Genomic DNA, 127,057 nt, shown 5'->3' on the forward strand with positions numbered 1-127,057 from the left:
ACGTACTTTTTAAACGGTTTGGTTTGTTATAAACGTCAGAGATGTAGATATGACACTGCATACTTGTGAATAATTATGTAATTTTTCTAAAAAATTTAATTATTTATGCAGTGTCATAACTACATCTCTGACGTTTATAACAAACCAAACCGTTTAAAAATCGGTTGAAAATTGAGCAAGTTATGGTTATTTAAAAAGTACATGTACCACTACAACACAATGTTATGGGTGAGCGAGCTGACTCTAGCAAGATGGCCGCCATGTGCGGACGTCCGGCTCCGTTGAACGCGACATCTAGTCTTTATATATATCTATGGTAAAGACCCTCCTGAGGCGAACACTCACGGACGGGGTTTTGAGCAAAGGGATGAAAGCAGCTCTGACAGACTGAGCAGCCCCCCCACACTGCTCACCCTGCAACCCCCCCCCCCCCCCCTAAAGCATGACCTTTCCATGTGAAATGAAGAGTACTGGCTCTCACTCCAAAGTGCTGCTGTGGTTCTATATGTACCAGTTCTGTGGCTGTTCTAAACCTGTCTGTTAGGAATGTGCTGGTGGCCTTGGCCTGTGTTAACCCGGAGCTACTTCAGAGTTACTCCTTGTCATAAGTGAGTCCTCATCACACAGTTACCTATACACTGTCACTTTTGATTGTTTGTGTGCTGGACGTTCTGTGCAGAGGTTTTTATAAACAGTCTGTGGTGCAGAGAGAAGCTAGAGAAGTTTGTGTTCATCCTTCCTGGTTTATCAACAGGGAAGATTGTTTTGTCTGTGTTTTTTATAATATGAAAGAATAATGGCTGTATTACTCTTCACATAAATTCGAATTATTGATTGAACTGACACAAGCTTCAGACCCAAGTTCACAACTTTTCAAAATAAAAGCTGTGTAATTCATAGGGTTGCAAAATTCCGGGAATATTCAAAGTTGGAAACTTTCCATGGGAATTAACGGGAATTAACAGGAATATACGGGAATATACAGTAATTAACGGGAATAAACTGGAAATGTAGTGGGTAATTTATACAAACTGTATTTACCTTGTCATATACAGACATAAATATAAACATTTTGTTTTGTCATAGGCTGATTTGAGCCCTGAGGAAACTTTGGGCACTTGACTATATGCCTCTGCATCTTTGTGTCATTCTTAACATAGGTCTTTGCACAGTATTTGCAAATGTACACAGCCTTTACTTCTACATTGGATGGGGTGAAATGTCCCCACACATGAGATAGTGCAAGTGGCATTGTTCTGTAGAATAAGATGAGAAAAAAGTTTGTAAAAAAACACTAATGCAATGCCAGAGATATAAATAGTTAGCCAAGCAATTGGAATTGTCTGTTAACATATTTTACAATTGATGGATAAATGAATGGAAATAGGCTAGATGAACAGATGATCAATCCTCAATCAGCATGCTAATATATTTTCCCAGTAATATCATGGAAACTTACCTGACTAGTCCTGCACTCTACAGCAGGCCTCAATAGCCCTGCTGTAGAGTGAAGGATGCTGGGAGTTATCTGTGCATGTGATGGAAGAATGCACAGTGGAGGGTTGAAATTCAACATGCAGCGTGTGCTGCATTCCATACATCTTTAAAATAGAGTTTTGAATGATGTTTTTATTGCTCAGCGTTTAATTTGCGTGTTTATTTTTTTTCAAAATTCCCCAAATAACTTCCCATGGAAAGTTTCCTGAAATTTACCGGAAAGTTTCCGCCCTTTGCAACTCTAGTAATTCATCTCTATACTAAAGGTTCAGTGTGTTAGATTTAGGTGAAAGGGATCTATTGGCAGAAAATGAATATCAAATAATCCTGGTGATGTTTTCACTAGTGTATAATCAATCTAAATGTTATGAATTGTTTTCTTTACCCTAGAATGGGCTCTTTATATTTCGATACTCTATATTAACATCAGGAGAGGGTGCTCTCTATGAAGGCCGCCTTATTCATTTTTTTACAGGAGCCCTGACTTGACAAACTAAAGCATTGCAGCACCAACATTTTCAATGTTGAGCAATTGAGGAATTTATCCAAATGGTGTGTCAGTGATTTAAACCTGTGACTTCACCATTGCAGACGCTGTTATAGTTTATCTGAGGTCGTAGTCGGAGACAACTCGGTCCACTGACTTCTACAGAGCGCTGGTAGCATTTCCAAATCACACCAAATGTCACTCTGCATTCCCTCGGGCCATTATCACTACACATGACTAGTGTGAGGCGCATTTGATGAATGGTTCAAAAGATATCCAGTCCACATACACACAGGCCTTCATGGGATTAGTAGGTAGATACTTATGTTCTCCGTCTGCTCTCAGTTCCTTCATCTCAGAGCTGGAGTTGTGTCTTATTTCAATCACAGTAGAAACACTGTGCATCTGTGTGTGAAAGGTGCAGACAGTTTCCTCCACCTGCATCTGCTGTGAGGTGTAGCAGAGAAGTGGAAGATGATCTCACAGTTGTGCACGTTTCCCTTTTCTCTGCCGAGCTCTCCATCAAACGCACACGTTCTCAGCGAGTTGCTGTGAAGCTCCTGATGAGATGAATGAGCTGAAGTGCTGCGATTCATCTTCTCCCCTCAACCAGATCATGACAGTTCATATGCACTCGACTCCAGCAGCTGTTCCTCCCTCCAGCTTTAATACATGCACACGAGCATTGTAGCCCTTCTGGCTGCTGACGTCCACAACACACTCCAAAATAGCCTCCATTCATAACTCCTGCTTCCAGTGGACGGTAATGTTCTAGGTATAACTTGAGGGAAGCTGAGCAGAGGGATGGAGCGTGGTGTGGGTCAGAGGAACCAGCTCAGCCCATCTGCTGGTCTCTCAGGCCGCTCTTCCACCTCAGCTCCCTTGTCTCACCCGTTTACTGGTGAATGTGGACCAGCCGATGAACCCCAGTGGAGGAGAGACGCAGAGTGCAGCCATCAAGGAGCAGATGGGAACATTTCAATGAGCTGGAAAATCCAGAGAAGTGGGCCTTCTTCTCAGAGGTGCAGGGTGATACTGGTACAACAGTGCCCCCCTGTGGACCAAGAAAAATAGGCATTCCCTTCTGTTGGCTTGCAAGCAACCATTTTTTTGTAAGTCTTCCTGATTCAGAAATGTATTAAGTGTAATGACTAAGAGATGAATGTCCATATAAAGTGTTGAGTTGATCCTCTATCCTCGTGTCCGACTTACTCAGCTGGTATTTCTGCGAGTCAGCATCGAGCCAGGCCAAGTAGACAGTGCTGAGGGAGGCAGAGCGCTCCTCACTGTCCGAAGCCAAGATGCTTAAAATGCAGAAATCAACTCCCCGTCAAACAAAAACTTTCCCTGCAGCAGCTTTAACACAGATTCCTGTTTTGTCTGGTGTGTTTGTCAAACAGAAATCTCCTGCTCCTGCTTCCTCCAGGACTCGCTTTTTTAAAATGTCTGATGCTGCAAATGCAAGGGCTGCAAAAACATACATCTCTGTGCACCATTATAAAACCAGGGAGTGTGTTGTAAGAATTCACAAGATGTCAAAGTACTTACAACGGATTTAATGCAAAAAGAAAAAGGGGAAAAAAGGATGAATTTGTGTATAAAAACAAAACACTTTATTACAATTAGCTGAAAAAACCCAATGAAAACACAACTACTTTACAAGTACAAATGTTTTTGTTGATATTTACATTTTTTCCTTTGACATCAATAAAAAAAGACAATTTATGAGAAAACACAAAATACTAAAGTACATGTTTACAGTGTATTTGCTGCAATAAAAAACAAATGACTAAAGGAACGTGCATTATTCTCCATTCATCTATCTATAGACAACAAGGGAATTAGACATAAAAGGGACTATTTATGAATACACTTATTCTAACGGACAGCTCATTCCCCCAACTCTGAAATACCCACAAACATCAGCCTCACATCTGCTGAGTAACATTTGAATCATCACTTTGAAGGCATCACTTTGTGTCTGTCGTTGGATGAGCTGGGTCGCAGCCGTGGGGGGGGATTTTTTTTTTAAGTTATACAAATTTCAAGAAACATTCCACAATTCATGGATCAAATAAAGACAACATCAACATTGTTGATTCAGTAATGAAAAATTATAAATCTCACCAGGAGAGCAGAGACTGATCTGCCCGAACTGTTTAGGTGAAATGAGTTATGTTGTGTCGAGCCGCGCTCAGGTTCAGATTTAAGGTCTGGTTTGGTTTCGGATGTGGAGAAACGTCTGATTCTGCCCTCAGCTGCTGTGAGATGCAGAAGAATGCTTCAGCACAACTGTACTGTAATGTGTATACTGCAAAAAAAACCACTGACAAATCCAGTTTCCTCAGTGTGACTCTCCTAGCTGCTGGGCTTGGCAGGAGTTTTGGCTCTGATGCCCCCCTGTCGAGCCTGACCCTTGGTGGGCTGTTGGGGCGGAGCTGGTTGCTGTGCAGGAGACTCTGCAGCAGAGGCCGCGGGCTGCTGTGCAGGGCTGTGGGAAGGAGGCGTCTGGATCTGCGGCGAGGCGGCTGCGGTCACCACCTGCTGCTGGAGGATCTTCTGCTGGACCACCTGCGCTGTCGTCGTCCCAGCGGGAATCATCTGCACCTGAGCAGGAGCTGATGTGGCGGCCTGGGTCAGAGTGACGGTCTGAGCCTGGATCTGAACAGCAACAATAAAATCCTGTTAGTGAGGTTCAATGTGAAACACTAGAAGCTTTATCGTGCTGAGACCAAGAAGAAGCTAAGTTCTTGAAGAAAGATGAATAACTTTCATAATTGTTCATCCCACTTTCTGAAATCAGGTTTCTAACGACATCAGGCCCACAGGGACGTTTAATCTTAAATCTGGAGTATAAGACTGCCTGAGGCTGGGCGGCTCATGTGGAGGTGAAGAATCCATGAAACAGCTTAAGAACCAAGTTAACCACATGTTCAGGTTACCTACAGGATCAATGCTCAGCCTAAGACCCTACCTGCTGAGGAGAAGACACGATTTGTTGAATATTAGCAACGGTCGGCTGCTGCTGCACTATTTGTGGGAGCTTAGCCACCTGATAAGAGAAGAAAACAAGAATACCTCGCATTAATACACAAATCCATCCATTGGTTATCTGCAAATATGTATTTTGTGCTAGTGACTGGCACTGAGGTTGTACCTGGATCTGTTGGGCCCCCGTGGGCTTCTGAGCCTGGGCGATAGATGTGAAGAACTGGGTCTTGATCCCTGGTTGGAGTTGGGTGGTGGCAGCGTAGGTCACCTTCTGCTGCGCCTGCTGGGCTGGCTGAGCCGCCTGCACCGTCACCTGCTGGGTGCCCATCTTCGGTCAATAACACGACTCATCAAGTCATATAATAACTTTATTTATATGATTAGAAGTAATATAGTAAAGCAGAAAATAATGTGGACATGTTTAAATATCAGTATATGGTGTATTAGTTTCTTATGTTCTGTAAAGAAAACAACTTCCAAACAAACGGTCAGTTGTTAACACATGAAAGTCGAGTGTCTGTTGGTGTGTAACTTCACCTTCTGCTGCACCGTGGCCTGTCCCTGCTGAGGCTGCCCTGCTTTCTGCTGAGCGGCGGCTGCAGCCTGAACCGCCGCCTGCTGCTGCTGCTTCTTCATCTGAAGCAGCTGCTGGACCTGCATCTGGGGGAAGGACGGCGTCAGCACAGGCCCGCCTGACAGAGAGGAGGACAAGGACATGTTAGAACTGATGAACATACCAGAAGTTTGTTGTAAAGATGCATTGTCACAGTAACAGGACGTCAAAAGAGTGATAAATCACCAACAACCCCAACTATGGCTTAATCTGATTTGTATCAGTGGTTACAGCAAATGACCCATAATATAATCTCAAACTGCTAACTGTCTGGACAAAGCCCACATGGAAATGAGGAGCAACAATCGAGGGGAAGTTATTAAAAACATTCCTTGTCAAAGACTCTGAACACACCTGTTTTCTGGGCCTGGCCAATAGCCACACTGATGCCTGCCACGGTGACTGGCAGCGTGGTGACACCAGCTGATGAAACCACAGCTGGCACAGAGACCACCGGAGGCTTGGTGAGGGTCACTTGGGCCGTCTGTCCTGCCTGGGCCTGGAGCTGACCCTGGGTGGGCACTCGAGTCTGTCCAGGGACATGAGGAAAGAAGAGAATTAACATTTCTTCAATTCTTCTGATATTGACATACAGTACATGAACCAAAACATTAGATTTATTGCTGTTGGTGAACAATTTGTTTTGTGTTTTGATTCATAAGGTGAGGGTCTCTTATGCACATTTTCTCGATAACTTCCTTAACTTAGTGCCATAAGTTCTGTATGTGTGTTGTGTAATGACTCTTGACCCAGTCTTACCAGTCTGGCCACCTGCAGGTTTGCCACAGTGGTGCCAGTCAGTACTGCTCCAGGTCTGACCGCTGCCACAGCTGCTAGCTGAGGATTGGCTTGGGCGGCCTGTCCAGGCTGAACCTGGGCGGCCTGCTGGGCCCCTGCTTGTTGCCCCTGAGCTGCTGCTGCAACTGCTGCGGCCACCTGCTGCTGCAACTTATGCTTGTGCATCTTCATCAGCTCCTAGAAACACACAGATACCAGTTAAAGATACATGAAGTGTAAATGTATTGTTAATATAACCCCTAAACGGGTCATACTCATGCTATTCAAACTCACTTTACCAGTAAATCTGCTGAGATAGAAAGCTACAGATCATGATTTCAGTGCTCACAGTGTACAGTGTGATCTTCTAGCCATGACCTGACATACTCCTTTGTTTGCCCATTTTTCACTTTCACTGCATTTTGCGTTTATATTATATTACCTATTGTATAGTCAAATACTTATACCTCTACTATATATATCATATATTATATCATACTCTCTGTATATTCTTTGTACATATAAGTCTATATACACATATTTATACACGTGTACATGTTATAATTATAATTATTATTATATTATTACTACTATTATTATTATACTGTTGCTGCCATTATTACTATATACTGCTATTATATTGGTATAATTACTATCATATATAAATATTTATTCTGTTATATTATATACTTTATATACTGTACTATTTTGATATACTGTCTAACAATAACATTACCATCATATCATCAGTACTATTACCATCATCTTGCCACTGCACCTTATCTACCTATTTATCTTGTGTTTCTGTTTTTATTCTTTCTACCTCAATATTTTTTATTTTATTGTATTGTATTTTATTGTATTCAAATATACCGGCTGCTATGACGACTTCATTTCCCTTCGGGGATGAATAAAGTACTCTATCTATCTATCTTTGGTGAATAAACTTGTGTATTCAACTGTGCAAGAGCATGAAGACGGCCAACCTAAAATGACTGACATGTCACAAATTCATCCAACTGACGAGCATTAGGGAGCATTGCACCGCTCCTCCCATCCCACCACACACTGCATGACAAATGTCGAAGCTGAGATTCAGTCCAACTCTAAAACGAGTCTAAAGTCGGATTGCCTTTCAGAAATCGAGTCAAAAACGGGATCAAGTGGCAGTGTATGCCCAACATTACGGTTTCAGCATATTGTTTACATGTATGTAAACAGGTACAGTGACATATTGTGTGGCCGGTATAGGATGGTGATGATTTACCTGAGGTTTTCCCGCAGCTTTGATCTGTGGGGAAGCAGCCTGCTGCTGCTGCAGCTGTTGCTGCTGACGGAGCATCTGCAGGTGGGCTGGGGTGAGAGACTTTCCTTGCGGCAGTTGCATACCTGGGGCTGGATGGAGAGCAGGAGATAAGTGAGGTGTGTGAAACAGCGATGGGTATCTGAGGGACTACTTATCAGAGAAAAACCTGCTGGCAGTTCATTTACCTGGTGTCACCTGAGCGACCAGCGGGCGAGTCTGTGTCTGCACTGGGCTCAGAGTGGTAGAAACTACCGCAGATGCTGTCACTGGGGTAACGGCTCGAACACCCTGGCCTGTTGCTATGGCGACTACTTCTGCAGGAGCAGCCGTGACAGCTCTTTGCTGAGCGTGGACCAACTGGGCTCCAGGTGCACTGGCAGGCTGGGACATCAACAATAAGACACAATGAGTAAACGCTTCAGAACTTGTAATGATCATTATGCATTCAGGGTGCAGTGGGAGAGCATTCTGCTTCGTGCCGTTTCAAAGGCTATTTGCATCATGAAATCCCCTCAGTCAGGAGGTTGGCTGAGTTGAGCCAAAGCAGCAGTGATTAATGAACATGACTCACAGACAGGGTGCCTGGTATGACTGGAGATGCCAGGCGTTTGTTGGCCTGGAAGGGACTTGGAGGAACTCCAGCTACTGTGTTCACAATCACATTCCCCCCTACAGTGGCTGGAGGAAACAAAGAGAAGTGAGTTAACCACTGGACCTCCAGCAGCTCTGTAATGAGAACCATATGCGTGTCGACGTACCGGCCTGAAGGGTTGTGCCTACGGTGGCGTTTTTTATGGCTCCAGCCTGAAACAACATTGAAATGTGTGTTTGAAAAATGTCACCGGGTAAAGTGATTCACTTTATGGAGAAGAGTATTGTTGGAGAACGTTTTGATCCTCACCAGAACTGCTGCATTTGGCACAGTTGTGGCTCCGGTCACTGCAGCAGCCTGGGGGACCAGAGCCTGAGTCCCGCCAGCAGCAGCAGCCCCGGCCAGACCGGGTGCAGCCTGGGCCTGAGGAGCTCCAGTCGTCTGCTGTGCCAGTTGCTGAGCCTTCTGCTGCTCTGCAAGGGCCTGGAAACACAAACCCACACACAATGCATTACATCTAACACAAACACAAGTCAGGAAAAAAACACTTTTGTATGCGACAGCGATGAAACAGCTGTCGATTTATGACCCTGAAAAACAACAATGAGAAGTTGTATCGATTTCTTTCTGTGCATGGAAGTTTTTGGGGGAGATGCTTTTCATTCATTGTGGACAGAACATGTCAGCACACATATTGGGACATACCCGCATAACTGTGCTTGAATGGAACAGTTGCAGTGAAAGAGAGATAGACAACTGCTACCCTAGTGTAACAAAGGTATGCAGGTTGTCTGCCCATGTGAAGGCTCTGACAGCAGATTTATATGATTAGCTGTATCAACAACCAAACCAAATGCTGTCTTTGTTGAAGTCAGACCTGCATGGCACAGCACATGGCTAAACACACAACTCTGTAGGCAGTTGTTGGCTGACAATCACCTTTTTCTCCTTGGCAATCCTCTCAGCACGTTGAGAAGCGACCTGAATGGGGGGGAGAGGCTTGTCGTAGCTGATCCCACTAAGGAAAAGAAGAACGGATTATAAACTTTTTTCTTTGTCTCTAAATTTAAATAATGTTTAAATGACAAGCATAAAAATGAAAGTTTAAAACATACCTTTCTGCCAAGACAGATGCATGTTTGGGATTCTTCTGGAATGGATTCATTCCGAGTCTGTAGATAATGGCAATTAATTGAATGTATGTAAATCACTTTATTGTTAAGACAGAAAACAACTTCCTGAAATGTATCATCAGGCTTTGGCACATATTACTGCCTCTGCAACAACGTAATGTTTCATGCACATTTTTGCAATCATATTGTACACCATCACTTAACTATTGTAAACGTGAAATCTTTTGGGATAATCATAACATGTCATGAGAAGTTTTGTGAGTCTCCTGTTTGACAGTTGGCTCCTCCTTAAGATTAACACAATTATTGAAAACAGACAATGAGCAGTGCTTACAGTGGTTTTATTGGCGGACTCCGTTTACTGGCGATGATCTTCATGAGTTCAAAACGGCTGTTGTAGAGCTGAATGTGAGTTGCATTGTCGTCCTGTGTATAGATCTGACAGGTCCTTAGAGGACGACTGTTCTTGGACTGAGTGAAAAACACATAATGAGAAACATAACTCAGTGAGAACAGGAATTTAAAGCAAAGAAACTGACATAAAATTCAATGTGCAGGATAAGGTACCTTGTATATGCTCTTGGTTTTCTTCTTGGGGTTTGCCTCATACACCAACTGAAAGGAATTTTGGAATTGGTTTAAGAAAAACCAAATAAGTACAAAATAAGCAAACTAGTTTACAGCAAAAGTAGGTGCTCATTACCTTGCCCTCCTCTCTGGGAATGATGACATTCTCGTAGCGGTTGCGACACTGTTTGGGCGAGCGGTAGATGCGGCTGCAGGAGTTCACTACATCGCTCACCAGATCCCAGTTCGGAGTGTGGGCAGGAGACACAATCGTCAGGTTCAGCGGCAACTCCAGTAGCTGCTTTACGGCCTGTCAGAAACACGAGTGTGATATTTTGATGTTGAGTAAACTGTGCTGTCACAAAGTGATATGGAGTGCAATAGATTTAATGATTTCTATCAGTACATGATGGAACAGCACGTTAAAGTACCTGAAGCAGAGCCCAGTCCTCACTGATGAGCCACTCGGGGTTGTCCTGGCTGGCCTCCATAACAGGTTTAACAAGCGACGGTAACGGCTTGGCAAACGGTGCCTGCTGCTTGAGGGAGAAGTTCTTTTTCTGGTCCTTGCCTTCACGGCGAACTTTAAGCATACTGGCCTTTTCGAAAAGGGAGCGTGGGGGAATGACCGTCTCCCCGTGGCCTTTCTTCTTCTTTCTAGCAGCTGCTGGACAAACACACTCCAGTAAGGACAGAGATGCCAAACAAACAAACTTTTTTCCCTTAAAATAAACAGCGACTAGACAACATATATCTATAATTTCTTGTCTGAATGCATGATAAGTCACGATACAGAAGATGTACTCTACATAACATTTCTAGGTGGAGCCATAATGCTAAATATGAGAGTTCTGAGAGTTCAGAACGGAAGCTGAAAAAATTGCCTCTCACCTGAAGGATCCATCTTGAGTCTCTTGTGCTCCTTGCGGATGTAGACAGGAGGCAGCTTGGACTCTGGCATGGGTGTGGTGTCATACATCAGCATCATTACAGAGTCGATGTAAATGTCGTTGTCATCCTGTGGAGGTGTAGGTGGAGTCCAAAGCTGTATTGGAATAAATAACAAGTAAGAATGTAGCATGAAAACAGAGCAGGACATTATGATTTGCCTCAATAAAAATTAATTAGGAATAGAGAAAAATACTGGATATTTTTTCCCAGTAACATCATTTTGTCTTACCGGCATTATTTCTGTATGTCCATCTTCTGCATCAAAAACATACTCCTGTGGAATTAGGAAAAAAAGTTTCATGTCAACAACAGTGCAACACTTCAATTGTTTGTTTAGCATGGATCACAATGGCCACCCACCATGTTGTAGGCATCCTCTCTGGTGTAGGTGAAGAGCTCTTCATCTCCCTCCATCAGTTGCCGCTCCTCCTCCTCCACCGCCTCCTCTTTCAGCTTCTGCACCTGCTGCAGCTCCCAGCCTCTCTTAGAGCTCTCCAAACGCTCCTGAGGAAAATTAATAAAACATGAATTAATCAATCCAGATTTATAAGAATTTGATTACAGTTGATTTCAGGCACAGTTTAAGTTACCTTGAGAGCAGTTTCATCATCACTGATGTGGAGGTACTCAAGGTAATGAAGGGCATACCGTTCAATTGGTGTGAGCTGTTAGAGAATAAGTAAAGGTTAACCCAGCAAGTTATCAAACAGCATTTTATTTTATGTGAATATATTCATTGTATTTGTTCTTTTCTGCTTCCACAAATTCCCAAACAGCAAACAGAAAAAGTGTAGCTACCTGTTCCATGACTGCATTTAGCTCCTCAATCTGAGCAGGCTCTTCTTTAGCTTGGCTCTCGGACTCTTGGTTGTCTTCTGCTGAGTCTTTGCCTGCTAACTTCTCCTCTTCCTCTTGCTGCTGCTGCTTCTCCTCCTCTGGCAGAGCATCTAGATTAATGCTGTGGAGAGCTTGGATGTAGGGTCTTGCCACTCTGGGAGATATGGCTTCAGAGGCCGAGGGTTCTTGGTGAAGAACCACAAACTCCTCCACCTTCTCCCCTGACCCTGCCTCCACCTCAAACAGATCCTGGATTGTCCGCTACAAACACACAAGATGAGACCGGTTACTTTTGCTCTGTCCCAATTCACCAATTCATTTCGTGGCTGTGAAGGGTGTTGTGGACATTTAGCGTCTCAAACACCCTTTCGACCGCAGTGTATTCAGGAACCCTATAAAATTGTATGGTTCGACAGAAACTCCTGAATGCTTTACTAACGGCTGAAGTGAATCAAGATGGCGACCGTTTCACCATTTTGGCGACCTTTATGTTCAAGATTAAGTTCAACACTGGCAGTGTCGAGAAAATACAGAATTAAAGTATTTAGCATTAAGCATTTAGAAAGTATGTACAGTTTTCTCAAAGTCCAGAACAAGAATAAACATGACTGAATCTTACTTGTGTGAGGAATGCCAAGGTGTAGTCAGTTCCCTGAGCAGCCACCTCTCTGATCAGGTCCTTGGTGCCGTTTTTTAACAACTTCTCTTCGATCGAATTTCCACTCTCCAACCTGGGCAACACACAAAAAGAGACAAAAGTAGCATCAAACTCCGTAACATCTCACATTTAACTGGTTCCCAGGTAGTTAGGTACTATAAAATGTGTTCACCTGTATATGTGTATATCCTTGGACCGTCCTATTTTGTCACACCACTCTTGGGTGCGGGCGTCCATGCTGGGATTGAGGTCCGTGTCATAGAAGATGATGGTATCTGCATCAAACACTGTCCCGACTGCAGAGCAGCAGCGGTTGGTCAGGATGCTACAGAAAACCTGCCTGTTCCTGTTGAACTTCTTCATATTCTCCTGCAGGGACACAACAACAAGCACATCAGACTGAGATGAAGGCCAACACATTTATTTCATGTACTTAATTTTCTTATCTCTGCAGTTTGTAGCAAACTATATATTTTAAAATGTTGTTTACCCAGTACACTAACAGTACATTATCGTTATCCTTATTTATATGTAACAGTTAAATTCCCCCAAAGGCTCATTAAAGCTTAATCTTCTCTTTTGACGCAACTGCTGTGGCCACTTGCTTGTATGCGTCTCTATTTTCTTACTGGATCAGATCTAATTAACTGATTCAGACTCAAGAGGGATTGTATAATACATTACAACAGATGACAAAAGAGAAAAAGAACATTAAAGTTTTCAATTTGAGAGTTCAGGGAGAGTATACACACGACAGCAATAAATAGGAAAGTCTTAATAACATAGACCTAAAATGACAAATGTCTCTGAGAGAAAAATCGTCCAGCAGGATGGAAAGAGAGCGAGATACTTGTTGAGCCAGAACACTGGGAGGTCCTGGTGTTAGACAAGGAGGCACACAGAGGTGGAGACATCTTATGTGTAAAATCTACACAAACCTGTTCATGCTGGAGAACTGAGGCAATTTATGTTTGCAGTTAAAAAGTTAAATACTGACGGATTACTGAAGGTATGTGTCAACTCTGCTTTCATTTAACTACTGATTCAAACAATTAACCAGTTAATATGCAAGACAAATAATAAACACGTTTCTTTAATCAGGAGAAAGAGAGAGAAAACCTAAACATAATCTTGCCTACCGTAGAAATAGCTTGCCCACTGTTGGTCAACTCTTGGAACTACCTTTAACCCTCTTTTACTAGAATTATTGCTCTTATTATACTATATGTATCATTTCCAGTGTTTGCTGACTTAATCTAACAAAAAATGTTGCCTGCCACAACCAATCTAAAAAGGGATTTTACCTGTCGTTCGTCAGGAGTGAAGCTTTCATCAAGCCGCACATAGGTGAGCTGCCTGTGATCGAGGAACGCCTCCAGGATGTCTAACATCTTCACCATCTGAGTGAAGATGAGGACACGGCGGCTCTCTGACCTAAGCTTCTGCAGCAGAATGGCAAGAGCTTCAAGTTTACCTTTGGAAAAGACAAATATCAAGTTTTATTCTTGGCATTGTCAGACGTTTCAGTTTGTGGTTGTTGTTTTCTTTACCCTAGAATGGGCCCTTTATATTTAAATACTTTATATTTACACCAGGAGCAGGCCCTCTCTACAGAAGCCACCATGTTATTTACAGTAGCCCAGACTGAACAGACTAAACACATTTTGAGTTTTTATGACAACTGAAGGCTACTATTAGGTTTTCCTTCATGCTTGGAAGGGGAGGGTGATGAGGGGTATTTAGATGCAACATGCAATTTCAACATGTTGTAGTTTTTCATAATTTGTTTAGATGTTTTTATTTTGAGAAAAAGGTGCTCTGCTTACCTGAGTCCATCTGCATTAGCTGCATATCAGGAGACGGGAAGAGACTCCTGGACGTTAAGTGGTGGACATCTGCACTGTGGGGGGCAGAGGCCTCTTTTAGCCGACAGCAAAGAGACTTATGCTCGAGGCTGTAGGGAACCGGGGGATTGACTGCATACAGGTGAGGAGGTGGAGCAGCAGCTGGAGGCACCACACATACCAACCTAAGAGAATGACATTAGTATTAAACACTGATGGAGAAATATATGAACATTAGAAAGTAATAAATTGGATTAAGAAAAAAAATAGAATAGAATTGTATTGTGATGAAACTAGTGTTAATTTTTAATGCTGCACAAAAGGTGTTTGTTTTACTCGACAAGTTACTCACATCAATGCAGCTAATACCTGATATTAGGGATGCATGATATACATCTTTCCCGATATGTTATCGGCTTAATAGTGAGAATTTTATAATAATATTTAAAATCGGAATCGGAAATTATGGCCAATAAAACGTCCGATAAACAAAGCGTGCCTGGTCGCACTCAAACATCGGTAACGATCCTTATACATCAACAATGCATTGATATATTAGTTGTTTTATGCCGTTTTAAACAACCTGGAGTATGGTCATAGATGGGGCTTTAACACTGAGCAGCAATACCTCTTGATAAGGCCGTTGGCAGCCTCCAGTCGATCCTCCACAGAGAGCAGAGTGGACCGCAGTGTCGAGGTGGTAGCTATGCAGGTTCTCTGAGCCCTGAGGCAGCTCTCTCTGCCCACCCACCTCCAGCCTCCCGCTGTAAGGGCAGAGTGACCTGGCTCTGAGGTCAGAGTACACGCCTGCAGCAGGTCTGTCCCATACAATACTCTGCGGCTGCAGCGTCGCTCATTTGCTTCAAACAGGCGACTCAAACGCTCCTTCAGTTGCTGAGTCTTTTCTTCTGAGGACTCCTGAACAAAAGAAAAATGGTACACAACCACATTAAATAAAAACTTCAGTCTGCGTGCTGTAAAATGCATGATTTTGCTTGAAAGTAATGTGCTTACTTGAGAGCCAGCATGAGCTGCAGGAGTGAGCTTGTTGGGGGCTGATGTGGCATTTGTAGTCACACCCGTTGCTATTAAAGAAGAGAGAAGTGTCATTGTGAATACCCGAGTTAAACCTACTATACACAAAGATGTTAAATGGTGGGTGCAAGGTAGCATTATATGTCTTACAAAAATGTATTAACTCACAACATTATAATAATAAATTGAATAGGACAATGAGACTAAATTACTGATTTAGAGTTAATCAGATATAACAATACAATATCTGCAGTGTGAATGGGTCACCTTGTTGGGCTGTTGTCAGGCCAGGGTGAGGTGTCCCAGGGGAAGATGAGGCATTGGAGGCGGGAACAGCTTGTGGTATGGTTTGCATCACCATGGATCCCTGGGGCCTGATGATCTGCTGACCTGGTGCCGACACAATCTGCAGGATGTTTCCTAAATGAATGACACACAATAAGCAACCATTATCAGAGATGCCCCCAGACACAGTTGGACAACTATAATGCAGGATCAAATATTGTATTAAGTATTATAAAAAGGCAAAAAAACAGCACATCGAGGAAAATGCATCAGCAATACAACTACATACACTAAAGTTAAGATAAAAACTTGTCATTTATAAGTTATTGAAAGGAGGTACCAGAAACACAGAAGAAACAAGAGTAGAGTAAAACAAATGTCCATAATTTAATGTAAAAGTTGATAAAAATGTCTAAAAAAGATGTCATTAACAGAAAAAAAAGTGACTTTTATGGAAATGTCAAAAGGAGATGAATAGAAGTATTTTGAGATAAAGAGTGAGGATGGGATGTACATTACCGAGTGTACCTTGGAGCTGCAAAGGCTGTCCGGTGGTGAGCTGGCGGAGCTGGCTCGGGGACAACGTGAACTTGTTGCCCTGAAACTGCAGAGTGACAGGAGTCTCTGGCTGGGAGATACGATTCTGACTGCCTGCTATGTTCGCCAGCTGAGCAATCTTCACCACATCTCCACCTTTAATTGAAAGGAAGAACAGACACTAATTAAGAAGTCAACTGACATGGCTCACATTTTATCAGTTACAAAAATATAAACTTTGCATCAGTTAGTTAAAGGGTGAAAAAAAGTCAGGACATGCAAAACCAGGGTGGATTAATCTGTGGAACGAGCAGAGCCGCCCTCCACAACAGAACCATAGCAGCTCCTACTTTTACAAACCCTGAAGGGAAAAGAAAACGGATGTAAGGGTGGTCCTCAGGTGAGACAGAGAGCCTGAAACATACACATACACAGAGCACTGCACTTTGCTGCCGTTTCAAACCAACACACGCTATATGTAGAAACTGGTCTAAGAATATTTTTTTTAATTTAAAATACGTATTTTTTTGTTTAGCAATTTCTGATGAAGCAATGCACTCATTCTGTTTAGCATTACATTAGAAACTGTATGTACATTAACAGATAAAATAAAATGTATTTATAGTCAAATTTTTTTGTAAGGTTAAAATGAGGAAATGGCAATTAAGTTTCTCTGGAGCTTTTAATGTTTTTAACCAAAGCAAATCTCTGGTTTAACAGGAAAGTCAATGTATTAAAAAATAAATTAACATCAAGTTAATAAAATGTACACAGCTCAGCACCGATCAGATAAAATGTTTTTACAATATGTGTGCACAAAATCTACACATTGTTCTGTGTAGATGCACGACATGGCAATACACAGGTTTCAAAGTCCAAAAGGTTCACATTTTCTTAAAATACACTTGGACTTTGGTTGTTAAACCATAGAGTTATTTTGTTTAATCTCTTTCTATATCGTTTCTAATAATTCTTAAACAGTTGCTTAATTAATTAAGATATTTACAAGGTACAAATTGGTCATTAGTGTGCAGTAATAATTATATTTGCATAAATTATGAGAAATTATATCTGAAATTCTATTTAAAAGATGTTTTCTTCAAAATTCAAATGGTTCTGTTACTCTTACTTCCAAAGCTTTAAGTTTAAATTGCCTTCATCCTTTCTTGATTTTTTATATATAAATAATCAATCTGTGTGTTGTTACTGAAAAGGTTTCTCTGTTCACATTAAGGCAGAAAGGGTTGGAGTTGTGTTCAACATGCTTTACAGTGATGCTCAACATCAGTGAAACCATATCAGCAAAGACAAAATCATGAAACAACCAAAGCTTCGGGATTTCGTCCTGCAGCTGGGCTGATGCAAGGAACACAAGAATATTAGTAATCTGGGAGAAAATTATTAAAAAAGGGGGTGGGGGGGTGGGGCATAATAATTAAGTTAAATAGCGTAGTGACTTCTAGTGTAACATAAGTGGGTCGTTCAGTGTACATGCAGGTTTTGAGAAAGAAACCGGGGAGTGCTGAGGCTGTGGAGATGCTGCTGATATGGCTACAGATACAATTTGTTGGTTTTCTTTACCATGAGTTGTATAGCTACTGATATAAAGCAGCTCTGCCATGATACAAATAACGCCCCTACAGTGATTCAACATTTGCTCATTTGAGTCTATGTACAAAACCATTTCCTGGGAGAGTTAAAAATTTAACACATATCAGCAGTGCCCCAAGTAAATGCCTCAGTGTAGAGCAGTCTGTATTGTTGTGCCAGAGGTGGAGGGGGAATGGGGAGAGGGAGGGGAGGGGAGGCCACTTACTAGGCAACCGTGCCTGGGCCTGGGATGTAAGAACCAGCCTCTGGGACAGTAAGCTGGGCTGGATGGCATGGCTGGGGGCTAGAGCTGGCCTGGGGACCTGTGCTAATCCAGGCTGGCTGATGGGAGCTATAGATCCCACAACTGCGCCAGTTAAGGTCTGGCCCAAAGCCACAGGGGCAGCCCCCAACACATGTTGCCCAATGCCACTGTTCCCAGAGGAGACTACAGTGGAGGTGGCAGAGTTGCTGCTGCTGCTGATGGGAGGGGTAGTCTGGGCTCTCTGAGAAGCCGTTCCGACCGCTGTGAAGTACAAGGCAATGGGGTATGGGACCACATGTTAGGGGTAACCTAATATATAGTCAAATCATTAGTAAGATCAAACAGTTTCCTCTGTATATTCATTCAGCAATGGTGTGCCAACACAGCAAACAGTGTCTGTGGTGTTATTGATTGAGTGAATCATAAGTTCCATCTGTGCAGGTGTTTTTTTAGTGTTGGTCAAACTTTACCCTAACAGCTTTGAATGTCTTTTGCCTGCATTTATTCACATGACAAGTTTACTAGTGCTACTACTGCTATTATATCATTCTTTGCCATATTACATCATGCTTTTCATGAAGTTAGAGAGGACAAGGGCCGGTTGTGCCATAATGAGGTATTATTTACTGAGGTGAGGCATAGGGCTTTAATTCTTTCCAAAAATCAAGTTTGAAGGAGATTGACATGGCACGCAATTGGCTCAAATGTATTTGGAATTTTGAATAAAAAGAGACATCCCTAGTGCGGCAAACTGTTGCTGACTTGGAATACACTTAGATTTACCCAAAAGGCTGCCCTGTCATGTGGGAAAAATGTCTCATGTCCACCAATGCTGCATGAAGTATGTCAACCTATAAATCTTCCATGACCCGTCAAACAACCCGGTAAAGGTGAATCAACAACTAAAGTTGCTGGAGTAAGACCTAACCTTTAAATATGCAGTACTGCTTCTGAAATGTGCTGCCAATGCAGAATACAATTGAATGGCCCAGTGTGAATTTGTAAACATCAGGTACAACACAGTGTCACAAATCGTGCAGCACAACATATTATAATGCACACAACACACGAGTAGAAGGACGTGAGGTGAAGGCACCAACAAAATGCGTATACAAGTTGTCTCTTTAAGTTTGATGTGAGATGACACCATCTGTATTCCTTCAGCCACTGTGAAACAAAATCTCCTTTTCTTTACTGAGAACTGCCCCTGAATAGTCTTACCATGAGAAGTGGGGGTAGTAGTTGCAGTTGTGATGGGGGGCTTGCCCCTGCTCTGTGCCGATTGGCTGGTGGTGGAAGCAGAGGTAGTAGCAGGGGAACTCAGAGGACGCTGGCCTGCTGCACTTGTGATGGCAGCAAGGCGACCTTCTGGCTTTGTCCCATACTGCACTGGCTGGAATAATCTGCATCAGAATAGCAATATTACAATATCAATTTACACTTTCAAAATATTTCAAAACATCAGCGGATCTCGACATCACCACGTCAGGTTACATAGATGTGTGGAGAAAGATTTTATTGCTGACCTCATGGGTTTTATCGGACATTGTTTGGGTCGTGGTGGAGGATCTGGAGCCGTGTGGATCTCCTCTATGAGCTGCTGAGTGACTTTCAGTTTCGGTACCACCTCCTCAGTCTGGTACCGACTCAGTGTGCTCTCATTATTGATCAGATCAAATATGGACAGGTTCACAGTCTAGGAGAATGAGATTTTTAAAAACAGCAAGGTTAAAAAGATTAAATGATAGACAGTCAGCTTCTCAAGAAAAAGGTGACATGCAAACAAAAACAAAAACATAAATAGCTAAAGAGTAGGATGAAGCATTGACCTTCAGGGAAACCAATATAAATATAAAGGTCAATTAGTGGATATATTAATTAGCCTTCACAAAGTATAAATAATGCAATAAAAATGAATATCGCAAGTTGCCAGAGTCCATTCAAGGATTCGAAGCAGCAAGCAAATACTTCATACTTCACTTTCAGATATAACTCACATTTATTATTCATTTTCCAAGTGACCATGAATTAATCTCATCTTAATAAACAGGTTGAAAGCATTTGCCAATTAAGTTGTACACACATTTTTTGAGTAAAGACAGTTACCCAGAGTTAGATAAAAACCTTGGTGCACATCAGAAATGCAAAGCACAATTATTTATACCTTATTTGAGTCATTTTGTAGAGCTCCCAGCACCAATGATGGGACACTGAACTGCAGAGAGGACCTGAAGTAGGAGCTTCTGGTTTCTCTGGGAACTACCAGCTCAGGGTGGTTACACACTCGCTGTAACTGCATCAAAACCTGAAGCACGCTGACAAAATGACCTGTCTTCAGTGCTTCCTGAGCTCTAGGGGAGGACAGACAAAAGATATGGTTATGAAAAACAGTTCATAGCAACACAAAAGCACAATGGATATTACCAAACGTGTACATCTACATATGCTAACCCTCGATAATACAGGTCAGTGTTTTCCCTTGGATGGAGTTGAAGCAGCGGAGGTAAAGCCCCTCCCACCAACCCAACCAAAAGAACAAACATTTGGAACAATGTCTATAGAATTACAGAAATATACAATTATTTACTATCAAAACTATGTATATGTCACAACAATCATAAATACCAAAGATAACATATAACTAGCAAAGAACACACAAATAAAACTTAATTGCACAAATCCTCCTTGTCGATCACACAAATAGAACTCTATTGCACACTTAAATGCTGACTTGTCTTCCTTGATCCAAAGTCATCAATCAACTGCATGGTTAATAGAATCCCAGTAAGGTCACTAAGGCGTTCCTGTGACATGGTGGACCTCAGGTAGGACTTGATGAGCTTCAGCTTGGAGAATCTCCTCTCTGCTTCAGCTACAGGCCGGTTATATATTATTCTCATCGATTTACCGAAAAATTCAACAACGTCTGTGAAACTATACATTTATAGTAATATTATGAATTATAGTTTATTTGGTAGCATATTTGGTGATTGCATTAGTACTGTTTACTCATCAGTACAACTTTAGAAGTGCGCTATTTGATAGATTCCCCCACTCCCCCCCTCTCAGCCCCCTCCTGTGTATGAGACCTCAGATTTTCTGCTTGCTGTTCACAAACTGGAAACGGGATGCACAATCTGAAAAGGTTAACGGACACACACGGTGACATTATATCATTAACGTGATTCTGAATCTGCAAACGAGTGATAGAAAACGGATTGTGCAATTGTTTGAAGTTGTTTTTTGTGAGTGTCCCGTGCCGCCCCCGGCATGGATCCGCATTAATGGGTTCTTCTCACTCATGCAGCTTAAAACCAAATAGTTTTCACTTCACCTCCGGCTGCTTCACTGTGTGTTTTGCTCTGTGTTAGTGAGTGTGGGCAGGTCGGCCCAGGGCATGTGTGATCTTGGTAATAAAAAAAGAAAGTCAGCTCAGCACCGCCGCTGCTAAATACTGGGAAACACTGCCGTTTTCCCCTGGTAAAGAGTAAGTAAGTGTTAGGGCTTAAGTTAAATAATTTTTGGTGCTAGTGGTTCAGTGTTGGTACTGAACCATTCAAAATATTTGAGGAAAAACTGCATTTGATAAAAAAACATGTGATGAACATCAACTCATTCAAATGAAGATTGAGTGGCTCTGTCCATTGATACATTTTTCTTCAACCTGAAGTCCCTGTGTAAGTGGTTATCATGTATTTCTCATAGCCAGTAAGCGGAAGTGGAACCCTACTTTGATTACTATGCATGCAGAGCTCTTTTCTCACCCTGGTTGAGTGAGGATATCCTCATAAAGACTCTTCTGTCTGTTGGAGAGGCGGCACTTTAGGATGTGCTCGTACTTCTTGGGCAGTTGTTTTTCAACATCCCTTTTGGATCGTCTCAGGATGAACGGCTGGATCATCTACAGATAAGAGTGAAAGGACTTCATATCAAATGTGTGTTAAAGGACAGAGGGTGAGATGAGTTAATCATGTTTATGACTATAGATGTGTTCATTAGGCAGATGAATAAGCTGGGGTTATACCCACCCTATGCAGGCGAATGACCAGTTTGTGGCAGTAGTCCTGGTTCTGGTCTGTTCCTGCCTTAACAGGGAAGTCAGAGTAGGACCTGGTGATTCCTGGTAGAAGGAAGTGGATCATGGTCCACAGCTCCTTCAGAGTATTCTGCAGAGGAGTGTTGATGAGAAGAATCCTCTGCTCACTGGAAGATGCAAAGAATAAATAAAAAATATTTCAGTTCATCAGTCGGCTGAGCCTTGTTATAAGCATCTGGTCAGAATATTAGAAAGACGAAAATTCCTGACAGTGGAAATAATCTCATGAGTGAAGTTGTTTGCCTAAAACCACCCCCTATATATACGTGACTATCCGTCAGTCTTATTGTTATCCATGATCAACTTTACAGACTACAAATAAATCAAATAATGTGAAAACTCATGATACTGATGTTTGTGAAACCGGAATTGTTATAATCATTTTCAACCAGCTCACCTCCTGAGAGCAAAGACTGTTTCCCAGTGTTTTTCAGTCATGTTTTTAATGAGCTGCACCTCATCCAGGACCAGGTGCCTCCACTTTCTCCTGAGAAAATGACTCTGGTCTTTTATAAGCAGCTTGTAGGATGTCACACATACATGGAAGCTGTTGGCTTCCCCCCACCACTGTAGATCAGACAATGGATGATTATTTTTAAAAGGCCTCATATATTGATATTATCATTAATATGTTTTGTTGAAATACAGCAAAAACTACCATTCTCTTGGATCTGCGCTCCCTTCTGTTGCCGAGGTACAGGAGAATCTTCAGGCCGGGGCACCAACGCTTGAACTCAACCTCCCAATTTAGCAACTTGCATGTTCTCACCACAACAAGGTGGGGTCCCCAGATGCCTGTGGACAAACATATTCACCATTAAATATATAAGTATCTATTCACTTTTGAAAAATCACACATCTTTGAATGTAGTCATACCCTCTTGGCCAGCTAAGTGGGCCATGTAAGCCACTGTCTGTACAGTCTTGCCAAGACCCGTCTCATCAGCAAGAATTCCATTGAGGTGCTTCTTGTGAAGGTTTACCATCCAGTCCACACCGATTTGCTGATACTCTCGTAACGACCCATGAAGAAGAAAAGGAGCTTGGCTCCGGGACTATTAAAAAAAAAAAGAAACGTTAGTTAAAAAAATTACAAAATGCATATTTTGTTTTCAGTAATATGTGTGAATCTTACTGAGGAGGTGGTCCTGAAGCTGCCTTTAGGTAGGATGAGCTCTGTGGCTGCAGCCACTTCCGCAATGTCTCTGGCAGCTTTCCCACTCGTGCCACAGGAAGTGGCTTTGTCAGCTCCACGGTACTGATCCACGCTCAGCAGCGAGTCAATCAACACAGCTTCAGGTGGACTCCCCACAGGACTCTCCGTTTCTGGAAATGAAGTAATATTAACTATTCCACTGCCTAAAACGACTGTGATGCTGAACATTTGAACAATAACATTTTTCGATGATTAACGCACCTTCAGTCTCTTCCATGTCTTCCTCATCACTAGGACTTGGACTTGGCCGAGGCCACTCAAAGCTGTCAGCATAGGCACCGGCATACTGCTTCATCAAAGTGTCCAGAGGAATCTCAGCTAAAAGCCAAACAGAAAAGCATTTGAGTCAGCAGAAAAACACAAAGACAAATCATTCTGGTACTTGAATGGTATATTTAACTGAGCAGAATAAGGTTCCATCATTTAAATTAGGTTGAATCTTGCTGAGAAAATGTAATTCTATTGTGCCCAGGGATAATTTCACTGCATAAATACCAAATGTGTGTTAAGATCATTAGTTGATGATTCTCCATTCTGAGCATCAGGAGCATATATCAAGTGTGTTAACCATGCATAAGATGGTGCGTTTACATACTGAATTATTGAAGGTAAAAGTTCAGTGTTACACACACAACTCTCGAACTTTCAGAGCATCAATGGTGAACTGCATTATGTCAGGACGTGAAAAGAAACTGTATCCTCCTCGATTCTGTTTTCCACATATGCACAGAAAGTCAACATAAGGGAATAGGTACCATTTTTTGCAAGGTCAACCAACTCCGACTTGTGGTCTGCTTCTCCTTCCATTGCCTCCTGTTCCTCTATGGTGCTCACTTCATCAGGCACTGAAAAAAAATGACCAGTCACAATTAATTTAGCAAAGTTAAGACAATAAACCACAGTGCAAAATCTTTTTACATCCGTGTTAATACGTTTGTGTATCACCAAATGACACATACCTTCTTCATCAAACAAGGACACATTTAATTTTCTTTTCTTTGTTGATGTGGCCGCCTCCTATAAAAATAAAACATATGAAGGAATAAATCTGAGGTGCAGTAGAGGTTTGTATTATCATTCACATTTGTGCAGCACTTACCTCTTTATCAATGTTCTCTCCAGTCGACTGACCTGGTGCTGCAACACAAACAATTGATGTTAATACAAAATAACAAAATGAATGAATAATAAAGTGAAAAGTCATGATACAGAGCAAAGAAGTTCTGTTTTGCTAAGTGGGTCGTACCTTTAGCCGGGGCTTTTTTCAAGCTGAGTGTTTTGAGCCTCTTCTCGTAAATTTCAAACTGGAGTTTAATTTCCACAACCTGACAGAGACAAATACCTCATTCAGACTGATAAAAAACAAATGTAATTTAAAAATCATGGTAATGTTTGATAACCCTGAACAAACCAAAAAGGTATTTTACCTGCTCAATGTTGGACCAGAAGAATTCCACCTCTCTGGCAATTGTGCTAGCAATGTGACGAAGATGGAGTTCCCTTTCTTCCTTGGACCTCTCTTCACTTTTCTTCTGCTCTTGATGGTAACGGGCACATGTGCGAACAAGCTGTAGCAAAGACACATGAGACAGGTTGACTTTCAACAAGATATAATTTGTAACTTGTCCCTTTGTTGTCCTTATGTGTAACTTCACATTTCATCTCAGCTGTACCTTTTTAGCAGCAGCCTCTTTCCATCTTCTCTCCTGGGCAAAGTCAGCTGCCATCCACTGCATCTCCTCCAGGAGGTAGTCCCAGTGGGACTTTGGACGCGTGGCTTCCACAAGCTTGGGAAGTCGACTGGCTGACCACTGGCCCTCCTTCCTTAGCTCAGAGATGCGTTGATGCACTTGACCCTCCTGAGAAATAGAAAGTGCATGTGGCATCAATAAAAGAAATCCAGAAGAATTATCCTTATTTCAGTTTCTCCAACTAAAGATTAAATTATCCCTTAAATATAAGGCAAAGCACGAAAGACAGAGATCACCGGTCATTGTCCATAACATAATGTCAGTTATTCTTCTGTCAAATATCAAAACAAGCAGCTACGAGGAAAACAATCACATAAATCTAAATCTTGACTTTCACAAAACACAACTTCAATTCTGTATTTTGTTTAAAGGCACTGAAATCTATTAAAGCCAAAAGTTTATTCAATAATCCGTTTGCAACCAAAGCATACTTTGGTAACTCACCAGTTTAGCTTGTTCAACTTGCTTATCCTGAGAACCCTCCTGTGACTGCATAGTCGCTGTTTGACCAAAGCCACCTATTTTTACAGTAGATATACCATTGGTTCCAGTCAGTTTGGACTGCGTGCTTGGGTTAATGTTAGGGCCAAGAGGACGGAGAGGACTTGCGAGGTGGGGGGTTGTAACAGAGTTGGGAGTAGAGAGGGGAGCAGGAGAAATGGTTGTCATGGATATAGAGTTGGTTAATATCCTCTGAACTGGCTGGTTTGAATCTGCACCTGGTCGAGCCAGTGCCACCGTCTATAGAGAAGGGAGAAAAATGTTTGTTTTAATGGAAAAGAATGCAATATCAGCATTTAGTCACATATATATATATTGTATATATATATATATAGTATTCAGATTAATTAATGTAAACTGACCGCTTGTCCTGACTGTAGTATGGCCTGGGGTTGTTGCTGCTGAGGTTGCAACTGAAGATGAAGACCAGGCTGCATCTGCTGCTGCAGCTGGGCCTGCAGCTGGGTGTGGGGGTTAACTGTACCAAGGACAGGCCCACCTGCCTGCATCTTCACCTGTGCCTGAAGGTGACCACCAGGCTGAGCTGTATTCTCCACTAACTGAGTCTGCTGAGAGAGCGTCATGGACAGGCCTGGCATTGGGAGGCCACCTTGGGGTAACCTGCTCGGCAGCTGGGGAGGCGGGGTGTGCAGGCTGGCTGCGTTCTGCACTGGAGGTCCTTTGGAATGGTCATACTGTGGCTGGCTCTGCTTCTGTCCTGCAATCTGGACCACTTGAGGAGTAGGAGGCATCCCGCCTGTACACATAGTAACCAAATTAAAGGACACACAAAGGGGTGGTAAAAAAAGCAACAGCAAAAGAGAAAGATACTAAAAATCAAGTTGTTGATCTTGTCATCTTCAGTGTTTTGTAAATGTATTTTGTGTTATTGATAGAATTAAAACATTTGAAATATATCTTAGTGCTTGGTAGCTTTCCCTTAATAAATATTTGAGAGACCCCACTTTTGAAGCTAATAAGTAGATAATAAAATAGTGCTTTAAATTTTTTAATGACAGTTTGAGCTTCCGATGTTAGAGCTTCTCAGAACCTTAATGTAATGAACTACATGTACTGTATGAATCAACAGTAGTATACTACTTTCTGATGATCAGGGCAGAAACTAATGAAACTCATACAGCAAAATGATTACAGAAGAAATGAAATCAATGTGAGAATCTACATGTCTCTCAAATAAAATACTACTTTGATTGATGCAAAACCAGAACATTGCATCTCAAATGTTGAGAGAATGTGGGTAAAAACATTAAAAATTATACATGCATAAGAGAGGTTTTTAAAGAGGAAAATATAGATGTTACAAAGTGAAATGAAATATAAGAACTTCAGAAAGTAAAGAGACAGGGAGAAGAGAGGGGAAATTAAAAAATACAGGAGCGGACACGCACAAAAACACTATATGTTTGGCATGCATGCATGAAGCGATGTCATTGTAGCGGTAACCAAGGCATTTGGATGCCTCATACAGCAAGAGAGCACATAAATGAGCAAAAGGACACACGTGGGGTCTTGCGGACAGCAGGCATGAGCGGAGCTGTGCACACTAAAGCAGCGCCTGCCTTACCTCCCTGCACGCCACACCACCTTGCCTAGAGGCCATCAACACCTGGCCCTGACACACCCACACCATCGCAATCGCAAAAACCTGTGCCGTGAACACAACTCCTCCACATGATTTCCCTCCTACTTAGACTGAGGGAAAGAAGCCAAGTCAGAACAGAATGCCATGAAATAACATGGAAGAAGTTCAACCAAATGTGACCATGAGAGAAATAAAGACAATCTTGAAGATGTTTCGTATGAATAGAAGATTGATGACTTTGAATCCTTGTTGATGATGTGAGGAAGGACAAGGAAGGACTTGTGAAGGAATGACAATGGGAAACCAAAGGGAACCATGACACGTGGATTCATAAAATGGGAAAACAAGCAAAACCCATTGGGAAGTGAATGTATTCACACAGGGTTCCCACTTTCTGCGATCCACCTCAAAATATGATGAAAATCCATCAGCACGGGAAGGTCCGTCCAAACAAAGACCAATGACACAAACTTCGGAAAAGAAGAGATGGATAACGACGGGTAATCAATAGAAAAAACAAAAAAGGAAAATTATAAGACATGGCATCTTCCCACAGCGTGGCTACTCTTCTTCAGACTTGGATTGTCTTCTTCCCCATTTATCTTGATAGAGAGCAGGTGCTGGTAGAGCTAAAACTGAGCTTCCTGTGGACTACTGAGAAATCCAGCAGATGGATGAAGATCTCTTGGTTGATGCTGATTGAAGTTTTTTGAAGATGATTGTTGTGATATATAGTTTTTTTATCTCCCTAGTTTGAGGAGGGGGATACGTCCAGCAGCATCGAACAGAGCACAGAACGGCCTGGTAGTAGCACTCCTACCTTGGGCAGTTGGCATAAGCTGTTGGAGCGGAACGCCAGCTGATCCTAAAGGAGCTACACCAGGATGCTGGAAAATCAGCCCATGGCGACCAACTTCAATCCGGGACCTCTTAGCCTGATCTGGGATTCAAAACACACAATACCCTCATAACGCAAAAAAAGCACCCGGCAATGAGCAATGACCTTCTGAAGACCTGACAGGTCACCTCTCCTTCCTTGGGTCAAGACTTCAACACAGAGCGCTAAAGGATGCCAAATATCTAAAAGCAGAAGCAATTAGAGGGAGAAAAGAAAACAAACAGAAAACAAAGCCAACAGGGAGGAAACAAAGAAACATAAGAGACAGGAGTCGACAATCCTTGCCCTACCTGCTTGCACCATAGCCTGTTGCCTCTTAAAGGCATCCATGTCTCCTGGGTTTGCCATGGTGCCAGCGACAGTTTGATGTCCCTGCAAGAACAAACTCTTAAAGCATTACTAAGAGATTACAAAAGATTTTAAACACAATTTAAGAAAGTAGCTATGGATAATTTCCAATTAATTGTGGCAAGTGCTAAAAACAAGTGGTGCCTCTATCACCTGAAACTGCTGTGGGGTGGAGAAAGCTGCAGAGACGTTAGCAGGCAGTTGGGTTGCTATGGCAACTGGTGTAACTGCTTGGCCATCCTTTCCTGTACCAACCTTTACCTGAAAAGATACAGAGTTGACAGATGTGCAGTGTTCATGAAGTTAAATGATTGTACAACTCTCTAATTGTAATGTTCCTATTGGATCTCTCAATAAGCGCCAGCCAGTGATACCTCATCATTAATGACCTCCGACTGCTCTTCTTCCTCCTCTTCATCTTCAAGGTCCAAGTCGTTCTGTCTCAAGTAAGTATACAAAGGAACACAGGGCTTCTTCTTAAAAGCTACGTAGTCCATCATGTTCCCTTGGAGGTGTTGCAGAAAGAAAAGCTCGATCAGATATTCTTTGAACACTTCCTTTAGGTTATCCATCTTCTTGTTGTGGTGCTCCAAGAACTGTTTTCTCAGCTGGGCAATCTCTGGTGTAGAAGGAGCAATTTCCTCTAACTTCTTGGGAAGTAGCTTCTTCACGGTGCCCACAGAGATGCTGGTGGTTGCAAGTGGATTATTGGCCATCCCCTGGGCTTGACTGGTGAGGGATGGGCTAGAAGGTGGAATGGAGGAGGGTATACTGAAAGTTGCTGTGGCAGTGGTACCGACTCCAGCTACCATACCCTGTGTTGTCTTCTCAAATATCATAGGGCGTGCCAGCTGTCCTTGAATGATACTGCTGATCTGTGGAGGTAGGTTGGAAGTGGTAATGTGACCAGGGCTCCCCAGTGTGGGGAGAACAGCTCCAGTGGCCACTGGACTTTGAGGTCCATGGTGGTGGATGGTGCCTCCAGTCTGTGAGTGAGGCTGAGAGAGACGGCGTTCCCTCACAGAGCCTGGTGCTCCTGCAGAGGCCAGCTGTACCTGGCCTGGTGTGGCAGGGGCAATCTGAGCCAATCCCGTGCCATCCTGGTAAACAAAGTGGCCACTTCCTGTTGGACTGCTTAAACTGATTTGTCGCACTAACATACCAGCGTCAACAAATCGTGTTGGACTCTGTCCACACACACCCAATGCTGCTGTGGGTGCTCCTGGTCTTACTCCTTGCAGAGCGACTGGGCTGTGCTGGGTGGGGCTTTGGGGCTGCAAGGGTTGGGGCACAGGTGAGGTAACCTGAATATAGGAGGATGGTGCATGCTCAAACCTCCACTGAGGTGTATTATGCTGGAAGCCAGGGGATGATGGGTTCTGTATTGGGAGTGGAGTAAGGGTGATCTGCTGGTTACCAGTAACCATCTGTCCCACATTTTGTAAAGTGATGTTCATGTTCTGGCCTGTGACCGGGCTACGACTCATGATTATTTGATAATTGGGCGATTGAGGGGCTGACGGGCTGGCAGCGGAGGAAAACGTGGTCACGGGTGATTGAGGGTGGTTAACTGTAGCTTGCTGCTGCGTCGTTGCCATGTTCGGCTGCTGCTGTTGCGGCTCCTCTGCTTCAGACCCGCTGACAGACTTGGATCTTTGGAGCTGTCGTTGCATATTCTGCGATCCACTTCCATGGTGCATTGCGTGACACTGTTACTATGTCTAAACACAATAATCTGTGAAAAGAACAAAACACACTAGTAAGTGATTTTAGTCACAAACACTAGCAACATGTTGCAAGAGTACAATAGATCCCTCCTGGAACCAGATTTCACATATCTTAATGATTTATGTTTTTTAATTGATTTCTCAATTAGACAGTAGGACAACATAGCTACCGCCATCTATCTCTTTATCACTTAAATGCTTGCAGTGACACTGTCAATATTTGATTAAATCTATAAAATTGACTGGATTCACTTAGAACAAACATTCATATCTGGTTGATATACCTGAGAAACTAACCATGTAATGATGTAAATAAATATATCTTGAAGCAAAATCAGACATGTGACAGAGGATTTTATGCATATTACTAATAACTTGTTTGAAATTGGTAGACATGAGATTTGCCAAATACATCAATCTTAATGCATGTACAATGAGCAAATAAGAAATGTAGAGATCAGCTATGTGACAGGTAAACTTCACACTCTACACTTGGTACATCAACATATTAAAACGTGATCGTTTAGGCGAACTAATGGTGAGTTAATGCCAAAACAAGGCAATGACAGACACCTTTAAGCCCAGAACTTATACTATGACTAAATTACTCACAGGCTACAAGTCAATATATTCAACGTAACATTACAACAACTCTTTAATGTATCTATGCATAATTTGAAGTAGGCATGGACATTTAAAGATATCACCGACATGGTAACCAGATTGTAAAGTGATGTAAATAACACTGTTGATCGAATGTACCGCTGAGAATCAGATGCATTAGAAACAAAGGTGATGTATCGTTACTCTAACAGTGGTGATGTTCACTTGCTATTGGCCTGTTACAGTGAACCAGAGCGTAGAGAGACAGCATGTAAACAGACCAACAGCTCTCACAGCTAAACACTGACATCATTATCTATAACCAACATGACCAACACGTAAATAACCATGACTGAATCCTCGCTTGAACTGTCATGTTTGTTACGTCGTTGACGTTAGCGTCCACTTAAAGTATAGCTCCGGGACGGTCTGCAAGACACCGCTAGCTAGCTAACAGCAATATAATAATACATTCACATGCACATTTGAGAATAATTTAGCCTATTAATCAAAGGTTCATAAATACGACTAACATCTACTACAATTGCCAAAGTGTTAACATGTGCATTAAGGCTGTCTATGCCATTTAATTAAATACAATGAACCTCTCTGCGGGACGCGTGCTAACCGATGCTAACGTTGTTAGCTTGTTGCTGCTAGCAGGCCAGCTACCGGTCAATAAATAGATTATATCACCTCAGAGATGTTACTTACAGGGAGTGGGGCTTCTGTAGTCGCGTCATAAATCCTAGGTCATGTTTACAGTGAGTCACATGCTGTAACAAATGTTATTACGCGGAAAAATAAAATATCGATATTGCTAGCGGCTAGTCAATGTTTTGGAGCTAATTTCATTCAGCAACATGGCGACCGCGGCAACCTTTGATGTGACCCGGATGTCATTCTGTCTCCAGGAAGCAGGGACACTACGTAATGATGACGTGAATAAAATCTGCACTCTGATTCATTTTTATTATATAATTTCCGATTAGTATTTAGCTTCGACTTAAAGGGTTGTGTTTCGTGTGTTTTTTCCTACTGCAAATAACAGTAATAATAATAAATGCATACTGTACATTGATAAATGGATGTAAAAACGATAATATTGTTATGAAGTAAATAAAGAAAGTGGGATTAAATTGATCAACTTTAATAAAGCACAAGTCTGTAAGAATGCATTAGCTGTTGTTTTTAACCTGCTGTTAATGTAACAAAACGTTGTAACAATAATTAAAAAAAATATTGTGTGCATTAATGTATTTATTAAACTAATTATTTGGAGCATGGTATTCATTATGAGGTGTAATGACAAGGTCATATAATAGTCAAATAATATAGTAAACAGAGGAAACACTGATTAATAAAGCATATGAAACAGACTTGCCCATAGTTTTAACAATAAATATTTATTTTCAACACAGTATGTAACAACTCATTTTGGCAAGTTTAACTGGCTGTCATCAAACAAAAGTAGAAAAGGCAATTTGATAAATTCTAACAAACTTCCGTTTTAACACCAATATTTTCACAAAATATTGAGTGTGTGATTGTAATAAACAATAAAATGTATCAAGCAGAAATCAAGTACAAATGAATCCACAATTAACTGTTTACATTCATCATAACTCATACCTCTAAAATCAGAAGTAGCACAACTGAAAGAAAGTAAAAAAGTTCACACATTCACTCAAACAGCAGAATAACCAAAAATATGTGGCTTGTAGTAAATGTAATGACCATGTACATAATCATCTGAGAATCATTGAACCTGTTATTATAAAGCAAAAATATTACTTATTGTCACTGTCTATATGAGTGTGAGACAAGTATGATTTACAGCTACTAATGTGCTGTGATGAAAAATGTACAAAAAGCAAGCACAGAATTATGTTGCTACACATTGGCAATATTTGGTCATCTCATCCAGAATATTGACTCCTGTTTGCCGATGAACTACTACTGTACAAATAATGCAAATGCCTCAAGTACAAAAAAGACTTATCAATCTGTGTTTCAAGTACGTCCATCCTTTATCTACACTGCTTATCCTTAGAGCGTTGCATGGTGACTGGAGCCAATGCCAGCCGACATTGGGCGAAAGGCGGGTTCAACCTTCAAAGGTCACAAGTCTAACACAGTGCCGATATATAGAGAAAAACATCCATTTATGCTCCGATTCACATCTGTGGGCATTTTAAAGTCTTCTTTTAATCCAATTTGCATGTTTTTGGATCGTGGGAGGAAGCTGAAGAACCCGGCCTCACTTGTAGTGAGGCGACAGTGCTAATCACAGGACCACCCTGTCACCATGTTTCAAGTACAACTCATTTAAAATCAGTTATTATTTCATCCGATACTTCCATGTGCAAAACACAAAACAACACACAAATATATAAATGAACAGCAAGTAACACATTAACTACTGACACAAATTACCTTATCAAAGTATTCAAACAATCAATTTACACTCAAATGTGTACAAAACAGGACTTCCAGTCTTTTCTGTGCATTTATGAGAAGTTCACAGACTGGGTGTTGGGATTAGAGCAGATGCTCCAGTGGTCGTTTCCCCTAAGAAAGATCAAAGTGCTTGTGTGTACTGTCAGTCCAGGAGGATTCATCTACATCGCAGGTAAGGGATGAGGGAAGATAATCCAGTAGCTGTGAGTACGGGTGTAGAGCTTGTGCATTCGGTTAAGTCTGAAGAGCAGAAAGGCGTCGTTCAATACACTGTTTACCTGCAAACAACACAGGGATAAAGAACAACTCGGATTAGAATGACATTTGGCCAAGACGTGGGTGAGTTGACAAGGTAAACCTTTTCATAAGTGTTCTGATTCAAGCATGTTAGGCTGCCACATACATTTATCTATGCTGTCGAGGTCCTTTTGCTCTGTGACGCTTCGGGACAGACCCTCCATCAGCAGAAGGGCTCGTTGGTAACGCTGGGTTGAAGCTGTGCCATAGTGGAACATCTCATCTAAAGCAGCAGACTGCACCTGAATGCGATAAAACAAACCCATTATACCTAAGATAAAGATACATGCTAAATATACAGTATACTTGATCTAATCTGATTTGGAGTGGACACCAACATGTACTTCAGTAAGGTGAGCTCACCATGTGCACAGTGTGGCTGTAGATGAGCTTCTCTGCTGTGAGGCCGTTGAAACGGTCCATGAGCTTCTGTTTGTCGAGCAAGAAAGTCTGCAGGCGATCACTGAGGCAGCGACAGTAGGTCACACAGTTCTTATAGGAATCATTCAGCTTCCGGATCACTGTACAAAGGAAATCGAGAATGCAGAGACACTTTAATATTTCAATCAATATCAACTCATCCTGGTCATGAAGCAAAACAATTCTCAATGACTACCACACCAGAAATACCTGGATAGATCAAGACACTCTTTGCATTTATAAATGCGCTGAATTTTTTTGTTTATCTAAAAAAAAAATTCTCTCTCGAGTGAGTAAAAACTATGAGTGTTAAACACAACCGATACAAAATGGGTGATTGATGATCACTGGTCTCACCTTGTTTGACTGTAGCAGAGGGAAGGAGTCGGTTCTGTTTGATGTTCTCTTTGGCCGTGTGCAGTGCTGATGACAAAAACTCTTCAGCTTTCATGTACAATACTAACTGCTCGGCATAGCTGGAATATGCACACAAAAAATGAAAGTCATTTCCCTGAAGACTTGTAGAGGAAGCAAGCTGCCGTACATGTTGATGAAATGCTTAAAGCTTCATGGCTCTCACCTCCATTCTTTGCTCAAAAGGCTGATCTGATCTGTGACCAGGCTCTGCTCCAGAAAGGAAACATCAGGACTGCTGATGACATCCAGCCCTGGGTCTTTACTAGAAGCCAGTTCCATGACACAGTGGGCAAAAGCCAAAGTGAAGCGCAGGTCACTGAGGGTATCTGTGTGGGCCTGCTGTGAAAAGAACCAAACTGTGTCAGGATGTGTGATCTAAATTGTATTATTTTATGTTCATCTGCAAATTAACGTAATGCCAGCTTCATCAGTGGGTTTATTTTGTACCTCCATTAGCGTATCTACCGCGAGCTCTGGAGGGTGAAAGAGCAGACCGCTGTGTGGAGAAGCGTCCATCGCTTCACTCTCACTGTTTCTATGACCTTCTCTCTGGAGAAGGCGACTGTTAAGCAGCAAGGCTGAGTTGATGTAGGAGGGAGAACCTGCGTTTAGGGACAAATACAGGTTAACAGCTGAAATCATTATAGGAGTAGCAAATTGCACCTTTGAGGACTATAATAATGACCTAAAATTGTTTTTGGACAGTTTTCTTACGAACAACAGACTGTAACTTATATCTACAAAAACTGCTTTTCTTTAACGTGACCAATCTTCAAATCCGGGTGAACAAAGTCACTCAGTTCTTGTGTTGTGCTTTAGATGTCATTATGTCATTATTACACCTTCTAACAAGTGGTCTAAATTATCTCAAACTAGAGAGAAACACACTCAAATAAAACCACAGCCTTATTGTATCACTCATAACTGTAAAATAAGTAATTAAGTGACTTCTCAAAAACATCCTACAACACAATAAGTCCCCTCAATATTTGGTCAATGTTCAGGTAGTTAGGGCACCAACCTGAGTGTATCCTTGACATCCTGGTATCAGGAGGAGTGTTTCCTTTGGAGGGAGAACCGATAGTGAAGACTGCAATAGGTGGGCTGTCGGAGCATTGAAATCCTCTACTATAACCAGTAGGTGGAGCTGTAGGAACAGAAAAAACAAACAGTTAAAAGTCAAATGGTCAAGACCTCCTTAAAGATGTAGTCCAGTTAAACTGCAGCCAAGTAAATACCATGGTCATAGCAGGAAGTACCTTAAAGGGAGGGTGAACTATCCTTTTAAAATTGGTGCTTTGTAACTACTGCATATTAACACCGTACTGATACAACTATGATAGTTAATTCACACTATGTTTTGATTTCATTGTCAATGGGATTTTACTGGCGAACAAAGACAAACACTATCAGAGGAAACAGGGCTGGTCTCTTTGTGTTTTACTTTGCTCTGGTACCTGTTGTTTCCATGCTTTTCTCACTGTTGAGGCTCTCGTCACTTTCCTCCTCAACTTCGAACGCAGCCTTCAGCAGCAGATCTGACAGCTTGCCTGTGCTCAGGGCTCTGGACATTCAATACAACCAGAGACACCATCATGAGCATTTAATAATTGATCAGACACCATGTGACACCATGTGACATCTCTAGGTGCCAGGTGTCATGATGGTCTCAATTATATGTGGATTATTTACATAAACAATTTCCCATTACTTTCCATCCCAAATGTTTTTGCAGGATGTTATTATACGTCTTACATCAATAATTGTATATATATATATATATATATATATATATGATATTATATATATTATATTATCATGTTCTCACCTTTTAAATGGGTAGTTTTTATTGGTAGATTTCCTGCTGTGTCTGGTCTGAGGAGCAGCAGATAGGTCGAATGACTGAAGGTCTGTGACCGTCCTGATCCTGTCTAGCAGTCTCGACTGAACCTGCTGATCAAAAGCAAAAGTTCAGACACATAATTTAATCAGAAGCATGTATGGTTAGGTGATGTTTGATTTAAGAACAAGCTTTTTATATGTATTTATTTGCTTATATGTAATGTCATCTTCTTTTTTTTCGTCGTTACTGTTCAATATATTTGTAGTTACTGCTTTACGTGATGCTGACCTCTTATTGCTTTTATCTATTAAATGTTTTTTGTCAGTGTGAATGCATTTTTGCCAGTGCCCCTGAGTATCATGTGTCTGCTTTGTCTGCCAAGGCACTTTGTGAACCTTGTTTAAATTTAAGGGTACAATATAATTAAAGTTATTAATATTCTTAGCCCTTATACAAAGTATAAAGAATAAATCAACATTCAGTTTTTCAATTATCAAGAAATGTGAAAAGAAACTAGTGTGCCTGACATGATGGTGTGTAGGTTATAAAACGTTTGTTCTGTAATAATAACAACAACAACAACAAATAAATAATATTAATAATTATAAAATAATGATTTAGAAGTTGACCTTGGGAGCAAAGGCGCCAGGTGAGCCAGTGAACTGTCCAGTCCTTGTGCTGAGTGGGAGAGCCGGCTCTGCGCTCTTTGGGGTGGTTCCCACTAGAATACAGAGGGTTAGAGATATTAAATTGTTAGCATAACTAATGAATTATGCCAAAAGAGTGTTAACTGCTCTGAAAAACAATAACACTAACCCTGAATGAATCAAGCTTAGACATGTTCACTGGTTATTGTCAAAAGGCCTCAATAAAAGAAGATGAGTCAGGCAGAGGGAATGTGGATACACAGAAAATCCAATACAAACACTTAACCACAAAACTTCTCTGGGAATGTAATGAACAAGACATAAATCAGGTGGTGGAGTTTTTTGTTAACGCCCAAGAAGCAGCAATTGACACCACATTGACAAATTCTTATGGAGTGTGTCGGGCTGCAGACGTGTGACCAACATGGTTGCGGTAAAAGAAACATTCTGTAGATCAGAGTTAACACCACTTCAGAATCGAATATGTGATGTAATTTAGATTGATTAATTGCTAATGACATCAACAGCTGCTTGACGTCACAGATTAGTTAAGATAAACTAGTTCACTTGTATGGAAAAGCCCAGCCCCAGACAGGTTAAACAATAGCTGATGGAGATGCCTACCTAGAGGGGAGCCCTGTTGAGGGTGAGCTACTCCTGTTCCCAGTCTTGGGGAGTTAACGCCAAATCCTGTACCAGCCGCTCTACGGCCTCCAAACTGTGCACAGCTTTCACCGCTGCTGCCTGCACTGGACGGTGTGACCCTGGATGATATGAGATGTATAGTTAGACGAAGGCAGAAGAGAGTTGTAAGACACTGAGGTGGAGTAGGTGCAGAGGTAAATCAGCTAAAAGGCTGTACTGTACATGCCTGCTGGAGCCATGGAAGGCAACAGGCTGCAGGTTCTGCTCCATGCGCTGATAGTTTAGCATCTGTGTTGGGACGGGAATGGGCACAGAGTCGCTGCACTTACGCCCGACCAATTCAACAGGCTTGCTATGTGGATGAAAGAGAGAGCCCAGGGATCAGACACAGAGGAACGAGCAGTTAGGAATGATTTTGGTGGTTTTGTAACTCAGAGGAAGACAGTAGTGGAAATAAGTAAGAGCAAAATTTACATGCTATTAAAGCACCATCGATCATAAAGAACATTGAATACATAAACTGAGTGATTCTCTTACCCAACAGGCCTAGAGGGGGGGTGGAGAGGAGTCTTTCCTGCAGGCCTGGGCCCTCGCTCAGCTCCGACTGGGCTCCTGGAGAGAATGTTAAATAATGTGTTTGCTCTAGTAAATCTGTGTGATATATCAGGAATAATTATTTATATATATTTATATCAGTTTATATTAATACATCTAGCAGTCCAATAGTTCTACTATGTAGTATATTTGCAACTCACCCACTGTATATGAGGCAACTTTCTGGTAAGCCAACATCCAGTTCACATGTGTACTCACCTACAAGCAGTGAAACAGAAAGTCAAAATTTATGTAAAAAAAACATTGGTGTAATAAGAGTAACAGGTGTCTACACAGTGAGGGTAAGAGGACGTACTGGGAAACTGGTCAGGCACCAGGACGTAGTCCTCTGTGTATGACGAGGTGGTCTCACTGTCCTGATTGGCTGTTTCATTCGGCAGGAGGAAGTCAGCTGTGTTTTGTGTTGGGGAGTACCTCGCTTTAGGCTTGAGTTGTTGGATCTCTCCATCGGAATGCTAAGAGCATGTGAGAAAAAGTAATGTTTGATCAGGTTTAACTCAAAATTCACATCTTTACCCAAGTTGTTTCTTTTCTATCAGTCTATAAGAGAAAGCAGTATGTACTTGAGGTGAGGCCCTTTGTGACGTGAAGGAGCTGCTTGAAGAGCTGCCCAGGCCTGAGATGGGGTGGGAGAACATGGGAGCAGGCGAACCTGTCAAAATAAGTTGTTGTGTTAGGAGACTGGCTAATGCACCTATGTTTATACATAGATAGATACTTAAATAAACCAGAAAATAGTACATACATTTCTTTGAGGAGGAGCTCGTCTCCAGGAAAGGATGGTGGAAAAACTCATCTGCACATGTAAAGCACATGTATATGTAAAATAAGCTTTATAAATCAAATGATCAGGGTTCTGAATTTGAGTCGGCAGGGACTTACCAAAGCTGATCCGCTCTTTGTGGTTTCTCTTCAAGAGTCCCAACAGGAGGTGTCTTAGGTGACGAGAAGTCTCCTTTGGGATGCTGGGAAAATACAAAGGTTTCCCATTTCGATTAATAACACTGTTATTAAAATAAATACTGCAAAAATCAAAACACTGAAGAACAAACATGTCCAAGATGTATGAGAGTCTTTTCACAGTGTGACGCACAGTATGTGTTTCCTAGATACAGATATTTTCAAATTGCTGCTTCAGTGTGTTTTTGTGATTTTGTCGCGGATACATCTGGTTTTAAAAGAAATTATATTTAGGTCAGTGGTTTTTCAGAAGCTCAGAGTGAGCTGTACAAATGTGAACTGTTAATTTAATTCATGGTTTCAGTGCAAACCTCAGGGCATCATCACACTCCGAGTCGGCAGAGACAGTGAGTGGGTGTGTGTCCCCGGGTTGAGCTATGTGGGTCATGTGGAAAATGATAGCCGTGCAAGCCACAAACTGGCAGCTCGGAGCAGGTTATATATAGAATCACAGGAAAACAACAAACCATGTCTGCCCTCACAGGCAGGGTCCGACTTATCACCCAGCTTTATCACTGCAGAAGATAAGCATGGCTCCGAGCCATACACAGTCTGATAAAGTGCACCATGAAAACAGTGACAAACAATCCATGATTCTCTTTGAACACTTTCCATGTTCAGCTCATAAACATCAGAGCTCCAGTGTTGATAATGACTGTAAATAGTCAAGTTAACTGATTGTCAAGAAACTTGTATTTATTAACATCACAACAGAGCAGTTCAGTTTACAAATTAACTCCTCATATACTGTACACATATATACCATAGGTAGGGTTAGGGTTAGGGTTAGGATACCACATTCAGATCGGTCATGGTTGGTGTCTCTATCACTGCCTTCCACACTGGGACTATCTTTAGTAATGGTATGGATTTATTTACAGTAGCTAGCTACAGTAAGTGTGCATGGGTGTGAGTGTGTGTAAGCCTATGCTTTGTAGGCTATCCCTGTGCATGTGAACATCATTAACATTAATAAACTGAGCAGGTGTCCCTGTAAAGCCTGTTTACACTCCTCTTCCTGAGTGTATTGAGCATTAGAGCCTGACTGATATATCTGTTGGCCGATAAAAAGTCACCGATAAAAACCTTTCACAAACAGTTTCTGTGTTTACGTTTGCCGATTTGAAAACTTTGAAGAAAACATGTGCATTGATATTTAAAATGGAGGTTCTGTTCTCGTCTGCCTTGGTTTGTCTGTCTGTAAGCTGCAGGATTACGCAAAAACTACGTGACTGATTGACATGAAACTTGGTAGAATGATGCGGTGTGGGCCAGTTAAGAACGCATACTATTTTAAATTAAATTGATTAAACAAAAAAATGCAAGTATGTTTAGGGAACTGATATTTAAGAGTGTGTGAAATGTGGTGCAGATCCAAATAAAATCATGAATTGAAATGTAGTTTCACAAGGGGCCTGTTGGGCCTTGGTGGAGGTATTTGCCATCCTAGTTTATTAGGAAGTTTAAGGTTACTTCATTTTCTTTTGATGACAACATCTTTAGAATCTTTCTCAATGATGTGCATGTATCGGCAGCAGAGGTGTTTTACTCTAACTCCACTTGGGCTCTATTGTGTACGTACATTGATAATGCTGTGGGTTGGTGGGTGCACTCACCTGGGTAACAAGTTCCTGTTGGTTTCGTAAAAAAGACGGAGCTCCTGTGGTGTGCTTGCCTATACACGTACAGAAACACACAAAAGATGAGTTTAACTTGTAAACATATGCAAGTTAAAGCACCCTCACAAACAGTCATTTGAATCAATGAATAAATGAAAGTGAAATGTTTGTCTATCTCCTTGCCTGCATCATTACAAATATAAAATAAACTATTCGTGCCAAAGTGCATAGGATCTGAACAGAAATAACATGTGGGTGTTTGATGATCAAACAAAGTGGAATGTTGGAATATGCCAGTGAAAGCCAGCTCAGTAAACATCATGATCAACATCATCACCAGCTAGCCTCACTCTGACCTTTGGACTTATCTCAACTCACTAATCTGCCTGGCAGAAATAGAAGTCAATCTTCCCTATGATTCTCAGGGAAACACATTCAAGGAAATACAACATAAATAACCCCAACAGGGACGAAAGGTAAACAACAACCCTTTTTTCAGTCTTTAACTGCTAATACATGGGAATAGAAGGAATTTCACTGTTTAAAAAAAAGGAAAAGGAAAAAATAAATAAATCAGGGCTCAGGCAAACTGCAAACAACAGCTCCATCTAAGCAGCCACATGAATGGCAGAAACTAATACCAAGTATTGTGAAATACTATTTACTCTGGGTTCAGTGAAATGGCTCACAGCCATTTCCTCATGCCCCAGTCTATAAACAAGGCTCTTTCCTAACAAGTAGTCAAGCTGTTCCAAGACTTTCCAATGAACACTGGATATGTGTGAGAGTGTCATCCAGCAGACAGGTGGTTTTGAGGATCATGTTGTTGTGAAAGGGATGTATCATGTCAAGTGTTGTCTTCACAACAATGAGTCGGCCCTCTCTAAACACTAAAGCAAAACAACTAAATGAGCATTGGTAATTATGTGAGGAACCTCAGCAAACACCTATTTACATAAACACCTAAAATGACTGATGCTGCATGTATTGGTTTTAAGTGCCACTTACATGAAATGGTGCCTTTCCAGTCAGACACTGGTACACGATGGTACCAATGCTCCACAAATCCGCTTTGGCATCGTAGTTCTGGGACATGATGACCTCAGGAGCCTGGGTCCAGAAAAACAAAAAGCTCACAGGTAAGAGACAAGGTGAACTAACACTGTATTGGCACAGGACATCAGAGTGCAAGAGCTTTAATACGCACCATGTACATGGGGGAGCCACACAGAGTGGCTGCCATAGTGTTCGTCTGGAGGTGACGTGCAAACCCAAAGTCAGCTGAAGGGTGAGAGACATGAAGTGAGGGATGGAGAGGAGTGTCTCTGTGCATTTGGGTGCATTGGTGCGTGCTGTGATGTCATTACCTATCTTAATGTTGATGGAGCTGGACCTGCGGCCCTCTGGGTGGCAGAGTAAGATGTTCTGGGGCTTGAGGTCTCTGTGGAGGATGTCTTTGCTCTGCAGGGTATTCATGGCCTGAGCGATCTGCTGCAGGAACACACGTATAGTGTCCTCACTCAACGTGCCCTTGGCTGTGGATCAGAGGGAGGAAATGCATAAGAACAGTCAGCATGGCAGTATATGGAAGGATTATTATATTGCAACCTACTATCACATTAATAAAACAATGTATAAGTGCTATTATTTAACTAAATACATTATTATATAGTCATCAATAGAATACAAAAATAATGACACATGCTCATCGAAAGTTACCGCAGCTAAATGTAAACAAAGTGTTTAGTAGTGTTCAATTATTTATTTTGTCTGACCAACAATAAAAATCCAACTAGTTAAACTGGTTATTCCATCAGCAGGCAAGTTAGTAGTTTATTACTCGTGATAACAGGGAACCAATTAGTTATGATGTATTGAGATTTTTGCCCATTTTTGCATCTCAGCTGTGTTTTTTTACTTTTTCAGACTATTAAGTAATTAAACTACATTTTTTAAATTTTAAAATATAAAACAACCTTTTTGAGTATGTCTATTTGAGCTTTGGCACAAATAATAATGAATATCAATATCATAATATTCAAGAACCCAAAAATGAATTCAGAGAGGGATTATGATTATTATTTAGATTCATAATAACAAATGTTTTGTTAGTTGCAGCCTTTGATTTAAAAAACAAGATTTCATTTATTTCTTTTGCACACTCTCACTTTACTTGTGTTAACCTGATTCCCTGAGTAGCGTGAGTGAATGTCTTACATAGGTATTACTGAAGACGTTCTCAATGTGAGACACGTAATTCCAATTCTATGAAAGAGCATGTGATCTGAGGAGGAGATATACACCTCTAACTACTGCGTCGGTCTTCTTGGAAGAGAAGTCTGTTTATGATGAGGCTTCATTTGGAAAACATGTCCTCTCTGTGTGACATGCTGGCGACCCTCTCCTCCCTCATACGCCCAGTGTTTGTACCAGCAGTGTTTTTCCACCGGAGCACACGGGATAAGTGGGTGACAGATGGGTGAGGTCATTTGGGTGCTCCGTGAGCCTTGCCAAGTGTGACTGAGTGTTGTGCTGCAAATAACTGGATGTGTCGTCTTAGCAGAGGCACAGAATGGGCCAATCAACAGAAGAAGAGATGCTGGCATGATGGCAGCAGACCCTCACACTACATCAGCCATTCACCAGAAACACCTACACCAATGAGACATATTTAGCCTGGAAGAAATAAATCCCACACCTCACCTCACATCATCATTTTTTAAAACAGGGTTTGAAACTTGAGGTGGTGCAAATTCTCAGCGGTGCAGTCCAGTGAGAAAAGAATCATCTGAGAATTCAAACACTACACCCACATTCTTCATGACAAACTTGATTCCAGGTCAAGACGAGGGTTTTAACTTCATCTGGGTCAAGTACCTCTGAGTATTAGTGATCGGACTTGTTCCAAACTGAAACCTGAATTCTGTCATTGTACTGGCAAAATCCTATTATTCATTCAAAACACAGGAAAAGCTACGGCAAGCCTCTTAAAAGCCACACTGACCAGCCAGTACAGTAAGCTGCTCCAAATGTGTTTACTACTAACAGCTCTGTTGCAACACTGAGGAGTGGTGTCAGTGTCCCTCTTTATGCCTGGACCGCAGGTGGAATGGAAAGTTTTCACTGTGGTGAGATGTGGACTATAATAAGGTCTATGCAGTGGTGGGAAGTAACGAAGTAGAAATACTTTGTTACTGTACTTAAGTAGATTTTTCACATATCTGTACTTTACTTGAGTATTTATTTTCCTGACGACTTTTTACTTTTACTTGTTACATTTGAACAAAAATATGTGTACTTTCTACTTCTTACATTCTCAAACTGGCTCGTTACTTGAGCGGCAAAGGTTGACGCAGCTCTCTCTCTCTCTCTTCTCTCTCTCTCTCTCTCTCTCTCTCTCTCTCATCTAGGGTTCAAAATTTGTAAAATTATACATTACATACATTATATTCATATTGTTGTTATAATTTTTCAGTCAGTTGAGATAAATCTTGAGGAGAAACATTTTGGGTTGTTTTGTGTCTGTATAGGCCTACTATAAAAAGCACTTTGCATTTTTAATTTTGGTACTTGTACTTTTGATACTTAAGTATATTTCAACACCAGATACTTTTGATACTTAAGTACTTTTAATATGAGCTACTTTAAGACTTTTACTCAAGTCATTTTCTGACGGGTGACTTTCACTTTTACCGAAGTCAATTTCAGGTAAGATATCTGTACTTTTACTCAAGTATGGCTTTCAAGTACTTTATACACCACTGGGTCTATGTGACTATCATACTTACAGTGAAGGTACTCAGCCAGGTCGCCTCCATTGCAGTACTGAAAAGACAGACAGGAAATGTCTTTATAGAAGCTTTGTCCGTTTAATAGTGAATGTGATTGACACCATCCATTACTAATGCAACTCACCTCCATGACAAGATACACAGATCCTCCCATTTCCTGTTAATGACATAAAATAGACACGATCAGCGTAGTAGTAAATTACATACATTCAATGATAAATGGCTTTAACAATAATAAATACATTACTTATAACCAATGATAAATCAATGTCAGTGCCCGCACGTTACACAAGAAGTGACATTGGTTCGTTGCTTGAACTTAATGAACCCTGAGTTGGCCGGTCACCAGCAGAGCTTCTAGAAAGTCTGGGGCCCCCCCTCCCTCCCTGACAGCAGCTAACGCAGGCGTCGGAAACTTTATCCCAACAAGATCCTCACGTGTTAGCATTGGAAATATCGACAGAGCAGCGAGGTGAGACGGGGGGGGTTCGGGGTGTGAGAAGTTTAGGGTGTCAGCCCGTCCGGACTTGAAAGGAAAGAGGGGGAGCAAGTCGAATCCCATTGGGACCAGTAGATAGTCAGGGCTGATATGAGCCTTTCACAGACATATCAGTATCGGTTGAGGATGTGACTTTGTGTTTACATTTGATACAAAAGTTATTACTGTCTAAATAATTACTTCGATAATAAGTTCTATATATTTCCTTGCTTTTGTGTTTTCTTTTAATTACAGTTGTGTATAATAAAGTTTATGTTTTAATATAAACTCTTTAATATCTGTAAAAACGCTGTAATTACATTTCTTTGTCATAAGGATTTGATAACGAATTTTTAGGAATCATTGTCAATTATGTAAATATAGGTTGGGGACATTTTTTTCCTCCCTAAGATCAGTATCGGCATCGGCCTCCAAGACTCTGTATCAGTTGGACTACTTTTGCGTCACCAAGTTAGTTAGAAGCTAGTAAGCGCTGAGTGTCGGAGTGAAACTTACTGACTGTTTATCACTATCATGATACGGTATAAAAACACCTTATGGTGATTACCATGGTACCAGAGAACAGAGAAGCAAAGTTTGTGTAGATACCAGGTGAATAAGCACCTCATCTCTAATTGTAGTCATGATCCTTGATGTGTTGTTGGTGTCTGCTGGGAGACCGGCCTCTGCTCTGAAAGCCATTGTTTAACCGGCTGCACCCTGCCATCTGTCAGAGAAGGTAATCCCACGTCTGACTGTCTGGCAGGTGACAGTAAGGTGAGAGGAAAACAAACTCACCACACAAATGGTTAACGACCTGACTGACGTGTGACTTGTTTTTAAAGTTAATGATCTAAGGGGATACGAGTAAAACACATTACAGATGTTTACATTTAAATTTAGGCTAAACCAATGCAATCTTTAAAGATAGAGAAAACTTCCATTCAACACTACCGTTGCAGTTGAGGCCTGTCAGCTCTGCGAAAAACTACAACATCCAGCAGCCGTATCTGCACAGCATGATCACATGTCAACATCTGCAGCATGAGGCTGCACAGTGTGTGTATTACTGTGTAGTTACAGCAGACGTGTCTGATCTGAGAGGAGAGATTCTTACCTGATAGTCAAGAAGACTGACAATATTTTCATGTTTGAGCTCCTGGAAGAGGTGAGAAAATCACATGTCAGTAAACAGTGAGCACAGAGAGTCAGACACATTATGAATGGAAGCATTAAAAAGTGTTATTACCTTTAATATCTTGATTTCTTTATCAAGAAGAGACTTTGATTTGGCCAGATTCTTCTTGTTAATGCACTTCACAGCAACCTCCCAGTCCCGTTTCTGAAATAAGGATAAGAAGTTGTTTTTATTTATAATAATCAGGTACATCAATAACACACAGACCAAACTCTGTATGGGACACAAACGTTACCTCTTTGTGTCTTCCCTTGAACACAACAGCGAAGGCACCGTGGCCAATCAGGTCTTTCCTGCTGAACTCAAAGTTCCCAACCGACTCCATCACGAAACAATGATCACACAACACACACAAGAAAATAAACAGACGCGTTCAGGTGCAGCTTCAGGAGCTTGAGTTTCCAACGACAACAGCCGCACAGTCCCACCACGCGTCGCTGGTGCCGGTAAATCCCATTTCTTTGATTAAAAGACGTGAGCAGGTTCACACTCGGTGTCAATCGATGACATCATTACGAAGTTTCCGTCAAGACAAAAAGTTAAAACAACCTGCGCACAAATAAAAAATATGAATGAAAAGAAAATAGAATCGAGCCGCTGTTTGTTTAAGGATAAAGAAAAGTCTCTGACGCTTCTGTGGAGCTGACACAGGTTTTAACAGCAGCTGCTAAATGCTGTTAGTGTTCATAGGCTGAGCTAAGATATTATTGTGTTCCTCATGTGTCTTCCTCATGTGTCTTCCTCAGTCTTCCTCACTTTTCTACCATCTGCTCCACGGCTCCACACGCGCATGCGCAAACAGCCAGGCAGCTGTTGGGACCATGGTGCATTCAGGGACACCTCGTACCGTCACTATTCAATGTTAGAATTTGGCTTTCAGAGTTTGTTTTCTTTTGTGTCTTTTTCCTCTCACTGTGATTGTAAATGTCAATGTAGTAACCCTACACTTAAAACTATTTGAAGAAAGAACTATTTCAAATTTAATATGGCGGATGTTTCTATTTGGGAGTGCATGACTAATAATTTATTTTGTGTGTCTGACGCGTAGAGTATTTTAAAAGTTCAAAAATAAGATAAATAGGTTAGATATAACTTTTCTGACCCCACACTGGGGAAATTCACTTGTATGCACAAAAACTCTATTTAAACCAGGTTCACAAATCTTAATAATAATAAAAATCTTAATAATAATAATAATTATATTATTATACAAATAATAATAACAATTGTATAATGTCTCCATATCTGTCACTTCAAATTAACTTTATATTAACTTTTGTAGAATGCATATTCCTTTGTACTAAAAATAAACCGTAAGTAAGGATATAATTCACACAATTTAATTGTAACATCATAGACTAAATATAAAGATGGACGACATTACAGCTTCCCAAAGTAAAGCCAAAGCCTCTTTATCACCACCTGGTGACTGGCTGCAATATAGGTCGATTGCAGCCTCCATGTTAATAGATGAGAGATGGACCAACCTAAAAAATCTAAGTACACGTCAAATATATTTTTCTCAAATATGTTTTCTGTCTTTTTAAGTAGTTATCATCACAATGATGTATGTTCAAATGTTAATTCTTCCAATATTTTTGGTTTTACTTGTTGATATCATGACGTGCGATGTCATCATTGACAGCTAAGACTGTCTCATGATTGATCAAAGGCGTATATCAATAGGATCCTGCTACCAAGGCTCCATCCTCCAATCGCTACTGCGCAAACTCTGGCTCCAAATGTGCAAGATTGTGCCATTCATATTGGAGGTACACTCAACAAAAATGTTAATGCAACACTTACATTTTTCACCAGTTAAACTCAAAGATCAGAGATTTCTTTTGTGCACACAAAAAGTGTATTTCTCTCAAATTTGAGAGCAAAGGTGAGCACCTCATATTTGCAATGGTCACAATACAAGGCCACTCTAAAATGTGCAGTTCTTTAATGCAGAGAATACCGAGATGAGAACCCCAGGCCCATTGTGTTGCCATCCATCCGCCTCCATAGCCTCATGTTGCAGGATGCAAGGATCTGTACACAATTCCTGTAAGCTGAAAACATCCCAGATTTTTTTGGACCGCTCATCACCAGGGATCAAACCACGACCTTCTGGTGAGTGGACAACCCTGTGTGACCATGATCCTAATACTCTTTTGATGAAAACAACACAGATTTCTTGTCATAATCAGTTTTTTTTTAATAAAGATAACTGGAAGCATAAATCATAGTACCATAAAATAACAATCACTGATGGCCATATACAAGCTTAGAAATACTACAAATATTTAACTTTAAATCTGACATGAAAAGAGAGCACAGAGGGACTTACAGTAAATCCTGTCTCAGGAAACTAAATGTTGGTACAGTGTAATATCAACAGGACATTTAAAAACATGCCATCTCCCTCTATTCTCACAGTATGTTAAGAAAAAAAAGCAATAACCTCATCAAGTCCCTCTGTTGTAGACAAAAATTCATATTAAATTTTATAAAAAAATTATATGAAATTGTATAAGAAATGGGTAAAAGAAATAGCATAAGTTCACAGAATTGTCCAAAACACAACCACTACACCTCCAAAGCACATACCGCAGCTTGCTAGGATGTGAGGTACTGCAAAAACAAATATAGGATTCAGGAGAGAAAACACTCAGAATACAAAGAATTTAACAAGAGTACATAATGATTGTTGAGCTGGGACACTTTACAGGAAACATGATGGAGAACGCAGAATCACAAATAAATAAATACATTATTTATATCAGAATTACAAAGGGTCTCATCACTGATCAGTTGTTATTATGCTGTTGTTGTGTTGTGCTAGGTAAAATTAGCAGTTTTCCATTTGTAGTCGTTCATTAATGAATGTTATTACTGTCATTGTTTTTAATGAATAAATCTAAGACACTGTTTAGGGAAAATATATGTCTTTACTTTTTTCTGTCTATGGTTTTTCATTTGTACCAACCATACCCTGAAAATACTCTACCTATCACCCCACAAAAATGTTATGTGTGAGACAAATTGAATGTTCAACATATAGCTGTGATTTTATGGAAAAGTTTGAGATGTTAGAAAATGTTCTCTCCTGCTGAGAGTTTGCTAAAATAAAAATATTCTTGTGAACCAAACATTCTTTGTTGTGCTTACTTATTTTCTAAGGAAATGAGTTTCCTAAAGTTGTTGTTGAGTGAACGCAACGTTTAACGAAGTCAGAGTAACTTGCTTTAATTAAACTGCTAAATTAAGTGAAATTAACAATGAAATATGAAGTTAACATAACTTGAGACTAATAGTTAAATGTACATGTTACTGTTACTGTTTTTCAAGGCATCAGTATTTTCTTTATTAAGATCAACTTGTGAGATTTTACAGTGTAGTCCCCACAATGTGTTGTATTTTTACACATCGTTTCTGGTGCAGATTAAGAAAAGGTGGTTTGACACATTAACTGTTGAGCTCTAGAGATGCTAAAAGGCAGATTTTGTTAGCTGGGCCGTGCCAGACAAGCTGTGTTCACCGGGTGAACTATAGCTTCTGGCAGTAACGTCATATTTACCATGCAGACATGACATGTGGTATCGACCGTAACACTTGGCAAGAGAGCAAATACGTTTCTCAACTATTCCCTTAAATAAACCCTGGCCAACCATTAAATCAATGCAATATAGCCAAACAGATGGACCGGACAACAGACAAACCGACAATCTCCACTTCATAGGACGCCATGGCCTGACCCCGAACTGCACTCATGGATCTTTAGACTTTCTGTCACTTTACTGACCTGCTCCTCAAAAATCCCTACGTTGATTGGAGGAAAGTGTTTTTATGGGACAATAATAAGGCACAGTCCTCCTCGTCTGTTTGTCTTTGAAAAGAGTACAGAACCCCTCAATCATTAATGTCGTCCTCTCTGAGGTGAACGAGTTTACGATTCATTGCATAACATAGCAGGAGAGCACTCTGGCCAGTGTTTGTCATTCTGTCACCAGTGAGTTTCAGGTTGCTCTCCTGCCACTGACATGATGGCCGTCTGCTTTTCTACACGGCGGAGAGGTCCATACGATTGGCTGAGTTGGTGCTTTTGTCCCATGTGTTCATCTTGGTAGGCATCACACCCTCCTTGTTTCCATTCATCTAGATGAGAAGACGGGAAGGAGAGAGTTAGACACAGGCTGACAACAAGAGAACAGCTTTCCTTTTTTAAGTTAGCATCCAACAGCAGGACTCACAATGTCCGAGTTGAAGGGCTTCACATTGATGTTTCGGATGGAGCTGCTGGTGAGGGACCACACCTTGGTTTTATGTTTGAAAGCAGCTCTGACCTAAAAACAGATGTTTATGGTGACAAATGCAATCCACTTTTGAGCCACAAATCAAGTACAAATACACTTATTTCACAGTTTCACTTTACTCCAGACAATTAGATCACAACAGAGAATAATGTCCCTTTAACATAAATGTAAGTAAAGAATCATTTGAATAAGGTCTATAATGCTAGTTGTCTTTCATTATAAACTTGTCAAGGTGAATAAGTATATTTAACAAAAAAAATATTTTAGTGTTGAAGTGTTTTCTAGAATAGGACATGACATAAAAAATATAAACAATCATATAACATATCCAACGTGTTTACCTCAGAGTTGAGAAGACAGTGAAATAAGAAAACAAAGAATCCCTGAAAGAAAAAGGGTAGGAAAGTGTCAATTTTGGGAGGAAATTTAAAAATAACTGCACACAATTTAGAAAAGAAGAGATCCCATAGTGAAACAACGTACTTGTAATGAGTTAAACACAGCGAAGATGTACAGGAACGGCAAAGAGTGCGTGTTAAGGGCAAGAACACCAAAGACCCAAGAGATGCCGAGTATAGGAAGCAGCACAGCTACAGCCTTTATTGTCAGCCTGGACACAAAACAAGAGACAACATGGTTATATTATCAGCTTTTAATACAAGTACAATAATCAATGATTTAAAAATTGATTGGTCTGATCATGAAAATCCATAAACTAACCTGACTGCATTGGCATCTCCATGAACCTTGTAATTCTCTCCGCTGATTCGAGATATGATCCTGGTCACAGAAATCAGGATGCCAATGTTCACCTGGAGATCAGAAGAGAGCTTATACTGTGAATATAGATGAAATGCACTGGCATAGGAGAATAAAAGTTTACAGTGAATTCAGATTAAAATGTCCATCATATAAGGGGAGCAATGGGGAGATGACAAATGCTTATTTTTGCAAATTCCTCACCATGATGACAAACAGAGCCGGTGCCACAAAAGCCCAGATGGCTCCATTCTTCAGTGAAAGCCAACAGCTGAGAAAGCAAAGACAGGTGCAGGAGTTAAAGAAAAATCACATTGAACGATATACATTATAGCTGTTAACCTGAAGGCATTGGTTTTAATGTGTTTTCTTTCATAGGTTATGTCATTCTTACACAACACCACCAAGCTTTAATGGACCCAAATGAATTCCACATAATCCTGTATATATATTTATCTTTTTAAGTGCAGGTCATACTTACTTGTCAACCTCGCCATAACTGTCCAGAGCTGATGTCATGGACACTACACATATGACCAATGGAGAGCCTGATAAAACACAAAGAAAATCAACACACATGTTACAAATTCACTAATGTCACATAATAACCCTAACTGGATTTGTGTGATGAGGGGCCCTGGTCCCTGGGGCAATAACGTGATGTGGAGCAGCTTACTTACATCTGCTATACATTTTTAGTTTATTGTTATATATATATATTGTGAGTGCAGTGTGACTGGTTTGATTCTGGCCAGGGACCTTTGTTACTTGTCATATGCGCTCTCCCTCTCCCTTCTTTTCTTCTCACCTATCCATTGTATACTTTCAAATAAATCCTACAAACAAATACACATTAATAAACGAGACGTCAGTGCTCAAAAAAACATGTTGAAATCAAAAATAATCCAGCACTAGATCAACACAAACACAAATAAGGGCATTTAGATAGAATCATAATTCAAGACACAAGCATTGTCCCCTAGTGGTGGAGGTGTTCTTAATAAATGTATAAAAATTGAAATAATATTTTGTTTACATTCCTGGTTTCCCAGCAACAGGCACTGGGTTGATCCTTGAGGCCCCACAAACATCCTGCATGTGTTACTATAAAAGTCTTACAAAACTATGGAGCAGACTATAAAGTCCCTTCAGGTAATAGATTAGATCTTGTTGGCACATGAAACATATCTTGTGAGAACAAATAAATGTATGAACAGCAAACAATATTCCTGATGATGACAATCTGGTGTCTTTGTACAATAGCAGCAAGAATTTAATTATATGTCATTCCACAGTTAGCTGAGTCTTTGTGCATCGTGGGAGATGCTTACATGGTTTTTAAATTATCTTGTGCGCAAAAATATCACCTGTCAGGACTTTAGGGTCTGTGTAGATATAGGAATAATAATAATATTTTATTTTAAATTGTGCATTGTTTACATTCATGTTTGCCTTCTAGGCTTCTTCTTTGCTTCCTTGTCTTTGTTGGCACACAGTTATTTTATTTAATGCGGAAAAAACCTCAACCAACAAGTTTAAAGTGCATTGCTCCCACGCTCCTGCTTGTGGACAGCACAAATACTGAAAGTATCTTCAAAACTGCTCCATGAAATCTAGTCAAGTCACGCACTAAATCTGAGGCTCCACCCGACTCTGGACCTGATTCTGGGGCTGTTGCCCAGATGCAGGCATGGTAATCGACATGATTCACCAACATTCAAATGTTCTTATATAAACAGGAAACAAAAACGTGATCAGGAAAAGTCTGGCGGACTGAAAAGGTTTCGACTAAGGCCACAGGAGTCTAAGTTAGCACATGTTATAGCCAAATAGTGATTTCAAAAATGTTCATATGGTATTAAGACTTCTAAAGCATCATCTTAACACTTGCCTCACCTAATTTGACAAATATTGACGACTGTGAAACTGTGGTCCAACCAAGCAGCATCTGTCTTTGTACATACTTACTTTTCCACATACTTAAACACAGTAGTGGATTTATTTTTCTGCCGTGCTGCTAATTGCTAATTTCTACTAGGTTTTAATCTTTTGGCTTCTAGCATGTTACAGCACAAGGAAACTTTTACTTTGTGGGAGGAAACATGAGATAAAGTAGTCCGCAGCCTTTATCACAGCTAATAGCAGCAGCAATTCATTAAAAAATTAGTATTTTTATGTATAATAGTTATACTTCAGACTGTCTGACAACTCTCCAGCACATAATTTGCAGTTGGCCACACCAGATGAAATTTTACTCTGGCCAGAAGAAAGGAAGTAATAAAAAGGGATCATTTTCCCTCTAATGGCTTCAGCATGTGAAAGAGAGACCATGCATTCCCCGGCAGCCAAAGACAGTACACGTATGTCCCAGGTTCTTTTCATCTGTCCATCAACTCTGGTTTGCTGTGATCAGGAGAGGCAATTGTTATGCTGGAATGCAACTCAAAGCACATTCAGACCTTCAAAAGCAGGGTCAGAATTATTTATTTGCCACAAATAATAATGGACCAGTTATGTGGAATAAAGAAATAGTGAAATCATATTCACACTAATGGCCTGGCATGAGGCAGAGGTGGAACACTGGGTCAAATAAGGGACAATAAAATAAAAACCGGATACTGTTTTCTTCAAACAAGAATAACATGAGATGAAATGGAAATCACACACAGAAACATCACGCAAAGGAACAAGTGGCGGGCAGAAGTGAGACATGGGTTTGTTATGTTTTTTTGTCTGAGTGTGTTGGAGCAGCAGACCTACCCCAGCCGATGCCGTAATAGTAGAAGTGTTTGCTGCCCTCTGAGCCAAACACCTTCACCACCATACTGTAGAGGTGGAGGCCTTCCACCAGCATCCAGGCGAAGGCGCTCAGGAAGAAGAAGTGTAGCAGGACGGCCATCACCTTACAGGGCAGCTGGGACACGGCACAGAAACAGATCAGGCTTTTATCATCAAAACATTCTCTTCTCATTATGATCTATGACTGCTTTATTATTCACAGGCATTTTGCTTATCCCCACTTGTCTTTTTCTTTTAATCTCTGTTCCGTCTTTCTTCTTCACCTTTTTCTTTTAGATTTGTTATTTGTCATTCATAATTTTAATCATTTAGTTTTTGTTTCTTTTTACCACAATTAACATGTTTTATTCGCTTCATACATCGTTAAATTTTTTTCTGGGATAATAAAATGATTTGATCAACAACATAATCTGTGTACTTACCGTGCCCGGGTCAAAGCGAGCACTGATGAGCAGTAGGATCTCAGCCACCAGGAGGGCGAAGGACAGGTTGGCATGGATGTGGTAGCGTTGGTTACGGATGGTACTCACTGACCTGCAGAGCAACAGAAGGACAACGTCATTTACAATACAGTACAATACAACTCTATTAATCCTGAAGGCAATTTGGTTTATGGCCACTAAAGGAAAAAACACGAGACAGACATTCACTGATAGATATCCACTGAACAATAACATAATCAAATACCATAAAAGAGATGTTCAGTTGTGTAAAGCAAAATTTCTTTAAAAACAAAAATTCTATCTGTACATGTAATATAAGAGCTTTGAAAACATTTCATGTATGAAATTAACTATACAGGTTAATCAAATAAAGTGCATGCAGTATACGTGTAACTCTGTCTGACTGGTGATACTCACGACAGGACTGCAAAGGTGACGAGAGTGATGGTGAGACACAAGATAGAAATGGAGCAGCCAACATAACCAATGGTTGATAGTGCCACCAGGTGGCCAGTAGTGAGCTGTGCACAGAGACAAATCACCATCAACAATGGAAAAGACAACATGTAAAATCATTATTCTTTATCTTTATGGTGGATTTGTTCATTGTGCCTCCAGCATACGGGTGAAGCTATTTCAGCTTGTTTCATTCTGCCTTCATCTTTTAATTCAAAGGGCCCCTGTGGAAATTGTGATGATGAAAAAAGCACAGACTCTCATGAATATTTCTCAGACATTCTACTCTCAACACAATGACACTGTCAAAAAGCTTTCGTGTCGGTAAAACGCTAGAGTTGAGGTCCCAATTTACTTCTGCAACAGTAATAATTAATATATGCCTGTTTATAAAAAGAAAGTAAACATAATAGTCACAGTTACATATTCAGGATATCTCCCACGAGAGGTTTCTGCAGAAAGGCACGCAGCATCATTGAGGACCACGGCCATCAAGCACGCAGACTGTTCTCTCCCAGAGGTTAAAGAGTGGCCGTGATAATTATGTTCCTCCATTGCATAAGGTCTAATGCATCAATGCTGTGTTGGTGTTCATGCTATTTTAAATGTGTGGGTTAGATTCTCTATTAATCGTCCTAACATGTGCCTTGTCATTACAAGAGCAGAGGAGTCCCAGCCTTCCAGGAAAGGGATATGTGGGATGTTCCCTCGCAGCTGAGGGATAAGGCGGCCCACTAATTAAAGAGTGGCCGAGGGCAAGTATAGCATCAAACAGAATCTATACTTAAAAAACAGCAGTGGCCCACTTAGCTGCAATAAGACGTCCTCTATTTAAAGTAGCCATTGTGGATGTCGACCGCACTCCCATGGTGCATATTCTCGTATAACAAAGATTAAGACTGTGGTGTGTACAGGTTGGGTTCTCAACATCGACCCATATGCAGATAATGTAAATGTCTTCGGTGAAGAGAATGAAGATTACCCCAGAGGCTTTAAAAAGGGACAGTTTTTGAAGGATGCTTCAAAGGATCAACTTTTGAACTGTTGAGAAGGTGCTGTGATTGGTCCGCTGACCTGCGCAGTGACCCAAAATAACTACACTTAGTCACAGACTGTCTGTATAAACCACCACAGAAACCGATACTGTGACCGTGTTGGTCTGCTTACAACGGACACATGGGGGAAAGATAAACCTGCCAAAGGCTGCAATGAGGGCTTCTGTTTGGCAGGTTACTGTGTGGTGAACCGCTGCTTCCTGCCAAATTATCCTCTTACAAATCCTCTTATTTTGTAACAAAGACACACGTGTGTATATGACTAGCACAGATGGATAAACCTTTCTACAAGTAAGTTGGACGGTTACTGTTTCTGGCAATTTCTCAACAACAGATTAAAGTTACTACGGAGAAGACCTTTAATTATCATATTTCAAAGCAGATTTTTGACATGTCACAGCAGGAAAAGCAAAAAAATGTAACTAATTGCATTATAGCTCCTTTAATTGAAGAATCCCAGTGAGCGACACAAAATACCAGGACCAGGGCTTATTAAAAAAAACTCCATAATGGACTAAAAGATGGTGGCCATTATTTTGAATGTACATTTCTCCTACTGGCCTTGTGTAAAAGCTCCCACTCAGCACATAGACTATGACATTGAGCATATAAACCTTTTCAAGGCTCAGTAAAGGTGCTACAAATATAAAAACTCCATGGGTAAAAAAAGACATGCAGTGAATCAAGTGATAACTGAACTTGTTTGCGGTCCAAAGCACCATTTCAGCAGATCTCCAGATGTCTCTTTTTCCAAAGTTTGTCTATGGGGGAAATTAGTTTTTGGTCTGCAGTACTGTGAGAGGCCACTGGGACTCAGCTAATCAGAGTTTCATGTGCAGATACCTCAATACAGCGAGGGCCAAGAACATGAACCTGAAGCAGCTTAGTGGAACTCAGCCATCTGAGACTTTTCCCAGTATGATATTAACAAATGTCTTCTGGGAAAGAGTTCAACAATAATAAATTCTACGAATACAACCCTATTTAGTGGCCCAAGAAGCTGTAAGCGCAATAGATATACGGTTGATATGGCTTATAGTGTAAGATAAGAGATGCCCATTAAACCCTCAGAGATATGGTAAATCGTCTGTATTTTATATTGTGCTTTTATATTCTTCACTCAAAGAAGACTCCTTACTTTACAGTGCAGGTTTGCCAGCCACCCATTAACACAGTACATCTATAAGCCACTACCAGCACAACCGTGACAGGTAATTTGAGGTTCAGTATCTTGCCCATGGACACTTGGGCACACATAATGAGGGAGATGGGAATTGAATGCCAACCCTCTGATTAGTAGACAACCTGCTCTACCTCCTGAGCCACGGGAGTCGGACCTCCTGACCCTAACCCTTTTATTGAATGTTCACCAACCTCTGACATTATCTGGCTGCCATGTGAGTCTATCATTGAAAACATGCTGGAGATGAGACCATGAAAACAGTGAGAGTGACTCAAGCATCAAAATTCTGGACTCCAAAGTCAAAATGATACACGTTAAGAGGCTAAGGCTCAGCAGGTTGAGGTGTAATAATACTTTGTGTGTTCATGATGATGAGCAAATATTTCACATTTCATTTGTCATTTGATCATTAAATATTAGAGCAGCTCTAAAGTGCAGCCACAGTGTTATACCTTTATGGGAACCACTTGCATTAGGATGGCAAAGTTGGTGAGGTGGTTGCACAGGCACACAGAGTACGTCATGTTCCCATCTGAACGGACGCAGCCTTTGTTGGACCACACTCCCTCATTTGAGCTGGAAAACACAGCAATTATGAATTATTCACAGAAAGAATTTATTCAGAAGTATATTAAAATACCGATGCTATGAAGAGTAAATTTAGCGCATATAAAAAAAGCTAGACAAGGTTTTTATAGCAGCACTGCTGGCAGGGATCACTCAATATGATCCACAGTGGGAGGCACAGAGAGAAATTTCTCAGCTGAAGTTAGAAGGGCATTCTGACAGGACCATCGCCTGTTTCACATTTTTTCTTGAGTTTCGAGGCAGAGAGGAATAAGGAGAGGAAGCTTTTGAATCCAACTAAAACACACTCCCTTTTAAAATGATTTATTCTGTCGAAAAGGTGCTTTGGCTCCATTTATCAGATCACCATATTTTTCACACAGCACTACAGCTCAAGATGTGCCAAACTGAAACAACAGCACATGCAACTCTGGATGGTTTTGATTTGAAAAGGGGAAATGCACCTTTTCCAAGTCACTGGTCATTTTTTATGATTAAAAAACTTAAAGGCTAAAGCGAAGAACATGCAGAGAGTCAACAAACAAGATCAAAATCTCTTTGGCTCCACATCTGAATGAATGATTGAGACAAGCTGTATTTACATCACCACCCACCTGTAGTCCAAGAAGGCACAGTAGAGGAAGACTTTATTGCTCTGATTTAGAACTTGGTCTTGCTGTTCTTTGGTCTGAAAAAGAAAAGTTGAATGAAGTTGAGGACCTTAATTGTGAGAGAAAAGTATCTGATACAGGAAATCATTTGCTCTATGGGGAACACTGATGAATTAAAGTACATGCTTTGTTGTCCTAAAACTAATAGCAACCTGTTAGGAAAATTGATACAAATGACAGCATGGAATATTTTGGTCAGTAATGCTTAATGCTCATTGGCTTTTTCTTTCCATTTGCACACTCGACAACAGCATCAGATCTCAATTGTTCAGTAAAGATAAAAGCAAAACAAAATAATCTCTTCCGGTATCTGTGACAAATCTTAAACAGATTTTTCATTTTTCCTGTTTACAAAATAAAAAAGGATTCACTGGTGCTTATAGTCCAGAAAACGGGGACTTAAACGTAGAAGATCTGAGATCGCGATAAGCGGCAGAACGACACTGAGCAAAGGGGATTATTACACTGGGGCGAAATCCATACTCTCTTTAGGAATTTGATTATATTTGATTATAAAATCACTTTTTCCATGTCATTCCTTAATATGGTATTTGGACTCCCAGGAGACAGTGAGCTAATGGCCACAGTGCAAGAATGCAGTAATCGGGGCTTGGCCCTGGTTCCAGGTCGAACCGCTACCCTCCTCGGTCTGTCATCTGAAAAAAAAACAACACTTCCATTGGCTGGTTGGGTGGATACCGAGAGACTCCACACCTCTACTCATTCCCCGGGCCCCGACTCGACTCGCAGACTAAGTGTATGATTAGATGGACTGTGTCTGCACCATTTCCTTCTGGAAAAAGTGAGAGTGAGAGTGAAACTGACAGTCAGGCTGTCTGTTTCCTGGCACACGGGCCCAGTGATTCATATTACAAAGCATAGCACAATACGTTGACTTCATTGTGTAACCAAATCGCTGCTCTCATTCTGTCTGTTTTGCACATGCAGCTCTTTAGTCATAATGTATTGGGACCCTGAAGATGAATGCAATACATAGATATTCGTTTGGCACATCGGCGCCGGAGGGACGATGCGTCCAACAGCCATGAGAGACAGTGTGTGTGCAGTATATACACACTGTCATCTTGAGCCAGCTTTGAGGAGCTGCATGCAGGCCCTTGGGTAAATTTACTGCTCCTCTGTGGACAATTCACTTTTTTATGGGGTTTTAAATTAAAGCAAATGGCAGAGAGAAACAACTGTAATCTGCACACAATTGTAAGTCTTGCTTCAACGCGGTATATTTGTTCTCTACACTTGCTGAGCCTTTATTGTTCCTGTGCAATGAAGGAAGACTAATTACCCACATTAAGCACAAACTGTAATCCCTGGCTCAGGGGAAACAATCCATCATCATCAAACTCTCATATACCCACGAGACAAGCTAAAATATACATTGACTAAAAGACTAACAGACATACAAGAGGTGCTGTTTGGCCTTTCTTCCTCTATAGCAACTGTCTGTTTGTGGAATATCCATTTTGGGATTTTGAGTTGCTATCTGAGGCGAGGAGCAGGATCCCAAAAGTCACTGGCGAGTGTTAAAATGCACTCGGAGATCTGGCCCAGCTTTGTGAACAGGCTGTTGCCGCCCCTCCTCGTCCCCCCCCCCCATCCTTCACGTCCCACCCTCCGTTGCCCCACGGCCTCAGCATCTATACCAGCCAAGACTGCAGCTGGCGCTCCAACTCTTTATTAGCAACAGAAGGCCAGCAAACGCCGCCTTGGAAATCAATTTGAGCCTTGTAAGGAGAATAGACGCAGAGGGTAAGAGAGGGAGAAGCGGGAGCGAGGGCCAGTGACGGGAGAGTGATGTAGAGTGATGGACTGATGAAAGAGAAGACTCTCTGAGAGAGAGACGGAGAGAGAGGCTGATAAATCGTAGATAGTCATGGTGTTTCTGGCGCTTCTGTGTCGCCATGTCTGCCTCGGTGCAGTCGTCAACCACAGCTTCCACAGTTCGTACTTTAACCACATGTCCCTGACTCCTCCTCCGCAGTTCACAAATATCAAAAAGTTATCAATCTCAATATTCAACAGAAGAAAGAACTATTTCAATAATTGTTTATGTACTTTTTTGACTACTTCATAAAGTGTTAGGCATTTAATCCAGTAGTAACCAACCAAGGGGTGAAGACTCCTCCAAATGTTCTCGAGCTGAACCTGAATGGGCATGAGTTGATTATCACAAATACTTGTATGTTTCCGACAAAATACATCTGCTGCTTGAGCTCAGCTGCGTAGAAAGATTATTTTGAGGACACAGGGTGGAATTTAAAACATCTGGATTTCCTAATGCACCCAAAATGTCTGAAGGAGAGGTATCGCAGGCCGTTCCTTCCTGCAGCAGAAAAACTATACAACCAGCTCTGCTCCCAGTAGAACTACACCCACCCAGTAGGGACTGCACTTTTACTCTGGTTTTACTCTGCAATATTCATTCAGTCTGTGCAATTCCATGGCTTGTGAGCAGTACCTTCCACTGTATGTATTCTCTCAATGTATATATTATTTTTTTACGGTGTAAATACTTGTCTTTATTCTATTTTTATTATATATATATATATATTTATAAAAAAAAACGAAGTATTGCAAGTTTATATACTTTTACTTGCTGATGTTTCTTTTTGACTGCCCTCTTGCTGCTGTAACTTGCAAAGTTCCCTGTTGTGGGACGAATAAAGGTCATCATTACACACTAATAACACACTAACACACTAGGTAATAAGATAATGTTTTAGATAATAGATATATAATGGTGTATCCTGCTGACTCCCCGATACAAATATACCCGTATCAGCCATTCAGCCCAACACGCCAATTATTTTTAACTGGGAACAAAAGGCCCATAACGTCAAAATGAGAACCACTGCTCCTCATCGGATCCGTTCTCTACGTCCCTCTGTTAAATAGCACACCTCGTATTTTTTCTTATTAATAAGTGGTGAGCCTGCTGAGTAAATCGATGAAGGACAAAAATAAACACTCTCATGCATCACAAAAGCCTTTAAGTCAGAGACGACGTTCAGAACCCAGCAATTTGTAAAAAGGCAAGACTCTCTGTCCTCTGTGGTGTCTCTCAGACCTCCCGTGACTGGCAGAGCTGGAAGCCGGAGCCTCGCTGTGGTCGAGCGTATATGCCTCAGAAAAATCCCAAGACATGGGCAACTCCTGGCCAATTTACGTCTCGGCTTTTGACAGCTGGATCTCAAACAAGGCGCAAATAAAGAAAAGATGGAGAAAACTACACAACAACCATCATCCAAGTCTCAAGACTCAACACAGACGGATTGGCCTGGTACTCAGAGAGACGCCCATACTTCTGTCTGAAATAACAATTACAGTTTACTGAAGTGAAACTATTTACATGCAGCTTTGTATTCACAGTTACATCTTAAAATATACATTATTATAATGTAATTATATGCAGCAGTGAACTAAGAGTCAACACTGTACTGTTAACAAACTCAAATGGAGATTTAGAAAATATATCTTTTCTAGTTATAGTGGACAATATATTTCATCAAATATGCTCTAAGTTCCACTTACTTTGAACTTGAGAGCATGCAAATTGGTTAAACGCTACGAAAAGGGCTTGTGATTGAACCTTGAGTTATGGTTTTTCTTTTCTTTTTTTCCCACAAATGTAAAATATCATTAATGAAACAGTCATGCATACACCCACTCATTCCATCCTGCACTGGTACAACAATATGCAGCCACAAGAGCAGTGAGGCATATTTCAGGAGCAAAGGAGTCTAAATAAAAGCCTTGGTTTGTGCTAAATTTAAAAGAGCAGTTAAACATTACACAACTCTGTGTGTGTGTATGAGAGTGAATATAACTGGCCGATCTTCTGCTTTTTCCTCAAACGTTTCACATATTTGGGAGCACAGAGCGCCAGGGTGTAATTTGGGCTGCACTTTCTACATTTGGTATAGATATCAATTTTCAACTGTAGCTGCCATCAGGGCCCATAACAGCACATAAAGTCATGAAGCTACCATTATTATTATAATTTCTTTGCTGAAGTGTACAGTAGGTGAAAGTGTTTGTTGAAAGAGAGGCTTAAGATGTAGCCAGGATTTGATAATGGCTAAATTGTTCTGTATAACAACAGAGAGGTCATACACACATTTCCCAAATGCTGCATTGACTGCTGTTAAATTTAGAAAAGAGAGGAAACTCTTTGTTGTAGTATGTCTGGGAAAGGTACGGCCTAACATTATTCAAACAACCAGCTTTGGACTTTGAGAAAAACTTTCCCCTTGAACCACCTTGAGGTCAATATATTAAAGTATCGCGCTGATGGAGCACAGATGTCATCGTTGTTGTAACAGGGCTTTTCAATCACAGGCCAGACTTAAGCCGATCCGCATACAGCATGTGGAGTAACGATCTGAATCCATGCAGCAAAACACAACTGGCCTTGAGTGAGATCATGCTGTCAGGGGAAATGTAATAAGACATGCAGCTGTGGTCTCAGCTCAGTCTCTGAGGTAGCCTAGACATCGAAAAACAACGGGCCGTGCTGATAGGCGTGCAGGGTGTGAGGGAAATTCGGGGACACTGAAACAAGCCCAAACATTACAGAACTATTTTCAATAAGGTGCGCTGATGATGTTCAGAAACTCTGTACAGAGGAGATCAGTTCGGTAAGAAACAACAAATGTGACACGTTTTTTCCTTCTCACAATGGGAGAGGTTTTCCATGCCTTTCCATGTGTTCAATTCCCACGGGCTTTCATAAGGAACCATTACACTGTTGCTCTGGTCTCTGGCCTGTTTCTGCCGGCGTGACAAGTTGAGGGCTGCATTTTGAGCCTTTGCAGGGAAGTTTAAAATGTGGGAAATATACTTGGTCAAACTAGGGTCAACAATAACATTTTGGCTGCGATGTTCAACGACAATTGTAGTTGTATATCACCGTTTGTAAACCTGGGGAAAACCCGGAATGAGTAATACAAGACTTCAGTCGTTAATCAGTTGTCAAAATGGTATTATTGTTTCTGTAGGAACACACTCAAACTGACAGAATCTGCACCAGGTCCATTAGTTCTGTCCTCTGTTCAGCTCGTAAGAAGAGGTGGTGGTCTCATGGTTGGAGTGGGTGATAGAGAGGGGGCCCTTTAAGGGAGGGGATGCAGAAGAATCTTTTAGCAAGAGAGGCAGAGCAATAGCTGGCCCGCCATCTGTGATTGATCAGCATATTGGCTCACACAGCCTGCGCCTGTGTGTGGATGGGTGTGGGTGGTTAGGAGAAAGAGATTGAGGGAGTTGAGTCTTTGCCCACAAGGTTTAAGCTGGGCGTGTGCTGGGAGTTATAAAAAGACTGGCAAAATAAAGAGCAGTTATGACTGTGGCAGAAAGAACTGATACCAGTGTTGGCATATATGATTAAATGATTAGGGAGTGCAAGTATCGGAAAGTGAACGTGCCTATTTTCGAAGTTGGTGAACAATCAATCCATTATTCCCAACGTGTATGGGAAGCTCCAACAAGTCTAGACATCTTTGTCAACACGAGGCACAGTTTCCTCGCCGACCCTGACTCTTTACTCACTTCCCACCAAAACTCAATTTACATTACGGGAAGGAACAGATGGGTAAACATAATGGAAAACTTAGACACTCACAGTTTTTTGTCACTATAGATGAACATTTTAACTGATGGATAGTGTTTGTAAAAAAGACAAAATACCCAACCGTTTAATAACATTTTAAGAAAAATAATATTCAGCTCCAAAACAAGATCAGCCAGGAGGTAATCCAGCACTCAACCTCTGGTAAAACCGTCTATTAAGTGGTAGCAGTATATTAACTAATTTGTATCTCTGTATTACAAATGTAATGAAATACAATTCAGTTGAGGGGCAGATCGAGGCCACCAGCAGTCTCCCTCTGCTGCCACCCTGCTCCATACTTCCCCTCAGCTGCCACACTAACACACTGCTTTATAAGCCTGTAAAGTCAGGCCCCCCTGGTCAAAATCTGTTTTTAAAATCCTCTCAGTTTTGACCCCTATAAATTAACTTTGCTCATGAAATCAATCTTTCCATTCATTCACCTCATACCAAGAGTGTGATGCTTTGACAGAAGAAGAGGACGGAGAGGCAGTGCTGGCCTTTTTTTATGTATGTATTAATGTTTAACTACAGACCCCAAGGCCTCCCACCCTCCTGTTTCTTCTCTTCTTCTTTCCTTCAACCCTCTCAAACTGAAGTGGACTCACAGTAATAAATCACTGACGGAGCCAGGGTCCATTCAACACCGCAGCTGAATGGCGTGAGAAAGCACGTGGGCCTCCAGCAACCTTGATAGCACCTTGCCTGTGTATCAAACCCACTCTGGGCCACATAAGGCGAAATTTCGGCTCTGACTGAGTCAGCTGGGAACGGCATGACCTCAGCGGGCTGTTCAGTGAGCTCAGAGGGCATCAATCAGGACTGCGAGGTCACTCAGACACCTACCGCATGGCTTTGACCTTCACTTAGTGCTACCTGCCACGACACAAGGTTCTTTTTACATGTCGGTGACTCCATCAATCCACGGTACGACACCTTTTATCATGGTAGGTGTCAGATAGAGAAGATGGATGGCTTTTGGGTTTGAGCCATGACAGTAGGCATACAGGATTTGTTGTAACCATGACAGCATGAAAAGACAGATGAGGAAGCAAACATATTTCTGCTTTAGACACAGTCAGCCCCCCCGCTCGGTTTTAATGAAGTCATATGGGTGCTTGTCTATTCTCAGGGGATAAACACAGCGGTCAGTTGCAAATCACGTACTCTCGCCCACCGAACTGGTGCCATGAGAGGACATCTTTAAGATTGAACTTGTGCAGGCAGTAAACAACGACATAAACAATGGCAGCAAAGGTCTGCTCCATAGTGCGTGTTAGCCACCCTCCCTCGCTCTAAGCTGGGGAGGTGATAAATATATTCCAGTTGCCAAAGACATTAAAACTCTAAAAATAGTCACTTTTTTGACTAAATCCAGCTTCAGGTCTGCACTGCAATCCAGCTGTAGCAAAACACTCCCATTCCTGGACATGTTCACAGCCAAAAGCACTCAGAGCAAAATTACGATGCAGCCCCTAAATGTAAATCATCGTCCAAACTATGCAGCCTAAGCACCGCTGAGAAGTGCTGGCATGGAGCGATCCAATCAGTATGCTTTGGTAATAAGTATAATAGCTTATTTGTAATGGCTTAGGGAGGAAAGAATGTAAGAGAGCTGATTTATCCTTACATCAGAGGTGAAAGGCAGTCCAACTAAAATAGAAACACCTTGACTCAACAGGCAGCAGAGTTGGTGAGCATCTCCAGCACTCCCAAAACAAAGGAGATCTTACAGCCTCTCCCATGGTGTCCGCTAAAACAAACAAAGTAATCCTTGTCACAGGAACCAGGCCAGATAATTTCAGCATAAACATTTATTCCCCAGATGAAAATGACGCTAAACAAAGCAATATTGCCATGGTTTCATCAAGCTGCATGGTTTTCATTTGCACCACGAAGAGAGAAAACAAATATATTGGTAATTCAATTCAATTAAAAGCATATAATTCTTGTAAGTGTCTTGTAAATCAGAAGTACATTATTAGGGGTTTGTTACATTTATTATTAATGCCACGTGCATTGTTCATCTAGTTAAAAATAATAATAACTTTAAAAAAATCCTGTAATTTGAAAAGAAATTACAAAAGTAAACTTGCTCTGCCACATTTCTGACTTTACAGGGAAGCAGACTAACACGATACACATTTTTGACTTTATATTCATTATGAGTTTCAACGGCATTTCCCATGGAAAACTGGCACGGCGGCCCCTGTCATAAAGCAGCAATGAAAAGTATGTTGTTCATAAAATAAAGTTATTGTCCCTTTCAAAGCACCCTAAGCCTACAGTTGAAATATCCATAATCAGTTTGCTCCCTGGAAGCCACATGCTCCATGAGGGAAAAATTATTTGTAACGAAAACCAAAAAAGGCTTCGCTCTTTGTGCTGGTGAGTACCCAGCTGCACTCGCTTCCGTCAGGGACACACACTCGTCTGCTTACATAACAGAATGCCAAAAATAGAGAAGATAGTTTTCACATGAGAAGAATCCGGCTACTCTAGGTAGACCATGGCCATCTATCCTCTGAATAATGTGGAACCTAATAGCTGTGCCGGCCAAATGGAACAGCGTAACATTTTCCTCCCGTATGACTGACTCACCCAGAAAGTAAATGGTAGATAAAGACATGAGTCAAATGAGAAGAAACTAGGACACTGAAACTTACCAGAACGTGTGTGAGGACAATCTTGATGAGAGGTGTTCCAGAGAGGTTGACTGACAGGGCTGGTGAAGGCTCCACCTTAAGGGAGATGAGACAGCTCGCTATCTGGATCTTGTGATCCTTGAAATCAGAGGCTTCGTTAATCCTAATGAGCAAAAAAAGAGATCAACTAAATCAAACAGAGGCAGAAGTAAGAGGCACAGATATGGAAGGACACAAACAGATAGAGTGAGATAAATCAGAAAAGAAAACTCTGTAACCTGGCACCTACGTCAACACATGAGTGTTACATATGGGCCCAGGACAGTCACATTTAAGTGGGACTTTGATCATTCAGACAACAGCAGTATTGGCACCAATAGGCTTTCAAGATCATCTGATATGTGACATCAGCGTCGTACAAGCATCACTTCTCTATCAAAGCAGATACAGAGGTACCATCCTACCCATGGAGGAGCCCGGCCGCGGGAGAGCCACGGGAAAAACAATCTCTCCGAATGTCACATATTTTACATCCTGTACTCTAACTTCTATGATGGGCAAAGTTGCGAAAAAACATGTTGTTTAATTGCTGTCGTGTCAGGTTTAGTGAAAATAAACACTTCAGAATGAGTGGAACAAGCTGGTCCAGGGATATGACAGTAACTGGGGGGAGGGGTAGAGGGATATGAAGCGCTAATAGCAGGGTGTATCAGTAAGAGGAGGGTGAGTGGTGAGATGAGAGATAGGCGAGAGGACAGATAAGGCCCTGGCTCCAGGCATCAGCGGCTCCGTGGCTCAGGAAGCTGGGGCGTCTCAGGACCAGTGGGCCTCATTCCCCGCACAGGAAGTGGGTACTGCCAAAACTAAACTGGTACACTAAAGCTTTTAAATTGAAATGTGATAAGATTGGACTGGGCTGGGCTTTACCTCAATTAACTTTTGACCGTGGGTGTTGTCCCTTCCGCTTACCTGGTCTTGACCGGGTTGATTTCCTTGTAGTAGCTGTGCATGTTGTGGTAGAAGAGGCCAACAATGGTGGTTTGAGCTGGGGGGGGGGAAGAAAACTCATAGATGAATGTGAAAGGCATCATGGGCAGAAGGCCGGGAATGTAAAGCGGTGCTGCTAAAATGCTCACAAAGAAGGGAAGTTAATTAACACTGCCTCGATGCAGCACGCTGGCACTAGCAGGCTAATAGGACGACTGTATACTCGCACAAAAGTGAAAGGGAGAGGGGTTGCAGAACACATGGATGTCGGGAAGTCTTATTAAACCTCTACATGACTTCACCCAAAGTGCAGGGGGTTTGATCCCCCACCCGTAATCCGACCTATCATCCAGCTCGGTGCAAGATAAACAATTTATTGGAGGAAATCCTAAATGGTCCTGTTCCTCCCTTCAAAGACCTTTTACCCGCGCCCCACCGACTAGGACAACAAAAGCCTGCTGATGTCAAACAAATGTGCGCTGTGTATGCTACAGGGGAGATTTTACCCTTCCAAAAAATGGTTTCAACAGAATGACCCCCAGGAACAAGTTCCACAAGAGATCTTGAGGTGGCCAGGAGAGAAGAAAATGAGAAAAAAATCAAAGTATACTACAGTGTCCAAACACACCAATGTGTCAAATTCTCTGTATTTAATTAGGATATAAAACCTCCCCTTAGAGCATTTCATACAGCCAGGTATTCAGAGCTATATGAGTTAATTTGGTCCTGGCACTAATGTGTCCAGCAATGACTTATATTCCATTTCTGACAATAATCATTTCAATGAATTATTAAAAGGGTTTCTTCTAGTGTCCGTACGGCAACACAGTTGCAACACAGCCAAGAGAATCTGACCTGAACACAAAGTTAAACAAACACAGTTTTAATGCCCACTGTAATTACAGCTCTCCTCTACTCCGCTATGTGAGTCCATTCTTTTTAATGACAGAGGAAAGTGGAGAAAACGTGCTCTCTCTCTCACTCTTTCTGTTTTGAATAAAAGGGTAACTGCCAACATTAAAGCCATAGCTGGACTTCTACAGTGCACCATAAAGCTGCACAAAGGCTCTCATGGCACTCCTGTCCTACACTGTACGCTATGTTAGCACTCTTAAATCTTAGCATAATAAATTACAGGCCAATAACGAGAGTCTCCCTGCTGGACAATTTTCTCTTGGCTGCAGCAGAGCCCAAATACTGTGCAGCATTCACATTTAACCTAGATACTGGTTTCTGACAGTGATGAACATGGTTGGGATACTTTAGCCAATTCAATACAACCTGAAAAATACACTCAATCCATCTAGAAACCGACCAATGTCAGTTAGAATATTCCAACATGTATTGTCTTTTAAATGTGGCATTACATTTATTTCTGAAGAATCGCCATCTTTTGTGACTTCACCAGTCAAAAACCATGGCAACCACGTTTTTCACTTTTTAGTGTCCCCTGGAAAAAATTCGAATGTGTTGTGATCTTAAAGTGATTTTGTGAGTATTTGGTTGTGTTATAAATTGATACAAATCTTTTCTCTGTTTGCACATATTTTTTTTGCGTTGCGTTGAGCTGTCAGGGCTACGAAAAGATTTCTGTAGAGAGAAGCCTCAAGATAACAACAATTATGTTGTGTACATCACACAAGGCACGTCACTGAATATATATTTTGCAATATCACACTTACTCTGCAAAGTGAGAGCCTCCCCAGGCACAGATATGTAGCTCTTGCCATGTGTAGGGAAGCGATAATGCTGCAGGTTGTAGTTCTGCGGGACCTTCATGAGAGAATAATCTGTGGGGATCACATATTCGAAAAAAGTGAGAACAGAGAAAATAAATCAAAAGTGTAACATCCAGTCAGCTTTATCAGGGGAGGGTCAAAGATGTCAAGTGACCCTTCGGGAGAAAGACACAAGCAGGCTTAGAAGCAAACAAAGTGTTATACAAACAAAAAAGACCCACACCCACGAGAGGCGGCGTGGAGGGGCTGGATTCCTGCTTATCTTACCCAAGTTCTCCTCTGAATAAGAAAACAAATGATGTCAGCTTGATGCTCCGTGTCCTCCAACCATAACCCTGACCACACACACTACAAACAGTGAGTCACCTTATGGGGAGCTGATGGCGCACTGACCTGCAACAAAAGACGTTCCACCCAGGGTGATGAGAGAGTTCGGGCTGGGCTCCAGGTTCGTCACCATGTGTTCCATCACTCGGTCCACGGTCTCGATCAGACCGCTGACCACAGGGCTGGACTGCTGCTCAACGAACACACAACAAATGTCCACAATCAAATGATTGTGCATTGACACTGTGTGAGACACTCATTTCACTTTCCCACGGCCCATAGGAAACTTTGATGATGCACACCTAAAAATCCTAGCAGAGAGTCTGTGCAACAAGTGGGGGAGTATTTACAGGTATTCACCAGACAGGAAGGAACAAGGAAATCCAGGGTTTTTAGAGTTTGACACACAGAGAGTAAAAGTCAGGCTATCTTGGCCTCTGTTGCTAAAAGGTTGTTCATTATTTATACATTTTCTCCTCCAACTTAATGGAAGTGCTAAATACAGCTGGAGTCTCCCTTTATGGAATGAGAACAAAATCAGAATGGGACAATTACTTCAGCAGTTGGACATTGGCCACTTCAGCTACAAATTACAATTATCTTTTAATGTTTAATGCTACAGTTTAGCATATAGCTATAATGCTAAGCTATGCCAGAGAAATACAAGTAGACAAGAGCCATTAAGTCAGTGGATTGTTTGAATTGAAACATTAGCTGAAACTCTGAAGTGAACTGAAATAAGCAGTTGTGTATTGTGTTATATGAGATGTTAGAGCATTGATGGATTATTTCACCCAAAAGATACATAGGGTCATTGAAGATTATTCAAATATGCACCAGGAATTATATGACACAAACATTTGAGTTCAGACTTTGCACATGCATTTCAACTGGCTCAAGTACAAAGTGCAAACTAGCAAGTTATGCAGCTTTAAAATAAAAGCAATACGGACCCTGGATAGAGAGGGAAATATTCACCAATCTGATCAGAAGAGGTAATCACAAGATCAAAAGATGGTTTACTGAACACAGTATCTCCCGCCCAACTTTTACATTCTCATGCAAGAACATCTGGTTCAGCTTGCTCGTGCAAAAACAAGCCTGCTTGTTCTGAGCTGTAAATGTTCTCAAACCACATACTTGCTCAGAATGTCTTTCTTCTGGCCATAATGTGTTTGTATATGAGAACGAGACGATTTTGGCCAGGATAAGTGTACAGTACAGGAAGCTGCACATTTACATTCAGAGCATTGTGTTGTAGTCAGCAGTACTCTCTTATTAAATGTGTACAGACAGGCACACTGCCAGATACTGTTATTGCACTTGGCACCAGATAAGCCAAAAATATGTTAAAATATCCAGCTCATAGAGCTCTTAAGTGCCTTGGATTAAAGTCTTCACCAAATTGCATATGTTACATTATGTCATGTGTGAGCGTTGCACAATAACAGCGTGAACTCATTTACCTCTGGCAGCCCAGGAGAGGACAACACTTCTTCCACACTTTTGAGAAAAGCCTGCGGGAAGAAAGTGGACATCAAGGAATTGTTGCATCATATTCGGATAGTTGGGCATCGCGACTTTGTGTGAACTGGTTTTGTAGTGTAAAATGTGTGTGTGTGACTGTGCTCCAGGACCTGCGTGAGGTTGTTGGCAGTGTTGTGAGGAATGGTCCTGTTGGGCATCACCTTCAGGAAGCCCAACACTGGCATTGGGTCCGGATCCGGGGGGCTTTGGGTCTGCTCCCCCTGACTGCTGATGACAGGAGGACTCACTGCAGTGGCTCTCTGGGAAGACAGCACATCAGGCACCTAATGAAATCTGCAGGCACTTTTTCCAACATACACAGGATGTTTGGTGATGGATGAGTTCGGGGGATTCTCTTTGGACAAGTAATTCAGTGCTGCTCTTGTTTCGCCTAGTGCCCTACAGGGAGATATTTTCTGTGTGGTATTGAGCAGCTGTCTCAGCTGTCTTCTATTTTCTTTCTTATTCATTTTCTACCTCTGAAGCCCTTTAATAAACAGTGGTCTATTCACATTTGTTCTGTCCATTTCCCTTTTCCCCCCTCTTCTATCTTCAGAATTAAACATTCGCTCATGAGACGCTTGTGTTTCTACTGATTCAACAAAAGCATTTATCTCTCTTCCATGATGACTTTTCTGCCTAAAACACATCTCCAATTATATCATACAATGTGTATGAGGATGCTGCATTTGTGAGCAAAACGTACATTGAAAAATGTGTTTACTAATGTGGTATAACATCATGTTTTGGTATCTGTGCTTTGCTAAGTCTAAGCGGACACACTTACAGTTGTTGTTGTTGTTGAAATGACTTCCTTGAAGGATCTGGGTGTTGTGGCAGAGACAATGGCTTGACCTAGAAAAGACAATAAATAAGACTTAATTAAAATGGGACAGGAACCGCACCAGTGACCTGCAGGTGTTATTCACTCTTTATCTCTGGACGGTTTCCAAGTTTAGACAGACGCTGCCTTTTTGTCATTTTATTATTAGAGCTTGTGTTGAACTTGACCAGACTCAAACTTTCACCGTGCAGATTAAAGTTTACGAGGAAGGACCATGCTATGTCATACATAATATTCTGCCGTCAGCTTCTGCACAAGGCTGAGATATATTTGACGTCTTTGCTGTCATTTAATTTAAAAAACGGCACCAAGTAGCTACCAGAAAATGGCCATATATGGACAGACGGTATCAGTGTGAACCATTGTTGCCCATCTTTGGTGCAATGCAACATTTTATATGAGGGCTCTAGAGAAGTAAAAATATTTTTCTGTAACCATAACACTCATGCTCTTTGTGTCTGGTAATGGTCTGTGGAATATATCGCTTTTGGTAACGACTTTGAAGAAGAAATCAAGGCAGTGCGCACTTTACGCTTCACACACTGTGATCGGTTGAAGCTCCAGCAGCATCCAGTAATAGTTTTCACATAACACCACGCACAATGGGAGAGACAGCATGCACCCTCACTAATCAGCATGTTTCATAAAACATGTATTTCCTCCGGCTTTCAACATTTCCTTGAACCTACTGGGAAATTTGATATTATTATCCCTGAGCAAACTGAACTCTGAGCTCTCATAAATATCAACATGTTTTTGTCCATTTATGGCACTGTACATCTGACCAAGGGAGACAAACAGTTAGAGAGCAAAGACAGACAGGAGTGTGGGGGTTTTGTCCTAGCGTGTTAAAAGCTGTCACTTTGAAACAAAATGATCTGCCCCCTGCAGCCCAACCTGCCTCTGCGCTCTTATACAGTAAATACTTATAAGGCAGAACTATGCGAGCCATGGCACTTATATCGTCCAAGGTCAGAAAACAGTTTTGGGCAAGAAGAGACATTTGAAAGGGAGGTTGGTATATTTATACAGTTTAATATCTTGTTGTTATGCATGAACACTGTGGACGGAATGTTAAATTGCAAAGGACGGAAATTGCTTTTTAAACCCGATTTCCTCAGTGCAGAGTCAAGATGGAGGAAGAACTTTAATAGATATGCTTTGTCCTAGAATGACAGGAAATACTTTCCAATAGAGCGTGGTTTCTTACCTATGGCTGCGCTGTAGTAGAGCATAATCTCGTTTTGCGGAAGGGCCCTTTCCCAGATGACAAACTCATCAAAAGCGCCTGTTAAAAAGTGACCGTACGCCTTATCGTTGACAGTCCCGATGACCAGGTCAGGGTAGGGGTCGCCGTAGTTCGCCGAGACGTTGCCAGCTGCGTCGCCGGCAGTGAAGGTGCCGTTGATGTAGACCTTCAGACCATCTGTCTTTCTCCATGTGAAGAGAATGTGGGTCCAGTAAGGCCCTGAAAACACACAGAATAATGGAGAATAATGGTTTGTGTAGAGGCAGCCGTTTTACAAAATAGGCCCAGTGAATGATATGTCCGTGCAAAAGTGGGTAAATGAGCTAAATAAATCTAATGGGACAAACTGGTCAAAACAGACACAGAACTTCAGCTTATCTTTTTCGTAGCTACTTAACTGACACAGTGGAAGAAAACTTTTGGGTGAAAGAACTGAAGGGAATCACTTCCTAACATTCTTACTCACTGTTCCACTGCATGGAAGTAGTGTATAATCAGTGATGTGTTTACTGAATGTAACACATAGGGAACATGAGCCTTGAACGATAGTCAGTGACTCTCTGCCGGAATCAGACCCAGCAAATATCAGCTAAATTCCAAACAGTCTATGAGTTAAAAAGGCTTGAAAGATATTGAAAATAGCATTTATCTCTGATATTCAGTGTGGGGACTTATGAGTAACCAGATATACACCATTCAGCTGCACTTCAGTTCAGTGGGTGGGACCATGCAGTCGCAGCTCCAGTCAAGTACTGAACAATTCGGTGAATCAATCTCGTAAACAAATGTTTTTAAAGAACTGATTCTTGAGATTGAGTAAATTGAGCTCAGTTTTTGTAACACTGTTACACTTTGACAGCCACATTCTGTATGTTAAAAAACATAGTTGCTATCTGACTGACAGTAATGAAAAATTGTCCATTGCAGTTTCCTCTAGAACAAGAATCCACTCAGCTTAATTAGTTCAAAACAGTCTGAAATCTGTACATATATTCAACTTATTGTCATATGACAGCATCAACTCTAAAAATCTATAAAGTTGGAACCAGGAAATATCTGCATTTTTAAGACTTAAAAGCTAGAACTGTTAGCACAAAACACAATCACAAAAAAACTTTCAGAAATACATTTGTCAATTCACATCGTGCAGGTATTTGTTCAAGAACCAAAGTGTTGGTCTAAATAAAAAGTATCCCCTGATGTTGGCACTAGATTAAAAGTTCATGTATCTCACCAAAGTCATTACAATTAATATGATGTTAGCTTGTTTGAAATAGCTCCAATCAATAATCATTCATCAAAATAATTGCTGATTCATTTCAACCAACTAATAGATTAAGGAACTACTCCTTTCTTCCTAAATGTTATATTTGTCCTTGCTGTTCTTCTGGTCCTCAAAGCTCTTTACAGTTTAAGTTTACCCACAGAGAGAAGAAAACTTTCTTCATCTCGTTTCTCTGAGGTAAACCAACAATATGGAGATTCTCAAAAGACAATACATTCACTGTCTGAAACCATGTCTGCCAGGAAGGCAAAACAACCAGAAAACTACTCATTTGTGGTCAGAATATAAAACACATGGGCAACAGACCACCCCCCTCTTTAAACAGCTCAACCCTCTTTTTCATTTATTTATGGCGAGAGTTTTATCTCTGGTGTAACATTCTGAAGACATTGGTCAGAGGGCACATCGAGGTTTTCCTCCCTTTTGTAAAACACCAAAGAGATGATTGACAGATTTGGACAGTATGTCCTCAAAGTTGGACATGTCCCACTCTATGAGAACAAGATGACACTTAATCCTCTATAACTCAACACATCAACATTGAATTATTGACGCCCCATGAACACAAGCTTAAGTAACTGCTGGAAAAACAAAGGTGACAGAAGTCCTTTGAGAGAAAAGTACGGACTTGTTTAAGTCACATCATGTCAAGCCTCATTTGGTTTATTCACTTTTGTCAAAACACTTTTCAAAAAAACATTTAATCTCAGATGACTGCAAACTTTATTTTCAGCCAGCTAAAGGTATTGGTCAAAGTTTGAACCCGTGTTATGTTTCACATTTCTAACTCAACCTTATTAAAGAGGGAAATAATCACGTCATTACACATCCATGATATTTTTTTATGCTTTTTGATACGGCAAAAATATTTTTTTCTTGTTAAAACAACTGTCTGGACAGACTTTCTGTCTGATCAAATTCAATAAAGAAACTTGTAAAAAATTGCCCAAAATTCAAGGGCTATCAAAAGTAATACAAAGGCAGACTGAGTCACAGTACCTGGGACTTTGATGTTGGCCTTCCATCTGTGGTTGTTGCCTCGAGTGTAAAACTCCACATAACCTCCATGGGGATTGGTGAAGACAGAGAAGCCGTTGGATATAACTTTCCCTCCAGAGGCCACAGCATAGCGGGACTGGACTTCATGGTTTTTCCAAAAAAAGGAGAAGGTAATCCCTAGTGGATGATGGAAAATCATTTGTCACCATCGAGACAAGAGACTGAAAATGGTTTTGAAATATTATTGGATGCATTAGCTCCAGTGCACTCACCCTCAGGACCACACAAAGTAGGGTCACTGATGCAAGAGTTCTGGTAGTTTCCAAAGTGAAGGAAGGTGCCGCCATTATCTCCATTCAGAAAGATGCCCTTGTTAACCATTCCTTCAACTATGTCTGTGACAAAGCACAAATCAGGGACATAAATGTGCTTGAAAATGTGGAGCCAGAAGTTTGACGACATGTCATACAAATATGTGTTTATTTATCTGCTCATTTAACCAATACAATTATAAAAAGACACTTAACAGTAAACTAATAATAAATTGTTCTTTAACTGATCTGCTTTATTGGTGTCTCATAAAAAAATATCATAGACATTAACAGTTGCTTAAACGTATTGGTGTTTTGCAATTCTCGTTTGACTTAATGCTGGTTTAATTAAAAGACAAGAATTCTTAATCTCGTGCTGAACAGGCAAGACACTGAACAGGGAGAAAAGTGTGAAATGCTCAAATCAACCGTGTGTGCATACGGACGACAAACAGAGAGCAGTGGATGGTGCAGAAACTGAGCGGAAAGTGATTTGATCCTCACCTACTGTTGCAGAAATGTTAGTGTAGGCAGAGTCATTGGTATACACATAGGAAGAGTTATGGGAGGAAGGGAGCACAGTGTGGTTGTGGATTCTGAGAGCTGGACAAAGACAACGGAGAGACAACAGTGATTCACACCTATACAGACACAGAACGGGAGACACAGGAGAACAGTGAAAGCAGGACAACAGGAGGAACGTGGTGTGCAGGTATGAGACAGAGTGATGCTGAGCACACGGTGGCAGCGCTCGAAGGAAACTCGGGGACTCCACACATCATGCTCAAGTCTATACCTGATCCCTCAACAACATTTCTTTGACAACATTATCTAACCGGTTTACTGACAACATGGCTGCAAATACAGTAATTCAGAATTTAAAAATCACATTACTTCACACATTGGATATTTAATTTAATCCTATAATTTCAGTGATGAATCTTGTATTAGTTCTGAGAACATTTAAAAAGCATGATGGCTGTGGCTGAAAGGTGGATGGTGCAAAACAGCTTGAGACCATGCAGAGTGCATCCAGACAAAGCCATTTAAAGGTGGTGTATAGAGCTAAAACTGTTTATGTATGCACATACTTATGTTACTTCCGTTAATATAACCTGGTCTCTTTCCAATCTGGTCCCACAGCTCATGGATTCCGTCCACAGCATCGAGAGGCCAATAATGTGAGGCCGTGCCCAGCACCTGCAGGCCTGGACGGAGAGTTCACGGGTAAACAAGGATCCAGAAAGAGCTTTTCCCCCCAATCAGCCTTGGTTTCATTACTCCAAATCGATTTTCCTGGCACACCGCTTTGGATTTTGGGTGGATTAAAAGATTGATCGTAATGAACATAACAGATGTATAAATTGTTTATTTAACTCTTCTGATTAATGAGACAAGCAGTAAACAAATCAATAAAACCCTCTGCTTGGCAGTTAGAAGAAAGAAAAATAATCAGTTTTTAAAGTTCACTGCATATTTTAATCCAAAACAGCTGTATAATGTAACTATATATAAATGTGGCAATTTAAAACACTGTGGAGAAATAAAAGCGATGACACCACTCATACATAAATTCATCACTACCTGGATGCTTCACAGCTTGTACCACTTGAGCATAAACCTGTAAAGAAATTAAATGTATTTATAAAAGCTGCTATATATACATATGTAACAGATGATCCGTTTATATTAGAAAATAGGGATTGAATGTGTTTTCATAAGCTTACCTTGATACTTGAGACAAAAACTGTTAAAAGGTGAAATCGCAAGGAAAATTCCATAGCTTCAGGAAAATTGACGATTTACAGTTTTTTCCTAAAACAACTGTTAAATCTCCATGTAGAAGTGAATCCTGGAGGAGTCACTCATTATTCCAAGATGTGAAAACTTCTGGTCAGTCCATTTGTCCAAACTTAAAGATAAAAAAAACAACTAAAAACCCGGTAAGGTAAAGGGAATCAATTTAAAGTTCTGGCATTTGGCAGAAAAACGTAAGAGTGTGTCCTTTCATGATAAAAAACAAACAACTTCCACCTCCACGCAGAAAAACTGTTATCCGGGATCTTTACTCTCACTCTGCACCAGTCCTTGTTTCTTTGAGTTTCTGTGTCTGCATCTGGAAAGTGCAGGGAGTGTGGAGAGGCTCCGTGGAGGCGTACAGAGCTGCTGGACTGAACGTGGGAAATACAAAGCGTGATGTCATTTTTGGGGATCTTGTGAGGTGGGGCGTTAGAGCTGTGCGTAAAAGGAATTGTTTGTGCGTAATTGGAGTTTGCGCAGGGAATGAATGAGCTCAAGATCTGCGCAGCGCAATCCAGATATTGTTTGGATGAAGGATGCGTATTAGATTAGATTAGATTAGATTAGATTCAACTTTATTGTCATTGCACAGTACAAGTACATATACAACGAAATGCAGTTTAGCGTCTAACCAGAAGTGCAAGCGCTCGGTTTCATGACTAGTCTGGGTTTAATTACACGACAACACTCCGAAAACACAACAAAAGGATGCTGCTGCTGTTGGATTCAAAAGTCTGTTGAATATAGAGCCAACTTCAATCGATCTTTTTAAATCTACCATCAAAACCCACCTATTTAAGCAGGCATATAACTTTTAATGATACTGTGTGCTGACGTTGATGTTCTGCTGCTGCTCTGCTTTGTGCATTTTAAAACTTTTTATCTAACTGTATTGCTGACTGTTGTACGGCGACCTTGAGTGCCCTGAAAGGCGCCTAATAAATAAAATGTATTATTATTATTATTATTATTATTATTATTATTATTATTATTATTATTATTATTATTATTATTATTATTATTATTATTATTATTATTATTATTATTATTATTATAGGAAGATCTAGAAATCGCTGCGACGCACCGATGTAATATCTAAAAAAGGTTAATTACTACTTTTGAGGGGGTTTCAACAAATACAAAGAAGCAAGAATAATGTAAATAAATTAGAAATATTAAATAGAGGTAGTTGTCAACTGATATGTAGGTCAGAGCTCTTAAGACTTAACTTCAGGTGTTTGTGAAATTCAGTGATGACTCCCACAGGTGAGCAAACATCAGCTCTTCACAGGCTCCCGATGCGACCTTGCATGGATAAGATGGTGAACAGCGCCACCTTATGGGCAAACGATGAGTGCCCAACCAGTACCGCTATCTATTATTCAATACACCTTCTCATGTGACTGCTTACTGGTGCGTTTGATCAAAGTGAACTTTACCATCTGATGAGCAAACTGTGTCATTGTTTCTTGTATGATAAAAAAACGAGAGACTCATGTACTTTATCACGATGTATAATCAAGATTCATCCTAATTTTCTCCAGTTTACATTTTCAATGATTGCATTAATTCAGTTTGTTTATCATCAAAAGTAAAGAATGTAATTTAATAGAGATTGCGATGGACTACTAGTTTTTATCCTCCCGAGGCAGAGAGAGAGAGAGAGAGAGAGAGAGAGAGAGAGAGAGAGAGAGAGAGAGAGAGAGTGATGTGATAGAAAGAGAGAAAGAGAGAGAGGGGGGGGTGGTGGTGGTGAAAGAAGGCGTTACCCAGGGAAAGAGGTGTTGTGGATCTGTTACGGATCCTTTTGCGCTCCTGCGGTGACGTGACTCGACCACGAGCATTGACCCTGGATATTTTGTTCTTCGTAGAGCTTTTATTTTGTAGAGCTATATTTTACCATCAGGTCTGATAGGATTCAGAGACTTTTCGACCTGGTGCCCCCTCTTCTCCCGGTTGTATCGTCTCGGTGACGCTGCTCAGCTCAGCTCACCTGAGGAGGCTCAGTGTCCCACATGGAGAGCGACCGGATGTTTCTCTAAATCAGGCTGTGGACGAGCTGATGATGAAGGACCGACTGGCCGAGCTGACTGCTGTAAGTGTCCTCTCTTTGCTTTACTTATAGACACTGATTGATAACATAACCCTGCCGTCGTTTCCGTCCACACAGAGCCGGACACCACCAGACGAGGATGTTGCAGTCACGGTGGACAGAGATGTCTTCATGGAGAGCTTCTTCAGGAGGGTGGGTACCACTGGGGCTTCCAGGGTGTGTGGGATTAGCCAAGGTATACTGGGAGTCTGGTTGTCACTCTGCTTGTCACTTGACTTAGGTTGAAGAAGTTCGAGGACTCATTGATAAGATCGCCTACCAAGTGGAGGAGGTGAGGAAGATGCACAGCATGATCCTGTCTGCACCCCACCCTGATGACAGTAAGTGGGTATTTGAGAGGAAGAGGAAAAAACACACACACAACGGGATGGTGATAGAGAGCAGCCTGGTTTCAGGGCTGTATTTCAGGATAGTCCAGGCAAAGTAACTAATTTTGGAGCCAAAAATCTAATTAATTGGAAAAGATTTTTTTTTCCCCGGCATAGATCATTTCTATGAGGTGTTCAGAACAACATACTAAAAGTCCTAAGAAATCCTAGTTGAGGAAATATGTTTAATTCTCATCAATATGTGCTAATAAGGTCAGGCAACAATACTGTATTGTTACACAATGAAAGTAATCATGAAAAGTAAAAAATGTTGTATTACAAGTTTCTTTGAAAATGAATTTAATATGCAAATGAGCTATACACTAATCGAATATGCCCAAAATACACCCAAATAGGCTTAATTTTTTCTTTTACTCCTACCTCAATAACACTTTACATGGTAAAAATATACATGAAAAGTAACTTTTTTTGTATTACAAGTTTCTTTTGAAATGAATTTGAATAAGCACATGATCTCTCTCACTTATTGAATATGTCCTAATTTGCATAGGCAGAAACACCATTCATATGTATGACAAATACATCGGCCCAATCTTCATCCAATCATCCTACTGCCAGTGGGTGATGGCAGTGCTGCTTTTAGACTGGCCTCTAACCTGAAAACTGCCTAGGAGTTAATTTGTGCTCTCTGTCGTCTCGAAAAGTGCTTGGCAAGACTTTGGCTTTTGAGACCCAGAGAGAAAATGTAACAAATGTCTCACTTCCTTTGTTACATTTTCTTCCTCATTGTAAATGAATGGCTGGCTGCCAGGAAACCTGTGAAAGGAAACAGCAACGTTTTCCCCCCCAAAAAACTGAGCTTTGACTTGTTCTTTGAGGCAGTTTTGAACATATAGCGAATTAAACATGCTGTCTTTTACAGATCTTTGTAGGCACCTTTAAAATAACTACAATATAATAATAGTAATTTAAAGCTTTATACCTGGAATATATGTGGCCATTTTCAGTGTGTGAGCCGAGGACCCTAAAAAACAAACACTCGACTGTTTGCAGTGCCATGCCGTAATGAGTGATGTTTAATATAGCTTATTAGAGTGCTTTGAGATCCATGACGTGGTACTGGTCAACAGGTAAAGAAACAAAAAGGTTGTGCTGTGTGATCTATGGAATATTCCCACTGGGCCGTTGCCAAGTTACGAGATGAAATCACAGTAAGTTCAATATTTACAGGAGGGAGGGTCACTAGTGGTTACCTGGATGACTTTCTTTTTTTTCTCACAGTCAATGTGTATCCTGTGTATGTGTTTGTGTGTGTGTGTGTGTTCGGTGTGTGTGTGTGTGTGTGTGTGTGTGTGTGTGTGTGTGTGAAGGAACAAAGGATCAACTGGATGCACTGACCATTGATATCAGAGGGAACGCCAACGTGGTGCGAACAAAATTAAAAAGTGAGCGGAACCTAACATTATTTATCACTTTTCACATCTGCTTCTTGGCTTTGTTGTTTTTATTTGTCCTCTGTATGAAGCGCTTTGTAAAAGCAGTTTTGAAAAGTTCTATAAAGTTACTATTGTGATTATATTCATTAACAACGCTGAACAAAAGGTGATGTGGTCTGGTCTGTCCTGTAGTATTATATCATAACTGTCTCCCTCTGAAGCCATGGAGCAGAGTTTACCCAAAGATGATGCAGCCAACAGATCCTCTGTTGACTTCAGGATCCAGAAAACACAGGTATGGACAAACATTGATGACTGACTCGTCACATATAAGTTACATATACTTCCCAAATAGGATATTTTTCACCCATTTTTTTGTACATGAGTATTTATAAAGAAATTGAGATTATGTTATATATATAAAGGTATATATATATATATACCTTTCAAAGGAAAATTATATAATTTTCACATTCAGATCTGAGAATGTAGCTGCCACGTTCATTATTAAAAAATTGTACAAATAACTTTTGATTCCAAACTTTAGAAATGAGTTTGACTTGGGCTGGGGGGTCATTGGTTATACAAATCTACAGCCTCACACTCTGTCCTTGTGTTTTCACTTGTCCTCAGCACACAGTGCTGTCAAGGAAGTTTGTGGAGGTCATGACCCAGTACAATGAGACGCAAGTTTTCTTTCGGGAAAGAAGCAAAGGCAGGATCCAGAGACAACTGGAGATAAGTGAGTGACAAATAACGAACCCGCTGGCCCCTCATGAGGCCACAAAATATCGGCCATATTTAACTTTCTATGATGCTTGAGCAGTAATATTAACGATATCAGTTGGTCATGCTGACATGAAATAGTCGTTACACGTGGCTCTGGCCTTAATGTAGTCGCACGTACAAGATTTGTGAGTGCCAGACTTGTAAATCCAGAGATAAAAAGAGTGACAAATAAAAGGCTGAGGCGCTGTTGGGACAGGATCCAGGAAACAGACCACACCGGTTTCCTCTTCTGCTTCTCTGGACACAAACCTGACTGTTGATAAACAGACGCCAGCAGCAGGATGGGAAGTTGTTTCTTTCAAATTTCCTCAAGATGTCAAGGTTTTTTCATTTAAACATATTTAAGTCATGATTGATCACATCCAAACATCAGACTTTCAATGTCTTGTGAGTTTTGATGGAGGTTAAGTGAGGAGTAGTAGGACTGATCACAGAATAGAAATACAATAAAGACCGAGCAAATTATATGAAGATATAAAGTACATCCTCACAAGCCAGAATAAATAAAAACTGTAAATAAGCAGTATTTGTGACTGTAGCAGCATAATTATAAATATATAGGATTGGATTATTAGTTTTAACTTGTGTTAAGTGAGTTTGACAACTTTATTTTCCACAACTTCTTTAGGAGTTTGTTTGGTCGTCTTGTTTCTAAACGATGGTGACAAACAAATGCAACAACAGTGTGTATCAGGTGCATTGTATTACGGGTAACATGAGACAATAGTGAAAGGCAAAAAATAGGACCGTCTCCCATAGTCCCTGCGGCCAGCATTAATGAGAGGCTCCAGTTCTCCACTGCAGGTGGAAGAGACCGATACCTCACTGTGTTTGCGTTGCCCAGGCAACGGGCAAAGGGCTCAGCGGCCTGTGTAACAGTACTTCACCTGTCTTTCACATAGCCACACCAACCACTGCCCGTGTAGTTGCAGACTTACACCATTCATTCACAGCGTTCAGAGGCGTTACCTTTCGTCCTAGATGTCTGCCGGCGAGCTGAACCAGGGCTGTGTTATACTGTGTCCCAGATTTGTCTCTCTGGGGAGTCGCTATAGAGAAAGGTGTGTGACATAGAGCGAGCACCTGCACACAGCTCAGTCTCTCCAGGGAGGGTGTTGTACAACAGGAGGCATGGCTTCAGGAAAAGAAACCTTTCTGTTTATAGCATTTCAGCAGCTGTTTCTCTACGAGGGGTGTGGGGTTGCTTTGTTCCTCATAATCTTATAGTTACAACTGCATCCCCCCTTACCATAAATAAACTTAAGACCACAGCAGGAGCCAACTACAATAAAACATCACATTATTTAAATAAACAGTTGTCTGATGAATGTTGCAATGAGATTTAGATAATAATTTAAAGTCTTGCGGTGACTCACTTCAACATAATTGTCATTGTACCTTACTTTAACAGTGCAGAATATATGGCGTGGCCATATCGTACAAATCTTTTCAAGATAAAAAAAACAATCATATGAATCAATATCAATAATGGTCAGGATAAATGTAACCTTAATATTTATTTTAAGTTTATGGCCAGATTTTTCTCCTGAGTAAAGGTTGTGCTTGGTTTACTCTCTCTTGATAAAGAGCAAAACATTTCACAAATCTAAGGTAGTTTGATATTTCCCCTGACTTGGCTGCACAATATATAAGCAATATATCGATATTGGACTTTTGTTATATTGCTATAAATGAAAACTTTATCATTTATAATTTTGCATTTGGAATAAAACCCCAATGTGTTGAAGTCATCCCTGTGTTTGCAGCCATGTCCCCCCGAGTGGCTCATATATGACATTTTCTTCTCTGTTTGCTCAGTCAGTGGAGCTACAATGAAGCCTCTTCTTCTCCTCACACAGCAAACTTAATACACAGCAGCTTCACAGCACTGCCAGACAAATGAATTACCCTGGGATTAAACACGCATCAGGATGTGCCGTACCACATATTTGTTGTTTACATTGGTTCTCACACTCATCACTCGGAGGGGATTTGTCTTTTAAATGCCAGAGTCATGTTTTTTTATTGTTTTTAAATGCGTGCTACATGAATGATGAGCTCACAAGATCACAAGTCTCTAATTTAAACAGAGTGTGTTAGATAAATAATCTTTTAATCATACACAGAGCTCAGTCCACTTTCCCTGCAGTTTACAATGGCTGCAGCCTATTCTCTTCAAGCTATTTACTTGAGCCCTGTGAATTATTTTCAGTTGGTCTACATCATGTCTCTGAGCCAGGGGTGACAACAGCCTTTTAATTTTTAAATGTGGCCTGTCTGCAGCATCTTTTGATGTAGGATTATTATTTATTTTTTTACTCTGCAACATCATTATGAACCAGATTATTACACAGCCCTGATACACTCCCTGATTGAGGGTCTAAGTGTTCTTCCTCCCAGAATATAAAATAATTTATGTTTCAGAGAAAGACCAACAGTTGCATAATGAGACACAATACTACAAAGTGTAGGGACATAATGTGTGTGGAGACCACATCCCATTGTAAAATATTGATATTTCTGCATGTACATACTGCTTCATGTTGCATTGTTGAACTGTCAGTAAATAGAGATTATTGTGGAAACAGTCCAGGTTTTTTTTTTGACAAACAATAGACATAAAATGAATGATGGATTGAATTCCTTTTAGCTGCTTCAGTTTATAGGTTACAGGTTTCAGTCCTGGCTCACTGACAAATTGTTATTGATATTGTTTATAGGACCGCTAATCAGACAAGACAGGTATACAAAAGCACGCACATCCAAACTTGATAAAGTACTAGGTCCTGGACAGGACTGACGAAAACCAGGCGAGAGGAAATGTCCAACAAACTTATATATTTTACCTCCCAGGTAAGTACCTACCTGTATCCAAAACATTTCCAGCCTGGGAGGTAAAGTAAAAAAGTTTGAGCATCAACTGGTGTTCAGACATTTCTCATCTTCTGATTGTTATAACTAACGCTTGTACTTTTATTATGGTAAATCACAATATATGCCTTCAAAACAGTCCATTGATTTAAAATAACGTGATTTTTTTTTTTATATTAACATTTAATTTTAGTATAATATTTGAAGTACTCAGAGTTGGCTGTGGGCAAACAATAACAACATTCTCTTTTTCAAGGGGAGGAGGAATTAATCAAATCATGTTTTGTTTTTATTATTGTTTAGCTGGAAGATCGACCACTATTGAGGAGCTGGAGTACATGTTAGAAAGTGGGAATCCATCCATCTTTACATCTGATGTAAGTTCTCTCATGCTTTCTTGTGAAATGTATTGGTATTGCGGAAATAATAGCTGCTACTGCCATCTAGTGGTGGTGTAGAATCAAATGATCTGGGGTGGGGTAGTGCTGCAACGCCTTTTTTATTCCTTCACACATCAAGGACAATTTACTGGTGTTTTAATTTTGTTTCTCTCTCCCTCAGATAATTTCTGATTCCCAGATCACACGGCAGGCCGTAAACGAGATAGAGTCACGACACCAAGACATCATTCGTCTGGAGACGAGCATCAGAGAGCTCCATACCATGTTCATGGACATGGCAATGCTGGTAGAAACTCAGGTAACAGAGGAGTTTATTCAGAAAGATTTGTAAGTAAAATATGCTCTTATCAATTGGACGTTTAAACAGTTTTCAAGCATGAACTCTGGAAAATATTCGGAAAATTAGGTCTGGAATTTTTTTTTCAAGTTTGTCTCATCCAAGCAGCAGGAGATTGAATGGGTTGGAAACCTTTATAACAACATGAATTGTCTAGGAAAACGTCTTGGTACCACCAGTACCAAGACACAATATACCAACAACTTCTGATCCTATCATTTAGGGGGAAATGGTTGACAACATTGAGAAGAACGTCTCCAACGCAGCCGAATACATTCTCCGTGCAAAGGAAGAGACCAAAAAGGCAGTGAGATACCAGAAAAAATCCCGGAGGGTATGGGCTCCTTCTTAATCTCTTGAGTAAAATATGTGTAATTGTCTACAATACAATATGTTCAAGTCATATGTGACCACTTTGCAGCCTTTTTATAGTTGCAGGTCAAATAACCACCTCTTCTTCAATTGACAGAAATGCATCATCATTGCCTTTGCTCTGTTGATCCTGCTTGCTGTCATTGCACTAATTGTTGGCCTGTCTGTTGGACTAACCAAACCTCCTGTGTGAGTCCTCTGTGAGTACTGCCACTTCCACAACTACAATTCCTCAAACCCAGTATTCATCTGTCCATCCATACCCATGAATCAATTTGTGTATCTCAGCCGTTGAATGATAAAAAGGCTTTTTAATTACCCCTTTTGACTCCTCTTCTCTTCTCCTTTTGACAGAAACGTCTCTGCCTTGCCACATGTGGGGCTGCAGTTCTCATCTTTTTACTCATCATAATAGTCGGAGTCTTTGAGTGATGGATGTCATGGTTTGCAGACTGTTAGCACTGTGGGCTGCTCCTGTAGTGAAGAGGCAGGTATCCAACAGCATAACAGAGATGATCTGGCAACATCAGACCTCATGATACACTGTTCTGGAGCAGTTCTATACAGGTAGAACAAAGGTTCTGCAGATATCCCTTTGCCTTAGCTTTGATACAATGAACACTGACAGCACATCACAATCATACAATGGTGTACATTCTCTGTTGCTGCCAATATTCATATTGTGTATCACCTTCAGACATTTCTGTATCTCAAGGAATTGTTTTACATGTTGGAGGAATACTTTTATTCGCCTCCTAGCAGAGAGAGGTAGATGATACTAGTGGTTTCATGTCTATATGAAGCTACACCACCAGAAGCCTTAACATTAGCTTCTCAGACTGGAACAGAAAGCAGCTAGCCTTACTCTGTCCAAAATGGAGCCCGGCCACATATATAGGTAAGCTAACAAAAATCAGTCGATATGAGCCTTTCACTGACAAATTGATGTAAACGTTTATATTTGCTGATATGAAGAGTCGATTTTTTTACAGTATAAACAGCAATGCTGAAAAGATGTGCACTTATATATAGATTTTCTGTAAAAGAAAAAAATTGCTATTAATAATAATAATCAGTTGGATGTCTATTTCAATTTGGGGTTATTTATAATAACGTTTTTGGTTTAACCATAAAATAGCATGGCTCATTTACATTTATTTGCCATAAGGGTTTGATCCATCCAAAAAATCAATTTTGGCCAGGTTTAGTCCAAAGGTTACAGAAGACCTGACATATAAAGGTTTTATGGGGGATTATTATGTGCCACACTATTCCTTGTCTATTTCAGATGCAGTGACTTCCTGGACTCTTTTCCACATTGTGAGGTTTGCTGGTTGGCAAGGAAACACGTAGCAGCTCCAGGAAGTCACTGGTGCCGGTACCAAGATATATCACGTCAGAGGTGCCTTTTGGGTCAGTGTGTTTCCTGTGGGCAGAGCCAGGCTGTTTCATTAATGCTAAGCTATTGGCTGCAGCTTCATATTTAGCAGTGTTTAGACATTGGAGTGGTATCAGTCTGCTCATCTTATTTTTGAAAAGAAGCATATGTGTGCCTTACAAAATGCTTTAACTATAGCTCAGAGTATCTATTGTATAATCCTTATGTTCTGTTCTGTGTATATTTACTGTAATCCATGGGAACTAAATGAAAAGCTACTTCAACAAGGAATCTCGCTAGGATTAATCAAATGGAAGTCATCAATTGATTTAATAGCTCTTACAAAGTGCCTCCTTGACATTTAATATGGAACTTTAACTTATTGAATTGTATTTATCATGATCAATGTGTGTGATGACTGAAATACTAGTTGTGAAAAAGTCATGCTGTAAAACAGGACTCTTGAATGATATTTCAAGAGCACGCATTTTCATTTTGATACATTTGATTATTTTTGTTTGTGTTTTTAGCTTTTATCTTGTGTTTTATACATAATAATTCAGTCAGGGGAATAAAGATAATAGTAAAAAGGTCCCTGCAGATTGTGTGCTTGTTTATTTCGTTTCATACTGCCATACCAAGGCTGATAAAGGTGAACAATTCAGATAAATTAAATTGGAAACACCTCTGAAATAAGGTCATGCTCTCTGTTCTTTAGCAATCCAAACATTTGGAGACTCCCTATTTAGAAGGAAGCAGAAAGAAACTGAGGGTGCTGTTTACTTCAGGACTAATTAGCACTTTGCACAAAGCGTTTGACTTCCGTGTAATCAACCAAACAAGATTAGTGAAGAAAGTGGAGGCAGGTCCCTGGAGGGCAGGTTCTTTCATCTCTATGAATCAGATCAAAAGAAAACTTCAGAGGTGCCCTTAGACAGAAATGCCAGTGAATGTCCTCAAAATCTGCACGACGATGTTTCCAGATCACTGATCCAGACATCTTCGATGTCATGTCAAGTAACTTTATGAACTGAGATTAAGCTTGGACACAGCGGTGTATTTGAATGAGTCATTTGTATGGCCATGTTGAAGTTAAACAAGAACAAATGTGTGAAAAGGTTATGCGTTCTTATTTATAATATTTTTGTTTTGAATAATATAGAATTCATTCTGTTCAACATGTTCCGTGTTGTCTGTGATGCTAAGAGTGACAGTAAGCAGACTATTTAAATTTGAGAATGAAGAATTTTCTTCATTAGGCAGATAATAGAAAAAAACAGATATTGAAACTCTCCATTTCTCAAACATTTATTTTTTAAATTAGATCTACTGCAGTACAAGCAAACCACCACAATAATAAAGCATTGGTCACTTCACTTCCACTACTGTGCTGTAATAATGATTCACCCAGACACCACTGAAACTATCTACTTAAAGTTGTCCTGTCAATTAAACCAACCTCATGGTTACATTCAATATACAATCATTACCTAGATGCACTGTGTACATCCCATAAACTGAATATCAAGTATACACACTCTATGTTACATCCTCTGTCAAACGTGTTGAAATCCACTCACTATAATCCTGTTTTATTTTAATGCAAACAAATACACACACAAAACATATACAAATATAGATAATCTGAATCCTCACTTGTTTTCACCTTGCTAACTTTAATTGCTAACAGTCCTCTCCCCCTCTGCCTTACGGTGGGTGGGGTTGTGTAGTCCTTTACCTGCACCTGGGGGCAGAGGCCCTGCTTGTGAACAGATAAGCAGGCAACTGCTTGGGGCCCCTGGCCATGAGGGGGCCCCCAAGGGCTGACCAACCTTTACTCCACAGCAGTGTCTCATAATGTGGCCAGTCACTAGAAAAATGAAGAGGAGTTACTCATCTGGAGGTAAAAAAAATAAATTAGATGAGGAAAATAGAAAGCAAGCATTTTTAATTGACCTTACCATGCTTCAATAATATTACAATTTTGTATATGTTTATATTTTGCACTATATTTATATTGTTTTTATTTTAAGTTACTATAACGTTTTTATATATATATATATGTATATTGTGCCAACGTATGTCTGGTAATGTTTGTATTATTATTTATATTTATATATAAAGAAATATAAGGTTTTATTGTTCTGTGTTTTATTTGAAAAATGTACTGAGTAAAGTACTTGTAGGGACTACTTTACGCGCGCATGTGGACAAGAGGTAAATAGGGAAGTACACCAAACTAGGAGAGTTTAAATGGCGCATCAGCTCCACAGGGGGCCTGATGCTGCAGGAGATGCTGTCATGGCTGCTCAGGAACGGGGTAGAACAAGGGCAGTGGTTAGGCTTTGCTGCGTCACATTAGCTTCAGTCCAAGCAGGTAATTGAACGCTAGCAAAAAAAATGTCAGAAAAAAAAGAAATCAAGGCCAGCTGATAGCTCGTTTTTGTCACAATATTCGAGCAGTTTAGCTTGTTTATTTTCGTTATATTCACGGACTACTCATCATATTAGCATTAGTCACAGCTGCACACCTGTTAGCTCATGTTATCATTCTCCACAGCAGCAGCAGCAGTCTGGCCTCACTGATCTGTGGCCCTTGATAGCAGGAGAATGGATGAAGCTCCAGCGGGACCCTGTTAAAGAGAGCTCAGCTTCACAGGTCAGTGCATCACAGACCCTTGCTCACACATGAGTCCAGTGAGCGTCTGCAGTGCTAACGCTAGTTTCAGACTGTACATCCAGGGCTTTAAACCTGCTTTCTGGTGTAGTGTAAACCCTGGAGCCTGATGTTCGTCTCTGCCAGTACATGAATCTAAAACTTAGTAATTTAAGCGTTTCACCCATCCCAGAGATGAGACCCAGAGAAATACATCCTACTTATATTTGATGTGAGTTTGACCTTCCTCAGTCAAAAATGAACACCCTTGTTTTGATAGACACTTCATAGTCAAAATAATTAAAATGATTATCTCCACGTTAGTCACAATATTAAATCTGTCAGTATGCGACTATTATCCTACCGCCACTGTGCATATCTGATGGAAATGTACCTGCAACATCTGTACAGGACACATAATGTGCAGGTGTTTTTTGGCTTCTGCTCAATTATTGTGTGAAGTTATGCAATCTACCTACAAAAGTAGTTATTTTAATTCCCACATACGAATACTTATTGTTTTTATAACGTAAAAGTACTTTTTTACTTAAGTACAGAATGTGTCTCCTCTACTGAACTCTGATCACGACCACAGACTGTATAGAATGATGTAGGACATAACCGCTCCCCAAAAGTGACGCCAAAGCCTCTCAGTCCAGGTACTGTACGTAATAAATCCTGCCTCCTGCGTGTTATTCGATTGGACATCGACCAAACTGCAAATTTTTGGATAAGTTTGGATTTAATTAATTATTTGATGACGAGTGAAAGGTCATGATGGACAGGTGAGACTGATTTGTGATTGTTTTAGTGTGTACATCGACAGGACCTCGCTACTGCGGCCTCCATCCTTCAATCCCTAGTCCACAGACTCTTGGCTCCACACACACAAGTTGGCAGCGTTCACATCCAGGATGTTTTATCTTAATTTCTGGATAGTGGGAGGAAGTGTCTCTACTGGATTCCAAATCAGAACCCCTGTGAACATCTTGTGTTTGCACAAATATAACCCTGTAGGCCTTCATACACAAAAATCTGCCAGTGACTCTTACATAATGAACACAGGCCTGTTGGGGATGACTAAACAGAAACCACAGATTTCTCTGACCAATGAGAGGGAAACTGAGGACCTCTTATTGCAGTCTTTCAAAGTGATGCAAGAGGCGTCGCTTTATTTGGTCTGTGTAGAAATTACTCTCATCACATTTGAAGGCTGTCGAGTGATTTTTCTGTTACTGAGTGTGTGCACTGGATGAGATATGTCCCTGCTCTTAAAAATAATAGGAGTGAATTGCAGAGTATAGTAAAGTGCTCGGTCTCACTGGAATTGGAAGTGACAGGGAAGGAAAACCTAACAGTCTCCTCTGCAGAGATCCTGGAGAGCGCTGGCTTGGCTGACCCAGAGGAACTGTAACTGATGACCAGACCACTGTGTGTGGGAGTTGCAGCCTCATTTTTGCTGGAGCAAGGCTTATCCTGCATCCCAGGTGGGTGGTAGTAAAATATTAAACAAATAGAGTGGATTTTTTTGAGAGTATTATTAGTCTGTAGTCAAATTATACCCTACAGCCACAGCAAATCATAATTTTAAGGTCAGGAAAGCTTGAATTCTAAGCTCTAGATAATCTTAATGTTTATATTACCTTTCAACACCATGTATTTCAAAAACTACAATGATGCTGTTTAGATTTCATGAATGTGATGCTATAATCTTTCAAATTTAATGAATAAACACATACAAATATTAAAAAAATACACCTTTTAAGACACAGTGAATTTCTTGCAAGTTGCTCTTTTTTTCATATCACTAAAATGTAAGTGAAGGTGATTTCATTGTTTTTTGCAGTTCCTGTGGCAGCTGTGGCATCTTGTCGCTCAGTGTGTACTGACAATAATCCGACATCCATTATTATGTAACCGCTGAATACAGATATTTATAATCTGCTCATGCTGGAGCTATGACATCATCTGGAGCCGCGGACCATGACACGCGCTCGGGGAAGCATGCAAACTGTTCTGTCATGGTAAGCTACAGCTTGCAACACAACAGGAAATGTATCGGAGAGAATGTGTCGTGACGTGATGCGTGGCTTAACTTCGTGTGTTCTCCCGGGCTAGGGGGCGATGGGTTGTCAGACTTGCGTGGTGGAGAAACTCCTGAAACCGTCTCAGAGGGAAGCCGTGTTGCGCCAGAGACAAAGGTTAACCACTTCGAAGGAGAACAGCCGGATGAGTGGCACTGATAAGGTGAGCGCGGTGTGTTGTTATCCTGTGATCTGGTTGTTAAGCTTTAAATGGACAAAGCTTTGATTCAGCCGGTGGTGGACGACGGCAGGGTCAGCACTAGATGCCTGCAGCCATAATCTGACCTCCCCCTGTGCTCGTCGGCCGAGTCTCCCCACTGTCACCGAGGCTCAACTTTAATGAGCGCAACCATATGTGGCGTTCATCTCTTATGCTGATTTAGCTTAGAAACAAACTGATATTGTAAGACTTTATTTTCTCAAAATGCTATTTGCTAAATCATAAAGAGATTACACAACAAGCCATTATGTAATATGCATTTTACTTAATACATTTTAAAATACACAGTTTCATCAAATTGTTTGGCAGTTTTGCTGTATGTTTTGCACTAGTCTGTATTAGTAGATAGTGACTCAACATGTATTTTTATATTTGCTTGAAACCTTACTTTTAGATGATCTTGTGAGTCACAAGTAACTTTCTAAAAAGGTTAGGAGGGTCAGGGATTCACAGAAACTGAACATAATACACCACAAGGACAGACAAGAAGCTGAACAGTCAGTCAAGTGGCTGTGGCGTTGAAGTGCTGCTGGTACAATCCTGCACTTTAGGAGAACATGGCTTTTTTTCAATTGCTGTATATTTAATGCAGAAAATAGATGATATAAAATAAAAGCAGTTATTTTCAGTAATGTTAAATAAAGCTGGGTAAGAAAATAACCTTACATCAGTGTCCACGTGCAGAGTGACATTCAGGCTGTATCATTAATACAGTGTTGTTGACTGTGTAAAAACCTGCCTTGGCTGTAACTGTTGTGGTGGTGGAATCATGTGTAGTAGTGTAGCATGTAAACTGAAGTGGTTTCTATTTCTATTTATTTTGGGTTTGGGCAGGTATTTGAACTTCTGTCTGATCTATGTAAGATGTTCTGATACCATTTCTCTAAAAAATACCTGGACCAATTGATATTGGATTGTATTGATCCAATATCAGTGCATTTAACAAGAAACAACTAATATAACAGATTTCAACAGCTGCTTGTCCCTAAACCTGTATGGAAGGGATGATGGCTGCCATTGTTGTTTAGCCTTGCTCAGGTTAAACCATTTGAAAAACAAATGCATACAGAGAATGAATGACACAGATATTCTTGTATTATATAGATTACAATCACTGAAAAATAGTGTAAATAAATAAATCGTGGAATACAAAACAATTACTTTGAATTGCTCGAAGCTGAAGTCTTGCATTTTACTTGTGGGACCAGAGTGAAATATTGGCAAATTGCTGACATTTTAGCGAGCTCTGGCTAACAATGCACTTCTTGAAATTACTTTTTCCGTACTGCTCTAAAACCCGTGCTTGTCAGTGGCATTACAGTGCGGGAAAAAGAGATTGCCTTTTTTTCCGGGTGAAACTTATATATTTTAAAAACGTATTTTTTGGAACAGTACATAGACTTGTCTATCGCTGATGTCTGACTCAACATTTTTGCTCATATGGGATGGGATGGCATTTCTGATGTTGGCATCGGTATCGAAACATCTTAATGATCTATTATTACTATTCTAATATCTGGATGATGGGATGTAGAATTTCTCTAACTGAGTTATGTTGTGTAGCTGACATAGGAAGTATGTCCTCTAGTCTTCATGAAATCAAATGATTTTTATTGTAGAATTTTCCAGGCAGAACATTTCTGAAGGCTACTTATGATATACACCATCATATCACACAGCTCTAATTTCTGTTGACTCATGCTTGTTATGAAAGCTGTGCCGAAGTCCTCAGACAGGACTGAGAGTAGGCAGGTGTGGACAGCATCACAGTAGTTCAATCTGTAAACAAACAGCAGGAGGCAGGACAGGACCTGCTGTACAATGAACCTCAATAAGTGAGTTCCTCTGGTCTGTAGCCTTAAAGGTTAGTATTTATGCCCCCGTTTGGAATGGGAAAGAGGAAGGACGTGATGAGCTCAGCAGGACGTTTTATATTGATATATGAAATGCATACCAGTCAATGATTAAGACTCCATATTTTCAATAATTGATGGTGATTCTATTCTCAATTTAGGCCTCTATCCTTTTGATACTAATGTTATTACTAATTATTTTTTACTGTCTTATTTCTTGTGTGACTGGATCGACATTTATCCCCAAAATATCCATGTTGCTCCCTTTTTATTCATATTTTTTTCGCTTCTTTTAAAATGTATGTGTATGTTGCCATAGCTCTCGATGCTGTTGTTGTTGCACCTCACACAGCATGTTGTTAATCTGCAGAACCTTCACAAAAGGGAATGTCAAAACAGCTGTTCACACCTCCAAACGTGTCTCAGTCAGCTGAGTTAAGGCAGGCCCGGAGCTCCTGTTCTGCCTCCTGACATCCGTTGACAGCTGTCTGAACAGGTTTGGTGCCCTGTAACATAACAAGGTAGGCAGCCATCCTCTGAATCACTATATAAAAAAATAAAATAAGCTAATACGAGACCAACAGCAGCAACGGTTAGTGGATGTTTCTAACATAGCTCTGTATGCCCTGGTGAGGAATCAGAAGATACCGTGATCCCACAGTTAATGATTTTATTAGAATGATTCATCCAATCATTGCCATATAAAACAAATTGTGATCTTTCCCTTTCTGATTGTGCTACATGCTATCACATTCACACTGTGCATATTATGTAAATATATCAAACTAGAAGAGAGCACATAACTCTGCCAAGGCTAATGCCCGCTATGCCCCATATCATCACGTTAAAGAATATAGAACAAAATCCTGGATTGGAAAAAATTTCTGGATCCACTTCAACATTTCTGGGATCTTCATTGGGTCATGCGCCATCCCCCCATCAACATTTCATGGGAAGCAATATCAATATTTTTTATTTTTTTTTCAATATACAGAAAGAGAATTATATATTAATTATTTGTTATGAAAATATATATTTCTATATACATATAAACAAATACATGTAAAATAATAAACTAAATTGGTCTACACATTTTTTACGAAATACAGTTTACCTGTCAAGTGATTGAAAAAGTCTAATAATAGTGTGGATTTAATCCTGCTCTTCTATGCATGTAGTTAAATTAGTGATTGCCCCAGAGGAGATCAAATGTACAGTGCAGTTGTCCGTAGCAGCTGATATTATTGTGCTAACATCAGGTGTGGTTTCCACTCATTGTAGAGGACATAGGCGGGAACATTTGACATCAATCGCATGTGAAGTCACAATGCCTTGAGTGTTAAACAGCCACTGTGCAATATAGGCTCTCAATTGGAATTGCAGAGAGGGTCCTGCTAGAGGGGGAGGGACGGATCTTAACAGGGGTAAGGAGCTACTGTGGTTGCTAGGCATCCACACCGAGGATGTTTTGGGCCCTGCTCCTCCTCTCTCCTCTTCCCAAACAGAGTGCAGCACTACTGTGAGCCACAGAGGGCAGCCACACTGCACACGCTCTGCCGCTCTCCTCCATCCCTCCATAGTGGAAAAATAACCCAGGATGGCCCAAATAATCCCCTTTAATACCCCTCTGCACTTGATTTCCTGATCTGTGATTGGATGCTAATGGTGTTGCTGCAGTTTGTGATAGCTGATTGGTCTAGCACACCATTCAGTGAGTGAGGCTTTGTCAAGGCAAGCCTCCTGGGGGAGCCTGTGTGGCATAATGACCTGTGACGAGGTGAGGCAGAGTCCCTGCAAAAAAAAGAAAGAAAGCTGAGAATCACTGCAACAAAACTGGGAGCAGAGTCCAAGCAAAGAGCAAAGGGTATGCCACCTCACATGACCTTGCCATCTTTAATCATGGCTGCTGCACAGTGGTGGCGAGGTGGAACGATGTAGAGCGTTGCTGCTGGGAGGGTTTATTGACGGGATTGTCTGTGACTGCTGGGAATAAGAGCGAGAATGACCAATTTTGATTAACGGAGACGAAAGACATCCTGGAGAGGGAGCACTGCTCAGTGCTGCTGCGCATTATAACGCCTCTGCACCCCTGCATATCTGTGTCTGTGTGACTAAGCGTGTAAGTGTGTGTGTGTGTGTGTGTGTGTGTGTGTGTGTGAGTGAGAGAAAGTGAGAGAGAGAGGGAGAGAGAGAAAGGGGGCGTGTTGATGTGTGTGCTCTGCTGCACAGCCACTGTAGTGTGAGCTGAATGATGCTCGCTGGCTGTGTCTCTCTCTCTCTCTCCCTCTCTCTCTCTGTCTCTCTCTCTCTCCCTCTCTCGCTCCTTCCCTGCGCTGCCTGGCTGTGCCTCTTTCTGCCGAACACTGATGAACCATTTTATGCTACAGAGCTGCCATAGCCATCGTCCCGGTCCTGCTGCTGGCTCCTTTTCTGTCCTGCCAACACAGTAGGAAAACACTTGCCATTGCATCGGTCCTTTAACTGCTGCTGCTAAGGTACTGTACCGTCCTCCGCCTGCTGTCAAGCCGTGTTTTTCTGAGCCAGGGATTGTTGTACTGGCTCTGGTGCAGGATCCCTGTGCTGCTGCTGCTGCTGCTGCTGCTGCTGCTGCTGCTGCTGCTGCTGCTGCCACTGCTGCTGCTGCTTAGGGATGAGGATGATCACAACATGTCTTGGTGCCTGTAACTGTTAGCATCTAAGATAACTGAAATTGATATCTTCTGTATTTCACACACTCATTGCCATTGACCCCTTCCATGCATTTCTCATGAGATGGATCAATCTGTTTTAAGTTGCTCTGCACACGAGTGAAGGTTTGACAGGACTGTGAGGAGCCAGAGGACATTGCACATCATTTGCATGCAGTAAGGAGTCACTGCTTTATTTTTTTTTTACATTGATTCAGTTTCTTGTGCCATCGGCAAGCATGCTGCAGGATATTAAAGGAACACTTGATTCTCCAAAGCAGGAGCGGTGCATGTTGTCTGTGGATGATATGATATGATATGATAATCGGGGTTGACGTTGGTTTCGGTTGTCACTTTCATGCCTGTCAGTAGGGGTTTTCTGTTGAGTCTACATGCAGAGCAGATGTGTTAGTTCTATGTAGAGAAAATCATAAGGATTACAGGAGTTAAGTTAATTGATTTGTCATATGTAGCCTGCCATGATGTTGATTAATGTACTTGCATAAAATATATCGGAAATTTGTGCAGAATATCGATACCAAAGTTGTGACGACAAGAGCTGATCCCGTGTGGTTGATGTTTTTTTTCCTCAATCCGATAGGTGTTCTTGAATTTTTGTGTACACAGTATGAATAGCTGTGGTATAGGGGGGTTAATAGGTGTGTAAAGGAGATAAGTGTTTCTGTTGGTAGTGTCATTAGCCTCAGACTTTGCAGTGAGACAAGATCCTATAGGTGGCAGTCATGAGAGCAGAGGGCAGTAGTGGGTTTGGCCAGTGAAGAATAAGCTGAGATTTCCTCTGTGGGAACATATCTTGTCTGTGTGTGTACGTGCATGTGTGCACAGGTATGGATGTCTCTTCCGATACCCAAGGTCACTCATTTGAAGAGCCTCCATAATTAGGCCTGTCAGTCTTGACCCACACCTCCGATATGAGGGAGTACTCTGACGACAAATCTCCCATTCATACTGTACCGTTACTCCTGCCCACCTTGACAAGCAGACATGGCCATTCATCATTTCACTGGTTATCCCTGAGCTGCCATCAACCGACTTTTATCCTCACTATGCACAGGGGACAGGTATTCATATTTGAACCCAAATTTGTTTTCTCCGCGGTGAGGTGATAGCAAAGAGAGGAAGTTGGGAATGTGGTGTTGGTGGTGGAGAGTTCAAGGGGAAGGACGAATATTGTTGTTGAGCATTATAATTTTAATCCAGCCTTAGGTCAAGAATATTTGCATAAAATTCTTGATGTTTATTTCGTCCTTGTGGTCGCAGCAAATGGGTGGGGCTTACCGCATTGAGAGTTCAGACATTTTGCTTTTTTAACAGACTACTACACTTACTAAACTATACTTATTTTGATTTAGAACCCATCACACTGTTTTATTTCGCATTAAAACCATCTGTTATTAGCTTAATTTGATTTTCTACTGGATTTTTGTGGTGTGATATTTGAGTTTTAAAATCTGATATTTATATATTTACAGTTCAGATATTATAAATAAAGATCTTTTAAACTCGCAATTTAATAATTACCAATTTTTAAGATCGGGTTAGAAGAAAATGGTTGTAAACAGGACACTGACATATTTTCTCCTTTAAAATATCTCAAGCTTGTTGGCAAACTCACACCGAGAAACATTAGCATTAATCTGGAGTCATGTTTATGTCCACCTAGCAAATTTGAGTTTTGATTACCCTTTAGCTCTGTTTACGGTCTCAAGCAGCCCCTGATCGAAGTATCTGTAACTTAAGCTGCTCAATTTAAGTCTGGCACTGAGCTGGGCAGGTAGTGTTTTCTGTTTTTTTGTGTTAAAATCTGCTCTCTGCAGCCGGAGAAAAAGTGTGAACCAAAACAAAGATGCTGAAATACTCAGCAGAGGTGAGAAGAATTGTAGAGTCAGGCTCTTCATTAGAAGTGGCCCCTTTCACACCCTAGACCTATAAAATTCCAACTTAGATCAGCTTTAAATATACTGCAAAATTAACTTGTCATTGCTCTCGTGAGGGCAATATTTGTAACAGTGTTTCTTAATGACCCCACAGATATCTTTGAAATTTCTCTAGTCCTATTTCCTCTTCGTTTTACACTGATACTAACATACATATAACACAGATGAGCCAAATATGTATAGTGTAATCTCACCATACTAATGAATTAGTTTGGCTCTAAAAATGTTGTTTTGACATCGGCGTTTCCTCTACTTTCCGCCCATGTCCACTAGGGTACACACTGCGGATTCCACTTGCAGCGTAAAATTTGGAAATATGCCGACTTTACATGTCAACTGCGTATGCTCCAGGTGCAATATATCTACCTACTGGAATGGAATGTGTGATCAGCTATGCATGCATGGAACGAAAAACTGACGCTGAGCCTCATTTGAATATGAATGGAACCTTGGGCATGTACACCTGACCAGAACATGTACGGAACTCTAAGCGGACACAATGCAGAAACTATGGTCAATTCAGATAAAACACTCAAGCGGCAGTGGTGGTGGACCTAGTGTGTTTAGGTGTGTAGATAGTGTGTACAATGACAAGGATAAATAGATCATTTTCTTTACAATGCTATGACCTTTCAGTATGTGGCGTTGTCCTGTTAAAGTCCCCAAATAATGAATCAATGTCTTCAGTATGTATGTGCATTAGATCAACTGGATAGCAACGCTAGTGTGACGTATTGTCTCCAGTGATCAAAAGTGAGAGGAGGGCTGTGGCGCTAAACATGGCTGCTCAGTGGAGGATGAAACGGTGTGAGGGGTGCCCGGCTCAGCGTGCTCCTGAGTGACTGAAGCTAGGCTGTAGTAACAGCTGGAACACTGCTGCTGCTGGCGCCTGGACGTGGCCTGGATAAGGCACGTGACCCCACCACAGTGTGAGGCATTAGTGATATGAACAGCAGGGTCCGCGGCCGCCGTTACATAACAGCGTCTTCACTGGGAAATCTCTGTAAAGATGGCCCCGGGAAAGTCAGTGACAGCAGAGTGAATGTGCATTATCCTTGTCAGCAGCCGCGTCACTTGTTCTGATTGTTGGACGGTCCTGTGCATGACAAAGCAAGTATGCATCTCTAGTGTGTCCTGAGGGTAACTACATGTGAGGGCAGATTAATGTAGATGTTTTGTGCCATTTAAGCCTCTAAACTAGATCCGCTCTACACAAATCTTTATTGCATTTATGTACATGCTGTTGTCGACATCTGTATCTACTTGAATGCACCAGTGTGTATACGTTGTGGATTGTGTCTTTACATATATGAATGTTTGTATAATTCACAGGAAGTTAGTGTGACGCCGTAGCTTCCGCTGCTCAAATGTGATGTAAGTAGATATGTTGTGCCAGCTGTCGTCACATTGGCAGTTTGACTGACTGCTGTAGTCGTGCTCAGACATTCGGGAGGGATTGGCTGCTGACTTCGCTGGAGGTCAGAGGAGAGTAGCCAGTAATCACCTCAGGGATCTGACTACGTTCATAATTGATTGTTCCTGGAGTTGATCAGGGCTGTCCACTCAGTCAGATGGACAACACTGATCTGGTGTAAACAGCACGAGATTAGATGAGCGCCCGGAAATCAGCTGTAGCTATTTGTTCATAGGGTGGTGCTATTTTGTCACTACAGTTTAACATATGTGACACAGTACTCATTTGTTGCTGTCACACTTTCAGTGTAACAAATCAGAGAAGGACTCCAAGCCATAGCCTTGCACACCAGTAGGATTTTAGCCAATCCTGACTAACTTGTTTTGACCAAAACATATATTAGAAGCAACATTTTAAGAGTGTGGCTCACTCTGAACTGTCATTTTATCAGCCAAGGTTATGTTTTCTCCCCTGTCTGTTGGATTTGTTGGTTGGATTATATGTTTGTTTGTTTGTTTGTAAGTAAGACTGGACAGATATCAAAGAAACATGGTGGAAGGATGTGGTATGGGTGAATTTTGGTGGGGATTCAGATCATCTGGGCAATTAACCCAAAACGTATTCAAATCAACATTTATAACTTCACAGACCTAATTTAGCTCATGACTGTTCATTCGGTCAATACTTCCCCCATTGCATGCAGTCAGGAAGTGTCCGTGCTGCTACCCTGCCGCTTGTTCTTCCCCTTCACTCCGCCGGTGACCTGCGCTCATCAGAAGCTATAAGAAAATTAATATTACTGAAGTTAACTTTGTGTTTGTTTGATTTGCTCGAGAGTTTATGAGACACACATTTAAACACATTGAAAAAATGTAGTCCACAGTGTAGTTGGTTCTGGTGGAGGTATTCGTTGTACTGAGTGCATTCTATTTAAGTCTGGGTGAGGTGAGATGAGGTGGAGGGCTGTTTGGATTCATTGTGAAAGGTGGACAATCACGTCTGAGGGGAGCAGTTGGGGATGATTATTCGGATCTTGCCAAAATCCACAGGCAGTGATGATTATTTGTCAGGATTTGCTTTGTATTAAAAAAAGCTTATCTCCACAGGTTCAATCTCAGACTCCCTCTTTGTACCTTTCCTCCTGCTTACACGTTTTGCCGACAGTGTCTGCTTTGTCCACCCATATTTTCTTAAAAAGGTCAATTATGGTCAGTGTCATGTTGCACAAGTTAATTAAACCCAATTTTGCTAAATTAAGTTTTTCTTAAAAGATGACACTGATGGATTTGAACCCTTGTCCATTTTAACAGTAGGCAACAAGAGCAGTGTCCTGTAAATGTCTGATGATGTCTCATGTTCATGTCCTTAATACGGACACATTCAATTTTGTGTCCACCATGTTGGGGGCAATTACTGCTCTGAACTGAGGGTTGTAGGCTGCACCACAGACACTCTGGGCCAATGAGTTCAAGGCCTACTTGCTGTTTCTACACCACTCTTAATGTTGAGGTAAATTAATGCAATATTAATGTGATCCAGAGTTAAAGCTTATTTATTTGAGGATGTAATTGATTCTAGTGTTCTGATCAAGTGTAATTTCACAACAGATTGCCTGGAAGAAAAGGGCTTGGCTATGCAGTGAGCGTTGCAGCCCAATGACTTTTTTTATGCCTCCACGGTGGTGACAGCTGGGGCCAGAGGCATTTAGTTTTCAGCCTGTCCGTCAATGCATCCGTCCGTCCCCTTCTTGTTACTGTGAGCAACATTTTGAAGGAATTTCTTCTAAAAGGAACACCTGTTCAAGGATCACCTGATTAGATTTTGGTTGTCAAAGTCCAAGGTCACTATGACCTCACAAAACATGTTTGTGGTACATACATTACTTATGACATAAATGATGACATAATTTAACACATCATCCAAAAGGTCAAAGCTGTACATCCCTGTAACATCACTGTGTAACAACACTGTTATTATTATTCAAATACACTCGATGCCTTGTTAAATTCCTTCAAAGTCTACACTTCATATATTGTACGACAGAAATGGATGTAATCCGCAGCATGACTGATTGGGGGATTGGGGAATTGGGTGTGTTCATGATTTGTGCCGTGATTGTAGTTTTGCAGTGATTCCTCTTTGTTAACTGATAGTTGCACTACATTGTTGTATGTTGTAAGTCTCTGTGTGGTTGGTATGCCTGCTCCCAAATCCACTGCTCTCCCTGCTGGTGCATCAATGAACACGAACACAGGGTAATTGCATGAAGAAGCTCTAATAAGTTGTATTGAATTAGCTTTGCCCTCACTAAAATGAATAAAGAGGCCGTCATGACAGACTCCCAAACTGACTCATTATACCTGCTCAGCCAAATGTATCATGAAATACAGTAGTATTGTAGAAATGCTGACAATCTGGGACTACAGGCTAACATGAGTTTGTGCAAATGGCTGTATGGTTAAATAATAATTAGTGTCTCATTTTGCCTGAATAACAAATGCCTGAATGAATATTTGTTATAATATGGATGAAAATAGAAAACTAAATCTCATTTTGACAGTTATCACAAATAATGAGCTCATATTGTTCACTCGTTGCTATGTGCTTGTTTGAGCAGGGTAGTGGCTTTGTAAATGTATGTTACTTTCCACCAGTTTCAATTAGAGGGAACAGGGATTCAAGCTGACTTTTTTCCATCACTGTCCCAGGACTCTTATGGAAACCAATTTGAATTGTCTTGAAGTGAATGTTAACATCCCAAAATCAAAATGTTCTTCTTATACTTTGATTTTAGGATATTGAAACTGTTTACATGTGCTTCATTCCAAGAATTAGGTTTAGAACATTAGATAGAAACATCTGTTATAAGATTTGCAAAAGTCAGATTCTAGATTAGATAGTTAGATGTATTCAGTCTGCTGTGATCCCGTTTCGTCATCTCACCATGATATGTTGAAACCAATGTAACATATTTGCACCAGAAGTTTTGCACCAGAACATTTTGGGACATGCTATGTTGTCACTAGTCTGTGCTTAGTTCACTACTAGGCGCTCAGTTGAATTTGTAATTTGCGAAGTGATAGAGAATAATTGTATAATAAATCGTACATAAAATCTTTGTCCTGGAGGCTTCTGTTCTGTTTGTCTCAGACACATCTTCCATTGTCTCCAGGGATGCTGTTTGTCTCAACCCCCGAAGTAACTTCACAAACATATTTTTCTAAACATTGAAGACAATTTGAATTGATACTCCCTCACATACATCAGTAAATATTTCACCCAAGAACATGGATTATGGTATGATGAGGTTAACAAGTCACCTGTTGATAGTAAATTGAAGAGAAAAGAGTGTTTGAGCCCTGATGAAAGTTGAGGTGGATGGCGACGTCTACATGGCTTTGGGAGTCATGCCTTGCAGCAGGGTTACAAGCAGGACAGAGAGAGCCTTCATCCAGATGTCTGTTTGCGTTAGGGAGGTTAGGGCACTGCCTCCTGCCATGAGAAACAAACACTAATTGCCCATTGGCCCCCGGTTGGAGATGTACAGCTGGGGACATGTGGCTAAAAATAGCACTATTTGCTCCCGTGAGTGGCGGACACACAGCACTATAGCATTAATATTCAGCACTAAAGCATGGCATGGACTAAAAAAGGTCATCTTCTGGCCATGGCAACAAATGTCAGGGTATACGGGTACACAGCGACACCAACACAGGATGGGTGAACTGCAGGCTGCACCCCAGGCTATGCCCCCATATGGAACAACCTACTGAACTATCGTCCTCTTGTCTGAGCACTTGCAGGGAAATGTCACATGGTAACAGCCAGGGGAGTGTCATAACATCCTGCGTTTTGTTTGTCACCCAGCAGAATCCCTGTTTGTTCCATGAAGTCTTTACCTCCATGCAGCGATGGCCTACTAATGCTTTAGTCAAGTTTCAACTCTCCCTCTATGACACAAAGGCAGCATCTGGTTCCACCTGACTGGAGCCATGAATAATTTAATAGGGGGCATTATTATTTCCAGCCAGCTCCACTAGCTTGGCAATAACAAGCAGTTTAGGTAGTGCTATCAGCGGTGCTGGCTAAGTGGTTGAACATGGAGAGAGGATGTTATTTTACCTTGTTGGCATCTTATAGTTGTGTGGGTTTGTAAGTATCTGGTTGAATGAGTTCTCAAGTGTTGTTTTTCCATTGATACACTTGGTCAACGTGTTGCTTGGTTCCTTGCAGGTTTTGGAACGTGAGTTGAGCTGTGTGAAGCATCTGGGTGACTGGGATAGTGATCTTAAGTTACCATTATACCAATCAGTTGATGTGACTTGCACAGATTATCTGCTAGCGCAACCCATCAGTTATTTATATTTTCAAAGCTTATTCATTATGCAAACATTATTACTTTTTATTTTTAATGCTTGATTTGACACTTGTGCATTTTATTTGAGTGCATTTATTCTCCATGAACTCGAGGTGTAGTGCAGAGCTGCACCCAAAGCAGCAGGATGGCAGGTAGTCCAGTGGGTATTTTATCCTTTTTTTGTCAAGTTGAACCTGTGAGGAACAATGATGGGGAAACACACTCTCTTCCGATTGTATCGAGTGTAGCTGTTAGCTCTTTTTCCACTTAGACCACCTGCTGACTCTGAGCGGCCATTCACCCACACTTAACTGACACACTGAGTGTGAGCAAATTTCGTCACCAGTGGAACGTTGAAGCAGTTGGTGAAGGGTTATTTGGAACAAGTCATCCAAAAACTACACAAAAACTATCTAATTGTAAAACTGTTATTGTGATAACGATTGAGGGAAGGTATTATTATTTACTATTTGAATGAAATGATTTAAATGACTGAAGCTTTTGTGTTCTTGTCTGTCCACATCACAGCTAAGAAATGAAGTTTCCTCCCACCATCTCCCAGATGTGCCAAGTTTGGACAGCTTTCATCTTCTAAAGAACAACAGCAGAGTTCTGAGACACAACCCGGAGACCCTAAGTGACCAAAGGCTCAAGCAGAAGTTACTGGTGAGTTATCTGTGTGAATGGGATGTAAGTGCTTGCTTATATTGGAGTAATTATGTTGGGCTTGGTATGGACCATTAGTGGCAGATGAAGACTGCTGTGGAGGCATTTGCTTTCAGCCATTGTCTGGCTTCGCTGCTCCTCTTCCAGCTATGGATTGTGAACTTGTGAATCGCAAGTTATTTTTCCTCCAGTTATTGGTTTAATTTTGAAATAGCTGTGCCTGATCCCTACTTTTAGAATCATCGTTGGGATATTAATTTGAGTCAAACTGACAGTTAATAAAAATCAAAGTAAAAAATGTAAATCACAGGCTGATCCATTTTGCATGAATTTCATCATGGCAACTCATAATGTGACTCATTACTATGTTTGGCCTCTGCGTGCCTGCTTGCACTCCTGACAACATCTGGGCATGGTCCTGATGAGTCGGTGGATGATGTCCTGGGATCTGTGAGCTTCTGCACAGTCTGTTGCGGTACTTGGCTCTGTAAGATACACAGATACATAACGTCCCATGGGTGCTCAATAGGATTTAGGTCAGGGGAACGTGTGGCCCAGTCAATGGCATCAATGCCTTTGTCATCCAGGAACTGCCTACACACTCTGAGGAACACCAGGAGGAACCCAGGGCCCACTGCAACCGGTGTAAGGTCTGACAACTGCTCTGAGGATTTCCTCCTGGTAACTAACAGCAGTCAGGGTACCGGCTATGCCATGGAGGTCCGTGCGACCATCCAAGAATATGCCTCCCCAGACCATTACTGACAACCACCAACCCGTCATGCTGGGTGATGTTACAGGCAGCAGAACGTTCACTACACCGGCTCCACTCTTTCACGCCTGTTACATGTGCTCGGTGAGAACCGGCTCTCATCGGTGAAGAGAATGGGGCGCCAGTGGTGGGCGGAGCTGCCAATTCTGATATTCTCTGGTGAATGCTTATTGAGCCGCGCAGTGCTGGGCTGTGAGCATCCCACTACAGGACGTCGGGCCTTCATGCCAACCTCATGGAGTCTGTTTCTGACATTTTGGTCAGAAACATACACACTAGTAGCCTGCTGGAGGTCATTTTGTTGGGCTCTTGCAGTGCTCCTCCTGTTCCTCCTTGCACAAGGGAGCAGATATCGGTCCTCCTGCTGGGTTGATGCCCTTCTCAGGTCGTGTCCAGCTCTCCTCTTGTAACGGCCGGTCTCCTGGTATCTCCTCTGTGCTCTTGAGATTGTGCTGGGAGACACAGCTAACCTTAATGCAACTGAACGTATGGATGCGCCATCCTGGAGAACCTGGCCTACCTATGCAACCTGATTGGGCTGAACAGAACATAAAACTAGAGAAGAATCAGTCAGGAAGAATATGGAGAGACCAGCTGTCTGTGGTCACCACATATAAAAACCATTCCCTTTTTGCTTTTGCCTCTCCATTGCACCTGTTGGCAATTTAATTTGAACCAAAGCAGTTGCAATTATCTATATAAACCTGACGTTTAACTGAGCTGGTGTAACACTGTGAAGATTAAGTGTTCCCTTAAGTTTTTTGAGCAGTTTGTATGCATATTTATTAGGGCTGGGCAAGTTAACTCGTTTCAATGGAGTTAACTAACTCGAGTTAACTCAAGTGATGAGTTAACTCGATTAATTATTTTATCTCGCATTCACTCAGGTTTGATTATTTATTGTTTTATTGTGAAAGTCAGGCTTTTATTTTGTGAAAGTCTGTTGCTGACTGCTGCAGAACAGGAAAAAAGAAAATAATTCTGCAGAACAGGAAAAAAGAAAATAATTGGCGGATAAACAATCGAGTTAACTCATCACTTGAGTTAACTCGATTAAAACGAGTTAACTTGCCTAGCCCTAATATTTATATATATATTTGTATATATGTATAGTAAAATCAATGAAAAGTGAATAAATATAGGCCTTGATGGCTTTTCATTAGAGCTGGAATGCGATCCGATCAAATGGACTGCATTTATATTGTTATCTTCTATTTATAATGACCATTCAAAGGGCTTTACACTACGGGTCACATACACCCATTTGAACACACAGACACGACACACAGGTGTGTGGCCAGGTACTGATTTTCGGACTGGAAAAGCCAGTGTTTAAACCACCAACCTTCCAATTAGTGAACGACCTGCTCTACTTCTTGATTCAAAGCCTCACCTTCTCTCTCCTCTCTCCCCATGGGCCACAAAGACCCCAGATACAGTATGTCGCAAATTGGGTAATTTCACCCTTAATGTATAAAATAAACTGGTAAAGGTGGCATATTCATTTCAACCTATAGTTATTTTGAGACCTAAATAAGTAGTTTATTATTTTTAAGCTTATCTGACATATTATTGAATGAGTCTGTGTAATGAAAGGATCACAAACTAACTTAAGGAAGGAGGTTGTAAGTTGGCCCGAGTCTGATATTGGCCTCTAGGTCATAAGGAGTCAAAGCTGGGCCTGCTGCCTATAGTAGAAATAGAAAAATAAATGGTACATTTGTTGTTTTGAGTTAATGGTTCCTTACTTCAAAAATAAATATATATACAATCAGATCTCTAACAACAATAAGAACAACAATAAGATCTCTAAAAACACTTCTACACACTCATTTAGGCAAAATGCCTAGAAATGTCCCACTCTTGTGGTTAGGGATCTGCAATACTTGGGACACTTGTAGGAACTTATCATTATAGCAAAATGCCTTAAATTGTCCTGCACTTGTGGTTAGGGATGTACATTACGTGGGACACTTGTAGGCACTTTACATTAAAGCAAAATGCCTAGAAATTTCCCACACTTGTGGTTATGGAAGTGCAAAACTTGGGACACAATATATATATTTGTGATACTACAGAGGACACATGACGACAAAGTTTGTCACAAGTTTAAATTTTCCTACACATGGTGTATTGTTCAGGCTCTAGTGCCATTGTACCTGTTCAGTGTCATTTTCCTGTGGAGTGTGGAGAGCCAGTAGCCATGCTGTTAGAAACGCTGTGGAGAGTGAACAGAGTAAACAATGGGCTTCCAGAGTAAGGCAGGCTTCTTCTTCCTCAGGCTTCCTCCAGGCTGTGATCTCACAGTGGAGGCTGCTTGTAATTCCCCCGGCTTTCCCTGACGTCTGTGGTTCAATATGAATGAGCTGCATCGATTAGACCTCAGTGTGTTGCTCGCTCAAAGGGGGGTAGGCGTGTGTGTGTGTGTGTGTTTGTTTGTTTGTTTGTGTTGGAAGGGTTAGCTGGCCCTCTCTCCTGTGTCTCAGCAGCACTTACCAGACTGTTGTTTTTGCAGAGGGCCATGTTACTGGTCACATGTTTTAGCTGAGCGATAAACCGAGGCTTTGTTATTAGCAGCTTCTATGTGTTAGAGAACAGTGAATGTAACTGAGATTTTCCACTGGCATGAAGAGAGATGGGATTTTCCTCGGCAGCATAAGACATTAGTTAAGGTGTTGTCTGTATTCAATATCTATTTCCATGTTTTCTGGATTCATTTTAGATACTTGGCATAATGAGAGCTATTTTTAAAAAATGTTGCCTGTGTCAGCGCTACTTGATAGTTAGCTTGATGACATTTCTGAAAGGCCCACCTGCATACCAGAAACAAAATGTGAATAATAACCTGTTCAAAATGTGGATCATTCCCAATATTCTGCCTAAATGACTGATTCTGCTTTTGATTCTTGACGGAATGTGACGTTTTTTGTATTACTTGCCTGTTGTTGCCTTTGGTCTGTCTTAATTTGCTGTATCTTCTGATGACCATGACATCCTTTCACCAAGCACTGTTCACACAAAATCTCCCTGGTACCTGTGGTGGTTGCCGGTAATCCAGTGCTTTTTAAGTTAAAGCATAATATCACGTCATTACGCTGATGTTTTACACTGAAGAGTCAACAGAGAAATGGACTAGGAGGAGCAGGGGTATTGGTGAGGTTGTGAGGGGGTGGGTGGGTGGGTTGGAGGTGGTGTTGGTAGTTCCCTCAAGTGGAAAAACAGCTGATTATGAATCCTGAAAGATTGACACAGCATCAGTAATTGCCAATACTGCATGGGCCTGTGTAAGACGTGAGCGTAGTGGTAATGGAAATCTGACAGAGCATGGGGGCACGTCTTCAGCGAGCCCTATTTGCCTGCAGCCCTTCTTATCTTATGACGGAGATGCAATCAACAGACTGCACTGAACTGCCCTGTGGTAAAGGTGTTTTCCTTGTGTGCACAGCTGTCTGTAGCTGTTACATCTCTCTGTCTTATGCAGCATGTGTTTTTCTATAAGCTTAAAAAATATATTTATTCAGCTTTGCCCTAGCGATCTTTATAGCCTTTATTACCTTTGTTTCTTGTCCTCTTTGAGGTTTGCAGAATTCTGCTGAAGAGGGATTTTCACAGATATTGACTCATAGTTTTTATTCTGCAGAAGATAATTTGCACATCGTTTCCTCTGTTATGACTTTTTAGTTTACATATGATGTTGCTGACATCAAGGAAAGTGGCAAGAGAAAAAACAAGTTTTTGTTACTTACCTTCCGACAAATTAACAATATCAAGTGTTATGTTCCAGTCGCATTGAGATAAAATATAAAGTACAACTTTTTTACATTAACCTGCTTTTACTGTGCAGACCTGTAGTCATCCAAACCAGCCGAACAGAACAACAAGTTATTCAGAGTGTGACAGTGGAATCAACAAAGCATAAACACAACCCAGCTTTACTGACTATGTTTACATGGACACCAATACTCTGATATTTATCCAATTAATCCAACATTCTGCATTTAGACACAGACATGTAAACAGCATTTTCTGACTACCTTAACCCGACTGAGGTCATAGTCAGAATAAGCAATAATCAGATTAAGAGTAGTAAGAGTAAATAGTATGACCTTAGTAACATTATGTAGACATGCATACGTCTTAATCACATTCTTTTTACAGCATTTTGCAGCATCGTCATACGGCACTTACCAACTGCCTTAAGGCGTATTCCCTGAGTATAAACTAGATGAAAAAACAGGAGGTGTAGCTTTGGCAAAATTAGAAAATAAACACAAACAGTAGCATCATACATAAATGTTCTTCAGGTTGATGTTCTAAAAATTGAAGAATAACATCAGACACCATGGACGTAATGACGAATGCTCTGTAACATTTTTATATGTATATGAATGGAATATTCATGTAAACCGCATAATCAATGCAATGTTTTATTCTCAAGGCGGTTAATAGTCAGAATATTGGTGACCAGTATATGAGTATATGTAGTCACTATCAAATCCTATTTTTCTTTATTGTTATCAAATATCTTACTTAATTGAAAAAGTATGAAACTAGAAATAGATTCACATACACAAAATATACAAATAATAATAGATAAAAACAATCACTGTGTAAAAAAACAGCAGACACACTCCACCCACCCAAATCCTCCTAGCTGGGCAACTGAACTCCTATAGAAAATAATTGTAAAAGGTTTTTGAGTTTGATTGAGAGTGAGGGACAATCCTCTATAGCGTTCCATGGAAACGCTACGTTCACGCTGCGGGCCCAAGTGGCCCAGAATCTGACAGTTTTTCCTTCTATAAGACCAAGATATGATTGTTTAATGACTGTATAAACACCACAAATCAAATTGAATCATCTTTCAAATCAGATTTGGGCCTCTTTCATATGTGGTTCTAAATCAGATACAGATCTGAATTTGTTTTTAAACAGACCTCAGTCTGAACAGCCATGTGACCCATATAAGAGTTCAGTGTGGCTTTTACGTCATTGTAGATCAACATCCCTCATAATTTTGTGCAGAGCGAGGGGTCGGGTGGGAGTCACTCCGCAAAAACAAGCATGGAAGATGACTGCAATGGAAGAGAGGTTTTAGACCTCATTAGTAATCATGATGACACGTCTGTACAAGCAAAACATGAGGGGTCGTATCATAACTGGTCTGTGTTTGAAAGCATTTCAAGAGAAACATTAAACCAAAAACGCCAACATCTGTTGCCTCCATGTTTATTACCAACTTCTTCTCCTTGTTTACTTCTGTAAACAGATTGCTGCGTTTGATGTCTTGTTGTCCTTCTGCGCATGCTGGTCACATCAGGGCCATGACATGTTCACATTGCAGTCTGATACTAGATAAAAAAAATCAGAACATCCACATAAAAAAAATCTGAATTGAGCACCAAGGCTTGCAGTGTGAACATAGCTTAATACAACTCTTATGTAAACAATTTACAGATTCGTCAAAATCCCAGTTCGAAAAGAACGAGTTATTACATGAGAGAAACGAGTACAGCACTATTAAGCTGAAGTGTGCTAACTCTGTAAGCTAGTTTAGTCTAGTATTAGCAAATTTCCTGAGTGTAATTAATTCAGCTAGAGTACATCCAACATTTCATTTGCAAAGTGTTGAATCTGTTATTTCCCCTTTTCAAAAGTTGCATCCACTTGCTTTAAATAGTCTTTGTAACCTTATTAGTAACGAGGTGAGATGTCTTCCCTATGAGTTCGTCCTCGTCCATGTTTTCCTGCCGATCTGCTAAAGGCGTAAACTTCTGATGTGAACCGGATGGCTTTCCAGGTTGTCAAAGATACAAACAGGCTCATCCATCAAAGACTGATCGAAATGAGTGTTTGAGCATTTTTCTGCACTCAGCACTTGACAGATGTGAGTTGCATGAACTGATGTGCTGTTCAAAGTGGAGAAGATTTAATGATTTACTGCCCAACGCGGTGATGTGCTGTGTTTTAGGCAACCCCGTTCTCTTAGTATCTACTGTACGTCTCCATGTCGGTCGGTTTTCTGACCTGCGCTCTGATTGGCTGATACCCCTGCATATTGCATAGGGCTGAGGATGTGACCCATTACCCGTCTGTCATGTGGGAGTGTCTCATTGTCGCAGCTGAGACGGGCAAAAGGCTTATTAGGGATGTGAACACTGTCTCATTGGTTAACTCCTGCCCTCATAAGTATTCATGACTGCGAGCACACCTTCAGTCAGACTGGTGGTGTGACTCCTGCTGCGCTCAGTTTGATGGTCAAGTGAATCACCAAGCCGAGACACATTAGAGCGCCGATCATTAATATGCATCACACAGATGGCCAAAAGCACAGTCACTTTGCAGTATGGATGTCATAGATCCTGGGTGCCCCCACGATCCGGTTCTTCTAAAAAACGAATAGATACCTGTTGTTGACATTATATATCTCATGTTGTCTTCCTTACACCATTGTCAATAACATTTGTGTCATTTTTTATTTTTTATTCACACGCTGTATCGATCCTCTTCTCGCTATGAGATGCCAGTGCTAGCCACAGAGCTGCCCTACTAAGATTTAATGACACTTTGCCTACTGCACCATGAACTGCTGACACTGCGCAAACACAGTGTTCCTGGTTTCCTTGTGCCACATAATGAAGAGAAAAAGGTTGGATTTTCAGTATGTTTACACAGGAACAAACAGATGTTCATACAGATGTTCATATAGGATCTGTATATTGTTTGTGTGTGTGTGTGTGTGTGTGTGTTTGTGCATGTATTGACGTGGGAGGCCCCTGTGCTGGGGGCCAACCTCATGTTTACATCACTTGTAATGAAATTAGAGCCGCATGGCGCCCACACTACAGGCCTCCACTGATCCTCTAATTCAATTACCCCCCTTATTAACGCTCAGATGGTGCTGGCTGACCAAGGACCGCACATTGCTTTTGCAACACACCATTCACTCAGCAGCCATTTCTGCTTCTCTGATGGACTGACCAGTTATAAATCATTGTCTTTCTAATGCACAGGGCTCAGGCAGGTTTCTCCTCGATACAAATGTTTATGACTGCAGTTGCAGCCCCAAGTTTCTCCACTTTGATTAAAATGACAGATATAAAGGAAATAATTTTACCTGCTTACAATGTACAGCATGTGTAAGAATATTGGAGCATATATTCATTTTTTTTTTCATCCACCTTGTTATCTTTCTGTTACATCTATAAATGGTAGATCTGGAGGGATTTGAACTTTGAAATCCCAACTAATTTAGGATTATTTATCTATCAGATGCACAGAGCCTAGGGACTATCATATGTGGAAAAACTTAGATTTGCCTAAATAAATAAGCTATAAGTTGAAAATACTGAGGTGTATATGGATTGAAGTTCTAACTAACTTTTTATCAGATGTTCCATTGGGGATATTTCTACCTCATGATCTGTTATGATACCTTGAACACTTGACAGTAGACTTCAAAATGGAACCTCCTCCAAAGTGCTTCAAACTGACATAATGGGATATGACTAATTGTGCTTTTATAGCCTGTTTTATTTATTTATTTTTTACATGGACAAAGGTAACGTTCATCTGGGCCTCTTCCTTCATTACATGCACAGTCAGGCTGCAGTTTTCAAAAAGAATAAGGTGACATGAGCCAATTTTGTGCTGGTGATTTTGTTTCCTGCCAGACACTAAACACCAACAGAGCTTATATTAAGAAGTTTAGAGTTTTCTTATTTTATAATAGTTTTGTACTATACTCTTTATACATTTATACTTCTACTATTTATATTATACTATTTGATTAATTTACTTACCCATGTTAATGGTTAAAATATGTTTTATGTACTTCTGTGGTTGCTAAACTTACAGGCAAATATTCAGATCATACTGTATGAAGAGCAGAAACAAAAAATTAAGAAATAGATATAATTTTAAAATCTTGATGGTGGCCCTATTGCTTTACAATACGATGATTGCAGTATAAATGTTTTTCAGATATAAACAGAATGATACAGATAAATGTTTGGAATGTTTTCCACTGCTCCAGGAAAGCACTCAATTTTACACTCAGTGTTTTCTTATAGAAAAAACAAGTATAATTAGACGTCAAGGGTGTTTAAAGAGGAGTGAAAAATGACTAATGCTAATAATCTGATTTTGGTTTCAACCCTAATTAGTGTACAGAGAAAAAAAATCATTCATTAGCAGTCAACATATTTTTTGGCTGTCTTTTTTCCTGTCTGAGAGGCAAGGCTTGAATGTAAACTGCAAGACTGTGTTGCCAATGGAACAAGGCCCATTGCCTCTCTGCTGTAACAGGTCTGCAAGTAGCTGGCGGGATGCATGGCTTGATTTAACACACAGGGTGTCTGGTGCCAGCAAGCACGCCGACAAGGGCAAAAAAAACACACACACACACACACACAAACATGCATACACAGCACTGTATGCAATGGTTGGGCCTTTACCTCGCCAGATAAGAGAACACCATGATGCTTCGATAAAGTTTATCACAGCTACATCCGAAATAGCAGACACGGGGCGAGAGTCCTTCCCAGTCTCCTCCAGGGTCAGGTGTTTCTAAGCCTGCTGACAGCCACCACCTTCATCCACAGTCTGGCCTGTCATGATAGCCACGTGCTTTAGCAACACTCCACCCTGCCTGTAGTCATCCAGCAGTGGTTTGGTATCCTGTAGGGACAAATGCAGATTTGAGATAACATGCGAGCACAGTAATGGTAAATAAATCCTGTAAAATGAAGATACATGTCGCCCTGATAGGATCTTATGATGCTGAACTGAAAGGGACTTCATTAAAACTATAGCGGCTGAAACATTGCTTCATATCACAGATTAAAGCGCTGGTGGAAGTGTCTAAAGTTAAGCCGGTTAATGGGTTTATCACAGGTTTACAGAATCCCCTGTCTTTTGACCCGCTTGAGTGCACGGCTGATACAATGAGGCTAAATCGTCTCATGCCCGTATTCAGGATTTCAAAGCTAAATCTCTGCCAAGTTTCTTAATCTCTAGCCACTGCATTGAGTTTATTAAAATTTCAATCTGCTACAGGCTCCCTTTCTTGCCTCACAGGATGAATGTGCCCTTTTAATAATGTAACCGGTTTTAACAAGATTGTAAAATGTTCATCTAACTTTCATAAGCCCTGTTAGCAAAGTGACAAATTCATTTGATGGCAGGAATCACTTTGGCAGTCCCTCAGTTTTTAAATGGGAACACAGTCAGTTGATTTGTTTTGGGTGCAGCTCCGGAGAGACTGGAGAGTTGTGCCTAAGTTTAAAGTAGCCTGGAGGAGAGGCTGGGCTCCTTGCTGTATCACCCCCATGGCTCTGAAAGAGAGGGAAGTCATGATGGGGGAGATTTAGATTGGCCTTCTGGTAACTGATAGTGCTCCGCTGAACACTCCCCTTCTCCTCTGCCTCATCTATAATGTACATGAGTTACACAGGGCTAAACCCTGAAAACATAGCCTTTGCAGATGCAGCCACAGAATCTGCCACTCGATAATCCATTTATGGCTGAAGATCTTTCTCCCTCTGTTTTCAAGATCTTTGATACAGAAGGTGGTTCTGGGATATTTGTTGATCAGGGGCAGGGTCAAGGTGGTGGGATTGCGAAAGCTGTGGGCTGATTCAGTTGAGTCTGTTTATGTGTGTGCTTCTTCTTCTCAGGAGTTGTTGGAGTATAATGTGACCTTCATTGTGAGATTAGAATATGTAACATACATGCATTGATTTTTGGACAGGCCACTGGTATTTATGGACTCAGTCTGAGGCATAAATATTGATACTCTCCTTCTCAAGAATGACCCGACTTTGTGTATTTGTGTGTTTGCACACTCATGTAACAACTGAGAAAAGATGCCTGATGTAAAAGAGTAATTGGCAGCACATGTGTATTGGTAACCTAAATCTGCCTGTGACCCAGCAGCAGCTTAATAAGGTCATTCCCAAGTGGTGGCTAATTACAATGCCTATCAGTGAAGTCCCCAAGCTGCAGGTCATGTAAAAGAGCAGTTTAAAGGGCCAGTTCAAGCCTAAAACAATAAACTTGTTTTACTCAAACCCAGTGTGCTGGTTATGTATCTGGTTATTTTTTGCCATGCTGCCGGTCCAGACTGAAATGTGTCATCAACAGTTGGATGAAAATTAACTTCGGTTAATGTCTCAGCTGTGGATTGTCATAACATTTTGTTTAGATACTGAGCTGGAAAATGAGCCACTCTGTATTTAAATGTAATTTAGCTGTGGCTCAGGAGATAGAGCGGGTTGTCTACTCAATAAAAGGTCCATGGTTCAAGATCCAACGGTCATTGGGCAGATATTGAGCCTCAAATTGCATCTGACAAGTGTGCAGGTAGTATGTGATAGAAAAAGTGCAGCACATATTGGGGCTGTATTATTGTGTGTGTGTGAATGTGACTTGTAATGCAAAGCACTTTAAGTGGTTGCTGAGACTTGAAAAGCGCCATATAAATAGTCAATTTGCCATTTAATTGTTATTTCCAACAAGCACCATCAGCAGGTCATGTATACCTTGTATTCTGGTTAAAAACGAAATCCTTGCAAAACTAATGACATTTGCACCAACTTCAGAGAAATACAGATGTTGGAATGTAGTAGTTCAGACGGGCATATGCTGTCATCACTAAGCCACCAGGACACCCCTGTCCTTCCATTGAAGTCAGATATACTGAGTTTTAGGCAATGGCTCCAACAATACAACACACTCAGTGGTTTTTTTTTTTATGCTCATTCCTTTAAAAAGAGCCATTTATTATTTGTTCCTTTACTTCATGACTATGCATTTTTTAACATGTTACAGGCTTTTTTTCGGTAGACTTAGTGTAATTGTAAATCATCAGTAGGTGTTTGATTGTGCTCAGTCTAGTGGCCCTTAATTAGATTGGTGCCTGGGTGGAATTAAAGGCCACTGATGGCTGCCAGCATTTCTGCTGCAGACAGCGGAGCTGACTGATAAACCGGTCAGAAGAGCTGCAATGTCTGTGTCTGGAGAGTTGCTACTGTTTCCAGCTATAACCCTCCCTTGCTTCCTGGAATTGCACCTTTGTCTCAGCCGCGAATGCTTGTTCAACAGATTGTTTTGTTCAGTGGTTAGGCTTTTTTTTTTCCTCAACGCTTCCTGTTGACTCTTAAGTTCAGACTCCTGCCTCTCGCTGCATTTTGAGATGCTGCATTAATAAGAGTGAGGGGTTTTGTTCTTAGTACGTACTTGGGAATGAGTGTGTGGGGCAAGTGGCTCTGACAGGCCAACTTGGGATGAGTCACACTGCTGACATGACTTTTTGTCCATGGAGTTCACCAGAAAAGGCCGGTTTTCTGGGTCATTTGCTTAGATTGCATCTCTACCCTTCTCTCGCTCTACTTCCCGGCCCCTGTTTTTATATATATGTATGTTTTTTTCAGTCTTCTTAGGTATCACGCAGCTTTCCAGTGAAAAGAGACCCAACTCGGCAGAGTCCTGTTTTTGTGCTGATTAAAGCCAAATTCATCTTCAATATCCACTCTCGTTTTTGTTTATATTTAATTTAAATGTGAAAACAAGAACAAGAAGCCTTCTTCCCACTCCCAGAGCTGCCTCTGAATGTATTTGGCAATTAAAGAGAGTCAGAAACGGAGCGTTATATGCTACCAATTACCAAGAACTGAATATCCAAGTTGCACTAGCTAGGATGCATTTTTTACACTGTCTAAAGAGGCATTTAACCATTGCTGAAAACAGACTATCCTTTACGTTTGAAACTGTTATGCCGGCCTTAAATTCATATTAATTTACTGTGTCAAACACTCTTCTTATCACTCAGTCTGTGATGTTGTATTATTGAGCAGCTGGAGCTCTGGCAGCGTGCAGTAATTTAATCAGCAGGCTTGGATAGCAGCATGGACTTCGGCTGAACTAGGATCAGGTTGCAGACTTATGCTGCGGTATCAGAATTCTGTGAAGAGAAGTCCGTCGATCCTGCCATCACTGCTACAGTCTGGAGGAGACTCATGAGGACTGAAACCTTCCATTTGTTACCCACTGCTTATCTGGATATGAGGGAACTCGTCTTTAAGGCTTGCACTGTCTCTGTGTGGGAGAGGGTAAGACCAGGCTGCTGACAGGGCTCTGTCAAAAATAAGCTTTGTACAGTTTGGGAGAAAACATTTCAGGAGTTCGAGGAAATCTTCAGAAAATTGGATTGAATTGTGTCTGATAGATGTTTTTACCCTGTCTGCTTGTGTCAGTGCCGGATTTTCTGCTTACTTGCTTTTTTTTAACAGTTAATCTTTCATTATACAAATGGAATGACTGGAGTCCTGCTGTAACAGTTAAAAGTTTCAGTTGTTGTATTGAAGTCATCATTCCTTTGACTACAAGTGCTTATTTATTCAAATTCGCTCTGCAAATTTGGTTTGTATAGTAATTCATATAGTAATTGTGCAAGTGTTTACTTTAGAAAATATTGACTTTAGTGTAATTTAGTCTCATTTGGTTGTAATATTTACATAAAGGCTTTGAGAAACTGTGGCACTTTGAGAAAGTCTTTGCAAAACCATGCACAAATGGGCAGAACCCTTATTCCAGGGGGCAAAATCATGGTTATTTTGGCTCTGATTATACACCACATGATGTATGTTTTGCATTTTGTGCAGATTTTACATGAATAACCTGGATAGCTACGAAAGCCAAAGATGTTATGTTTTTGTCTGCATGTGTTTGTTTGCTCGTTAGCAGGATTAGGCAAAAACTACTCAACTGATTTCCATTAAATTTTGTGGAGGGGTGGGTCATCTAAAGAAGAATCTCTTTTCAACTTCTTAAACATTGCGAGAATTATGTGTTTTTCAATACTTTTATTGATTTCTCAGAGAATAATTAATTGGTCTTTAATTAAACAAGAAAAAACTGACAGGATTAGGGTAAAGACATTTGTGAGTCTGTGTGATTTGGAAATAAATATCTGGATCTAGTGAATTTAAATGTGATTTCATAAGGGGACCGTGAGATGGAGGTATGTTCTCCACTGGCTGCTGTTCTAGCGTTCATAACCTTTGGATTCATCAATTACTTTTCTTTCAAAGTAATCATGTACATTTAATTTTTGTTGGTACATTTCTGGATGAAAGGTTTTGCTTCAGTTGTCTCATTTTGTCTGACAGTATACAATAATCAGTATTCAAAAAGATTATCATATTGGGAAAGCTAGAACCAGAGAATGTACGGAGTTTTGCTTGATAATTGATTTAATTGATACAACAAAACTGGTAATTGTTAATTACAATCAATAAATGAAGTCATAACTTTCATTTTGAAAATAATATAATAATTTACTGAATTTGTTCTCAAGAGAATTTTACACTCTTTACCTCTTACCTCCTTGGGATCTACAGAGCTGCTTGCAGGCCTGACTTCATTACAGATACATGACCACAATGGAAAGTCTGAGGCTCTCCATTGTGGCTTTGGACCAGGCTTTAGAATCCTTAGTATTTGATAGATCGTTTAGTAAGCAACAGTGGATCTGCATTGCTGAGCCAGATGAGTTACATAACACAGAGTCAACATATACATTCCCCAACTGGCTGTCCCTCACCTGCTGCTGTGTGATATTGGTGGTAGATCCAAACCCTGATAAATATACGCTGGGCATTTGGCACTTCCCTGTTACATTGCTGCCATTAGAGCTGTCCTCAACTTAAAGAATGCCTCTGCTCTCTTCCCCCCTCTCTCTGCACTGATGATGACTCACACTCCAACACACCCTGCAGAGAGAGAGAGAGAGAGGGGTAGAGAGAGAGAGAGAGATGTGCTCTTTTACGTGGCTCTTATACACACAATACTGGTTCATGTGTCCTGCTTTACCTCCTCAGTTTCTCTGTCTGTTTACAGAAATACCTGTACTCATCAGTATTCCCTCTGGTTCTCTGCAGAGTGGAAATGCAGCTGGTGTTTTTGCGCTGCTTAACCCTTGAGTGCATTTTTGCATTTATTCTGGCAACCAGTTCTCTTATCTGCGTCCACGGGGCTACAGGCCCACATTTACATTCATCAGATGAAATTAATACCTTTGAGAAGGTGACGACAAACTCTGAATCATAAAAAGCACAAATTGGAGGCATTAGTTTAAACGAAGTAGTTGCATGTCAGATCAAAGCATTGGCATCCATAAAGAGCCGGGTGGAAAGGTGCCATTTATAGGTTGTCCTCGTGATCCCCTTACCATAGGCCGCCCTCCAGTTAGCGGGCTAACATTGGGTGACATTTGCAGTGATGCTGAAGTCCGGCCTGCACGTGCTGCAGTGCTGTAGGTCTGCTGCCCTCAGGATTTTGCTTCTCTGGAAATAGAAAAAGAGCAAAGAGCGCAAGCATGATTAATGGCTATGTATGTGCAGCAGAAACACAACAGGCCTGTCTGCCGCCATTTCCTAACGCACGGCCCCACGGGCTGAGAATTACATAACAGATCTGCTTAGATGCTCATGCTGATTCTTAATTGCTTTAGTTTGGGTTTTGTACGTGCATGTGGCTGCGTGGCCCTATGTGACATTGTGTGTCAGGTGGGATCACAGTTATGGTTTCAGATTTGGAGTGGTTTGCCCTGCAAATGGGTCTCTCTCCTTTTATTTACCTTGCCCCCTGTTAGATCTCTAAGGACTGTCTTGAGAAGTAATGTTTTATCTCTCCCTCCTCGTGCCAGTCTGCACTCTTTTTTTTCTATTAGGAATCTTCTATTTTTAGCATGCTGTGTCAAAACATGACTGTCTCATCCTGTGTATGTATGTGCTCACTGAAATAACTTCCCTTCCCCAGAAGGCTTGAGTGGTCTCTTCAGCTGCATGTGCTGGAGCCCTGTTTGCTGTGCTTCACACTGCATTCAGACCCATTACGCAACGCTGTGAATCAGCCGCAGGGCCACCGGGCCAGAATGGCGGCCAGCTACCAATCACTCTCCCTCTCATCTTCCCTTTCTTTCCTGTTTTCATCTCTCGCTCGTGGGCTCTATGTTTTACCCTGAGCCCCTCCTTTGTTCCTTTCTTAGCTCATGTTATTCAAGGTAAAGGAGGATGCATGGTGCATTGATTTGTTTGTATACCAAATTACAGCAGTCTGTGTTAAATGGAGTTGGTAAGAGCTGTGCATGGCCACTGGCATGCAGAGTGGGTCTCTCTCAGTGTACTGGAGTGTGAAGGCAGGTCAGCAGAGGCCAGCCGAAGAAGAGAGGATGATCTGTCCTTTGTTGTCAGTGGGCTTCCTGCGTACCCTGCCTTATCTTAATGCAAAGTCGAGGCTTGTATTTTGAGAAAGGATGTAGTCTGCAATAGTCCACTAAATGTTTGATCTACCATATTGGACAGTGCTCGTGGCAGGTTGAACAGAGCTTTGAATGTGCCTTGAATTCATAATAGGCCGAGTGTAAGCTGTATTTTATTATGGTATTCCCATGAAAAATATACTGTGGTTTGATTTTCCAAAACGAACTCTCTCATTCCCTGTTTTGATGATGGTGGTGGAGAGCGCTATCTTAACACATCAGGCCAATATCTCCCATAAGTGTTCAACTGGACTTAGATCTGGTGACTGTGAAGGCCATAACATATGAATCACACAATTTCAGGCTTTTGGAATAATTCAGTAACCCCCACATGCCCTACGAATGGGGCACTGTCATCCTGTATTTTCTCAGATTGTTTCATTTGATTTGTCACCCATGTGTGTTTTTAAATTTAAATTAACCACAAGTTAAATTCCTCGATTCAAAATTGAAAGTACAAAAAGGATCAGCAATTACGATAATTAAAGCAATTTTTCAACACATATTTGTATGAAGAATGGCCACTTTCAGAACGTTAAATCATTGATCCAATGTACCAAGGACACTGAAAATCCCAGATACTGATTTGTCTGTAAGGTTTGGATTTGAAATCAGACACCTGTTGGTCACTAGGTCTAAATTAATGAGTTGGTATTAAACTGTTGGAAGCTGAACCTCAGCTACAAATTACAGCACTACATTGTGTAACAACTGAAAAAAGGATGAATCCAAATGTGAATTTATACGACTTCGTATTTGTCATGCAGACTGCATTTCTACAACCAGCTGCCGTTGGCTTAACACAAAGACTGGAGTGGGAACAGGGAAAAACAGTTATCCTGGCTTGAGCACATTAATTAATACTATTAATTTGAAGTGTAAAAATCTAAGGTGGTGGTCTGCCAATACCAGGATAGCTGTTTCCCTCTCTTTGCAGTCTTTGTGCTCATCACAACTAATGAACTGCTGGCTTCATATATTTATTCACAAATGAGTGTGATATTTATTGTAGCATCTCAGTGTTGGCAAGTAAGCTAAGTTCCAATAGAAAATCCCTTTAAGTTTTAATAGTTTAGTTTGAGTAGTAAGTGCTCACTAAACCATGATCTTTTCTGCAACAAACAAAATAATGAAGAGATTAAGTTCTGTAAATTAATAGTACATGTTCAACATCCAAACCTCAGATATCAATGTTTCATTGAGACACTGTGGAGCTAGTGATAGAATCTCAGATTAGATTGATTTGAAGTAGAGTGAGTTTGAATTTCCTTAACAGAGACATTATGTTGAACTGTACTCACACATGCCAATATGTATGATAAACCCATATAAAATTGCAGTCAACATTCAGATTGTACAGAAAAACCTGTTTTTCTTTTAAATTAAATTTAAATTAATTCACTGTAAATTCTGCATCAACTTATATGTTAATGTAAAACGGCAATCTTATTAGTCTCTTTGGTTTCAAAAGAAAAACTTTTGCCTTGCCAGCACAAATGCTATAGTAACTGCTGAGCGCAGTGCTAAATTGTTTAAGTGTTCTCATTGGAAAGACGATCAGTGTAGTCCTGTTTTGCACAATGGGTACTATATGGCTTTTTTGCAATGTGTATTCACTGATTAAAGCAACCATCAAACTGTGCACATTGTATTTTTGGTTTGGTCCATGCAAAAGAATGATGCGATGCCTTTGACACGTGAAACATGCTTGTTGTGAACAGTGCTTTGAAACAAACCTGCAGTGTTACTGTGTGAAAGACGCATGTGATGAGCTCCTGTGAGCGTAAACTGCTTGGGTCAGTGCTAACATCGGCTCTGTCCCCTCCACACCAGTGTCACTCAGCCCCTGCTTAGTGGAGGTGGCAGAAATTGATGGGGGTTACAGTTGTGTCCTTTATGCACACACACACACACACAAACACTAACACACTACACTCTAAGTCATGTCCACTCTGTCTGGAGGTCTCCAGGTACATGGCGGGAGGAAGCATGAGATTATTGTGGCTGTTGACACAGCTCTAAATTGTCCTGATAAGTGTTTTATTTTTGTCTGCTGTTTGTTGAATACAGACACAAATAATAACTTGAAAACAGAAAAGCCTGTTATGACTATTATTATTGATGTAAGACATTTGTGCAGCCTTTCTCTGTCTTCCACCCACTTGTATGATTTGAAGCCTTCTGAGTAGATTTTCCCTAAACCAAGAATCCAAATTGCAGTCCTTTTTTTGTGCTGCCGAATGCTCAAATTGGCGTTTTTAGCGATAGAAAACTAGAGTCCTATGATTGACAGGTCCGAGTGTTGTTTATCTGCTATTTATCCTCTCCTGTGTGCAGGAATCAAAGTTCTGACAGCCCTTCTTTGATCCCTGGATGAGGACTAGCGAGCATATTGACAATCAAGCCTTGTGCAGCAGCAGCAGCCATCTACTCCAGGCTGTTGTTTATATGCTAATGCTGGTTTCTGTCACTCCTGCACAACTGACTTTCTGTTATGCTGTTATTTGAGCAGCTTGGACTTCATATACATTTTCATCCCTTATCTCTAAATTCTTGATACCTGCTAAATTTAGTTTACCATAAAAGGTCCATTGATTACAAAATTTACTTCACTGTGGCTTCTTGGGAGCTGAGGCCGAAAGAAAATGAGTTTCAGATTTGCAGCTCTTATTCACCCTGGAGTTTCGGAGCTCTCTGCTGTCAAAATAAGCAATTTGTTTTCAATGGAGCCTCAGCAAGGGTATCTCGTCATTTGTTCCAAGCTAGTTCCAAACCATAGCTGTGTGACAAGTGTCTGTGGGTGTATGTGAAAGTTAGGGTGTACATTTTCTGATATGCTCTCATGTTTTAATCCAATATTTAAATTATCAGAGCATTTTGTTGGGTGTTTTTTTATGGAGTTTTTTTTTCACGTGTAAGGGGTATGGTTACATCATAAATTGTATGTAAAGATTGACAACATGGCTGCTCAATCACCACCTGGTGACTAGCTGCAGTATAGGTCATAAACTCTGCCTCCATGTTAATGGTAACAAAAAAAGTTACAGGTCACATTATGTTTTCTAATGGTTTCAGTCTTTAAGGTAGCTCTTGTCACACTGATGTTTGTTCAATTTCATATTTCATTTAGTTACATTTAGTTTTAATTGGTTATTTGTTGCAAAGAGAATGGGGTGAAATGTCAAGATTGACGGAGACTGATATTGATATTGGTAGAGCGTGTGTTGTAAGATGGCTACCTTTACCGACTGGGTGTTCACAATAGTTTCATTTATGGATAATGAAGGGACCTAGTCAACGTTTATATACAGTCTAAGGGTTAAATGTAAGGCAATGTAGGTCATTTGGTCCAAATTTTGTTGGAAATATTTTAACATCTTAGATGGAATACTACACATTTTTGTACAGACATCCACAGTGCTGTGACTTTGAGTAATAGCAGAGTAGAGGTGTCTAGCACATCATCACCTACTTCCATATTTTTATTTACCTTCCTGCTGGGACTGTTTTCCGATGCTTCCTGTACACATTGCCTCGCAAACATGAATGTAATAGTTGTAAATCAAATTAGTGTGCATCCGTTAATGGGGTTACATAGTTTCTCTGTCTGACCACTTGTACGATTTGGCACTTAGATGCTGTGGGCAGCAGGTCCTCTGTTTAACTACTCAGGTAGTGACCAGTAATTGAGTGTCCTATAAATTGGCAGTGATGGTTAAAGAGTGTTCCCCCAGATGGGAGGCAAAGGCGTCTGTTTCTGCTGCGATTGTGCCAGACTCCTGTGGGGTGAGAGCCTCGCTCTTTATCTCCTCCTAGGCACCACCTGTCTCCTATTACTGGGCACAGGATCTCCTCACCCAAACCTCAATGTGAAAACTCTTCATATCAGAGGCTTGCTGGTTTTGCTGAGGCCAAAACCCAAGTCAGCCTTGTCGATATGATGGTCAATATGATCCTACACTACGCCAAACCCAACAGTTCTCTAGTTTTGCTCTTCCTCTGGCATTAAAGGTAGCGTTGGTAATCCTGGAAATCTAACACGAGCAGGCTACACTTTGAAATATGCAACCAATATGTCCCACCTCTCCTTTCGACCCTCTAGTCAAAGCTACGGCCCCAAAACACATGAATGCGCTCTTGGTACTGGCTCGCCAACTAAGAGCTATAATCATTTCTTCAGCCGTGTATGCTTCTATACGTTTTTGACTCGGTAACACTGGTCATGCGCAGTGAGAGCACAGCTAGAGTGTTTGATAGGTATGTACTCGAAATGGGATGTAAAGAGGATTTTCACAAACGAGATAAAAAGGTGTTTCAGAAACAATTCACCAACTCCACCTTTAGAGAGCCATTAAAGGACACCTCTTTGGGGCCAGATTGACTGCATTTTGTGGAAAATACTGACGATTGGACTGAGAGAGGGACATTAAAACCTCATACTTAAGTTCAGAAGTAAAAGCCACCATCAAGTTCTCCCCTTTGTTGAGGCACATAAAAGGTACAGTGTACTCATTATAGTGGTTCTGCAATCTGGAGAGCAAACTTATTAGTCAACAGCTGTCGCAATGTAGTTAATGAACGGAAAGGCAAAGGAGAGCTGTTCCCTGAATCCAGTACAGCTCCTCCCTGTAGAATGGAGGAGCATATGTCCGTGGCTCTGGCTCACGATCAAAGTGAGAGACAAGCCCCCTCAGCTGGGGACAGCCCCCTTTGCCTCCAGCAGCCTGTGCTCTCACTGTGTGACGATTAAATTAGCGACGGCCAGTGTAGAATTAGCGTTTAAGAGTTTATCATTACATTCTTTTGAATTGAGCTTTAAACTGAGGGGAAAGACGGGGGGTGTATAATTCTTTGCTGGCCATTGCAAATTGCAGTTCAGAGTCTGCTGCTCTGATGCCATCAACACAGAAGTGTTATTGCGGTGTGACACAATCAAGCACAGCATGTAATGCAGTGGGTGGGAAAGGAAGGGAGTCCCTGTGCTCCTTTGACTCCTCAGTCATTTCATAAATTACAGGTGTAGGTGTATGGAATTATTGGATGTAATTGTCACAGCTGATGATGGGCCTCTTTGTGCCAAAGGCTTCACCAGTTTGAAGGTGAAGGATCGCTGTCTATACCTCTTAATTATCAGTTTGAGTCTACCTTGACCTTTCATAGGTCAATCATTTTGCATTACCAGGGACATCAGGATAACACTGGATAACAACAAATGGGACGACATGTAACATTTTGTGTTATAATCAGCTTATCTGGTCGGGGCCTTAGCATACAAGCAGCCTGATTCGATGTGAATTCATTTGATCATGGAAGGTTTCCGAGATTCTCTTCCTCTGTTTCCTTCTGAGTGAGTGAGGCCGCAGATGTGGGAGCA

General features: G+C 40.9%; 4 protein-coding genes across 6 annotated transcripts; 1 reads left to right on the top strand and 3 right to left on the bottom strand.

Annotated features, from left to right (window-relative positions):
* Positions 1–3,525: 3,525 nt before the first annotated feature.
* On the bottom strand, positions 3,526–31,566 carry ep400 (E1A binding protein p400). The gene is made up of 52 exons (XM_061071254.1): positions 31,423–31,566; positions 28,753–30,113; positions 28,532–28,639; positions 28,321–28,402; positions 25,892–26,286; positions 25,473–25,769; positions 24,951–25,136; positions 24,705–24,845; positions 24,524–24,602; positions 24,377–24,414; positions 24,237–24,294; positions 24,033–24,122; positions 23,479–23,595; positions 23,197–23,387; positions 22,939–23,116; positions 22,720–22,856; positions 22,459–22,628; positions 21,994–22,168; positions 21,730–21,866; positions 20,130–20,316; positions 19,492–19,661; positions 19,187–19,368; positions 16,093–16,266; positions 15,556–15,708; positions 15,268–15,338; positions 14,882–15,171; positions 14,236–14,438; positions 13,714–13,883; positions 12,582–12,778; positions 12,371–12,482; positions 11,713–12,012; positions 11,505–11,579; positions 11,275–11,418; positions 11,144–11,188; positions 10,855–11,008; positions 10,395–10,630; positions 10,100–10,273; positions 9,964–10,011; positions 9,731–9,867; positions 9,379–9,435; positions 9,203–9,281; positions 8,573–8,746; positions 8,430–8,475; positions 8,243–8,349; positions 7,857–8,052; positions 7,633–7,760; positions 6,348–6,563; positions 5,943–6,117; positions 5,513–5,667; positions 5,142–5,288; positions 4,959–5,036; positions 3,526–4,645 (listed from the first exon to the last, which is right to left on the bottom strand). The coding sequence occupies exons 2-52, from the start codon at positions 30,076–30,078 to the stop codon at positions 4,343–4,345; spliced, it is 8,988 nt and encodes a 2,995-aa protein (XP_060927237.1). The 5' UTR covers positions 30,079–30,113; positions 31,423–31,566; the 3' UTR covers positions 3,526–4,342.
* A 594-nt stretch (positions 31,567–32,160) lies between these two features.
* Positions 32,161–46,844, bottom strand: ulk1a (unc-51 like autophagy activating kinase 1a). Of its 3 annotated transcripts, none has more exons than XM_061071340.1 (27): positions 46,334–46,844; positions 46,150–46,242; positions 46,018–46,059; positions 44,547–44,579; positions 44,420–44,456; positions 41,999–42,166; positions 41,839–41,912; positions 41,640–41,741; positions 40,629–40,687; positions 38,935–39,017; positions 38,798–38,848; positions 38,616–38,704; positions 38,348–38,507; positions 38,193–38,250; positions 37,975–38,049; positions 37,664–37,789; positions 37,417–37,556; positions 36,775–36,866; positions 36,131–36,252; positions 35,760–35,866; positions 35,324–35,449; positions 34,750–34,904; positions 34,466–34,641; positions 34,243–34,361; positions 33,829–33,986; positions 33,572–33,707; positions 32,161–33,446 (listed from the first exon to the last, which is right to left on the bottom strand). In XM_061071340.1, exons 1-27 carry the CDS (start codon positions 46,421–46,423, stop codon positions 33,403–33,405), a joined length of 2,715 nt encoding a protein of 904 aa, XP_060927323.1. In that variant the 5' UTR covers positions 46,424–46,844; the 3' UTR covers positions 32,161–33,402. The 3 variants fall into 3 exon arrangements, with proteins under 3 accessions (XP_060927323.1, XP_060927324.1, XP_060927321.1); XM_061071341.1 differs by having other exon boundaries at positions 34,466–34,638; positions 36,131–36,255; XM_061071338.1 differs by having other exon boundaries at positions 36,131–36,255.
* A 3,301-nt stretch (positions 46,845–50,145) lies between these two features.
* adgrd1 (adhesion G protein-coupled receptor D1) lies at positions 50,146–77,649 on the bottom strand. Its single transcript, XM_061072291.1, has 26 exons — positions 77,596–77,649; positions 77,453–77,489; positions 76,960–77,076; positions 76,373–76,471; positions 75,830–75,952; positions 75,558–75,734; positions 73,235–73,492; positions 71,968–72,035; positions 71,291–71,440; positions 71,120–71,170; positions 69,720–69,843; positions 69,270–69,377; positions 67,570–67,645; positions 66,622–66,763; positions 58,276–58,349; positions 57,547–57,670; positions 54,818–54,921; positions 54,380–54,491; positions 53,919–54,072; positions 51,640–51,706; positions 51,363–51,429; positions 51,120–51,211; positions 50,883–51,009; positions 50,741–50,782; positions 50,337–50,429; positions 50,146–50,241 (listed from the first exon to the last, which is right to left on the bottom strand). Exons 1-26 carry the CDS (start codon positions 77,647–77,649, stop codon positions 50,146–50,148), a joined length of 2,736 nt encoding a protein of 911 aa, XP_060928274.1.
* Positions 77,650–79,710: 2,061 nt separating this feature from the next.
* stx2b (syntaxin 2b) lies at positions 79,711–86,697 on the top strand. The gene is made up of 11 exons (XM_061071795.1): positions 79,711–79,763; positions 79,839–79,913; positions 80,002–80,101; positions 81,481–81,555; positions 81,768–81,841; positions 82,180–82,288; positions 85,510–85,583; positions 85,768–85,905; positions 86,168–86,278; positions 86,414–86,516; positions 86,671–86,697. Exons 1-10 carry the CDS (start codon positions 79,731–79,733, stop codon positions 86,507–86,509), a joined length of 885 nt encoding a protein of 294 aa, XP_060927778.1. The 5' UTR covers positions 79,711–79,730; the 3' UTR covers positions 86,510–86,516; positions 86,671–86,697.
* The last annotated feature ends 40,360 nt before the right edge of the window (positions 86,698–127,057 follow it).

Source organism: Limanda limanda, chromosome 5, assembly GCF_963576545.1.
Source record: "Limanda limanda chromosome 5, fLimLim1.1, whole genome shotgun sequence".
NCBI lineage: Eukaryota > Metazoa > Chordata > Actinopteri > Pleuronectiformes > Pleuronectidae > Limanda > Limanda limanda.

Excerpts from the sequence above, each read along its gene's own strand:
- ep400 (XM_061071254.1), bottom strand. The coding sequence starts at position 30,078 with ATGCACCATGGAAGTGGATCGCAGAATATGCAACGACAGCTCCAAAGA. Across the intron at positions 26,287-28,320 it reads ACAGGCTATGGTGCAAGCAG|GCGGGATGCCTCCTACTCCT; the intron begins GTAGGGCAAGGA and ends CTATGTGTACAG. Across the intron at positions 8,476-8,572 it reads TGCCAAATGCAGCAGTTCTG|GCTGGAGCCATAAAAAACGC; the intron begins GTGAGGATCAAA and ends ATGTTGTTTCAG.
- ulk1a (XM_061071338.1), bottom strand. The coding sequence starts at position 46,423 with ATGGAGTCGGTTGGGAACTTTGAGTTCAGCAGGAAAGACCTGATTGGC. Across the intron at positions 41,742-41,838 it reads GTGGCTCCCCCATGTACATG|GCTCCTGAGGTCATCATGTC; the intron begins GTGCGTATTAAA and ends TTCTGGACCCAG. Across the intron at positions 34,362-34,465 it reads CTTTTGAGCAAAGAATGGAG|CTATGCCGAGCAGTTAGTAT; the intron begins GTGAGAGCCATG and ends TGCATATTCCAG.
- adgrd1 (XM_061072291.1), bottom strand. The coding sequence starts at position 77,649 with ATGGAATTTTCCTTGCGATTTCACCTTTTAACAGTTTTTGTCTCAAGT. Across the intron at positions 77,490-77,595 it reads TTTTTGTCTCAAGTATCAAG|GTTTATGCTCAAGTGGTACA; the intron begins GTAAGCTTATGA and ends ATTTCTTTACAG. Across the intron at positions 50,430-50,740 it reads ACTGTCTTCTCAACTCTGAG|GTCAGAGCTGCTTTCAAACA; the intron begins GTAAACACGTTG and ends ATCTGTTTTTAG.
- stx2b (XM_061071795.1), top strand. The coding sequence starts at position 79,731 with ATGATGAAGGACCGACTGGCCGAGCTGACTGCT. Across the intron at positions 82,289-85,509 it reads CCAGAGACAACTGGAGATAA|CTGGAAGATCGACCACTATT; the intron begins GTGAGTGACAAA and ends ATTATTGTTTAG. Across the intron at positions 85,584-85,767 it reads CATCCATCTTTACATCTGAT|ATAATTTCTGATTCCCAGAT; the intron begins GTAAGTTCTCTC and ends TCTCTCCCTCAG.